At 40.1% G+C, this 119,451-nt stretch overlaps 4 protein-coding genes across 15 annotated transcripts; 2 read left to right on the top strand and 2 right to left on the bottom strand.

Moving 5' to 3' along the window:
• Positions 1 to 13,642: 13,642 nt before the first annotated feature.
• On the bottom strand, positions 13,643 to 57,373 carry wdr27 (WD repeat domain 27). 8 transcript variants are annotated; one of them, XM_084375770.1, is made up of 26 exons: positions 56,980 to 57,372; positions 56,366 to 56,507; positions 55,979 to 56,103; positions 55,707 to 55,820; positions 55,547 to 55,598; positions 55,098 to 55,168; positions 54,902 to 55,016; positions 54,660 to 54,759; positions 52,477 to 52,568; positions 51,543 to 51,607; positions 50,862 to 50,974; positions 49,814 to 49,887; positions 47,373 to 47,393; positions 44,680 to 44,749; positions 43,965 to 44,033; positions 43,776 to 43,879; positions 43,187 to 43,276; positions 42,213 to 42,334; positions 39,709 to 39,842; positions 38,154 to 38,251; positions 37,098 to 37,219; positions 34,373 to 34,470; positions 32,030 to 32,089; positions 27,972 to 28,074; positions 24,755 to 24,853; positions 13,643 to 13,888 (listed from the first exon to the last, which is right to left on the bottom strand). In XM_084375770.1, the coding sequence occupies exons 1-26, from the start codon at positions 57,112 to 57,114 to the stop codon at positions 13,775 to 13,777; spliced, it is 2,502 nt and encodes an 833-aa protein (XP_084231896.1). In that variant the 5' UTR covers positions 57,115 to 57,372; the 3' UTR covers positions 13,643 to 13,774. The 8 variants fall into 8 exon arrangements, with proteins under 8 accessions (XP_084231896.1, XP_084231899.1, XP_084231898.1 ...); XM_084375775.1 differs by lacking the exon at positions 13,643 to 13,888 and adding an exon at positions 15,048 to 15,184; XM_084375773.1 differs by lacking the exon at positions 43,965 to 44,033.
• A 1,080-nt stretch (positions 57,374 to 58,453) lies between these two features.
• On the top strand, positions 58,454 to 86,285 carry psme4a (proteasome activator subunit 4a). 2 transcript variants are annotated; one of them, XM_084375602.1, is made up of 48 exons: positions 58,454 to 59,209; positions 60,428 to 60,568; positions 60,832 to 60,948; positions 62,418 to 62,474; positions 65,156 to 65,200; positions 66,338 to 66,487; positions 67,975 to 68,038; positions 68,133 to 68,207; positions 68,585 to 68,707; positions 68,810 to 68,902; positions 70,332 to 70,597; positions 70,749 to 70,935; positions 71,024 to 71,113; positions 71,210 to 71,274; positions 71,439 to 71,589; positions 71,681 to 71,779; positions 71,869 to 71,938; positions 72,065 to 72,132; positions 72,216 to 72,431; positions 74,164 to 74,321; positions 74,442 to 74,537; positions 74,753 to 74,808; positions 74,922 to 74,978; positions 75,067 to 75,122; positions 75,544 to 75,642; positions 75,799 to 75,861; positions 75,944 to 76,039; positions 76,218 to 76,349; positions 76,456 to 76,665; positions 77,602 to 77,738; positions 77,994 to 78,047; positions 78,142 to 78,271; positions 78,370 to 78,451; positions 78,547 to 78,700; positions 78,835 to 78,904; positions 79,014 to 79,139; positions 79,223 to 79,375; positions 79,501 to 79,605; positions 79,786 to 79,877; positions 79,960 to 80,091; positions 80,196 to 80,404; positions 80,523 to 80,608; positions 80,728 to 80,856; positions 82,747 to 82,902; positions 84,433 to 84,595; positions 84,690 to 84,823; positions 84,923 to 85,063; positions 85,198 to 86,285. In XM_084375602.1, the coding sequence occupies exons 1-47, from the start codon at positions 59,013 to 59,015 to the stop codon at positions 85,055 to 85,057; spliced, it is 5,544 nt and encodes a 1,847-aa protein (XP_084231728.1). In that variant the 5' UTR covers positions 58,454 to 59,012; the 3' UTR covers positions 85,058 to 85,063; positions 85,198 to 86,285. The 2 variants fall into 2 exon arrangements, with proteins under 2 accessions (XP_084231728.1, XP_084231729.1); XM_084375603.1 differs by lacking the exon at positions 62,418 to 62,474.
• A 1,224-nt stretch (positions 86,286 to 87,509) lies between these two features.
• On the top strand, positions 87,510 to 90,633 carry gpr75 (G protein-coupled receptor 75). The gene is made up of 2 exons (XM_084375416.1): positions 87,510 to 87,935; positions 88,302 to 90,633. Exon 2 carries the CDS (start codon positions 88,413 to 88,415, stop codon positions 90,054 to 90,056), a length of 1,644 nt encoding a protein of 547 aa, XP_084231542.1. The 5' UTR covers positions 87,510 to 87,935; positions 88,302 to 88,412; the 3' UTR covers positions 90,057 to 90,633.
• Positions 90,634 to 92,396: 1,763 nt separating this feature from the next.
• On the bottom strand, positions 92,397 to 98,940 carry erlec1 (endoplasmic reticulum lectin 1). 4 transcript variants are annotated; one of them, XM_084376609.1, is made up of 14 exons: positions 98,496 to 98,940; positions 98,232 to 98,336; positions 96,553 to 96,633; positions 96,282 to 96,368; positions 96,127 to 96,190; positions 95,950 to 95,993; positions 95,627 to 95,850; positions 95,364 to 95,505; positions 94,727 to 94,888; positions 94,579 to 94,638; positions 94,210 to 94,334; positions 94,054 to 94,131; positions 93,838 to 93,913; positions 92,397 to 93,296 (listed from the first exon to the last, which is right to left on the bottom strand). In XM_084376609.1, exons 1-14 carry the CDS (start codon positions 98,634 to 98,636, stop codon positions 93,225 to 93,227), a joined length of 1,461 nt encoding a protein of 486 aa, XP_084232735.1. In that variant the 5' UTR covers positions 98,637 to 98,940; the 3' UTR covers positions 92,397 to 93,224. The 4 variants fall into 4 exon arrangements, with proteins under 4 accessions (XP_084232735.1, XP_084232736.1, XP_084232737.1 ...); XM_084376610.1 differs by having other exon boundaries at positions 96,127 to 96,187; XM_084376611.1 differs by having other exon boundaries at positions 96,291 to 96,368.
• Between the last annotated feature and the right edge of the window lie 20,511 nt (positions 98,941 to 119,451).

The following is a 119,451-nucleotide window of genomic DNA, read 5'->3' as shown; positions in this document are numbered from 1 at the left end:
TACATGTATTAAAGGTCCAGTGTGTAGGATTTGGGGGAATCTATCAGCAGAAATGGAAAATAATATTCGTAATTATGTTTTCATTAGTGTTATCACCTGAAACTAAGAATAGTTGGTTTATTCGTTACCTTAGAATGAGCCTTTTATCCATCTTATTCCTAGCCCCCATGATACCCTGCGTGAATTACAACTTTCCTGCAAGTCCTGTGACCTTCCTCTGGCTGCACCAATTGCTGTCCTGGTATAGGGGACGCTCTGGCTTTTTTGTAATTTTTTAAACCGTGCTCATCCTCATTCATAGAGCGATTGGTGTGGTATATCGTTCATTCATGAAGATCGCTAAGTAGCTAACGCTTCTAAAGCCTGGAAAGTGTTGCGTTGTATAGTTTTTTTTAATAATATTTTGTTACTTGTGCTAGTTCTGATCACCGGAAGTATCACCCATAGTCGCCTCCCCTGTAACCTCCCCAGGGAACTTGTGGATGTGTACAGAGGGAACAGGTCCTCTATGTTGCACTGCTATATTTCTACAGTAGCCCAGAGAGGACAAACCAAACACTGGCTCTAGAGGGGGCCTTTCATGTTTATAGCGATCAAAGTAGGGGAGGGTGAGGCAGCAGGGGGTATTCAGTTTGTTGCATACTAAACCTCATTAATAGTTGCCAGTAAATCCTACACACTGGACCTTAAAAGTTTAATTCATGCTATGTTTAGACACATTCACTGACGTCCTCCGTCACTCTGACACATCGTCCGATGTTTTCCTGGAAGTTACCGACAACCAAACTAAATGAAATGAACCGTTACCCTGTGTAAACTCGGGTTTGGAAATGGTTGGAAACATTTGGGAAAATGTTGAGTACATATCTCAATAAAATAAACAACAAAGGTCTGGACACGCAGAAATGTTGCATGTTGCATCTTTAATTCACAACTTTAAAAATGTCAGTAACTCAAAGTGAGAATCCCAGCTATGTCCCAAAAAAAGAACATGAAAATGACCTCTAATACAATAGATACTTTGGATGCTTCCACTTAGCTGGCAAGCCGTGTCCTGCGTCTGGAGATCGTCAGGTTTTTGCCAAGGCTTCCCTCTGCGGTGTTAGGGAAAGAAAAGCTGATACAACGTCTCATTCTTGGAGCCCTGCAGAGGGATCATAGGGCTGGATGTGGGTAGGCCTTTGTGTACCAATAGGATACGTCTCAGGGATGGCGTGCGTCAATTGGAAATGTGCATTCCATTTAGAGGAAAAAAAGGGGGTGAAGAGCAGACAGTTTCTAACCAAACGCCGATTGCCTTTCAACGACATGGATTCACTAACCTGACAGAAATAAGAAACAGTAGTGAACAGTTAGTCAGACGTACAAGAATATGACGACGCTCGCTGATGATAAAAGCATTCTGCAGTGACCAGAGAACATCAGATTAAAGCTGTCACGGCTGGAAAAGGTTGATGTGCTCCACAGACTCGCACAGACATGAAACGTCATAGTGTAACAATCGCAGCTTCTCGAATCAGTTTGTTCCTTTTAAATCATCAAAGTTGTAATAACAGTTATGGGAGAAAAAAGTCTTCTATGGCTGACTGCTCGTGGACTTTTAATCGAAGACTTTCTTTTAATACAATAACCATTATTCTAAGAATGTAATTACTGTCACCAAGTCACCTCAACCAATAACTTTCCCTTATAAACTCACTCACCTTGACCTACATGACAAACAGCAGTGGAAAAATAGTTCAGACTAAAAGTAAACTCTGACATTCTCAACATCACTTTTAAAAAGTGCAGAGCCACTTTCTGCAGAGAAAACAGGCAGTGGAGGTGGATCTGTAATGGGGTTTTATTCGTGCAAAGTCATCTAATATTTATAAATGGGAAGAGAGGGATAAAAGGTAGCAACAAATCCATGTCAGACTTGTTTACAACAAGCTGTGCCATAAAGAGAGTCAAGAACACACTGCTCTAATATCTTCCTCAAAACGCACAGTTGGCCCGCTTCAAGTTTCCATCGCTTTTAAGATATTTTTGAATACTTTCTGGGTCATTTGGATCACACCGCAATCCAGAGCCTACCTTGCGGAGATTCACACATAAACGTGGACTCCTCCATTAATGCTACAAATACCAGAGATCTGGGGGAGCCATGAAACAAAAGTGATGGATGTCGGTTAGGTTGATAAACAACTATAGTTTCCAGCTCTCTTCTCCAAGCTGTGACTTCACCATTGAGGTTTATGTGTTTTTAACAAAAAAGTGGTTCAGTGTGACTCAGGAGCACAGTCCAAAAAGGAAATCTGGCTTCTGAAATGTTTAAAATACTGAGAACTGGAGAGAGTGACACATATATAGCATGCAAATCTCACAGCATCAGTAAAATACAATAGTTCTGGGAATGATGAAAATTAAGAGGTTAGGTAGAAATGGCCTTTTTAGTTAAGATTTACTTCAAATAGCCCGTTTAAGTTAATCATGCCAGAAGTTGAGTAATGCCAATGAAAGAAATTTGGCCAGAATGGCTGGCATTGTAAAATATCGTTGCATCATCTCCCAAATGGAATGACTGCTCCCTTTGCATGACAATTGCACCATAATGTACAGTACGCATTTATATATCTGGAGAGTAGCACCATTTTCTTTGGATGCTACTATACTCACTGCTCATTTACTGAGTTCTTCGCTTACTACAGTCATTACTGGTGTTAGTTTGCTTGTGGTTATGGCAATGGGATCAAATGAAATTTTATTGCTGCAAAGCCAATGTGGCTGTTCCCCTCTCCAACCTACTCTGGAGGTGAGTTTAAACCAAAAAAATGATCCTTGGTTGCCTCCAGTTTGTTGTTTCTTTCATGATGTCACAGACTTCTCCATGCCTAATTACTGGATGTCATTTCATATCAAATCAAATAAATCAAACTTTATTCATAAAGCCACTTGTGTCCTAAATGGGAAATATCATGCTTACTTTCAGGTTCATCATTTCATTTTGGGTTACTACTAGAATAGGTAAACACGCTTTAATGCTCAAAAAACACATCAGTGTTCTCATACTGTCCAGTGCAGCAGCTCTGTTTTCGCCCTTTCTGTCTGAAACTCTCTCTATTAGCTCCTGTCTCTTTAAGCCCCCCTCCCGAATACCCAGTCTGCTCTGATTGGTCAGCTCACACACACCTGAGCCAGCACTGCTAACAACAGAGCAGCTGTGCTAATTCAATTCTTACTGCCAAACCAGCCGCTTGGCATGAATTACGCAAATGTGTGACATGGTTATGTACTGTGGCAGAACTACTGACGAGGTGTTTCAGGAGCAGTGTTTTCTGTGGGAGAGAGGAGCTTCTGTTTGACCTTTTTTAACTTTTAAGACCTGTATAAGCATAATAAGGTATATACAACCCTGAAGGAAAAGAAAAAAACGAAAAAGCTGAATATGCTTAACACACCTGCATCAGCATCTTAGCACTGTCATTGTGTGCATGTTAGCACACATGACAAAAGTTTGTAGCTAAAAGCATCAGTGTGCTATAAATGGCCAGGCAGAGCTGCTAGCATAGCTGTAGACAATTGTTCAGCCCAAAAAAGAAAGATTGAAGTTTCGGACATGTTCTTCAAGAGTTCTCACAATAGTAATTTTCACTGTCAAAATATTATAGTGTTTCCATTGCCAAACACAGGTCAGTAACATTTCACTGTCACTGACTTCATTTGTTTTAGTTTCATCCCTAAATGTAAACACTTGTGCGCTCTGGCTTATTTTCTTTCTGCAGAATTTAGACAAAAAGCATCTTCCTACCATGCATGCTCATTTGACCTGATGATGACACAGTTTATTGTTTATAACCGATGTATGGAGCCACATCAGAGCAACCACCAATCAAAGCGTCTACCATGGGCTGCAGGAAGCAATGAAAAACTGACATAGCTCTTGTGCATTTACTGGCTTATGTGATGTCATTTCAATTGAGTCTGTGCACTGAAACAAACTACATCAGTGACAGTGAAACTTGACTCACCAGCGTTTGGCGATGATAACGCCATAATATTTCGACAGTGCAAATTTTAAATCTCCTTGATTTATATTTAAAAGGCACCGTGATGATACCCCTATGCTTCCTCAAGTATCACTTGAATGTCTTGCCAAAAAATCTTGTTCTAAAAGTCCTGATGTTATTTCTAATACAGGACGTACAGAGCATTTCCTCTCATGCTGAGATGGATCGTTAGAGATAGTAATTTACAACAACATCGGAGCCACACGACAGGCCTCCCTCTTTTCACAGAACAGAGCTCCATGATTTGCTCCTATAGGTTTCGTGAGGCAATTGAGAAGTCGACAGGGGAGCAAGAAAACTGTGGAAAACATTCGAGCTGATCTGTACACACCATTAATCATTAAATCGCAACACTGCAGGACTTCTAGTTTGACTCTCTGGCTTTGACAGAGTGTCTAACTGTGTGTTGACACACTTATGCTGTTCTCTAGTCCTGCTGCACTTTCAACAAACTAGGACTGATATAACAAGAAGAGTTTACCGTCATCAGGGTTTGTCATATTTCCTGTTAATACTTGTTGTCTACAGAATCTGGTATGTGATAATTAAAAAGTTTGAGACAAGAAGTTGCAAAAAGAAAAGAACTTGTTTCCAGGATACCACCTGTTTGCTTTTAAAGCCTCCAATTCCAGTTTTCATATAAAAATGTCTCACATACCTTGGCCCGAGCAGGCATTGCATCAAAGTGAGATAACCAATGTTTGACTTGTCCTCATCTGAGAGGTTTTTGTGTGACCTATGTGGGTGGGATTTGTTGATACATGATTAGTCACTTTCAACACAACTGAATTTTTCCTGGGTGATTTTATGCTCGCCATCATAACAGCGTCAGGGGAACACCTCGATGTTATTGTCACAGAGAGTACATAATCAGACGCTGCAGACCTGCCAGACCTTTGTTTGTGTGCTTAGCCAATATCCTAAGCGGAAGGATGAACAGAGGGAATCTTGTTTACTTCCTTTGTTGCCCGAGGATGGCAGGCTGTGAGAAGCCCGTTAATTGCCTGCTGGTTGCTCATGTTTAGCGAGGGTCAAACGCTGCCAGCTTTACACAGCATTGCCTGTCATAGTGATGTAATCAGGCTTCAGTCAATCCAGTGGGCTGAAACCTTTCCCCAGATGTGTATTTGAACTGTCGGACTTGCATGCAAAACGTCTGCAAATTGCAGGTCTGACTTCCGAACTTCAAATAAATATGAGACACTGTTTAAAAAAGTAAGAAAGTACTCGTACTTTGACTCATACTTACCAACATTTAGGCTAATGGGGTGGGGATTGCGTAAGAACAATCACCACTTTGCTTCTTTTCTAACAATTTCATTTTCAATTCGGCAATCATTTGCTAATAACTTCCAGATCCCCATTTTCCTCTTTGTCCTGATGGGATGTGTGGAGTTACTGCAGATCAGTAAGATATATTGAGCTAATTTATAAGAGCTTAAGTACTCCGAGAACTCTGGGCTCATTTTAAAGAAAACGTGTACAAGTATTACCAGGAAATCATGATGGAACAACAATGTGGGACGTAGAAAAAGATTGATGAGCATGGACAGTTCAAGCGAGCACCATGAACAGTGTTGTGTGAGAGAGAGAGAACAAAGTGAGAGTGAGATCTCTTCAGTGTAGCGGAGAGGAGGAGGAGGAGGAGGAGGAGCTCTGGCCTTGGGTCCCTGGGCACAGAAGGTGCTGCAGCATAGCTGAAGCTCCGCTGCCTATACACACTGCATTGTTGTGGCTCGTGGAGGTGAACTAAACAAGTGTATGTTTGAGTTAATAATTATGTTAAACATCACATCACGTGTACAAAGAGCATTGTTGAAGCAGTTCTTCTCTCAGTTCAGGATTATGGGGGTGTCATATATCAACATGCTGCAGCTCTACTCTGAAGCCCTAGATTCTAGGCGTAATAACTACTGTTACTTATTTATCTGCAAAGCCTTGATTGGAAAATCGCCGATCTACATGTCATCTTTGCTGCTGTGGCACTACGGCCAATACTTAACACGCTGCAGTGAGTGGTGTTCAGTAACCCCATGTCAGAACTGAAATAGGAGAAAAGTTGCTCTCACTGCAGCAGTCTCATAGATAGGGGTGTCGTGATTCTGCAAATCCATGATTTGACTTGACTTTCGATTTTATGGTCATGATTTCTTTTCAGCGCTGACGTCTATGCTACTGTTAGAATATGGCATCTGGATTTGTTAAGGTCAACAAATCTTTGGTTTTATGCCCTGACAACTGTCATTATCATTTTCAAATTCTTCTTTAAAAAGGTAGGCGTATTTTAACATTTTAGTATTTTAACAGCAGCTTGACCTCCTCCTGGTAGCTTTTTTGCAGATGAGTTCAAATACTGTATACTGTCCATACCAAAAATCCAGAGTTCAACAAAGAGAATACAACATTTCATGGATTCAACGATACAAAAAATAGAAATTCAGGTATTTACAAAGCTCCGTTTCAAATCTGTCCCGACTGAACCCAAACCTTTCCCCAAACAAATCAATAAAGGATCTAATAAATGGGATAAACTTAACATCTCCAACACTGTTGGAGTCACCTGGCCGTCTTCTTTACTCTGTTTCCTTGTTTCTGTTAATGGGGAGCTGTTGTGTAAGAGTATGTATGCTCAGCCATAAATAAAAAAGGTGAGATGAAAACACATGTCGGGCCAATTCCAATACACCCCTTGGCCCTAAGACTTAATCCTACCATTCCATTTTGCGCCTTCACGCCTAGGGACAGGGAGTCCTGATTCTGGTTGAGATACAGGGGTGGGGTGAAGTGTTTGGGCTACATGGTCACACTTCAAACTGAGGGTTAAAAGAAGGTCCTTTTCTTTATAACAAGCATAACACAATCGCTACTAGTATACTGATGTTGTGATAGCTAACTAGATAGCAAGCTAAAGTGACGTTGTTGCTGATTTGTGCATGACCGTGCTGCATTTGTCATCTGTTTACATAAAGCAGGGTTGAATATGATTGTTAAAACTTGGAAATGGTTTGGGTATGTAGACAGTACTTGTTATGGGGATCATCTTTGGTCTTGGCTTTTCATTGCATTTATTGACAGTAGGAAAAATATATAATATCACCAGACTTATCCTTTTAAGGCAGAAATGAGCCATGACTCCAAGAATAATGGCATATTTATCTTGTTTTTACAGCAAATGTGATAATAGTTAACTGCTGGCACCATTATAAATTGAAGCACTTAAGCTTCCCTTATTGTCAAGTTAAGAAGAGAATGTACTGCACATTGGACTTTGAAGAGCTCACTCATTGGAAACACACTGAGGATAGGTGCAGTTAGCAGGAATGATATGTTGAAGGCTACCAAATGTTCCAGGGGAGAATTTCCTGCTCATTATTGACTCCAGGTTTCGTAGCTGGCAACCTGCTTCTGTCTGTACACCGCAAGTTTTAAGCTCTCAGGTTAAATATCTGTGATGCAGCCATGGTGAAGGAATAACATTTGTCTACATCCGTGCGTTCAGTGCTGAAGCAAACAAGATTTTGAGACATTTTTCCTCGCTGCTGAATTGGAGTTCATTCGAGGGTATGAAAACCTGGCACAGTATGAAATAGAGAAATGCCATAACCTGAAGTTATTGCTCAGATTTGAGTTAGTCAGGCAGGTGATAGTCATGGCTGGTTGGCAACCACACAACCTGAAAACTAGGTTCAAGCCTGGAAGACAGATGATATATTTGGACTTTTATATTACTCACTTTGATGCGTTTTCAAATGGTGCCGGCACACTCAACCTGAGGATTAACTCTGATCACGTCACTCTCTTCAGAGCTTTTTTGTTAGTTAACTTTATGGCAAAAGTAAAAAAAAAAGCAAACCAAGGCTAAGTTTTATGTAATATCACAAATTGATAGCAGAAAGATTAACAAGCTGTACACGCAGACACGTGTACCAATCACATCCATGCACTGAAGTGGAGCTGGACCACATGTGCTGTTAATTCTCCAGCTTGGTTAAACAAGATTAGAGAGGAAAACATAAAATTGCGTCTTTCAGGAAATAAATTCAGTCATAAAAACAAAGGAATTCGCTAATGGTGAAGGTCGATGTCGAAATGCTATCTTTGTGTCAGCCCAAGGTTGGAGTTTAGGCTGATGGGGTGAGTTAATGAACCTGAGAAATGTGCAGAGACTTGATGGTTTACACTCGGATGCCAAACTATCATCTCATCTCACCCTTGCACCTTGGCTTAATGGAGCTGACGAAGTGTCTTAACCTTATGAAAGCCATGAAGAGAGACTGTGTGAACTAGTTCTTCGGCTCAAATGAAAGCTTGGAGAAGCCTTTTCTGCTGCAAAAAAATCTCATTATGAAACATTTGTTTGGACTCAAATATGGGTTTGATGAGTACTTGCTGAAGAGGATTAAAAAAGAGAGCCAGGACTAAATGTGCAAATTCTCATCCAACTTCTTTTTTAGCCAGTTTTTAAAGATCAAGATTTTCAAGATCAAGACAGTCACTGTTAGAATTTCAGGGTTCCTGCGTGGCCCCAGTCTTATTCAGCGATCTGGCACCTCACATTACGTGCTCCTGTTTTCCCCATTTTTCCCGCTAACTCCATGAGGGTTTTGTGTTGATTTATCTGAGTGTTAAGCACTCGAATGTTTATGCCTTGTATCCTGGATGACACCATCTGCTACTAATCGGTATTTCCGTCGTCGTCTGCACACAGCAGCACAGAACAACACGGGACCAAGTCAAGTACAGAGACACTGATTTCCCTGTCTGGCTCTTCCCGCGTGGCTCCATCTGGATATTTCACCAGTATTTACTATCACTCTCTCCAGCTTACCATCCATGTTCATCCTTTACAGTTACCTATACTGTAAAGACTCACTGTGACAGTTACTGAATACTGACACGTGCTGTATCACTCAAGCCAAAAATATGACTTGGTGTAATTTGTAGACCACATAAGCAAAAAGACAGGCCGGCTAACACCTCAAGATTTTCGTTTTTTTAAAACATATATATGTATATGAATTGTTACAGGAACATGTGTATGTTAAGAGGGAAATGTTCCACATGGAGACATGTACGGAAAAAGTGTTTTCATATTCAGAGCTTCTTTTATCTCCCTGTTACTGTAAGTTGACGTAGAGTGATAAGGCTTTTAAATTTGGTGCCGCTGCTCACTGCCGTGGTGTTTTTGCACAGCTCTTTTCAAATATTTCTTTTGGGTGCTACAGTGAGTTGGACTGGGAGGGAGGGACCAGGAGGGAGTTTGACTGAATCTTGATGAAGTTTAACTCCCTGCACGTGGCATTGTTTTTTGTTAACTGCCCAAACTACTGGTTTCTAAGCAAACTGCTGGTGCTGCTGCTGTTGGAGCTATAAAGGAAACATAAATACATACAGTAATTTAACAGCAAAATGCATTTTTAGTATCAAAAGTAAAAGTACTCATCATGCTGCAATTTATTTTTACATCCCAATTACATTTCAGTGCTGCATAAGAAGTTTTCATTTTGTTTTTCAAGATGATAACTCAGATTGTTGCTGTGAGTTGGTCGAGAGACAGATATCAGACCCTGAACAATCAAAGCTTACCCTGTTTCAAGACTCGTGTAACTCGGGTGATCCGAAAGGAGGCGGCATGGACCGACTTGACTGCTCCACCTGAGAGCACCACCAACATTATACCTCTTTTGCTTCACCATGCTTACAGCTGTGGGTGCATTAGTGGTCTGTGCGTCAGCCTCATGCGCATGTCAGTTGTCAAACTTGGCGAGAGAAGGCAAAAATGCACACTTCATGGGATAAAAGGAGCTATTGTTGCAACTGTAGCTCAGTTTTGTTCCTGATGCTGTCTTTCAAGACATTATCAGGCTGATGTCATCTTGTCCTGATCCTGGCATTAGTTTACAGCTGGCGTTAAAGGCAGCTTTTGAAAGCTCTCATCAAGTAGGTCGCCTTGAAGCCAATTCACTATGATCGAACATAGCTCATGTCAGAATTATCACTTTAATGTCCACCACCCTGGAAACTTCTTTTAAATAATTCATAGAACATTATGTGATATTTAGAAAAGCTGTATGTAAGACTTGTATGAGTCACGGCTATATGACAGCAGTTTTTGACATGTGCAAATATACCCCTCCCTTGACATTGGGTTGTACTGAGTTCAGAGAGTCCATTGGGGGTTGTTAAACTGCACGTGCTCTATGATGTATATATTGTTTTTTTTTATTAATATCAAGCACTCGTGAGGGAAGGTGAAGGCCTTCGTTCAGAGTTCAGGCCAGCGAGCCAGTGAACAACCCAATGTCAGGCATGCACACACTAAATTTGAATTGTAGATGATGCTGAGATGGAAAATGGACGTCTAAATAGGGAGTTCTGCACTGTATCTCCCACAACGTGAGACTCTGCTCTGTTCAGCGCTGTCATATATCTCGTGTCCTAGTACTCTGCAAAGTTGGAAGCAGACAAAATTCTTCTCTTTGTCAAACTGAAAGACAAAGTATTTCAAGAGATCAAACTTCGGACCAGATTGCATTATGGTGTACGGGTGTGGCTACCCACAAAATCCTTTTATTTGAAAATATAAACACGTCATTCTTTAGTGGTGAGATCAATGCAGGGAGTGTACCAAATACGACCTCACACAGACAAGGAATGTGCGTGTGCACCAAAATATCACGTTGGTTTGTGAGTAACAGGTTAATTCATTCAAGAGAAGATACTGGATCATAAACACACACACAATCACACACATTCCAGCGCATTAAAATGGAGAAAGAACATGGCCACATAAATTTACCCCATAGACAATTTATTATGTTTTGTTCCAGTAGAAAGTCTTTTCTGCTAGCAGGAACACTAAAGCTCACCGTGACAGGGCAGACTCAACCTTGCCAGTACATACCTATCTCTGTGGCATAAAAACACCTACACACACACGCAATGTGGTGTATGACAAAAAGAATAGGTACCACCCCATAAATCCTATGCAGCCCCAGATCTGCTTTCTATAATGTTGAACATCAGTTTTTGTGATAGGAAACCTGGCAGCTGATATTGTGCAACTTCAAAGCTATATTTCATCTGATCTAGCTGAGGCTGTGTTGCACAAAGAACAATCTTCACATGCAAGTCTGCCTCGGTATCAATTAGAGCACACAGTCCAAAAAGACAGAGTAAATCAAATGCAGAGTGTTGGACAGGGGACAAGGCAGAGAGGAGCAGTCTTCTGAAAATTCATCTCCGTCTGAGGGAGTTGAGACAAGGCAGCCTATCAGTGAGTTTATCATTCTATCAACGGCGTCAGCGTCAGACAATGCGTCAAGTACAATATCTTTTCCTAATGGATGGGGGGGTGAGTGAGGCTTGAAGTTTCCATTCCATTTCAGATAGGTAAAGTTTTCCTTCAGCTTCTCTTAGACAGCTGTGGGTTAGAACATGTCGGCAATGATAATGGCAGGAGGAAATTAATAGTAGGAAGAGTTTTGTACTGGGCAAGAGAAGTGAACATTATGCCCTAACGCTAAACAAAGAAAATAAAGTTTCAGCCAGAGAAATGTCCTCATGTTTTACTAATTAGTTATTAACAGCTTATGAAGTATCTTAATCTTAAACCTAAACATGACATAGGAGATGTAGTCTAAAGTAATGACCTTGGTATAGCATTCGATTGTTGACGTGAGCCCAAGCAAAACAAGCAAGTGTGAATTTATTGTATTTAATTATTTGAATTTAACATATTTGGGACACCTTAATCTGTATTATACCATTTTCTAGGGGGTCCCAAAACATCCACTCATGAGAGCAAACACAACAAAACGATACAAAACAACAACACACAACAAACTATCAACTCAATAACAAAGTAAAACAGACTTGAAAATTATTAAATTATAGCTTAACTATCAGTGATAACTTACCTAACAACAAATACAAGAATTAGACATTCTCAGAAAAGCCAAAAGAAATTAGGAAATTCTTGAAGTTATTTATAGCACTTAGAATTACCATGACCTGGATGACTGAGAACCTTCATCAACTTCTTGAAGTTAATTTATTCCAATCCGAAGGAAACCTATAAAATAATTTTCTTTTTACGGACTTACTTGGAGACAATGGGGACCATAAAGAGGAAATCTGAGTGCTTTCATGAGCAATGAATATTTAAGTATAACTGAAAAACATTTTGTACTAGCATAGGCATAGTAAAAAACAGAAACTACAGAAACTATTATAGACGACATTAAGAGGAAGAAGTTTTAAAATAATTTTGGTAATTATTATAAATAAATAATTATACATTATAAATAATTTTATGCAACAGTTTCACCGTTGTCCAGTATCAGTGATGTAATCCGAGGAGCAAATCTTAGTGGAACAATACTGCACCAATATCAAAGTTAATGTTTTTATAATTAAATCAATGTGTGGTTAAAGTAAGTCCAGAGTCGATCCATAAACCCAGACATTTAATTTTATCAACTTTCTGGAGAGATGTGCCGCCATTGCAAACTAAAACCAGAGAGTTGGATTTGGAATTGAGGTTCAGCCTCATACCAAAGACCGTTATGTAAGACTTTGTTTTACTGATTTTGGGAGCTGACAACCAAGTTTATAGGACGTAAAAGTCAAATTTCAAAAAGTCTTGTTAATATGTGATGAAGATTTTGATGTATAGAATATGTCCGGGATCATTTTACTGCATAACAGTAGCAGGTATATTATATGTAGTGTATTTATTATAGTTTCAATGTTTATATCATTGTATATTAGTATATACTTTAACATAGTGACTAATAACAATTAAAAAAGAAATACCATTAGTAGATCAATAATAAAAATATAAAACAAAAGTGGTCCTAAAGTAGAACCTTGAGGTACACCTTACTGCTGCAGTCACACAGCTGCTTTCATACCCTGTAGACAACAGACAAATACTTAAAGAAATAATCTCCACAGGCATTTAACCAAGATGTAACAAATTATTCATACTTGCCGTACACAGTACCAACAATGTGGCCCTTTTTTTTTTTTAAATTTCAGAGTCCTACGTTATTATGTTTTGTTCTCTTACAGTTCAGTGTAGCTGACATTTTGTTGTGACTGAGGCAGAGAAGAGTAAATGTACAGCTCAGACAATGGGGATGGGTGTGTCGGTGTGAACAGTAGTAGCATCTGTGTGTCTGGCAGCTAAAGAGGTTGCACCCAGTTGAGATCATAGCTGTGTAGCCAGTGATATAGAAATAAATCTGTTTCACATACTGAACAAACAAAATGTGATGCTTCATCATTAGAATGTGAACAGATGGGAAAAACGGCTGGTAAAATTGTTTTTGGCAAGTTTGGCTGTTATTATCTTGAGTAAATATTGCATCAAAATAATGTGGTTAAATTAAAACATTATCAGTCAAACCACAGATATATTAAATAACAGTCAGTCGCCAGTCATCTTTGTTAAACTTTCAGTAGGTAATGATCTACATAGTGCACATTTAACAAAAACGAGTGAGTTGAAGTGGGTGACTCCTTTTTCCAATTTGAAAAGAACACAAAAGACACACAACAAGAAACACAAAACCACTTTAAACTTGTATCTATTTTTTATCTTTATTTAATCACCAAGTAAAAACAAAACCCTTACGTTCTTCTTTCCCAGTAAAATCCTGGCCAGAGGGTTGGAACTGCTTTAATGAATCCTGCATGGTCTTTGCAGCAGCCTGCTGTAATTATGCAGTCATGTTGGGGATGCTATGCACAGCAGCACTGTTGTCATGAGACAGGCAGGCCCCACTGCTGGACTGAAACAGTCTCAGCTTCCCATCCAGGGTCCCAGTCAGCAGCTAGGAGAGACAGAGAAAAAGATGATGTCACCTTCAGCTTGTGGATGATATTTCCCAGGATCTGTGTCACACATCACTGTCCTTCTCACAGCTCTATGTTAAGTGGACCGAGTTGCATAACAGCACACCTGCTTCCTCAAAGACGACTTGCATCCCCAAGGTCAAGATCCATACTGTGTTTCTTATAGAAATTCTTGATTTTCCATACCTGCCATTTATCACAAGGAACACGAAGTCACCTGGCCTGAACTTTGGTTATGTAACTTTATTTAATCAGGATCACTGAGTTTACTGCCAGCGCTAGTCATGGTGAGTCAACTCTTTATTGATTAATAAGACACCCACACATCAATAAACTAACATCAACCCACACAATGTACTCCCTTAAACATACGCATGTGCCAACACACACCCCACACTGCACTCACATGTGGATGCAGCACCACAGACAAGCACATGTACACAATCACATCTTAACGATATTTCTTAAGATGGGGAGAGGATTATCTCATCTTTTTCTATCAGCCTGTAGAGCAGATGAGGGAGAGGGAGCATTACCTCAACACTCTGACAGCCAGTCAGAAGTAAAAGCAATAGGAAAACCCTCCATAGAACGTGGCTCATGATATATATCTATACCTGCAGCTGCCCAAAGTAGAATATATGATATTATGGAACAATCATAATTCAACAAACGGCTCTATTTTAACTTTATTATCGAGCATATGTGATGTGTATGACCAAGGCGAGTAACAAATAATTTAAAACCCATTTCATACTATTTCCAGCCAGGTTATTTATATTCTCCTCGATCCCTTTTCAAATCTTGAAGGACTTTACAAATCCTACATGAGAAAAAAATAAGTGAAAACATTATTATCTTATCTTCCAGTTGCCTCTGTATAGCACTTTATTATAAAACATGACCTGGATGACTGAGGTTCACCACAAACATCACAAATGATTGCAAACTAAATTGGAATGCGTGGGTGACATTTTTAGTGATTTCATATATTTTGAGGTCGTTGTAAAGACAGAGTACCTTTGTTAAGTAACAGCTGGAATCTTGGAAAACAACAATTTGCCAGGCAGTGATAAAAACCACATTTGGTAAAACAATGGTTCAACATTTTTTCCCATAAACCAAAGCTGTTTAATTCAGGAGAAATAATCTTTTACCAGCAAGCAGATGCCCATGCTGGGAAAGGGAGTCCAAATAGCTGAGGTCTGAGGATGACTCAAGCACACAATGACTAAGCTGGGGTTCTTTTACGGGCGATTGTCGCAGCCTCTTTCCTATGGACACAAGGAGGATTTCAAGGTGTTTGTGAAGCTCAAAGGTGAGAGAATTTCTCTAAAAAATTGCAGCTGGAGAAGCATGTGTTTTACTGGTGTTTTTTAGTGTATAAACATGTTTGAGACTCTGCTGCGAAACAAACAGTTTGAGAGCTCATTTCACAAGCTCTTGAAGATTTTGAAGAGAGTCTTCTTTCACTATGACCTCCTGCTCAAATGACCTTAATCAACAATAGCCAAGCAGTCTGGGTCCCGCCCAAAGGCTGCTAAAATGGCTACTTAAAACTTAAGGAGGTCAGAGAGCAGCTCCATTAGCAACTACAGCTCTCTTCATCAACTGCAATCCGAAATCATGAGACTGTGTAATCATCCCGGCATTACACTCCTCCCTGAAAACATGCAGCATGTTGGAAACTAAATCACAGATTTACTGCAAAGATCTTCGCAACATTAATAGAGTTTCTATGTCACACGCTTGTAGCGAACATCTATAATCTGACACATTCCATCTCTGCAACCTTCAACCTCTGTCCACTGAGGCTGAAGCGAGCTAAAGCCGATGAGGACTGACGGTTTTGGACGATCTCTGGGGTCAGATGTCCAAACTTGTTGCAAGGTGATTCACTGTAGACATATAGGATGGGGTCACGCTGGGCCATCACAAGATAGGTATTTGGCTTTCTTTAACATCCCACTTCTAAGAAATTCAGGTTTTAAAGATTTGATCTCTGTTTAAAGATTTAGTTGCAATGTCAGATGTCCTTATGCAATCCTGTCACCATTGATATAGAGGTTTTGAAGGCATTCACAAGCATAGTTTTGCAGTGGTTAATGTTCTCAAAGTAATGGGTGATGCATGGGACAAAATGTTAAAAATGAGGGCTGCTTCTTTAATCATCTTTTATTTATTTGTTTTTATGTGTTGTATAATAAAGACTTATTCAAAACTTTTCAGGAACTCTGGGATCGTAAATCAGATTGAGAACTTGCATGCTGCATGCCATGCGTGTTACATAATCTAAATTATTGTCTGGCGCACTGGCTCAATACCACAGAAAAAAGGCCACAAATCAATAGTTCAAAGCAGGACTAAAAATGTTGATTAAGAATGCAATGTGGGTTGGATTTTCAGTCATGAACACTTTTCTTTTGTCAAATACCGGCATTCTGGCAACAGAACGTGTCTGCCAGCACAAACTGGTATGAACAATTGCTGAGGCTTTGAAGTTATGAGGAGCGATGTGTTTTCCTTCCCAAAGGATGCCATTTATCAGCAGTAGAACACACTTGACAAACGCCAACATACCAGGATGTTCTGTACTGAACATGCTGCGAGGGGACGAATGAGCTACATGAGAGATGGGAAAAGGAGCAGGCGGTCTCCAGGGTCACCTGTTTAATGGGCTTAGAAGCACATGAACTGTCTGCTGCTTGTAGATAATAGTATGTCTATGATGTCATAGAGATCTTTTCAATCTCTCATATCACTCCCTATTTTTTGTTGGAAATATCAATTATTTCTCAATTAACAATTAAGAAACTGGCAGTGACCAGCTATATTGGAGGCCATTGCCATATGAGCCACTGTCAAACTGTAATCTTTCCCTTAAACTTAATCAAATTAAGTTGGCATTAATCAAACCTTAGCTCATATTTATGGCAATTAAAACAAAATACTCAAACAGAAGACATATAACAAGTAACAGTCAATGTAGACTGTTAATAAATCTGCCCTCAGGCGAGTCTTTTGAAAGTTGGCGTAAGGTACATCTTATTTATAAGGCCCTTGACGAACCATCTGCGTGAATGTGAGGGAACGCAGAGAAGCACAGATAAAATCAGACTCCATGTGTTTGCTCCAGAATGTACATGTGGAATTTCTGTCTCGGAGAAAAATGCAGGGAACAACCCAAAATAAAAAGGATAGTGAGTGTTTATTAAAGCTAACACAATCACAAAACACATCATTATTTCAGCGTGACAGTGTTGGAGCACTAGCCCTGTTAATATCTCAGGGACTTTAAAAGCAAATGTGATGTCATCACCTAAATGATTGCATAATAAAAGCAAAACTGACATGGCAAATGTAAAGCAAGGCAACTTGGGGCTTATTGCTTCATTAGATTTGAGGGTAGATATTAATTTGATCCATGCATTCAAAGTGTTTCATCATGAACTCCCATGTCATGCAATTTTAATTTATTAGAAACACAATATGTGGTATTTCATATTTTGGCTATACAAAATAGAAAAGAAAGGACTAACACCATGGCAAATGCTATCTACTACAGTACATTTGAAAGATTTTGATACTTGAAAATGTCCCTCATGACTTTGTAATGGGACCTGAACTCTTTATTTTCTCACTTCCTGTTCACTCTCGTTTCCAGCTGTGCTGAACACAGGCCAGTTGATTCCAGAGAGGCTGTCTCAGCTCAGTCTGTATCTCACTCTAATGTGACATTCTGGGGCAGACGGCAGAGTTCAGCTCTGTATTTGCTGTCTGGCCACTAAGTAAGAAGAGAGCTGTATTCTCCCTGGGGTCAGGCAAAGAGGAAACGAAGAGATAAGATTGTATTTATATGTAAAAAAGGAAGTGTGAATAGCTTTTCAAATGCCATATGGCCACAAAAGAAAGATACAGTAAAAAGGTCTAGTGGGACGCCAGCTGCATTTTTTGCCTGCCTGCAAAGAGCAAAGATGATACATGCTGACATATGGAGACAAGAGTGCACTAAGCTTGAAAGCCAATGAGATGATTCACTCATTGTTCATCTTCCTAGTTGAGGAGATAGAAAATGCTAAACTTTAGAGACAGCTGCTTGTGTCAGCATGCGGTCACAGTCCTGCACTAACTCCAACACATAAAGTGCAAATGAGGTCTGAAGCACTTGATGGAAATTTCTCACTTAATCAAAAGACTGAAACCAAAAACAGTATTTCATTCTGATTCTAATCCTTAAATGAAAAGAGAATTTTGTTTTCATCTTCAAACAAACAGACACATGCATGCATTTAAAATCAACCAGATATGTGAGAGTGCAGAGGCTTCTTTGAAGCAGAGGGAGTGTTCATTGTCTTACTCATGGATACTTTCACAGAAACAAACACGCTTGTTAAACAACAGGAAACCTTTCTCACATATGATTTAAGTTTCTACGTTTTCAAGCACTTTTTAATTGGTCTTGTTTTTATATCAGATTACACAATGATGTTATGTTTTCAAGCTTATTTTGCCCTTGTCCCTCCCTCTTTTAAACTCTTCACCAATCTTTAAAATTCTTTTTGCTATCTCAGCCAGCATTCAGTCAACTGAAATTGTACTAATGTTTTGCTGCTTCCTGTTGCTCTGCACAGCTTCAGCACTTCAGAACACCATGTTCCTGGTATTATGGCTTCTTTTTGTCTGATCTGAAATCTGTAAATTTTAGCCATCTGGCTAAAAATGGCACATTTACGGAAATTTGGATTCATAAATAAAAGAAAAAGCTAATAATTAAATTAAATGATTCAGCTAACATTGAAAGTATTGTAAGCATGTTCAAAACTGCCCGAAACAGGAACACCTGCTTTCAGATTATTCAAAGAATAACTTCATTTGAAGGGTCTGGCTTGTAAATGTCTCCTACTACATATCTGTTCATATCAAGCAAGTCTCCCACAGATGAAAATTACAACTTTTACAAATGTTCCAATTCGTGTACTATGGGTCACATCTAATAATGGCCGTCACAACATATGACAGCTATTTTTTGCTTAACATTTATTACATGCGTAACCAGAAAATGATCATTAAGTTTAAAAAATGTACATAAACAAGGCTGTACATACTGAAGAACTGGACCATACAGAGAACAGTAACAGATGTGGGTCAACAGAAACAAAGTTGGTCAGAATAGTTTTTGTCAGCACTCATAGTCCACCGAAAAAAAACAATAACAAAAAACAAAGGAAAAAGAGAGGGCGCCCCACTGTCCTTTGAAAGAAATCTACTTCACTAATAAGCTGATCTTTGGCAAATGCCACAACGACGTTTCCACTGCTGATGTGGAACAAAGTAATTGGAGCTATCACCAGCTCGGGGTGAGACAGTGCAGAAATATGAGTAATCCAAATAGAGCAGAGCCACATGAAGTCTATTTCTTTAGTCTGACACAGTAACCTGTTTCTCTGAAGTCACTGTTGATTTGCCTCTGGCAACAGCAGTTGTTTGCCTTTACTTATGACCCTGAAGCTTTGAGATTCAGTCACTTCAGATACAGATTCACCACTGCCTTGTTTTCCGGCACTATTCAAATTGGACACAGCTTGCCTCCTACAAATCTGATCCAAAAAGAAATTAAAAAGAGAACATCCTCATGTGTTGAACAGGCAGAGACAGAAGTGTGAAAGTAATTCCCCAAGTTAACTTTTACTGTAGGTCCAACACAGGGGAGCTTACAAAACTTTACAGAGGTATGCCATGAGAAATCCCGCAAGATTTTACAAGACAACAAAGTGAAGTGACAGTAAAAGTTCGGATCTCTCATTACAGACTAAAGTACAGGAATAAACCTGAGGGAATAAACCCTGGAGGTAGATCTGCCTGCTTGATGGTCTTTTAAGTATTAGGGTGGAAAACATGAGTGAAAAACGAGTGGAAAATATGCATTGCTTTATCTGTTCTCACAGCAGTAACTATAGTGAACGTCTGGCCCTCAAATGTGGCTAAAAAGCAAGGTGAGCACAGGTTGGGGACAGTATTTGTCAGTACTTGCTTATGTCTTGATGAGGAGAAACACAGGCTCAGGAAATACAGCACTGGTACCATTTATGATATTAAATGGCCTTAACTGTAAGACTGAAGAGTCATTTCCCACAGTTCTTACACTTCTTATCATTTTTTATTTACTAGTCTCTATCCTGACCACAAACAAAAGATGACATTAGTTGACATTTTGGATCAAGGTGGACTCGAAGCAGCGTCACAAAGCTGAGCCAGGTCCTCAATATATTATTAGAGGATCAACTGTCTGCGGAATACAAAGCAAACACTTCTTAGTTATTGTATTGGAGAGCTTTGTGTAACTTTTGATGTATGTATCTATGAGCCATTTTACACTGTCAGTAGTATCAAGAAGACTACTCATAAAAGATGGGGACATCAACGTCAAAATCCAAGATGTGAGATTCTGGACTAGAGAACAACTCAGCATCTTGAAATGCTTATAAATGCTCCAGGATTCACAGATACTGTTCAACGATTTCCTCTGACACAGACTGAACCATTGTTTCCCACGTCTAACCATGTCATGAGGATGAAATGTTGCTTAAAGTTAGTTTAGAAGCAACATAAATCTGCAGCAATGTAGGATGCATCATTCACAACTGTATTCCCATCTAAACCCTACAGCTAATCATAAACTGTACCCTCTCATGGGCAACCATGTCAATAATATTCAGAAAGCATTAAAAACTGAAACCTACACAATCTATTCTGCCCTGGTGATCCGACGTTTTTATACATCTGTCAACTTTTCAAAACAAATTATTGTTTGTAAAATGTGAATTATTTCTCTAACAATGCATCTTGAACAATTAAATTGAGTACTTGAAGCTTCCCATTGTATTACAAATGATAAGTACATGTAAAGCGAATAATATAAATTTTATTCAGAGTGAAACAATTATGAAAATATGATGGGTCAGAAGGAGAGATTTTCATCCTAAAACAATCTACCTGCATGAAGAGTGAGCAAACTGCATCAGCTAAAGAAAAGCTAGTAAATTTTGGGAAATGCTGGTATGTGAACCCCCAGTAGGGATTGTTTTGTCAAACTACCATTTCCAAGGTAAAGAATGAGCTGGAGAATGAACCTCCATTCTTCAGCTCCGCTTATACAGATGAGAAGTAATAAAAAAGTGCTATGGCTACAATCATAACATTTACTGAGCTCAAATGTCAAAAGATCCATCTCCAGGAGAACTGAGCAAACTCCTTCCACTATTGAAGACAGTGTGATACAGCTGAAAGCTGCAGGTTGGTCTTTGTTCTGTCAAACCACCTTAAACCTAATCTGGGAAAATTGAAGTGAAATTACAAAGGACGTTAATCTTAAAGTTTGAAACCCAGACCGCAGAAGATGTGGCCCACACCAGACACGCTCATCCGGCCCTAATACCGAGTGGAATGATGGCACTTGGGCTGTCCACTCCTGTTTGTCAGATCCGAGTAACAAGCAGGCCATACCATGTACACATGTCAGCCAAGAGCTAACCGAATAAACCAGAACTGGCCCAAATCTAGGCCACAGTTCATTTATATTCTGGTGGGCTGGATCTGGTCCAGATTTGGGCCAGCTCTGGTTTATTAGGTTCACTCTTGGTTGACATCTGCTTGTGGCTCAGATCTGGCAAACAGGAGCAGATCACCCAAGTGCCATCATTCCAAGTGGTATGTGGTCCAGTGTCTGGTACAACTTAGCAAAGCAAGCTATCTGGGAAAAGCTTCATCTCAATGCGATAAGAATTTCAGAGATCGTCCTCCCTCAAAGAGGTCTTTGGAAAGATTCAAAAGGCTACAGTAAATGTTGACTTAAGTCACTGATCAAGAACAGATCTGTTTATTTCATTAGCAACTATTTATATGCTTATAATTTAATTTGAATGAGACAGACTACAGTTTCAAAGTAAACATGAAGCTAAAACATTTTTTTTTTTTGTGCAGTATATCGTAGCATGAGATCCACTAAAACCCTACTCACCCACAAGACCCAGGTGCTGTACCTACCTAAGGTTCTTTTACTCTGTCATTAATCTATTTTAGGAACTTTTAGTGTGTTTTGAATCAGGGTGTGCTCTTAGGGACATCCTGATTTTCAGGGTGGGAAGACTTGTCATTGCTCTTTATAATGTTACAGACCCTCTGGAGCCTTCCAAACGTTTCATACATCTGTGAGTTTTATGACTTTAATGTGGTCAAATCTTGGCAGGCTCTTGTAGTATGAGATGGTCAGTGACACAAATCTGAGAACAGAAACAAGTGATGGCCAATAGGAGATGAAAAAAACAGATATCATTTGATACATGACTTTAAACTGAAGAGCAAACTTGAACATTTTTAAAGAAATGTGTCCAGATTTCCATTTGGAAATAATTTGTCAAAGCATTACTGCAACTTTTATTTAAGTGTTCACATTTGTGCCCTAATTCATCATAAATTATTAAATTTCAGTTTGGTTAAAATATTGATTTAAACTTTAATAAACATCTGACCCCTGTGGTGGAAAATCAGTCAATAGTGGTAACCCTTCTTGTTTCTTTAGAGTTTATGCTTTGCCCACACATCATATCATAGAAAACAGGATGTGCAGAAATATTGATAGGGAGTGAGCATGATGTGAGTGATGAAGTGTGTCTTCAAACTCTGCAGATTACTGCAATTCAGCCAGTAAATGGCCATGGATCAAACTTTCCACTTTCAAACTTGGAAATCTGAATGTATCATTGTGCTGCAAAGTTTAACTGAATGGAGTTACACAGACGGACAAGCAGATTAAAAACATGTGCCTCAAGTCCAAAAGACAGCCAACGACGTCCAGCTGAGGATGTGATATTCTATTTTAAAAGCTTTCTTTTTCAATTCAACTTGCTTTGAACAGGTCCAAAGAAAAATCATTAACTGGACAATAAAACATTTCCAAAGGGAATTGTTGCTCTGAGAAATGCTCTGGAGATTTTGTTGGAGACATTGAGAGGATTCTGGTATGAAGCAGCACTGTAGACTTTGAGTTCCTACTTTCCTGTAATGACAATTCAAGATAGACAAAAGTCTTTGCCCATTGTTAAGCTTTACTTGTTTTCTTTGGCGAAACTCCCTCCAGTCCCTGATTTTCAATGGATATCTAACAGTGTAGATTTATTGCATGCCACGCAAAGAGAACAGCTTTAAATTCATTGTGGCAACAACCTGAAATAAAGAGATCACAGCAGCAAACTGAAGCATTGGAAGAGTTTTTTACATTTCACTCTCCCTTCACTATCCCTTTAGACAGAGAGCAACCAATTCATTGTTTAATTGTTTGGTCTATAGAATTTCAGAAAATGGTGAAAAATCAGATCAGTGTTTCCCAAAGTCAAAGATGATGCCTCCAATGTCTTGTTTAGTCCGCAACTGAAATATATTCTGTTCACCATCACAGAGCAGTATAGACAACGGAAAATATTCACATTTGAAAAAGCTGGACAAACCGATTAAACAATTATCAAAATAGCTTGCAATTAACCTAATAGCTGACAACCATTGATTGTTGCAGCTCTAAAAACTGCATAACATTAAACTACAAGGGATCTAGTAAACAATTGCTAAACAGTCAACAGGAAAGTTGTAAAGCTGCTCCTGAACTAAACAAGCACAACCCTGTGGACTGTGGAGTTGTGCAGCCAATCACAGGCTGGAACAACCCTGCAGGCAGCCTGTCATAAAAGTGCATCGGCAGTGCACAGAGCGAGTCACTAGATCCCACAGGGTTATGGCACGGAAGAGCGGTAGTCATTATCTGATTGGACTATAAACTGGCCACCACTGGTTAAACCCACAGAGCGATTTGGAGGATATTCGTTTTAAATGAAAATGGTATCGGTCCAGGAGGGTTACATAGAGAAAAAGGGTTTGCTGTTGTTGTTGTTTGTAGATAACAGCAGAATTTTTGTTTGGGTTTATACACACTGATATGCTGGTGTGTTCACATTTTCATAGCAATTTCAGTATACTAAGCCCACACACTGAAACACACTTACAGAATATTATGCAGAATACAACAGATGAAATGCCCTGCTATGAGACCTCAGCCTCATGATATCATTCCTTATTTACAAACACTTTAAGTGCAGAGCAAGTAGAAATGGTGTAGACCTGTGTAACCAACTGACCCTGTAACATATTTGTGAAAATGATGATGTTGAGTCTCCTGAAATGTTGTTATGTTAAGACCCTCAGGGCCATAGTCTGTGCTGCATCCTGCTATAACTGCTGTTGACTGTGACCTCTTAGTTTTGTATTTAAACGTTTGTTTTATATACTTGTTTGAGATGAGAACGTTTGGAATTAGAACAAAATCTACTCATCACTGTTGTAGGTTTCAGGGTGTGTTGGGAAGTGGTGTTCCTTAACTTATGAGGGTCAGTTGTTTGGGATGAAAAAATAATACCCAAATTGGAAAATGAAAATCTGGAAGATAAATGTTTAAAACTCATTTCCTTATGTTGAATTATTGATGTGTGTGTATAATCAGAAGTTGAGTGGAGGGTAAAAACATGTGTTGATGTGAGATGCCTGTATATCCCGCGGGGTGTTTATGTAGAGTTAAGGTAGGTCAACATCTGGAAAGAAAAATCAATCTCTGGTTTCACTTTAGCTGTCTGACTCCGGTAAATGGCTTACTGGCATGTATAGAAATTTGACTAATGCTTTATTTAAGATGAGGAATTATTTCACCTCTGTAAGATGGGGCATTGGATGCATGCTAGATGAGTAACAAGAGAAAGGAAACAACAGAAACACAAAGACAAAAGTTAAAGAAATGTTCTTACCTGTGGTGTGGCAGGGTTGAAAGTCACACTGAGCACCGTGTCTGCATGTTTTTGAAGTTTGTGGAGGTAGCTACTGCTACGGATGTCATACACATAGGCCTGAAATGAAACGAACGAGATGGACTATTTGAACAATAGCAGGCCTGAACTGTAACCATGAAGTAATGTACTTATGCAGAACATGAAACATGTACAATACATAAAACACACAAGTGTGTTCAGATTGAACAAGAAGCACATATCAGATGTGGTATAACTGCATACAAAGTTGACATATACAAAGACACAAGTAGAAGCAATCTTTGTGCTCATCCTGTTTAATTTTTGCAATCATACAGAGTTTGAGCTCCAGCACACACATACAAAGACACGCTTATTACACATGCAGACAGTGTGTGTGCAGCCAACGTCCATACTGTCACGTACATCGGTTGTTTGGGGTGAACAACAGACTATCCCTATTGAACCTTAATAGTCTACATAATAGTTTACTGTAAGTATTATCACACTGAAAGTTTTTTCTCAATGATCACCAGCAGTTTGTGACTATGTTCCAAGATTGGCTGGACATTGAAACTTGGCTCTTGTTGATATCAGCAATCAGTCACGTAAAAATGATCCAATACTGTGCCAGAATCAGTTATCCCAAATGACTCTAGAGATAAGATAAGTTCAACAGTGTATTTAAAGGAAATCTGTGTATACTTACTTACACTAAGTACTTTTTGAGTAATAAAAAAAACATCTGTAGCATCAGAAACTGTTGGCAAATATGGCATCGAATACGTTTTCAGGTTCAGCTTCTTTTTTTCTGTAATTTTTCAGAATTGTGTAAAATTAGCAAAGGCTTCCTGATTCCCTGATCAGCTGCTTAGGTTAAGGCAACATTAAACGTTGATACACAAAGCTGTTCTTTAACAGTAACGTCATGCCAGACTGAAAGTTAGTGTTTCACTGAACTCTGTGGTTGAAATGCTCAATTGAGTTGTATCCAGAATCACTGATGCGTGTGGTCATAAGTTTCCTCTTTTCACCTGTAGCGATGCCCAACAGTGATGCCAAAGTGAACTGCAACACCCTGGAGTACATTTCTACATGACTGCAGCAAGGCAAGAAGTTAAGCAACTGAGCTAAAACCAGATTTTCAGCTCATATTAAGTTGCTCATAAAAACGGGGGGAAAAAAAATGCTGAAAAAATTGAACAGACTGTGCAAGTGTAATGCCGTGTTCAGACCAAACGCGAATATCAAAACATACTCAAAGCACTCAAATAAAAAGCACTTCAAAATGAAGTGATCATTAAGACTGACTAAGGATCCTACTAAATCCTGGCAGATATGTTATCGTTAGTTTCAAATTTTCTTATTTCAAATTCTTCATCATCCCTTTATTTGTGGACATGGATTTTAAACTGAGTCTACTGAGGCAAAAAAAAAAAATCAAAATACCTCTAGACATCTTAAAATCAACACTTAAATTTGAAATCTTTGAAAAGATATGAAATTCCATTTTCAGCTTGCAGTTTTTCTCTTCAGTCAATCAATCAATCAATCAATCAATCAATCAATCAATCAATCAATCAATCAACCAATCAGTGATTTTTATAATCATTTGCTTCAGTGCCATTTGCACAGACAAAAACAGATGTGGGGATGTTTGTTACCAGACGACGACTCATCAGATTCCTGCAGCTGTTTTGTATTATGTATCCCTGCAAAACGCTTCAAGTGAGCTCTGACAAACGGTCCGTGGGTAGAGTGTCTCCTGTCTAAGGCACATGACGTGTGTGGTGCCTAACAGGGCATTAGATACTCGGAAGAAAGAAGTTCTTTCAGTAAAGTTTAAATATCACATGGATCTGCCGATGTATCAGTTTATATCAACGCTAACTGAAGGGTTGAAAACTGAATGACCAGGCATACGTGTTGATTAACAACTTCAAAAAGAAAACTGTTGTATTCTAAATGATGAATTTCACATCAGATGATAAAAGGGGAAGTCGGTATGGATGAAAATAATACATAATTCAAGTGAACACACAACAGGTTAATATCAACCACACTGAAATCTTATTCCACTTAGATAATTTTTGGCCTTCGGTTCTTTGGAAAATGTGTAATATGATCTAGGGAGTCTTTTTAGAATATTCAGGTTCTTTCTTTCCATGATTGCTATTTGATATATTAAGACAAGTACAAATGTGTCTGGCGTATGGAAGTCTCTGGGCAGCTACAAATAAATATGGTGCAGCTCACTACCATACACTCTCCCGATTTCCGAGAAACGTTGGAAATGTCCGATCTCAACAGAGATGCTCTCAAATGTCCGTGCTGTGCTGAGTCCCCGTAATTAATAATAACCAGCAGCATGCATATATTATTCCACCGCTTTCAACAAGCACGTACACCAGGAGAAAAGAGAGATGGATAAGGAAAAGGGAGGCAGACTTCTGAAAACGTCTTGAAAGCAAGTATAAGGCAGAGTCTGGAAAAGCAATTAAACAGTTTCTGCTTCGACATGAATGTTGAATTTGACTTCTATGGAAAAAGGAGCAAGTCCAAATAAAAACCTCTGAGTCAAGCACAACCAGTCCTCACCTTAAATAGAGTTGAAACTGAATAAGATATGCCCCTTTACAAGACCAAGAAAGATATAATATAAATAATATATAAAAATATTCAATGTAGTGAGCAGAATACTTGCTTCTTGTGCCTCTGGTGAACTGTAACTACAACTGACCACAAATGGTTGCAAAAATAAAAATAAAAATAAAAATATCCAGATAGGTATGTTGTCCCTTTTGCGTTATGGTCTTGTGTGCATGATTTAGCTGTCAAAATTTTGTAAAAATCACACAAGCTGCTATATTTTCTTATTTTCTTGACAACAGATTCACCAAAGACCCTGTAAACTGGCCAGACAGACACTGATATACAGTGACATGTAATCAGGTACATATTCAACCATGCTGAAGCTTTCGAAAGGCCTCATTTGCCATCAACTTTTTGCACCAACACTTGGTGGGGGGCAGCCTCCTTTATTGCTTTGGCACCCCTTTAATTTGACATAAATGAAAAAAACAAAAAACAAAACACTGATAATCAGTGTCAAATTAGGTGTACAGACAACCTGACTGTCTGAGAAACAGTATAACTAGAGACATGTATACAGGGGTAGAATAAAGTACACATTGTAAACCAGAGTATTACAACTTACACAGTTATCCTCAGAGCCTGAGGCAATGAACCGACCACATGGCGAGATGGCTGATGAGCACGGATGGCAGCGATTTACGTGGTTCTCATAGCGCCTCACACACCTGAAGAGAAGATGCACACAGTGGTGGGAAAATAATAAGGTTAAAGCAACTTCATGTTACTTTTTTACCTTAAAATAACAGCTCCAACATCATTTTGATGGTACAGTATCTTGTAATAGTCTTGTAATTTACCATTAATTAATGATGGTTATTAAGTGTTACCAAAGGAATATCTTATAATATAAAAAAAACAATGCTTGAGAAGTGAGGTTTCTTTGGTATTGCCATGAAAAGTGTCTCACACATAGGTGCAGCCATTTTTTTTATGTGATCTGATGCTGTAGATGAAAACTTTATAAGTGTACAAAACTCACGTTTTATAAATATCTGAACCAGCTGGGGATATTGAGTTGAGCATGACTCAAGCAAAACACAGGAAAGAGAGGGTAGGTAGTAGATGAGGAATGGCCCCCTTGTGCAACTCCTGTGTCGTTTGTTTTGGTTTCCAACAGCATGTAATGTCTTTACAATGCCACTAACAGCTAGCCGAGCTGGGGGCTCTATATGGGCTGGCATGTTGGCAGTGCGGGCTTGTAGACAGGATCTTGTGAGAGCATGCTTTTGACATTCACATGCTAATGTCATTACGCTGGACTAAAAGTAGGTCAAATTCACTGTGGTGACCATAAAGGAATTTGATATACCCAGTAAAAGTGAGCAAGTTCATACAATTGCTAAGCAATAAGTGCAAAAACTTTATGAAGCTTATAATGTTGAATTCTAGGAATTGCTGTTTAGACTATGCCAGATTTTTTTGTGACATTATATTCAATGACATTACTGTATACATATATATTTTTTAAAGTTTTCCTGCTGACAACGCTATCTGCCATTACAGCCAAAGTCAAAAAGCCTCACTGGATGCAACTGAACACCTCATTTGACTTGGTTGGTTCAGCCAAAAACCCAGATTGCCTCGACAATGATGCAAAAGGGCCACCTGACTGAGAAGAAAAAGAGAGAAAACAGGGGAGTGACAAATGGAAATTGGGCATGATTGACAGCTAATGCACCAAATGACATGGGGAAAAAATAGGGCTGACAGAGCCTTGACTACTAAAAAAAATAGGGATGCACGATACATATCAGGCTGATGATACAGACAAATTGCATCTTTGCAACTGCACCATGCATCTTTATGTTGGTTTGTGATGCATCAATAAATACAGAGAAGAAGAAGGAGAGGAACACAGTGTAGACTAAAGAGTCAAACATGTCATGGCTGGTGTGGACATTTCTAACAGTGTCATAGGAAAACTACACCATTAAAATTTGCGATACATGTTCTGCAAGAAGTCCCAGAGGAGGAAAAAAGTTTTAACACAATCCATATCACTAGAGCTATGGAATATTAAATCATCCATCTTAGCTCACAATGTCTTAGCCTTTCATAACTTGAGGTGTGATGAAACTCAAGTTATAAACTTTTTTTTAAAGATACAAAAGTGAGAAATTGGTTATTTTATTGGTATTGGCCATGAGAAGTAGGTCATTTTCAGTTATCGGTACCGACTGGAAAAAAAAACATTCCCTGCCTCCCTAAGAAACTGAAAAAGGAACATGTTTTTCAATGTCTGATAAAATCTAATCATTTAATAAATACTTCTAAATGAGTACAGGTTAGTTTGAGTTTAACAGTACACTGATACCCAATAGGGTTATATTCTGTGTGAGAGCTGCTTGTGACCTAGTATCATTTTGATGCTTAGCAAGATGGATGAGGAGTATCTGTTTTTTAATCCCCATCAGCACGTCTAGACATTCAGGTCGGCAGCTGACCTGACACAACCTGTCACCATCACACTGATAAGAAGCAGTTTAACAAGTTAGAGTAAACACTCTTCTCACTTTCTTTTCTAGGTCAGAATGCGGATCTAATGTTTTGACTGAGAGGAGAGGACATGCTGAGAAATCCCCCCCACACACACATTCTCTGTATTGTTTGAGTGATGACTATCCGGCATTTGCCTGATGACTAGCGCAGACTGCACCGGAGGGTCTGATCCTCTTGAGTTGGAGCCTATACGGTTACGGCTTCCACCTGGGTATTCAGTGTCAGTCATCAATGTAATCAGCAGGCTAATCATAGAACATTATTTGCAGTCAATGTATATTACCCAATTTAACCGTGTCAGTGCAAATCAGGTGAAAGCTTGCTTTGTTTGATATTGCTTAACATAAATACATGATGTATATAATGTACTGCTCTGCATTAATTTATCAGATGATGGAAATTCCTCCAGATTTAAGGGGAAAACATCAGTGAACTAAAGAGAAACAGATCACCATCTGCTCTCTCTATCTTTAGAATCAGTAGTGAGTGGGTCTGATTTATGCTAAATGCTGGAAATGCTAAACTGGAACATTGCACACGAAGCACATCATTTGGAAATACAAGGGGTGAGTGGAGGGTGGGAGCTTTGAAAAATTACACAGCTTATGAAACTCTTAAAAAAGGGGAAAACTTTTTTACAAAAAAACATACCGTCTGAAAGGGAAGGGACAAGAGGTGCTCTGCCGGGTGACAAAGCAAAATAAAATTAAGATTCAATTTCAGAAGTTTCTGAAATGTTTCAGAAACGTAGTGAAATGTACATTTCCTGTTGTGGTTTTTCAGGAAGCTATCCAGTTTGATTAAAGACAGAAAAAATTAGCTTAAATGCTGTCCTAACTTAGAGCCCCTGTCAATAGAGTGTGTGTCTGATGAGAACTCTATAACTATTCTGTACAATAGCCATGGGTAAAAGTGTTACCCAGACAGTCCTTCATCAGGAGTGCTTATGAACAAGCAAATTTAGTCATGAAATAACTCAGTTAATGACTCTGAACGGAAAACAATTCATTACATTTTTTTGATAACAGCACCGACCCTGATAAAATTGCGGATGTCAAACTAAACACGATTGTTTATTCAATCAGTCAGGTTTTGTGAGACATTGCCAAGTCTCACTGATTTCCTGAGTGATTTTAAGTCTCTCTCTCTGCCTGCCAGACAATTTTCTACACACTTAATGACCAACTTAGACTGATGAAAAGGCATTAAGTTCTGGTTCAATTGTGCTTTCTCCCAATTGGATTAACATCATCACAATCACTAAGATTAAGGATAAACAAGGAAGTCCATTCGATATTTTAAAGGTTCAGTTCAGAAAAATCCCCAAAAGACACATTTCACTCTTACCCTTAAGGATACTGAGCCATTCAACTTGTTTTGCTTGCTGAGATATTTTCCCCTTTCCTCTTTCTTTTCCGATACAATAAGGAAAATGGAATAGACAAATGATATTTTGAAAAATATAACAGCAAATTTGTTTCAAGGAATGCACCGTAGCGAATCCAGCCGCTGGAAATTCTGCTACTGATAGATTCATTTAGATCATTGTAATGATCAGAAATTCAACTTCAAGTAGTCTCATTAGTTTTAGTTTAGTTATTATACTGTAGCTTCTAACATTTCTATTAATTCAATCGATCAAAAGTCTTTTCACAAGTTTCTATAACCTTCTTTATGCTCTTTTTGTCAAGTCCTGAACAAACAATAGCTGAAATCATCACTCAAGAATTCAAGTATCAAGAAAGTGAAGTTTTGTTCCATTTAGAGGAAAAAGCGAATACCATAATCTGATCATGAGAGCAGTCACATAAGCACCTTATGTAAGATTTACTCATGCCACGCACCGCTCCAAGAATTTTTATAACACCTTATTATATCATGCAGAGATTCTGATGAACATAAAACCTGGAGCAGACATAACTACTTCCATTAGCCGAAAACCTCACATAAAAAGGAAAAACAAAGAAATGTTAATTCATAGGAACTGGTACTCTTTTTGTGGTTAGTGCTGGCCACAGAAACAGACACATGAAGTTTATCAAAGTGGGAAATAAAATTAACAGGGCTGAAAAAATGAAAAACTGGTTCCACATATTGTTTTCATACGTCCATATGTTTCACCTCAGAGGAACTGCATTGCTGAGGGAAGCTTGATGACAGCTCTCAGAACCAGAAGTTGACCTGGAAACCAGGCACAAATATTTATCAGATAGCAATAAGGTTTTGATAGAGTCTGGGATGAGGAGTTAAACATGGAAGCAGTCTCAGACCTGAAAGAATGAAATACTCAATAATGCCTTCTACCGGGCCAAAAAGAACATAGAGAAATCCAAGAGAGCCTATTTGAATTATCTGCCTTATATGGATATCTGCTACCCAGGGCCAAAGAAAAACATTCTCAGCTACGTCCTTTGGAAATTGAACAATTGCCGATTCACTCATCAACTGAGGAATGTTTCTGTAAGAAAAAATGTTGATGTAATTTGAATAAAAGGTATTTTTTCACTTCTAGGAACAGCAGAGGAATAAAAAACAATAATGCTTTCTTTCCTAATGTGCTAAGACATTTACTGTGTTGCCCTTAGGTAATTTTGACTGATTTGATGAAGCAACACTTCAGCCAGTCCGAGGCCTGATAGATAGTGCGACTCTGCAGCAACCACAGAACAGATGGGGTACCAAAGGGACAGTTTACCCCAAAATCAAAGGTACATATTTTTTTCCTCTTACCTGTAGTGCTGTCTTCCATCTAGATTGTTTTGGTGCGAGTTGCTGAGTTTTGGTCTAGACCTGCTCCAAGTGGAGAGTGTCATGAGATAAATTTTTGGTTGTCAATTGGTGCTATATAAATAAAATCGACTTGACTTGGAGATACCGGCTGTAGAGATGTCTGCCTTTTCTCAGTTATAATGGAACTCGATGGCACTTAAATACATCTGACAAACTCAACAGGAATGTCTCTTTCCAGAGCTCATGACCCGGTCATTCAACATGATCCACAGAACTTGTTGTGCAGAAGGAAGCGTGCATCTACTTATGGATGAGAGGCTCGTGTTCATGAAAGCGTGGGATGTGAACACTGAGGCATCCACCTTGGCTGAGTTGTAATATTAGGTAGCTCAGTGGTGATGCACACTTCCTTTTGCTACTGAATGTTTTTTTGTGCAGGCGCTTTGAGCACCACAAGCTGAGTCATCTAGTTCCATTATATTCGAGAGAGGGCAGACTCTACAGCTGATATATCCATAACTTGGCAACTCACACCAAAACAATCTAGAGGGATAAATAGTTCTATGGGTGAGAGGAAAAATATGTATTTTGGAATTTGGGGTGAAATGTCTGTTAAAAGTTACTTCTCAGAAAACGTAATAGGTTTTTCTATCAGTCAGAAACAGAAAGAAAACATTGATATTACATGGGCAAATGTTATGTTAACCTGTTGCATTTCGGTGTTACAAAGGCTTATCTGAAATCATGGCAAAACACTATTATTTCACAACAAAGAAGTAACTTCAGAATTGTTTGCTAGTCATTACGGATAGAACTGTAAGCCAAGTGTCCAAAATATCATGAAAAAAATAAATATATTAGGTATTAGGCCTTTTTGTTTTGATTAAAGCAGAAAAAGACAACTTTACAACTTCCCCCCCTTCAGCCTTACCCTATTACTGTTCTAAGTGTGGTATTGTAGGCAACTGGACTTGTGTCAGTTTCTTGAAGACGTTTCACCTCTCATCCAAGAGGCCTCTTTAGTTCTAACTCACTATCACTGTTGGTACCACTGTTGCAAACACAGCGTTAGCCACATGGCTCCGCTAGCAGCCTGGCTACTGTCCAAAGCAAAAAAACAACTGTAAGAATCATGATTTGACCTAGAAACCCAGATCTCAGTGCTATGAAAAGGCAGAGCAACACACCCGGTTGTTTCAATAAGTAGGCCGATTTTGTAACTTGCTGATCTGGTATAAAGGATGTCCGTTCTAAACCGTCTCAAGTCCCAGTGGTCAGGGGAAACATATATAATAATGGGGGGACAGACTTTGACAAAACACTGGATGCACATGCAATCTTTATTTTTGCGAGAAAAATCTAGCCTGTTGGCAGACTGGATAGCACAGTTAAACTGAGGTTTATAGGGAACCAATCTTTATACGGATGGTTTCATTTTTTTACAGCCATTACACAGTAAAAATCAGTGCATACTTCAGGAATGATAAGCAAAAAAGTTGTCTTTTGCCAGTTAAGTTGCCTTACAGTACTGTACTGTAAGGCCACCAATGTTGTGCTCAGGCATTTTAAACACCCTCTGAAAAGCCTGAAGAAACTGAAGCAGTACAGGAGTAGTTCGTAAATGTGAATATACAAACATACACTGTAGATGTTAAATCACACTTTTGTGGCCTGATTTTCACATTAAAGGTGCATCGATTACAAACCCTACAGAATGTACTACATTAATATTACCTAAGTGTGCGGAGGTCCCAAATCTTCACACCATCTGTGACTGCACTGGTGAGGAAGAGGTTGTATGAATCCGGTGCCTGCGTGCTGAACATGGAGCCCTGTGAAACATATACAAAAAACAAAAATGACTAGTCAGCACATACCTGACAGAAATACACTGTAAATCAGCTACACTTATTGTCAGGTACTGGAAAATGTTTTTGCTGTGTTTCCTGTATTGGCAGATGTTATGATTATTATTCCAGGTAGCATTGTTTCTACCTGAACGTAGGAGGTGACATTAAATAAAACCTAAGCCCATTGGGATGGGCTGGAAAAGAACTGGAATGGAAACAAAATTGATGTTAGTTTGTCTTTGTGTGTCATTTTCCATCTTTAATGTCCCACAGTGAGATAGGCTATGTAGAGTTTCCACTGTACATCTACAGATAAATTCCATACATGACTTCCACACCGAGCTAAAGAGAGAGAGAGAAAGAGAGAGAGCAGTGGTGGGGGTGTTTTTTGTTTAGATTTCCATTAAGAGTGTGAGAACGGGAGACTGAGAGGGCATTTCCAGTTCCATTTTCCGAGAAGCCCTCTCCTCTGATGAGTTCCAGGTGAGTTTTGCAGAGGAGGTGATGGAAATTTGAAGTGGGAAAAGCTGCTTCACATGCTGCAGTTCCTGCTGTTTGGTCTGCATCGGACGAGAAAGCGAGAGGGGAGGGAAGAGTGATGTTATGTGTGCAGTCTCCAGGCAGGGGCAATCCCTCTGATCCGCAGGTATTAACCCTACGGGCATCCAAAGGCCCTTGGGCGCCCAGGCGGAGGACCCCACATTGACGCAATAGCCCAGCTGAAACAACACTCTGCGGGCTTTCCACAATAGCTGACGTGACAAAGAGCAGGCACCTCTATGTTGAAGGAGTCAGCTGTGTGTAAGAGTGCATCACAGTTGAATGGGTTAATGCATTTAATCCATGCCACTAGCTGCAGTGTGTCCAGCTAATCCAGGCTGGCCTGAGTGTCAAGTATGCACAGGTCAACATGCACAACTATAGTCAATACTCCAGGGTCACTCGGACAATCCTCTTTTTTTTCACAAATACACACTTTTCTGTGTACAATAATAAGCATCTGTAGGACAGGTCAACTTTTCTGTAATTTTTATGATTCCTATTAATGGTTTTGCTGTTATTACAAAGCTTGAAAACATTCAAATAACTATATATGGAGAGAAACCAGCTCCTCCTTTCTCTGGAAAAATGTAACGTGATAGCTATACAGAAATGTAAATTATATGAAGAAACCCCAGACTCGAATGCATGAATTTATCACTGATATTTATAGTTTCATTTTGAGTGATGCAGTATTGCATTCCTCATAGCACTATAATGGATGTGGATACAGGCCTAAGCTGTCTGCTTGTTAGACACCAGCAAATTGAGCCCACATTGGTCCAAGACAGTGATGTGGGAGAAAGGCCACATAAACCCAGACTGCATCATGGAACAGCATTACTCCAAGGATATCATCCAGCATGGAATCTCCTCCAGCCATCTCCTATGGCAGTCTTAATCCTGATGCACCAGGGATTTACATTCAAAAACTCAGCAAGATGAATGATACTGACGATAGCACATCCTGTCTGTCTGTCATGGAAACCTTTGGGTAACCATGACAGTTTTTTTTTCAACCACAACCTCCTTCATTCGCACCGCAAACTAACACTTTTATTCCCTCGAAGACAATCTGCGCCTTATGTAACCGGCGCAGCACTCATAGATGTCTTATATAACTCCATAACATCTGCCAAATAGTAGACCCTTCTAGAGTAAAGTGGAAGATGGGGCTCACACCACCAACTGATGCCAAATCAAGCAAATTCTTCGCTGTGTGGGTGAGATCAAACTTCACTCAGTCTGCCTGTGGAGTGACGCGTTTGTCTCTATCCATTCATAAAGGTTAGAGGTTATCATGAGTCTCAGTCAAACTACACATGAGGAAAAGAGTTTGTGAAGCAAACAACAAAAACTCAGAAGCATAATAAACTTACACGAGTGAGGATTTAAGAGGACACTGCCAACCAAAGCAATTACTCCAATATCAACCTTTTTTAAATGTATATTACGATTTTCAAAATCACAGACTTGAATTTTGATTGTCATGATTAAATTTGATATTTGATCTAAAATCTTTTTTCAGCACTGGCAGATAGGGGCATTTTACAACAACAGTTTGACTTTGTCCGGGTAGGTTTTTGCAGGCTAGGGTAAGGCAAGCTAAATATAATATTTAAACAGAAAATACCCACTAAATAATTAAAGATAGAAATTCAGTTTGTTACACAGTTTCATTGTTTCAAACCTGTACCAAGTAAACCCTCTAACAAAAAAAATAATTTAAGGATCTCTGGCACTGTTATCTCTTCAGTTCTTACCATACAAGTAAACCCTCTTCTCAAAATAAATAAATAAAGGATCTGTGGTAGTAACAGTCAGTTGTTTGTCTAATCTTTCAAGTGTTTTTTAAGTGTTTGCTTTTCTTTCCTGTAGACAAACGCCAGATGCATGTAAGGCGATGTGCAGAGGGGGAGGGGCTGGAGGTATCGCTGATACTGCCTTTCAATTGGATTATGGAATTTGAAAGCTGATTTGGATTGATTTTGATTTAAAACAGAAATTGTGACGCCCCTAATGGATAGGGGCGAATTTGCTTTTTCAAAGGAACATTTACATGGCCTCACCTTGTTCTGTGTAACGCAGTGGATGGCTCTGCTGTGGGCATCAGGCACCTCTGAGGCAACTGTACCCTTGTTCATGTCAAATACTTGAATGGAGCGATCCGAACCACACACCAGAACGATGTCTGAGACAGCTTTTAGGAAAAACAATGAGATTTATTGTTTATAAAGTATAGGCGAAACAAGCTGCACACTAACATAGTGTTTATCATGCAATGCGTTCATAATACTCTTCTTGGTCATTTATCTGTGGGGCCGGCATTCCAAAGTTGAGAAAAAAAAACACATCATCATCATTCATTAGGTTATGTAAGGAATATCAATTTTCCCTCATTCTTCATGGCCCAGCACTAAAAACCTAAGTGCTGAGTTGAGCAGATAGCTAAATACATCAGTTTGCTTTTTACAGACAGCTTCTACTGCGCCATGCTGTGATGCAAAAGTAGAAAAGTATTTAAATGTCAGCATTTGTCTGTAATTCTGCAAATTTTGTATTTTGCCTTCTTAATAGGCTTTTAAGCTCATGACACAATATCTGACTCTATATGGAGAACACAAACACGTTAGGGACAAACTCTCTATTTACTTCTCTATAAAACTCTCCATGTGGTTTTACATTTTACACAAATTAATCCTTAACTTATATAGAAAATCGAGAAAACTCTATGTTTTTTTAAACATGCAATCCCCGAGTATATCCAAGTACATGGGTGCAAAGTAACTCGTGACAGGATCTCACTCATCACAACACAGCTACTGTAAGTTCAGTGGATTTATTGGAAAGTAAATGCACTATAAAGCCTAACAAGGAGCTGGAATGCAGACATTCCTGAAAAATTAAAGACACCTAAATGATTTACAGGTAAAGTCGGCTGTGGAAGCCCTGAGGCAACCATGTGAACCCTTTATGAAGCACAGACTGATGTGCTGTGGTTAACATGGAAGTGGTCCAACGAGATGCTCCGTGTAAAACTAGATAAGGTATTGGTTCATTCTGCCCCCCACGGCATCAATACAGAGTAGCTGCTGTAAGAACAATGACAACAAGAAAAAGGATACAAGAAAAGAAATCACTGATTGCAGACAAGGCAGTGATGTCTGTTGCTGATGCTGTCGTGAAGCGGCTTGCCAATTTGACGGCACTCCGTTGTTGATATCTAAGAAGAAAAAGAAGTATGATCAATGATAATGATTTGATAAAAATAACAACCTAAATAGAAGAAAGATGTATAAGTAAGACACAGTGCTAAAAGAGACTATGGAGGCATTTTCTTCTTTTCCCCAGAAACAGCTCACAGTGCACAGTCAAGCAGTTTGGATGGTAATGAGTGTCAGCCAGGCCCCTCATCAAATTAGTAACAAAGCTAGTTAAAGTATAAAACCGGCTGCCTACATTCTTAAAAAAGATAAATCATCTAATCTATATTCCACTTTTATCTGCATTGCAACGTTGCTGCAATAGATGTATTTGTATTGGTAGTCATTATTACAACAGCTGAGCAACTGGAGGTGAAAAGTGGCAGATGATTGGTTTAAATCTGTGAAAAATGACCTTTCTAACCTTAAACTGTTAATAATTTTCTCTTGAGAAAGGCAAGTAACCTCTGATGTGTCAGTTTTACTGTTAAGTGGGCCAACAAGACTGTGTGTGTCCAACTGTGGAGCTTTGTGGTTTGAGGTTTGTGATTGCGTAACACAGTCTGATATATTTTTTTTATTCTGCTGATTCAGCATAAATAGAGAAACTGTTGATATCTGGACACAATCACAATCCCTAAATTTCCTTCAGCTGTATTTTACCAATGACTTCCAGGGAACAGAACCTGGGGCGGCTGTGGCTCAGGATGTAGAGAGGTCGTCCATCAGTGTCGGTGGTTCGACCCTGGCCCCTTGCACTCTACATGACGAAGCGTCCTTTGGCAAGATACTGAACCCCAATTTACTCCTGGTGGGCCATCAATGGCAGCTCTTCCATCGATATGTTAGTGTGTATAAATGCCTATTGCTAAACCAGGTGATGCCTTGTATAACAGCATCTGCCACCAGTGTATGAATGTGTGTGTGAATGACTGAATGCAACTTAATGGTGGGCCATGAGGCAAAAACCTATACAAAATGGTACAAGAATCCCATGTTCGGGTAATTGACTGATTTCCTGCGCAAAGTGCCTACCAAAAATAAAACAGCATAAACAGTGATTTATATTATTATTACATATTAGTATATTAGTATATTTATTTCCTAAATACATTTTTCTTCTCCCAAATCATCTGGTGGATCAAATCAAACCTCATGGCAGGCCAACTTTGGGCAGCAGATATAGAAGAATGCTACAATTATGACGTTAACGCTATACTGTCGGTTAATGTATGGTTTGAGGCCTTACCAGAGAATGCTATTGTTGATTCCCCATTACTACAATGTCTTATACAGTCAGGAAACATTTGAATTTGAACATTTTGAAAAACTGATGATCAGCTTATCATCAAAAAGGAAAGAAATATCTTTGCCCAAACTCTTGTGGTATCGATATTTTCTTTACATTGTATGGTGTACTAAATAGCTAGTTTACAGTATGCGTCACTATTAAGTATAAATAATCACTTATAATTACCTTTTGACGTCGTCACGTGTGACGTCCACATTATACAGATACAAACAGAAAGAGGGTCCAGATCCCAGAAGCAGAAATTTGTCGAGGTAATAAAACTGAGCACTTCTAATGGGTTTAGAGAATACACTGTTGCCCTGGAGGAAGGGAAACAGACACAAGTTAAACATATCTCTTAAAAACAAAAAACACTTCTAAAATAAAAATATAACACTAATTTAATCTAATAAAATTAACTAATAAGGTTACAGTGAATGTCGATGTATTTGATGCCAACACAGAAAACTCATAAATCCTGAATAGTTTTGCTAACTATATACTCCATATTGCCTGAAGGTGATCTGAAGCAAAGTAAAGTCACGGCTGACTTCTGAAAGCAATAAAAAGTTATAATAGTAGGTCCTGAACACCTCTATTACTTTAAAATTGCTTGAAATGACACATGCAACACTCTCAAATATAGAGTGATAATCTGCACATACGATACTGTCTGTGTTATCCCACAAACATGTCAACATTAATGGTATATCATAAAATCTTGAATGTTTGCTCTCCACAACACTCGTTTTTCTTTTTCTCACTTCATGTTGAAAAAGGGACTCCAAGAAAGTCAGTTCCACAGAAGGAGGGAGTGAACTCAAGAATAGACATCCTTATCAGAAATGTTTTGGTTAAGGCATTAACATCTTTCTCCTTGACCCCAAGACTGCACAGCTGGACTTAAGAATGGTAAAAGAAGCAAACAGATGGGCTGTCCTGATTTACCAACGGACATCTAAAGACTTCCAACGATAATTGTATGAATACTAAAAGGCTGTTTGAGGTTATTTCTTTTTGGATTTTTTAAGTCTAACTGTGCAAATCTATTTGTAATTCTGGCTAACCCTGACAGACCTCCTGTCCCCGAAAAGACTTGCATTTGTTGCCAAGTTGTTTCACAAGAACACCAAGCAGTCAAAGGCTGTAGACCCAGCCAAGCTCCAAACAATCTCACTGAGTAGTGCATGCAGGGATGGTTATCATCAGCTATGGGGAGACCCCAGAGTTTTAACTTGGCATGGGGGAAGCAGACACACTTCTGACTGTCCCATTAAATGTGATACCCGATGAAGTAAGGAGGCTCTGCGCACGATCAGAGTTTTGGATGTTCTGAGTCAAGCAGATGCTTTGAATGACAAAGTCACTATCTTTGAGCCAAGAAAAACACCATTCAATCATCTCAATTAATTTGGCTCTCTCTTTTTTAATTCCATTAGGCCATTCTCATTAGAGGAGGAAAAACTGAATTAAGCAAGTTTTCTATCAATATGTCAAAGGTACACTTTGAACATTACACAGAATTTCCCTGCTGAAGTTATAAAGGTGGCCATGACGCACTTTCTAATGAGTTACAGACAAAACAAACTAGATCATCTTAATCATAGCATCTCTTACCTGCATTACCATATTTAATAATGTGGTGCACATTTTCCATTACTCTCAACACGACACATCTCTTTATACAGAACCCAAGCCTGAGACTTTACACCTGAAAGCATGTTCTAGAAAACCAATAGAGGTGTGTGCCTCATGGGACCTTATGAAAAAAAAGTGTGGTAGTCAATGAGGAGAGACAAATAAGTTTTTGATCCCATTTGAATTGTTCCATGAATTACACATATGATGTTTGTCAATTTAAAGGATCACAGAGTTGAGAAAGTCTCAGTTTGTTGTAAGAAGATAGTAAAATACCATTTAGTTTTGTATAAAACTTCTGACTAAACTACATCGTCTCGCTAAATATACATGACCAACACCGACAAGGCCATCATCTCGGCACAGATATAGTTTTAAAAATGGTGAAAATCACAACATGTCTGGCTATATTGACATCTGCAGTTATGTGAAAGGAGAGTTAGTTAGTTCGTCGAGCTAGCTAATAAACGGGACCAGCTCTACAAGGTTTTGGTTATCAGTTTCGGTGATTCGGTGTTTAAAGGAGATGACTTCATTTCTGCTGTCTCTCGCATTAACTACTGTACACATTTCTGCTGAAATAAAGTCCCATGGTGGTCCACTGACAGGGGCCTGACTTCAACTCTCTTTGAAAACATGAAGCAAAACCTTGTGGATACAGAAGCAACCACTGTTTTACTGTCATTCAAGTGTGGCATCATTTACAACAACTGCAATTAGGGACAAAATCCTTCCAGCAGTCACAGTGGTCTTACCAGACAGGGCTGAAAGTAAAACAAATGTGTCTGTAGTTATTTTGTTTTATTTCCAAACCAATTTGAGATTTTAGATCTTCAGAGTGAGGAGATTTTTGCAGTATGAGGTCACTCTGGCTGCTCCTCATTTCACTGATTTTTTATGGTGAGGACTTATGCTTAGAAAAATGAGTAAGTGAAGGTTAAGACAACGTGGTGATGGTTAAGATTAGGGCGATTGGGACTGAATGAAATCCATAAAACAGAATAAAGTACAAAAGTAAGTATGTGTGTGTTGTATATGAATGGTAAATTTACCATGAAAATGGCAGGCTCTGAGCTGCCAAGGGTCCAGATTCGGAGTGACTTGTCTTCTGACGCAGTCAGCCACCACTGTCTGTTGAGACTCCAGCTCACACTGCTCACTGGCTTGTCATGGCCTGCATATAAAGAGAGGTACGAAACGAACCTGGAAATCAGCTTGTGGCTGCAACATTTACTTTTATGGTGCTGCTCAGAGAGACAGACAGAGTGAAGAGAAGAGGCTCTCGGTGACCCACTGGTCACCTCAACTTCTGTCCTCTTAGCTCTGCTGCCCCCTTATGGAGACTGTGTTCCCGCTGCACGGAAGCCATTGAGTGTGAAACAGATGCTTGACATGCATGGAATCCTCTCTGTACCTGTCAGTGTTGAGTGGCAGTGTGATGGCAGGCAGAACTGACTGCTCTGAGTGATACATAAACTTCAATAGTGTGTCAGTAAGTTCAAACCTAGTTGCATTCAAAGGACAATTTGCCCTTTCATCTTTCTATTTCTGCCATCACCTTGGTTTTACTGTCTGACAAAAACAAAGACAGAACGTACCAATTTCTTGCTTTGGAATATAATCAAACCACCCTTTTCCGGTGAGAGAGAACTCTTAATCTACAGTTTTGACAGTGACAGCTGAGTAAGTGAATATTTGGATTTGCCTGCAGTCTTTCATCTTGAGCCATAATGGATCCATTTCCAAGTATGTTAATCAGAATAGCCCAAATAAGGCAGACCTAAATCCAAGCTGTGGCTGACCTTTTCTTAATATACTCCTTGTCTCATAAAAACATCACAAGATCTTGACCTAGAATAGCCCAAAAATGTGAGCAGAATTTGTGAGGAGTCAATTAATAATTTTAAAAAATTCATCCAAAGCACCGACATTCAACTGCACTGCCGACAAAAACACGTATTTCACAAAGGGCGAATACCAAAATAACCAGCAAGCTTTTAATGTATGCATATTCAAGGTCGTGCACCTGTGTAGACGGTTGGATTTCCAGTGAGGGAGGACTTGTACAATAACACCGAGCTGTCGCCAAGACCACACAGGATTTGTTTCCCGTCACCTGGGAGAGACAAAGAACCACAGAATCCTTTTATTAGGATTTTTCAGTCAACAGCTGATTTATTATTAAAAAGCCTTCATTTTTCCTTTGTAGTATCATGGAGGAATATGCTGAGGTCCTGACACCTGGCCATGGGATGATTTTGGGTGAACAACTGAGAGCTCAGAATAATTTTGATGTGATTACACAGACGTAACCAGGATCTACTTAGTTTTAGGGATAGGAAAGACTACTGTAGTACCTGAACTGCGCAGTTGCAATGACATTTATTGTAAATCCAGTCAAAGTGTCCATCAGGAAATCTCTATTAATGAAAAATGTACGGTCTCCATTTCTCCCTGTAAACCTTAGAAACTCCTGTCCTAATCGACAAAAATTTCTTCGTATCACTACTTTGCTTGAGTTTCTGTGCTCACTATTGATTTGTTGTCTATGAGAAGAAGGTAATACATAATGATTTCATTATGTTTTGTGTGTTGCAGCAGCAAATCAGTCTCACCTGAGTACTGAAAGCAGTAGACTGGTTTGTTGCCAGTGCTCAGATGACTGTGTGGAATAGTTGGTGCTGCACTGTCTGCTGGATAATCGCTAAGGAGAAAACCCCTAAATGACAAAAAGAGAAGAAGATTAGTATTTAAATCAACATAACTTTTGAAAACATTGTATTTAAAATTATGGAACTGCTTACGTATTTTTAGTAGCCTTTTTAGTGGAAGGATTCTTCTGAATATTTGTTTTAGGTGAAAACATAATTCTTCTGAAAAATCAAAAACAAACAAACAAAAAAATGAATGTAATATCATGAGCGAAGTCTGGAGAGTTTGCTTGACACGTCAAGGTGTCTTTCTTAAAGGGTAACTCGAGCACTTTCACACATTAAAGTGTGTTGACAAGTCTTAGGGAGTATAAGTGCATACTGTATGTGAAAAACGTAGTATAAAACCTTTTGTGGCTGCAGAGGAAGCTGCATGTAAGCTGATATTTTGCTTCCAGTGATGTCACTGATGGGAGTACACTTACCAGCTAAGTCTTGGGGTGGCAGAAAATATTCAAGTTCACTTTTCTACCCCCATTAACCTGACCTAACCTAACCTTAGTGTGAAGTGTCCTGTACAAGGCAAGTGCTATGATGATGGGAATTTAGTGGATACATTTCATCTGGAGTGTTTAAGAGTAATATGTGTAATACATTTTAATAAGAGGAGTCCTGGGAAACACTGAAATCATAACATTAGTGGAATGCATAGTGAAGAATGAAAATAAAGCAATCCAAGAAAAAAGTTCCATTTCTCCTCTCACTTGAATTTCCTTGAGAGTTTTTCTTAATCCTTATTCAATTTTGGACAATACAATTAACTGTAATTTGATTTTCTATTAGGCAAAATGTTATTCTGAGAACATACCTTGGGGCACTGGTATATCCAGACGATCTCACTTTTGAATGGAAAACCAGAGGCTGCTCCTTTATTCCCCCTAAGATTAGGTGGTCCATTAGACACAGACTGACAAACACAAGCACTTAATGACATTATGTATGTCCAAACCATACAAAGAAGATACTAAAAAGAAAGAGTTCCATTTACAAATGAGTGGTCCAAAGGAATAAAAGACTTCTGTTCATTATTTTCCATAATTGCGATGGAACTACTCATTATACTGTTGTAGGTTTCATGGGTATACTAGGAAAGGAAGATACAATACGATTAGGAGACCACTCCGTGCTGTGAGCATTAAACGCATCAGCCACAAACCATGGGATGGTTCATTCTACTCCCTGTTCACTGTCAGTGGCCTTACTATATTACAATGAGCTCACTTTTTCCACAACCATTAAAATGTGTGAGGCTCTCCAAGAACTGTTCTTCTGTCAAATAGCAGGCAAAGTAAGAAAAAGTCGCATAATATCTGGGCGGTAACTTTGGACATAAGTTGTATCAGAGAAAAATATACATAAATATTTTTTTGGTTTACAGCCTTGACTCGAATTCAACCTTAGTTTATCATCTAAGTAGAGATTAACCTATGAAAATGTTATCTTGTTACATTAATTCATCGATTAATTTAGTTGACTAGCATTACTACAAACTACAAGTCAACTGTTTCAGCTCTTAGACACAGCTCTTTAATTTCTTTCCATGCAGTAATACATGTATATATTCCACAGCTATGTTTTTCCTTGACGGTAATTCACTTTGAAAGGTACCACAGTTTATTGACGGGCTGTTGTTTAACATGGTAAATGAAAACACAGATAGATTTGTGCTGTTGTCCAGTCAAGTCACATTGGTGTGTTTACAGCAGTATCTTATTTTCTATATGACAATATGAGAGATGGCATTTGAATTATTTTTTAAACATTTTCAAAAAGGAAACCTGATAACAAAATTCCTGATGACAGTCAATAACTGCAGGCAAACCTATGGGTAATAACTTCACCAAAAAAAAACCTGTAAAAGAAATGTAGAAGAGGTATTCAAATCACACTGCAATTCAACACATGACTAATGTTAACAGTGCTAGAATGATGAGTAACTACTACTTTACTTTAGCCTTGTTTGACCCTGAGACCTTTTAGCCTTGTGTTTAGCAGATTTTCAGGACATAACCCCACAAACTCGGGCTAACCCTGCTCTGGAGACGGGCCAGTGAGCCCTAGGCTAAAGTTGGGTTTAGCCCACTTTGGAATGTGCCAAGACTGTGCCAGTGTGTCTTTCTTAGCCAGGGGCTAAATGCAGTGTGAAAAGTACTTTAGATTAAATGAATTTATCATTAAACTTGCGCAACAGCTACACAGTCTCCCCTGACTGTGATTTATGCAATATTTGCATGCTAGTTAATATCAGTTGTTCTGCTTAGGCTCTTGTATGGCTCAGGCACAGTCCCAACACAATGACAAATTGTATGCAAGTGAAACCAACCAGTCAAAGTCAAAGAGAAGCACATCTGGATCTCTTTTTGATCCTCTCTTATCGGGGAGTGCTTTTCATCTTTGATCAGCAGTGCCAATGTTCACTCCAGGTTTGGCTTGATGGATATTTTCCTGTTAAATACACAAAACCTATGAACAATTACCCCTTTCCTTGGATTTTGAATTGAAATTTGAGTTCCCTCTTGGTACATGTTGTTACTTTATCCGTTCAGCCTCAAAGAATATTGCTGCTGATATTTTTCATGCTGTCTTGCTTCTATCAAAACAATAGTCTTACTTTCTCAGTTGAGCTCTGCAACAGCTTTTTTAACCTGGCATCTAACTTAGGTCAAGTTGGTATTGTATGGTATCAATCAGCAAAGATGTTATAATAAATGTGCAATTGCATGTCTTGTGACACTGGTCGCTCACATGTAGTACCGTCCTTTATTTCTCCACTGTGTTGTGTGGGAGGTGATGTATAAGGAACTTTTGATCCAGCACAGATTATATGCAGAAACAAGGCATTTCAGGCCAGAGATCTAATTACCTGGCGACACAATCACTTGGCATTGCTCAGCAGCCCTATTGACCCCCTGCTGATATATAATAGTCATATAGTTTTATGAGGCAGTAAAAATCTCATAATTTACGCTGACTTGAGACTTAGACGCTATTTGAAGCAAAGTGAGAGTTTCAGACAAATTTCCAAGTACAGTCATATCCGCGTAAAATCACAGCGGTGCTCCATTTACGGCTCTTGCCTCATTATGTCAGACTTAGCCTAATCTCTCTTAACAATCGCAGTAATATGGCTTCATAATTCTTCAGTCTGTTGAAATGTAGGATGTTGAGCTTCAGACACTACAAAAAAAAGCAACAAATGATAACTGTACACTTTTTAGTTTCAGTGATTTAAAGAAGTGACAATGATTCTACAGTTTGGTTTGCCTGCATTGGAAGGCACAAGGCTCAGGCCAGCCCATAATACACTTATTCTTGTGCTTAGTCAGAGAACAGGAGACACACACTCAGACCTCCCTCGAGTTAGCTGTTGAAATTGATCCAAGAAAAATACAAAATAATTCAAGCTTCTAAAAGTGTACACACCGTAGCAGCTATATATGTCTCAAAGGTATTATTTTGACTGTAACCAGACTCTCTGGTATGAGTTATTGCCTTACTGACCTGTGAAAAGTGGGGCACACACTAGGTGAAAAGAGCGAAAGCAGAAGTAAAAAGGTATCAGAGGCACAGTAACCAAAGACTGACAGGAATTATGAATATGGAGCCAAACTAAGGGTCTGACAGCAATTGAAATCATGTTACATCTGAAGATTGTGTGGAACATATGTGTAGCGCACTGGAGGGAAATGTACAAAGAGGGCAAAGAATGTGATACTACATGTAGCTATGCGGATAAAACACTAACCACAATATCAAATTTTAATAGAGAGCTAGATGTGAACAGGAGGCACTCTGTACTGTAGTTGCTGTACATCAGTGACGAATGGAACAATAGTGAAAGGCACGAAACAATTTTCTCTTTCATTCAAAGTGGACCAGTCAAGGCCGCACAGTTCTCTGTTTTTCCCATCTCACTCTATCCAAAACTAGCAAAGGAGCTCCAAAGAATAAGGCTGACATTGATGCTTAATGCTCTGTGTCATGTCAAAGTAGGCAGATGTCTTGCAGTAGTCATTCAGATTATATTTTAGATGAGCACTGAGTTTTATTTACATAAATCTAAGCCTGTGTCTCCATTTGAAGTCATTTCATTTTTTTTACTCATTTGTGACATGTAAGGACAAATTAGAGAACCATTTTTCTACTGAGTTACATGTTCCTGACTAAGAAAAAAAATTAATTGTTATAGTATAAATTTCATCAGTATTTTATTTTAATGTGATAGCCAGAGGTCGGTAGAGTGGCCAAAAACTTTACCCAAGTAAAAGTATGGTTACTTTTCAAAAACAATTACTGTACTTCAGTAGAAGTAAACGTAGTCATCAAAATAACCACTTTAGTACAAAAATACTTACTGAAAAAGTTACTTGAATAGTGAATAATTAACGGAATAAAATTCTTCTTGCTTTATCTGTAAATATTAGCAGTTAGCACTATTGGAAAACCATGCTCCTGCTACAGCTTCAGCCATTGTGCTGCTTTGAACACAGTTATGTGGAGGTGTAGCTGTGGCGGGAAAACAGAGCACCAGCAGACCTGGGACCAGCTGACCAACTGCCTCTTAACTGAATGTGCCCTAATGCATAGAATAATAAGTGAAGCCAGTTAAGATAAGAATGAAATATCTTTTTATTAGAGAAAGGTCCTCAGTGTTGTGCTTTGCTCTTCTTTTAGTGAAGTCTGATATAACAGATGCTATTGCAGGATCTATGCTAACCTCCGACACTAAGCCTGGCAAGACAGATTTCCGATGTCACATTATTACGTAATCTTGTGAATCTAGCGGCTTTCCAGGTAATATTTGATCACTTTCTATATAAAATATTTCAAAAAGAGTTTTTAACATGCAATTCAACACTAAGTGCAGCATTAGTAGTCCCCTGATACCGTACCTATAAAACAACTTAATCCAGGCAGCTACACTTTAGACCGGTGACATCATGCTCAAAGTAATGGCAGCTGATTATCATCATCTCAATAAGCCAAGTCCTGTTTCACCTCATGATTATGTTACATGGCAGTTTGACACGACAGCAGATATCTAATCTGCACTCACAGTTCTTTTAAAAAGGCTCTCTCAGACTTGTGCCAGGCTGACAATTTTCCTTTCCAGCAGCAGTCTCAGAGGTTTATGGTGTAATTTGTATACAATCCTGCAGATATCCTTAAGAATACAGAGACGCATGGGGGGCAGCATGGCGGGTTTCACTAGTCTGTAAATCTTTGTGGTTTTTCGGTCTGACATTGCAGTCACGCAGCACCTCTACACTCCCCTGAAGATCTCCTACATAGTCTGGCACTGGCAGCTCCCTTCACTCGAGCTGTGGGGAGTCTGGTGAATACTGGCTTTCTCAGCGCTAACTCTCTGTAAGAGCAACATGTAAACCACAGTATACTGTAATGTAGGTCTCCTGCAGAATAGTTTCAAGCTGCCAGATCCTAATGATACACCCAAGAACCACAAATAGGCTCACTTTACCTCGGAATCCACCACTGCAAGAAGCATCCACACAACAAAATGTTAGTGTTTAAATTAGTGAGAATTTATCAGTCTAACTGTGTTTTACTTTTAATGTTGCATAATTTGAAGTACCTGCCTATGTGGCAAATGAAAACTGAAGGAAATCTTATGATGAATGCCACATCAACACCCTTTGCAAGGCAACCAATGGAATCTTTTCAATCCTCTATATTTACAGATAATAAGGAGGTTCTCAGTAGCTCTTCTAATAGCCAAACAGGCTCTCTACAAACCTACAATAAGTAAAATTTAAGAGAATCGTCTGGGTCCAAGCAAAACAGCCAACAGGCCAGACATGGAGTGAACTATAAATTGGGTCAGACTTAAAACCAAGAGTCATCAAACAGCAGTAGCTCCTTTTTTAGTGCATGAGCATAAGTGAGAGCTGAGTGAGTGTGACGACAACGACAGGCATGCTGACCTTTCTTTTTTGGAAGATCGGGCTCCTTCTTCTCGAATGCAGCATTCAGAGGAGATTCAGGCAGCAGAGGAGAACTGAAAACAAGGGAGGGTGGAAACGGGGAGAGAAGAGTTACTGGAAATGAAGGAGCACAGCATTTTCCATTAGGATTATTAGTCCTTCTAATTCTCAGTACCATAATATTGCTGACTCATGAAAATCCAGATGGCAAGAATGGTTATAATAGGCCAAGTTAATATGGAAATGTCAGAGTCAGAGGGAGTTACAGGCAGGAGGCCATCTGAATAACAGACCCCACTCATATGTCCTACTGTTAGTGAGGTCAGGTGACCAGTGTCTGAGAGAAAGCAACATGTCTACAGCTGCAGTATATTTTGCAGGTTTTAACAAGCTGACATGATTACCCGCTTTGGCTGAAAAGCTTCAAATTTTGTTAAAGTCGAAAAACACGTAACATTTGATATTATTCAATTCATCGCTGTTTATTGGTGCTGCTGGATTTTGCTAAATAATCATTTATGGAGGTACAGCTAATACCTGAATGAATTTCATTCCTTCCCCAGAGGACAATTCTCAATCTTTGGCATTATAAAAGCAAAGTTATTGTGAGAGTAATAAGTATGATTTTCTGGATTAGGAGTACATCCAGTACGGAGAGCTTTATTAAAACTCATGCGGATTTAAGAGCTTAGACATATAAAAACATTTCAGTTTAGTCATTCACTGAGCACAGCAGATCCAGACTGCAACACAATGATTGTGTAAACTACAGAAAAGCAGTTGTTTTCTCTTATTTGTGTCTCTCAGAGTTTTTCACGACATAGAAGACACAGAATAACCGAAAAGCATATTATCTATTGTACAAGCAGCTGAGATATACAGGATACTACTGCATTTAGCAGGAAGTCCTTAACTTGGCCTTCAGTCCCTGCGTATTCAAGATTATGTTTAAGATTCTATTGAAGGCAGCAAGTAAAAAGGACGGTATGTCCTCTAGGGGTCAACATACTGCAGCATCACTATGGATTTTCCTTTCACTCCAGGTTACCTCGGGTACACTGAAAAGCCTTCACCACAAGTCTGGTTCCTCCACAGCTCAGACACACGTAACTCCATCAGGACGACGCATGGAGTAAACAAAGAGCTCACTAAAAACACCATCTGTGTGACAAGGAATTCAAGAATTAGTTAATATCAAAATAATTCAATGGCCATAATTGCCTTTAAAAGGAGAAATAGATCATGTACAGCATCTTTATGGCTAATGTTCAGGAAAATACAGAATACAAGGGAGAGTGTTCGAATATCCCTTTTGTTCAGCGAGCAAACAGTCAAATCTTGTAAAAATATATATTTCACATAATCCTGGAGTGTACTATGAAAACATAGTTTGCAGTATAATAAAATGAATACAGGAACACCTTAAGATAGTCGCAACGAGTATAGGAAACACTCCACAAGATCCACTTACTTAACAGGGATTGATTTCAAGGGTTCATATTATAGAGGGATGGAAATTTTCATTAATTCAGTAGTTAAACTTTTATTATCGTATAAAGACAAGATTGACTAGTAATGACAATAGCATGCAGGAATGCACAGTCTTCAGCAAGTAGTCTGAACCAAAAGATCATTTGTAAATGAGAAAACTCTGATTGAGGATTGATTACAAGCAATGTAGTCAAAAACTACATTGTGGTTTTGTCAAGATGTTATTGGAATTACCCACAGAGTTATCCCACCCTGAAGACATTGACCACGTCCCAGCCAGTGTGATGCTCAGGCTGTGGTAATCTAGAAGAATGAACATCAGTCATGGATTTTGGATACATTCAATTTCCAGTTCGTACGTATCAGCTGCTTTACATTATGCAAAGAAATCAACATTGAAAATGTGAGCATACATGCTATTGATATACGTATCATTAGAAAATATAATATTCTAATGATACGATACGATCATTAGAATATTAATGATAATATCTTATCTTTGTAGAGTTTATAATATGAAGTTTTTGTTGACACTGTGTGCAAAGTTTTACTTCGACACAAAGGTAATTTTTAAGTTGTCCAGTTGCATACATAAAGGTGATATTGTACTGTCTGGAGTTATTATAATTTTTGACCAAAATGACCATAAGAATTAGTGCTACATGAAGGTAGCCTAATCAACTTAGAACCAAAAATGTCCCTAACAAAAATGGGAAGCAGGTTTATCCTTTCCTGTACAACTATCGGATAATGCCATTCAGGACATTCAATGTCATTTAGCCCAAGATCGCTTTTTAAAATGTAATAAGCTAACTTATGGTCCACTCAGAGAGAGCACAACGGCAGGGCTACCTATTTGGGTAACTAACTACTGTTGACACAAGCAGGATGCTGTAATGCAGTGTTGGCAGGACTGAATGATTAGGACTTATTCATCTTACTTATGATACTCTGAGAACCGGGCTCACATAAGTAACCAATAGATTTTGCTGAGATTAACAGCACTGCTTTTACTTTCAAAAAACTACAGCAAAGCAGAAAGGATATGGAAAAGAAGTAGTACCAAATTCCCTTTGGAATTTGAAAATCAATCACAGTGTTCCTTAAAAAGAAAGATAATCTTAAAATGGTAAATGCAAAAACATACGACAGTCACACCACCAGCAGCCTACCTTTGAAATATAGTACTCTTAGGAGTTCTGAGGTAGCCAGATCCACCACATACAGGCCATCAGAGCTTCCAATACATAGCCAGCTGTTGTTCCTGCAGGGGCCCACAAAGAGACATATGGAAAAACTGTGTTACAGGATTTCCCTTAAAAGCATTTTCTCAGATCATTTGAGGAAAGATGGTGTAACCTCACACTAAAGAAAAACACACTGATGTGATGAAGTGGCAAGCCATGCACACCATAGGACTATAGGTTTTTATTCAGGTTTCCTTTTGACTTCATGTAGTCTAAACTATGCACACCCAGTGAGATGGAAACTACTGCCACACAGAGTAGAGAGAAGAAGTTGAGTCTGATGGTTCCTTTTCTATCCACTTCCTGCACTGAGCTACATGCTGAGATTGTTTTTGTTAGAGAAGTTTAACATTTTAGTGCATCATTATTTTCATGCCCGGCATGTTTTTCGTTGACAATGAAAGCTTTTGTGTGCGGAAAATGTATGTGATTATTGCATCGTTCAAATTCTTCTGAAGGTTAGTATAAGAGTTTGCAGTGCTAATGTCCGTATGCCAAAGTGTCTTTTTTGATCATACCAGTGGAGGGCGCCAATGTCTAAATTTTAAATTCTACACAATACTTACTTTTTTTTTTAAAGCTCATCAGATGGAGGCCAGTAAAACAGTGGTTGCACACAGTTGATGAACTAGATTTTACACAAAAGCGTCTGTTTGGGTCAAGACTTGAATGACGTAGCACTGAGATCATGTGCTTTGCTTAGAGCAAAGAGGAATCAATGTCCATTTCATTTCAGTGGTCCACATAATACACAGAGAGTTATGTCTGTGCTCTTTAAGTGCCTGCTTCCTGTCATAACATCAAATGTTTTAACAGCCTGAAACAGTTTATGCTACGAGGTGGCAAAGTTTCCTGTGATGTGTGAAGTTTCCTGTGACTGTGTGGACACGTGCAGCAATTAGCCCGTAAAGATGTGGCGTTTTTTCCAGGCTTCTGTGACAGTCAGACATCTATATGGTGTTAATGGCAGAAATGTGTAGCTATTTGTTGTTCTTTTTCATGACAACTGTGCTTGAACCGCTTCTGTAATATTTTCCTGGATCACATGCAATTTATACCTTGTGGAAATATAAACTAAATGGAATACACAGTGTTGAAAGTATCATGTCCTGCTTCAACAGGAAGATTCCTAGTCACAAATGAAGTAAAGCAGTTCTCCATCATGGTGAAATCATAATGATAAGGTCCACCAATTCACTTTGAGCACTTGAGAGTGAGAACAGTCAAGTCGACCTTGGACTTTCTCATTTCCTGTGACTAATGAATGAAGTTAACAGTTTTAAAAACATAATTAGAACCGACCCTCTATCCATCCATCTTATAACTGCTTATCCAGGTCTGCCAATTCAGAGGACATGCTCCTGGAAGTTAGACAGCATTAAAAAGATGTGAATCACTAATGCAATACAGCTGCACAATTAACTCAAATATAATCACAAAATGGCAGAAGGTAAAACATGTGCAAAACAGGATTATAAGGAATTACTGGAGGGTTGGAGAGATGTTATGTCCTCCAAGTCTTGTTCTCCAGATGTAAAAAAACATGTTTGCTTGGTGCAGACCCTATTATTGGCCTATCACAGATATGTCGGTATCAGCATATATGTTGCCTGATATGTGCTTTCTTCTTTTCTTTTTAGAAATTATAATGTAGAAAACGATGCTTGGGATAAATTTCCAGTAAGTTAACTGTTTCAGTGAACTGGTGTAATTTAGACTATAAAGTTCATTAGTAAACTGTAAAACATCTTGCCACCATTACAAGTGTGTGATAACCACATTTGAAGGCTCTTTGCTGAAAATGTTTGTGTGTCTACAAATATATTGGTATTGGAATCTTTTACTTCCTAGCATTGGTATCGGCCCCCAAAACTCAAGCATCGGTCCGGTTTTAGTTTTTTCAGTGGAAATTAAAATTGTTATGCAAAAATGGTCAAAAAGCCTCAGTCAGGAGTCTACTGTGTTAACAAGACCCAGAAAACCTTCTTCATTAGCAATGCAAAAACTGCAACCCAACAAGTGGGTTCTTGTCTTGATCAAATGATGTCGGACATCAAATTCCTAGTATAAACATTTCACTCTGCTTATGAATGCTTTTATTCACTTACTTGTCATGCACACTTTTGGTGTCAGTGAGTGAGCTACATGAAGCCATTTTGAGGACAGGCTTTGAAGTCTCCGCTTTATCAGCTGAATGTTCTGCGCCTCCTGGAAGAAATAATAAGAAATAAATAAGAAAGGAATAATAATGAATATGAGTCAATTTTATCTTTCAGTCGGGCAGCTGAAAACAGGTATAGACTTAGTTAAATGGCATTTGATCAAAACAGATGTTTTCTGTCAACATCACCTGTTGGATGGCTAACAGTCTGTTGGTGCATTTGATGTCTTTTTTCCATCTTCTGAAGGTCCATTCTGGTCACCAGGTGACACCTGTGGTCGTCAGGGAGAGAAAAGCACCACACCTAAACCAATAGATGCAAGTGTGTTACAACTTCCAGTCTCAGTCATAACTCTGTTTAAAGCTGTGTCCCTCAGTCACTTACCTGTCCATCAGTTGAGCCGGTGATAAGGTGCCTGTTTTCCTCCAGGAAGAGCACACTGAGCAGTGGAGAGGCTAAAGAATTGAAGAATTTGTTTTAGGCAAGTTGTCAGAGAATGTGACGTTTACGATCCTGTTGCAAGGCTCTGACTCCTCTACAGCGGTCACTGTGCAAAACATGACATTTAAAATGTATTACTTATTATTTCTTACTTGTAAATTTAAAGTGCTTGAATTTAAGTCTTACCAGTGCTTAAAGATAAGTATTGACACCTATACTTGAATATGCGTGGCTAATTAATATACTAATAGATTTAGAGTTCTTATAGGTCCAGCTTGTACATATGATTTTACCACTACCGCTGTACAAATTTAACCGGAGGATTCAGGACTTTATGTTCCTGTTATTGTGGGCAGGGAAATTAATTTGATCCAACAAGATTAATATCTCACCTGAAAGCACAAAAGACTGGTAGCAAACAGTCTCCTTTTTTAAGTCCCACACCTGAAAAGAGACAAGGCAAAGATCTTCATAGTTATTATGGTGTGTCTATTTTTTTTTTTATCACTGTCCTTGAACAAAAAGTGTCATTTTTGGTTTCTCAAGCAGAACCTTAAAAGTGCGATCCTCTGATGTGGTGACAAGAATGTTTTTATTCCAGGGACAGAACTCTGCTGATGTTAAAGGCCCGAGGTGGCTTGTCAACGTAGAGATTACATCAGGTCTCTGATGTGGAAAAAAACAATGAAACTTGGATAAGATAAAGTTATGACTTTTGACGCTACTGCTAAAATAAATCATAGAGTACAACACAGTCCAGTATTTGTAATTGAAAGTAAGATTGAGCACAAAGGGAAATTGTGAAAATATGCATCATCTTGTACCTTTGAGCTCAGAACATACACGGTTGCTCCCGAGCATGCAGCCACTCGTTCATCAGATAAACAGAATGCAAGATGAACGACTTCACCCAGTGAAGTCCCGATAACTGTTCCAGCTGCAACTTTACCTGCACACAAACCAATGAGTCTGACCTGTTTGGTAACATTTCACTAGGTGGCAGGCTTGTTAAGATTTTCATTCAGGAAAATGATCATACTTACAGTCCAACATAGGATGTGCAAAGGTGCCCTCTACAGTTTAATGTGAATGAAAACAAAACACTAAACAACACTGATTTAGACTAGCTAGTGTTGGATACAACAGAAGAAAATTCAACCAAGGGATCAAGTGCACTGCTGTACACATGAGACACAGAGCTGTTTCCTTACCCTCCTGTGTCCTCCTCTGGCACAGTTCAATATCCCAGAGGATGATGTAGTCAGCAGAGGCAGAGCAGAGGAGAACAGGTCTGCTACCTTTTCCAAAAGTCATTGCAGTGATCTCACCATGATGGCCAGTGAGCAGCAGGGGCTTTGGAGAAACATTTAGACTCTAGTGAAATACATACATTATAACATTGCTCTTGTATTAGCATACAAAATTAAAAAGCTTCGCTACATACATGAGTTTGATGACAATTAAACACAAAATTGTAATTGATAGATCAAAATGTCTTTCCCCAACTTAAAATATCTAGCTATAGAAATTATATTACTACACTGCAAGATGTTGTTTTGTCTTACCATATTGTGGCCCATTTTATATGACACATAGAAAATAATGACCCCATACAAAACAAACAGGCTATGGGCAAAATGCGTTTTCAGATACTAAATACATTAATACTTACATTATAGAAATGTCAATGTGGTTTGAATATGATTCAATGTGAATTGCACTTGCACACACAGCCTAAGTAGCTAACGCTAGCTAGCTAACTGATGTCCACAAGTAGAAGGGTGTTTTCTGTACACAACTAACAGTCAACAAAACTTAAACAAACCTCCAGCTTTTTGTCGACATTGCTGTAAATCAGCATTTCCTTGCCATGCAGTGGCAGGCCACAATAAGAGTGACAACATGCGAGCTGTCGGTGTGACAGCCGTCCATCACAAGTCAGGCTGAGCTTCTCAATCATCAGCTCTGCTCCTGAAAGACCGAACCGCTTGTGTGTTGCGCTGCAGCCAGCTAATAACACGCTAATTACTTCAAGTTAAACGTGCCTGTGGAGTCTTCCTCGACCACTGACTGTACTTCAGTTACCTTTGTTTGAAAAAACAGTCGAATTAATGTAGGGTATGCTCGCTTAAAGTTAAGAGCAGAGGGACTTTCAAGGACTTTAGCGTCTTCAACGAAGCAGGTGGACAACCGTTCGCGGTTGCTAGGAGACCGACACCACTTCAGTTTCCGTTACAGCAGATTGTCTATGGAAAAACGATGCCTCACACGTAAGTAAAAACAAATAAATAATAACCTTGGTCAGGAATATATGTATCAGGCATCATCAGTGCTTCCGTTCTTTTATACACACTCTGCACCACACTTTCTTTTAAAAGGAGGCGGTATATTTATCTGTTTATGGCGGCCTTAGACTACCTGACCGCAGTGGAAATACTTTCAGAGTGGGACTTCTTCTCAAAGTTCTTGCTTCTGCTACTTCTGCATTTAGCCGCAAGATGGCGATCACGGTTCACCTGCAGCACCTGCAGTGCCATGCGCACCACTGATCATGCACATGTAACTTCTTATTCTATTACTATATACTGTACTAGTGTGCAGCAGTGATTGAATGTAACTAAGTACATTAACTCAAGAACTCTAATTAAGTACAATTTTGAAGTACTTGTACTTTACTGGTGTATTTTCACTTACTGCTACTTTATACTTTCACTCCCACTACATTTTGGAAGCTGGTATTCCCCTTTATACTCCTAATTTGTACTTTTGGGTACTTAAATAGATTTATTGGCAGTAAATTGCTTTCGATACACTTCATACCAGATAATAATAATATTTATTATTATTATTATTATAAAAAAAGAAGAAGAAGAAAAGAAGAAGAAGAAGAAGAAAAAGAAGAAGAAGAAAAAGAGGAAGAAGAAAATATGATTTATTGATTTAATATGGGAAACATATGGCTGAGACTTTGGGAGGTGTATTATTGTTGTTGTTGTTGTTGTTGTTGTTGTTGTTTATTACTAAACTCGCCATTCTAATGCGTGCATGCCTTTTAGCTTTTTTTAAATCAATATTTATTTGGCAATAAGTAATAATACAAGTTGCAGTCATAGTGGTGGTAACGTTTACTCGGTCTGAATAATAAATACTTTTAGTTTCAGTTAACGAAGAGAAAATAAACTGCAATAGAAAAGACATCCGAGGACACGAGTTGTTAAGTGGATTTCAAGTCATCCTGTTTGCCAAGTTAAAGGATAAGCGTTTATAGAAAGCATGAATGGGGAGGGGGGTGCTGGGTAGCGTAGTTCTCTCAGCAGCTAGCGGATGTGACGGCTGTGGTGTGTAGGTTGTAGCTGGGTGTCGTCTGCCGTCTGCTTTGCCGTAGTTGGATGAATCAGTCGACGTTGACAGTCCTTGGGATATGACTGTGCTTTTGTAGTAGAGAGCTAACTTTAGCTAGACGGTTAGCGGCTTGTCAGGTTTTTAGGATTACGTTAGCCGAAAGAGAGGAATTCGAGTGCCAACGCGTTCTCTGGACAAACTCGTGTTTTTCGTTAGCCTTAATATTTTTATACGATGACATTGGTGATGTTATTGTTTTCTGGTGAAGGAATCCAACTTTACTTAAGCTAAATAAATGGCTAGCTAGCGGCTCATCAACTTGTGAATCTCTTAACTTAGTCACTGTGTGGGCCATAACAACCTTGCAAGCTTACCATCAGCGAGGGTAAGCTAGCTTGGGAATAGCTAACCGTTATATTAGCCAGATAGCATAACAACGTGCACTGGTAACCCGAAGGAAGTTAAACTGAGTAAAATCTGCTAGCATATCGAGGCTAGCCGGTTGGAATTTGTAATATGAAAAAGGCACAGCCTGACACACTGGGATTTGTTCCTCAAAAAGACATCGTATACAACAAACTTCTACCGTACGCGGACAGGCTAGACGATGAATCAAATGAGATTTTGGGTAAAATCAAAGGGAACTTGGCCCGAGCTGTTCAGCTCAGAGAGATATGGCCCGGTGTGCTGTTCTGGACAAGGAAACTTTCCACGTAAGTAGCGCTAATCTTTGCTATTCTAACGGGAGGAAACAGCCGCGCACTTCATAATGTTTTAGCCTTGAGCCTTCTGAAGTAAACAAACTGTTGTATTTGTGCAACAGTACTCTGTGTATCTGCTGTATTTAGCTGTGGGGAAAACATTGAAGGTGTACTGTCGGCTTGTTTGCTAGGCTAACACTTTGTTCTTGTTATAACTGTGTACACACTCGGGTCAGGAGCTCTCCCGTTAGTTAGCCTAGCTGTTTTGGAGACCCAGTATTGCTCAACAGCCCGGGGTGTTTATTATGTGCTATTAAACGTTAGCTAACCTAGTTGTTTATGCCCAGGCACTACAAACTGCCCAGTGTATGTGATTAGGGACGGCCTGGGTTTCATAATCGGCGCAATAGAGTGTCAAATTCTCAACCTGACCCTGGCAGTGCAGCACAACAGGGGTCATTGTCATTACTGGCTCTGACATTTTATTTTGGAGGCAGAGGGTCAGGTGATAACTCAGCAGATGTGTCGAAATAGAAATGGGAAATTGAGATTTTGTGGACTTTGTGGTGTTCTGCGAAGGCGCTGCCTTCAAGGGATTGCCATGCTAGTAGAGAAGACAACATCTGCAGTGTTTAACTTGGTCTTAGTGTCTTATCTGAGACACTTTACAGCCAAACAGATAAGACAAGTCATACATGTCGTCAAAAGTTAACTAAACCCAACAGTTTTGTATTTATGTGGCAGTTATGAATCACACTGGGCCAGCAAAATATTTTCACTATGATTGTGGATTATTTAGAGGGCTGTTTAATTTTATTGTACTTGGTTGCTCGGCTGTCTTTAATCCTTTTCAGTCCCCAACGCTGGCACATTGCTCTGTCCAAGAGTGAGTCACTGCCGGCTCAGAGAGATGGAAAGTTTACTGTGGGGCTGACCCAGATTCTGCTCGCTGGTATTTTGGCATTTTTAATAGTGATACAGACACTTTGTAGTGGTCACTTTCAAAGGTCTCAAGAAAAGCTTCTTCAGCTTAACTTGTGTTATTTTGGAAAAAATGATGAACCCGTGTTTTGAAATGTGCGTGCCTGAATTTGTTGAAATATTTCTTTTTATGCAACAGTGAACATAAGCACCTTACGTTTGTGTTGTTGATGCTGCCGACACGGCTGCTCACCACTCAGGCATGATGAAACTGAAGCAATTATCCCTAAATCTGTACTTCTTATCTAGGTACATGAGGCTGTACGGGCGGAAGTTCAGCAAAGAAGACCATGTGCTGTTCATCAAGTTGCTCTATGAGCTAGTGACCATCCCCAAACTGGAGATCAGCATGATGCAGGGCCTCGCTCGCCTTCTTATCAACCTCCTCAAGTAAGAATGGGCCCCAGTTATTTCCTCAACAGCTTGTACACATGATAAACACTCAATTATGTCACACTTCCAGTTCCACAGATCATTTTGAGTGTTTTTTTTTTTTTTTTTTCTCCATTAGATAACATATACTTTAAAAAAAATGCTGCAAACTCACCACTGATGATTAACTGTGCAACCTTATGGATTATTTCCCATAGGGTAAGACTGTATGCTGAGCTAGGATCTGAGTGTTTATTCTGTATGTCTGATTCATCCAACAGGAAGCGGGAGCTACTGTCAAGGGAGGACCTTGAGTTGAGTTGGAGACCGCTGTATGAGCTGCACGACAGGATCCTTTTCTCCAAGACAGAGCATCTGGGCCTCAACTGGTTTCCCAAGTATGCCTCTGTTCTTTACTGTCGCCGTTAATATTACTGTTTTTTTAAAAGGCATGCTCAATCATCGCATTTAGGAATCGCCACGGGCATATCCAATGAGGAGGGCACATTCACTACATTTGAATTGGACACTTGTGTTGGTTGTGTGGTACATCAGAACATCTCCGACAGAACTTCTGCTGTGTTGATCTCTAATATTTTTAATATAATTTTAAAGGACTTGAATCATGTTAATGTAATTATTGAAGAGTAATTATCGAAAACAGAACAAACGTTTTAGCATGCAAGGGAAAATGTTTTCCTGTTACTAGAAAAGCTAATGAATAAGACTGAAATCAGCCTTTTCATTCAAATTATAAAGCCCTGTTCCAAGTTTCCAAAATAGTTTTAATGTCTTCACCATTGATGACTTTAAACATTTAATGGAATAGCTACTTTCATAATTTGTTAGACTAACCAATGTTAAAAAACAAGGTTGATTATTGTTTGCTTTGTTAATTTTGGGCTTTAAACAACTTTACTTTAAAGGTGCACTACATAGTTTTGGGTCAGGAAATTTGAACAGAAGAGATAGATCGACTTTGATTGATTTTCATTGCTGAATACACTGAATAAATAAACTGTCCCCAGAGGACAGTGCAATTTCATACTGTTTGACTTTGTTTATATTTGCAGGGCTCTTCGAGGTAGACGCCTTTATAGCTTCAAACAGTATTCTGGGGACGTTGATCCCCTCTGAGGATGGCTTATTATGCTTATTATTCAGTTGTGAGAATATATCAAATGAATACATTTCTGTGTTTGTATTATTGCCTTATTAATATTGTAAATACTACCTTTCTAAGATACAGTTTCTTTTCCAAACCAACATGGTGCACCTTTAATAAATAAATGGATAGATATATTTACATATCAAGGGGGAATAGTTCCACAAACCCATTTTGTTATTGTTACTCTTAGGTTAAGGGTTTCAGTAGTTTGAATACAGTCTAATTGCGTTTTATGATTGGACCAGTCGACAGAGAACAAGGGGACCATCTTTTGTTTTAAGCCACACACCCTTCATAACTGTGCTTTTCACAAGGAGAAATGTTCACTCTGACACTACAGTTTTGGAGAGAAGCTTGAATGTCGGTTCACCCTGTGCAACACCCTTAGAAAATTCCCTGTGAGGTTTCTTAGCAAGCAGTGCGAGGTGCTCTTTTATGGTGCTATGGCAACATTGTATGTTTATCACATAAATGCCTTGCTAGCACATCACTTCATGTTACGGCTGATGGAAGCAAGCTGCTTTGGCTGATTGCCAGCTCACCTCTTTCCAAACTCTACTTATGCACACAACACATGATACTCTGATGATAAAATTGTGTAAGTTGATGCATTTAGTATGTATATCATATTTTTGAGTGATTGGCACTTTGTCGTGTGCTGAATGTGTTCTTTATGCCTTTGTCTCCTCTCACATTCAGTTCTCCACGGCCTCGTTCATCCTCTAAACTCATAATGATAAAATTGGTTCAGAGGTGGTAAGGACAATACTTCTCTTTGTGTTTTACTTTGAATCATCTTTTGAGGCACTTACATGTTTTTTTTTTACATACATTGCATGTGAAAACAAAAACTGGACACCCCATTTGCAGCTTGTGACAGAAGAAATGTCAAGAATTAATCAATGTTAACATTTCACACATACTGGAGACTGTCGCACTGCAGCTAAAAAGGTTTTTTCTACCCTTCTCATATCCCCCATATCAACTGTGAGAGAGTTATAATAGACTGTAGTTTCTTTTATATATTTTCCTGGGATTTCTGTCAGGTTGGGTTTCCCAGTATTTCAGCCATAGTGGATTATATGAAAGCAACGTACTAACGAAATGATGTTGTCCATATTAGGAAGGATTATCTACATTTTGGTTCATGTTCAGGGGCGTTTTTGCTGTTGCACATCCCTCCTCTCAGCTTGCCTTTCAAGTTAGCCATACCTGCACTACTATTCAGCATTTTCAGGAGTCACTGAGGAGCCCAAGCCCTTGTCACATTTCTTCGACACGGAATGTGTCGGGCTGAATGTGAGGGTTCACTTGAACTAAAGGTCATTTTGTGTAGTTGGGGGTTCCTCCTCACCGAATGTCCGAGCACTTTGTAACAGGACACTCACTTTGCCTAGTTCTTGTTGCCGTTGGATTTGCAGTGCATGACTTTGACCCTGGTCTGTAGCCTGTGTGCTGTGGGCTTCCAGTGCTTAAGATTCAGCTAGGAATGTGCATTTAGATAGCTGCAGTTTGGCTGGCAGAGTGTCCCCCACAATTCAGCTATTGTTAGAGTATTAAATCGGGAGTATGTCAGCTAGAAAAAGACTTGATTGATGTGGAGATAATAAATAACCAGTTGCTGAGTGGGATTGGCGGGGCATTTCCAACAAGGCATGGCTTGAGCTTGCATGCGAGCAGATCGGTGGGATTGTGTGTGGGGAGCTCAAAAGCTGTGGTTATATCGGTCCCAAGCTTTCAACACTGTTATGTGACCACAGTCCTGCGTTTGCAGTCTATATGTAAAGGTAATCATGTCAGAAGTGTGACATGTAAGAGGCTATTAGATGTTATTTTTAGGCCTGTCACAATAATTAACTACTTATTGTTAGACCATATATTATCTCAGAAAGAATTTTGATAAAGGATATTATTGTCATTGTAAGACCAATTTATGCCATTGATATAATGATGATATTAAAAAACATCTGAATATGAATTTCTATTCCAAAACTACATAGTGCACCTTTAGTATTCAGACATTGGAACTGGAATGTGAAAGAAGCATTAAGGTATCCTAAAGAAGTAAAACATAAATAGTCACATTCTGATGTAAACTACGGAAGCCCTAAAGGGCCATGCATTCATACATTTTATTTCCGCCATTTTCATGTGATAACAAGTTAATTTCCTTTGTTTTCTCGAGATCTAGAGTTATTATCTCGAAATAACAACTGCCGTTTTCCCGTGATATTGGGATAATTTTCTCGAGATAATGAAACTTTGTTTTCCCGAGATAACTATATAATTAATTTGAGATCTCGAGATAATGACTGTGATATGATAGGCCTGAGATTATGGAGACGCCCGGGACCTCATAGCTGGTCAGCTATGTAGTTAATGACGACATCAGGCTCACTTAGATTGCACTGCCAAAATAGCTGAATCCTTGCTAACCGTCTTTTTGGATTATGCACACTAATGTGTATATTATCTGTTATAGCAAGGCATAATGCTATTTCAGACTGTGTCAGGCCTTGATTGAAAAAATTAACAGAATATGTGATGTGGTGATCGATATGCTCCTGCTCCTCTGACATTGCTACACTGAATGATGTTTCCTGCAATGATTTAATATATTACACTATCTTTTTGTTTTCTCAAGATCTCGAATTAATTATATCATTATCTCGGGTAAACAAAGTTTCGTTATCTCGAGATCTCGAGAAAATTATCCCGTTATCTCGGGAAAAAAGCAGTTGTTATTTCGAGATAATAACTCAAGATCTCGAGAAGACAAATGAAATTAACTCGTTATCACGGGAAAACAGAGGAAATAAAATGTGTGAATGCATGGCCCTTTAGGGCTTCCGTAGTAAACAAACGCATGTAAACACAACGGACAATATCGAGGTCGGCAAAAATTATCAATTTGTATGATAACATATGTGAAATACAATAGATTAATAACTATTGTATTTAGCATGACAGGCCTACCGTAGTAGTTTATTATAAGCTGTAAGTTGTCGCCTAGTGCTTGCTCATGATGGGAATTGTTGCGTCTCTTTAAATAATATCATAGAGAGTATGTAAAGAGCAGGATCCGGAACTACTTTATAAATTAAATTGACTTGACTTAAATCCCAAACTTCCTCTAACAAACTGTTAAAGCAATGACTGAGCTCAAAGTGATATGTTTTTGATAAACAGTATAGGAATCCATACTGTAAGTGATTACACTCTGTTAACGACGCGTTATTAGAGTTTCCTCACTTCACACCAGCCCATGAGGTTTCCTCGTTCGCTGTGCACCAGTCAGGCGTGGAAAGGCGTTTCTGTGTGCATGCAATCAAAGTCAAGTTGCATCAGTGTGAAGATTGTTTAACTCTAACAACATCAGTGTGTCAGTGGTGGTTTTCACATGTTTTGACGCTCCTCTTCCGTTTTGTTTGTTACAGCTCTGTGGAGAGTGTGCTGAAAACACTTGTGAAAAGCTGCAGACCGTAAGTATATCTTAATATCTTTTATCTGTCTTTGACTGACTCTTCTTTTCAAATATAGGCTCCTGGAGGATTTTAGTAAGATACTGGAAATGTAATTGTTTTCAAATTTATGTTTATGTTAGGACATTTAATGGATTGTATTATTGATTTTAGTGACTTCATAAGGGATCTATTAATAGGGACAGGGATATATAGAAAACTACAACTACATAAAGCTGAGCTGTTAAAAATGAACATCCCTAAAGGTTGGTCGAATGTTGCTCATTAGGTTTCCTTTAATTGCTTCATTATTCCACAGCTTTGTTGTCACCATCAGGTCCCTGACCGCGTTCACCTTAGATGTGCGCTGTGCGCATGCAGATATCTTAGGCAAGCCCTGGGACTCGTCCCTCGCTTTGCACTTAGGCAGATAATCCTATTATCTCATCTAATTCTGTCTTGTGTGAGAGTTTCCTGTTTCTGTGAGAAGGGAGAGTGATTTGTGGTCAGCTGCTGAGACGCTGTGGATCAATGATGAGGCATAGGGGAAGTGGTGTTGGTTGGAAGTGACAGTTTTCAAGCCGTCCTGTGGATTTGGAACCGCTGAGGAGGCTAGGTGACCTGAAATAACCTGCAAGGTTTACACAAGCACGTAATGAACCGTGAAAATCCCCCTGTGGGACTATGAGCCCATTGGAACCACAGGATTTGCCCCGAACAGCTAAAATGTGCCAGGTGTATGACTTGTAATCTCCCGTTTGGGGAACATTGTGCTCCAACATTAAAATTTCAGTCTCCTGTCTGTAACGCGATCAAAACTTGAGTTGATGAATAGAAGCTGAAAATGATGACCAAATGAATATTATATGCTATTGCTTTGAAGCTATCACATAGGGTCGTTTATTTAAATAAATATAATCTAGGTACTCCCTGGTTGTCATTCTCTAGCATCTCGTGAGTGTTCAGATGTGATTTGTGAGCGACCCTAAGAGGCTTGTCCATCTTTGAAACGCTCTCTAAGCTGCTCTGCTGGTTCAGATGGTGCATATGTCCATATCTACCCATTCACAAGCTGTTGAATGATATAAATAATGTTCGTAACATCTGTCACTTGCTCAATTTTACAAACAAACTGATGAATATTGTCTGTCTGTTCAGATACTTTTCAGAGTCTGCTACTCAGGAGATGCTGGATGAGTGGAGACCACTCCTCTGTCCCTTTGATGTCACCATGCAAAGAGCAATCAGCTACTTTGAGCTCTTCCTACCCACGACTCTGCCTCCAGAGCTGCACCACAAGGGGTTCAAGTAAGAAACTTCTCATCCTCTCCTACGTATATGGTCGAGATCCAAAATAATCGCTCCAGTCTGAGGGCAGTTGAGCGAGTCAGCCTTGAGATCCGGTACAGCTTGGCTGCCGAAGCGAAAAGAGATGAATGAATGAAGAGTGTGGCTGCGTCAGCCATATATACTGCATAAAGGCAGAGATACCCAAGGCAGACGTCACGACTGCCAACCACACAGTGCTGGCATAATGAAATAAGTGCCTCTGAGAATATATGAGGGGGCGTATCCCATAGTGACACATAGAAAAGTGTTCTATAAAAGAGAACCGAGATACAGCTCCAGTTGACAGTTTTTTTAACCAGTGAAATCAAAACACACATTGATTTCAGTTACTTTTTCTCTTTGTATTTTTACTGCTGGTTAAAAAATAATCGGACGCATTTTGATATTAGTTAAGTGCTTTCATTCCTCCCACATCATTACACCATAGTGCAGAGAAGTGGTGAGTGACTTCTTAGGCCCCTTAATACAGACAGTGCATCCCTTAAATGTCACCGCCTACCTAATGCCTCAACAATGTAACACAGCACTGACCAGACGCATCCTTTCATGGCCTGGGGAACAAAGCAAGTAATCACTCTAAGGTTTTTCCAGGATCATAACAGTGACTTCAGTGTACATTTTAAGATCTCCGCCCACAGTGTGAACAGCAGTCGGTTGCAGCAATGCTGGGCCAAAACTGTTTAATACTGTGGAGTTGGCATGGACATGAAGTCCTAAGAAGTGTTCACATTATCTTGCACGCCTTGTAAATGTAGTTTTTCTGGAGGTGCATAGAGCATGAACTTGAGTATCTATTTATTATACGGGTCCATAGTTTCCTAATGATTTTCTTTTGAAGTTTCCTGGAAATAACTACGTGATTTGGTACTAAGTTTAGGGGAAATAGGAATTTCTCTAGGAGAACTGCTTCATGTCAAACTTAAAGGTGCAATATGTAAGAATTGGCATCTTGTTGAATTCATATTCAAAATAAATAGGAGGCAGCATATCAACAAAATAACCGGTAACTGCTGTTAACTGTTGCTAGTGTTAGCTAGTCAGCTCAGTAAGCCGTCCAGCTAGCGGTCCAGACTGGGAGCTTGGAGCGCCAGGGGACTGTTTGTGTTTACACTGCTACATCAGGACCGAGAGCAGCTGGGGCTAGCCTGTTAGCATGCTAACGTCAGTAATTCATTCGTCATTCATTTGTTTTAGGTTACCAATTTTTCATATATTTTTAATTGTATGCCAGCCAATAGAGACGTTTCACATTTTAGCATGTTCATCTGACCTGCTGTGCACTGACAATTTACTGCCAAATTTACTATAAACTTGCAAAAAGTATTAACTAAATGTAATTAATAAATTGCAACTTTAGAAGTCTAGAAAGAGAACAAACTGCCCTCCCTGTCTATTAAATGTCATGTGTATGTCTTCTGCTTTTGTAACCGCTTGTTTATCTGCAGGCTGTGGTTCGACGAGTTGATCAGCTTATGGGTGTCCGTGCAAAATCTTCCAAGCTGGGAAGTGGTATGTAGCTTAATTTGTTTAAAGAAATGACCTGATGCGCAGTAGCCAGTGTTTCTGTCTTCCAAGTGTAACACGTTGTTGTCCATCTTTGCAGCATCTGGTCAATCTCTTTGCTCGCTTGTCAAATGACAACATCGGCTACGTTGATTGGGACCCTTACATCCCTAAGGTTTGTTTTTTTTCTCTCCATCATCTGCTACATGTTTAGTATTTGTTTATTTTGAGATTTGGAGCACATGCTGTCATGTGTGGCCTGATGACCTTTATGATATTGCCTCATGGTGTGTATTTCATGGCCACTGCTGTGTGTCAGAGAAACACACTATCACATTTCCTTGTTGATCTTGCTGTTGGTCAATGAAGGGAAGTGACTTGCATCATGACTGTTCTGATTCATGACTGTTCTGATTCATGTTTTTTTGACAGCACCAGCATGTATTACTTATAAACAGACGCACACTTGTGACCTGTTGGGTCCAATCAAATATCACGGGCCTTTAGTCACTGTTACAACAAATTAGTCTTATTTTGTTTTTCACATTTCAGATTTTCACCAGAATACTGAGGAGCTTGAATCTCCCTGTGGGGACCAGTCAGATGATGGTGCCACGTTACATCACCAATGCCTACGACATCAGTCATGTGGTGCTTTGGGTGTCGTCCCTCCTGGTTAGTTCATTCTTCATAAATTATGTGATTGGTGAATAACAGCAGCCACAGATAGTGTCAGAAATGTGTTACTCGTGATGACCCCTACTATCTCAATTTCAGGGAGGACCCAGCAAGCAAGCGCAAGCACAGCTCAGTGGCCTTTTCAACAGTATCACATCCTTCTTCCACCCATCAAACCATGGCCGCTGGTTGGTGAGTCACTTCTTACGTCTTTTGGATGATTGTGGAACTGAGGAAACCATAAAGAATGTGGAAAGCTTCATAAAACCGTCCATTAGAAACTCAGTGTTCTCAGCGACCCACTAGAGTTTATAGGTCTGACATCTACTTTTCTGTGGTCTTTAGATGGTTCAAAAATAGCTGCTAAAGAGAGGAAAGGGTCGTTTGCTTAAAGCCTCTTGAAACTTGGTTTAAATTTTCATCATTTGTCTCCAGCATTAGATATTCATAACAAAATAAGCGTCAGTCAAAGTTAAGGTTTGAAGGGTAAAAATATCTTAGCTTCACACTCCAAAACTCAGCTACTCTGCATCATCAGAACCGTGTAGGTGTGGTTGGCTCAGATTTGAGCGCCATTATAGTGGCCACCTCAACAACTGCCATCAAATTTTGATTCAAATGTAGCTCAACTCTGATTGGTGGAGGGAAATATATGACATCATGTAGTACAAAGTACAAACAAAACATTTTTTGGACCTAATGTCTATCTAGGACCCCATTGAAAACTTAGGTTTTCAAGAACTTTTAGATTACAATTAGTATTTTTACCAATATTAAAGGATAAAAATACTGATCTAGTCAACACACATAGATTTGGAATATGTTTTACCATTCAAACAAGTGTGTTTGTACAAGAGGCATGAACATCATAAAGTGAAAGTCATGAGGCTTTGCATTCTTCCATTGAGTTTAATTGCATCCCTCATCGAACTCCTTCCAACTATAATCCCAACACCATGTTAATAGAGCATACCATGGCTCACTGCAGCAGCATGTACAATGACAGAGGGCATATTCAGTCGTCATCATTTTTCTAGGAAGCTTCCGGAATCTCGACGTCCGTCAGGGTTTACGTCAGTATCGAGTTCAGAATTGACAAGAGAACATGTGAGTGAGCGGTTGCAATGCTATTAAAGGTCACCGGGCACCGGGCCACATGCCTTTCTGTTTTGAGGATCCCCTTCTACTGGATTTGAAGCACCGCAGGCAGCAACGTGTCCTCACACACAAACCTTTATTTTTGGCAGAGGGGGATGAGTTTGTGTATTCTTAGCTGTTGCTTGGATACACGTGAGATGTTGGTCCACTTCGCTGCAGTTTTTGTTACATGTAAACATTGTTTCGCAATATACTGAGAGTAGAAACTATGACTGTCACATAAGTCACTTAATAACATGGGCTTTTTAAAGCCTCCGCCGTGCCCCCCTCACTGTGGAAATAAAACATCTCACTGTGTACACATACAAGACAAGTAGCCAAAGCTGTGTTCACAGTGTATTGGTTTGTGTTTGTGTTCATTATGTCATGTTTGTTTCCAGATGTTTGTCCGGACTACATGGAGGCACACTGTCTGCCTCTTTGTCATGCATCTGTCTTTCTGTCCCTCTGTCCTCATGTCCAGATGAAGCTCATGAAGCTTCTGCAGCGTCTCCCGGCCAGCGTGGTGCGGCGGCTACACCGAGAGCGCTACAAAAAGCCCACATGGCTGACGCCGATACCAGACAGTCACAAGCTCACAGAGGAGAACATCACAGACTTCGTGGAGAGCATGATGCAGCCAGTCCTGCTGGCCATGTTCAGCAAGACGGGCAGTCTCGATGCAGCCCAGGCCCTGCAAAACCTTGCTCTAATGAGGCCTGAGTTGGTCATTCCTCCTGTGCTGGAGAAGTGAGTTTTATCTCAAGGATAAAACTTTAACCCAAGTTCTGCTTCTTCAGAAATTGTTGCACTGTTGCTAGTTTTCCGCTTTAGATAAGAGACAGGGCCACATTTTCATAAACATGAACACAAAGGACTGATTGTTCTGTCTCTGCCATAGAACATACCCCGCTCTGGAGACTCTAACAGAGCCCCACCAGCTGACCGCCACTCTGAGCTGCATGATTGGTGTGGCACGGAGCCTAGTGTCAGGTGGGCAGCGCTTTCCTGAGGGGCCCACTCACATGCTTCCCCTGCTCATGAGGGCTCTGCCAGGCGTCGACCCAAATGACTTCAGCAAGTGCATGGTGTGTTCCAGCATTGTCAACATCTACCTTCTAAAAGATTGAGTTAAAGTTCTTCAATCTGACATAAACATCATTCCCTTCCCTACAGATAACATTCCAGTTCATTGCTACGTTTGTGACTCTTGTGCCTTTGGTGGACTGTTCGTCCGCCCTACATGAAAGAACGGACCTGACAGAGGTGAATACTTACTCTTCCTCACCTTGTCATAATTAAATGCATTGTGTTAAATGATCCTTGTCAAAACCCTTTTCATATCTTTTATATGACTTTTAGGTGGAAAGAGAGATGTGCTCAGCCTCAGCTGAATTTGAGGACTTTGTGCTTCAGTTCATGGACAGGTACGTGGAGTTTTGACAAGTCATCCATCAGCAGCAGTTGCTCTCTGTAACACAGTTGTGGTAGCAGTGACATGGCAAGCTTCATAACCAACAACTTTTCTCAGTATTTGAGTGAAATAATATCTTAAAAATATGAACTTAAGGTTTTTCTTTTATCTGCCCAGATGCTTTGCCCTGATCGACAGCAGCACTCTGGAACAAACACGCGAAGAAACGGAAACAGAGAAAATGACTCATTTAGAGAGTCTGGTAGAGCTCGGCTTGTCTTCCACCTTCAGCACCATCCTCACACAGTGCTCCTTGGACATTTTCAAGGTTAACACTTCACGCATTTGTCTCATTCCACGTTAATCATTATCTCTTTCTATAAATGTATATGAACACATTTGTCAATTTGTTTTAACAGGTGGCTCTAGAAAAGGTTTTCAACTTTGCAACCACCAACATCTTTGAGACCCGGGTATCTGGAAGAATGGTGGCCGACATGTGCAGAGCTGCTTCCAAGGTGAGTCTTGGCTGCTCAGGCTCTTCCTGCATTAACGTCTCGTAGCGTATTAGCTTACTATCTTCATCCTCACTGTGCTTTGATTTCAGTGTCACCCTGCAGAGTCACTCAAGATGTTTGTGCCACACTGCTGTAATGCAATAAACCACATCGCTGTCAGTAAGTGCACACCACGGGGATATCAATATGCAGGTTTTCAAATGCATGACTCATGTTTCCTTCCGTGAGTCTTTGTCATCTGCCTGACACATATTTTTTTTTTTTTTTTTCTTTTTTTTTAAACAGACGAGGAAGTGTTGAATGAGGAGGAGCTGGACAAGGAGTTGTTGTGGAATCTCCAGCTACTGTCCGAGGTGAGGTGGCATACAAACTTAACCTCTCCGTTCCTGTATTTACTTCTATCTTTAATGCTGTTCTTCACTATATTTATCCTCAGGTCACTCGGGTGGATGGTGACAAGATCCTGCCCTACCGCTCGGATCTGGTCCAGATTTTGCAGTTGACGCTTCACCTCAAGTGTAAGCAGGGCTATATTCTGGCCTGCAACCTGCTGCACCACATCCTTCGCTCCTCAGCCCTCATCTACCCCACAGAGTACTGCAGTGTGCCAGGAGGCTTCCACCAACCAATCAGTGACTACTTACCCATCAAGGTATGTATATTGAATGGTTGTATATAGGGCTGTGTGATCAATTGATGTATGATCAAAATTTCACATCCAGATAACCATACAAATCACGATATAGGCCATTTTCTCCACTGAATACAAACAATAGGTAGTTTATGTACAATGACCAAATCTTCTTATTACATTTTGAATTATACACTTGACAAATGAAAAGTACTAACTCATATTTGATTGATCATTTAAGCATGAAGGGTGTATCTGCTGCAAAACTTGCAAAGTACAGTTTTCTGTTCCATGTCAGACTTCTCACACCCAAACCACGTTAACTCAACAGAAGTAGCCCCTCTTTAAGCTACTAAGTGCTTCTTTTGTCTTGGCTGGTCAGAGCAAAGACCTTCTCCTGTTCGGAATTACCCCATTCTGTGTCAAGTTCACAATATGTCCGTGTTTTGTGGAAGAACACAAAGCGTCGTCTTTATGACATAAAGGATTGCTCGACAGAGTGATTGGTGGAGATTGGTGACACAACAAAATACAACCCCTATTCCAAAAAAGTTAGGATGCTGTGTTAAAATGTAAATATAAATCGAAAGCAATGCCAATATGCAAACATACTGTGTTTACTGACAGGGGTTTTACGAAGTGTTCCCGTGCCCATGTAGTAATATCCTTTATACAAATTTGTGAGGACTGAGCCTTTTGGAGGATGCCCCTTTCATACCCAATCATGATACAGTTCATCACCTGTTACCGATTAACCTGTTTACCTGTAGAATGTGGAGTATTCCTGAACTTTCCCAGTTTTTTGTTGCCCCTGTCCCAACTTGTTTGAAACATATTACTGCTAGCAAATTCAGAATAAGCATATATTTTAACAAAATTCAATGAAGTTGATGAGGTAAAACTTTAAATATATTGTCTGTGTACTGTTTTCCATAGAGAAGATGAAAGTTCTTCAAATTATCACATTTTGTTCTATTTATGTTTTACACAGTATCCCAACTTTCTTAGAATCAGGTTTGTAAACAAAGAAACGTCATCGCGGAAATTCTCTTAAACCAGATAAGCCAGACAACTCCCGCTGGTGCTCACTGTGACCTTTGATTAATTAATTGTCTGCGCCTCTCTTCAGACTGTCTGTCAGTGAAGACCTCATGTCCTTTGATCCTGTTAAGTCCCTCTTTGGTAGAGGAATGGATAGTAGATCACTTGGTTGGATTACGGTGTCCTAGGGATGTGATTGTGGTGACCACAGTTGCCAGCAGTAGTGCAGAGGGGCAATACAAGTGTCTTGATCTCTTTTTAATGCAGTGATATACCTGATACTGTTTGCTCTGGCCACTAAACACTCAAATAGTGGTGTCTATTGAGATGTAGTTTGGAAAATTACGATAAGAAAAAAAAAAGACTGTGTCCCTCTCTAAGTGCTGAGAAAGCCTATGTGTTTTGTATTTGGACCAGAGAGAAAAAAGCACATTCTTCAACAAGTTTCTGTGTTGAGATAAAAGTTGCATTGGCAGGTATTTGCCTCAAGGGGCTTTACAATATGTACAACATGCAACACCCTGTATGCTCAGACCCTTTATTTAGATAAGGAAAATCTACCCAAAACAACCCCTCTAATGGGGAAAATTGCAAGTAACCTCAGGACGCGCAGCTGAGGAGGGCTCTATCTTCCAGATCAGACAGACAAGCAATAGATGCTCTAAGTAATGTATTAAAAAATAAGTTTTGCTCATTGTTTTATCCCACATAGGACTGGGGCCGGCCTGGGGACCTCTGGAATTTGGATATCCGATGGCATGTACCCAGTGTTGAGGAGACCTCCTTTGCTTTTTATCTACTGGACCTGATCCTCCAGCCTGAACTCAAGCGCCTTCAGAGATTTGCACAGGGAGAACAGGAAATGAGCAGGTGAGGAGGCACTTCCAGAGTCACTTAGATGGATGGAGTCCATTAATTGTTTATTTTTGTTTGGCTCTTTAATGCGTATATCCTGTATATGTGATAGGTGTTGGTTTTGTGTTTTTTCAGAGATGATGTCCTGCAGAGTCTGACCATTGTTCAGCACTGCCTCCTCGGAGCTGGGGGTTTGATGCCTCCACTGAAAGGAGAGCCCATCCCTGAACTGTGAGCATCTGCATTCACACTTCAACTCTGTCCTGACCAAGAAAACCAGAGAAAGAGACCATTGGTCAAAAAAGATCTCCTTTAGGGAAACAGTTAGCATATGTACTTTGTCCTTGCGAAAGATTAAAGGCTAAATGCACATTTTTATTTTTAGAAAATGTGTCTTCAGACATCATTTTAAGTAATTAACTTGGCTTTGAACCTTTACCCCCCAGGGTCCGCAGCATGGTGAATCTAGATGAGACCTTACTCTATACAGGAATGGAGTATGGTGCGTACACCGCTTTTTAAGAGCTGTTGAATGATAAATCACTCACAATAGATGTAAATTATAGTGTTTGTCGTAGCATAATCTGACACTATAATATTTCTCTCTACCTGCAGATGTGTCCAGAGAGAACTACAGAGACGCCATCTGTAATGTGATGCGACAGCTGCTGCGTAAGTGTTCACTCTCTCTTTGTTGTGCAGCTTCAACACGCTGTGGGTTTCTTTCCTGTCAACTGAGTTCCTTTACCTCTTCTTGCAGATTACATCTTGGAGCACTCTGAAGATGACACCAAGTCTCTTTTCTCCATCATCAAGGTGAGCAGGCAGGAACACAAAAGCATGGATTTTTTAAAGTCTTAATACTAATTAGTTTGTGTTGATCAATATTCCAATATTAGGGTTCAGGCTATAGAGCATAACTGCCCTGTCGGACTGACCTTTAGCCTGCATTTCCTGATATATTTGGCTCATGTATTACAAAAATGCTATATAACACTGGATTACAAATCCTTCAAACAAGCACACGTACAAACAATATCTTTTGAACAGCCGTAGTGGATTGGCATATGTAAGCTATTATGTTGTGGAAACATAGGCTATCAACCGGCTTTATTTGAGTCACGTTTTTCCTCTTCACTTGCATTCTACAAGTCTCTACATAAGCTATTTCTAATAGCGGATTAATTGATCCCATCTTCTAAGACTAATCAATATTTTTGTCTGTGATACCTTTCAGATTATCAGCGACCTGTTGCACTTCAAAGGCTCTCACAAACATGAGTTCGACTCCCGCTGGAAGAGCTTCAACCTTGTGAAGAAGTCAATGGAAAACAGGGTGAGAAATGAGATGTGGTATTGTACTTTGGTCACATTTGTACTATGACTCTCCTCCTCAAAGTGTACTGCAGGGTCATTACTTATACTGGTATTGCATCTTTTGTTTAAAACTGACCGGCAATTCAAAGTGTATAATGCCTTGTCGTATTTGCAGCTTCACGGCAGAAAGCAGCACATCAGAGCTCTTCTAATAGACAGAGTCATGCTCCAGCACGAGGTAAGTTTTCAAGAGAGAAATTATCATTTTGATAAGAATTATATTTTACAGTTTTAAACTTTAAATCTTTTTGTTTCATCAGCTGCGGAAGCTGACAGTGGAAGGATGTCAGTACAGGAGCATTCACCAGGAGCTGATGAGAGATCTGTTGAGGCTTTCCACCAGCTACTACAGTCAAGTGAGTTCCACAGGACACAATAGCTACATCTAATCACTGATTCGTTATCCTCCTGTTTTTATAATATGTAGTCACAGATTGACCATCAAGCATCTTAAATCAAAAAGACATTTGACATGTGTGCTTAATACACCTGAAGTAAATGAGACCGTAACAGAGACTTTTTATTACCTTCCAGGTTCGCAGCAGAGCTCAAAATGTGTTGTTCACTGCACTTGGAACCTACAACTTCTGCTGCAGAGATCTCATCCCCCACGTCCTTGAGTTCCTCAACCCTGACAACAGCAGTGTCACACAGCAGCAGTTCAAAGTATGTCAGATACTGAGCTCTTTTTTTTTTTTTTTTTTTTTTTTTAACACTTTCAAGAAATTCAGTTTTTTCTATTTTCTCATAAACATTCTTTGTACGTCTCCAGGGTGCCTTGTACTGTCTTCTTGGGAATCACAGCGGAGTGTGCCTGGCCAACTTGCATGACTGGGAGTGCATCGCTCTGACATGGCCTGCCGTCGTACGCTCTGGCCTCAGCTCAGCCATGTCTCTGGAGAAACCCTCCATTGTGCGGCTCTTCGACGACCTCGCAGACAAAATCCATCGCCAGTATGAGACAATCGGCATTGACTTCTCTGTAAGAGCAACACCAAAACACAATTGTGATTTCTGCCTAACTGTAATAGTGGAAGCTCATTGACTCAAAGATCATTATTGTTCAATCTTAAATGTTGATTGAAAATATGAGGTGAAATTGTATTTATTCTAAAATATTAAGTCATGAAAATGTTAAATATTATTTGGAGTTTAATTACATAGGCCAAATTAAACTGAATCAAAAAACCATTCCACAACACAAAATTCTGATATAGAACATGTAACTTAATCTCGCATAATAAGATCATTTTATTATTAGATAAGCATTACTAATGGGTCACATGGGTATTTTTCTTGAACTTTAAAATAACGCTTTATCTCCCTCGGCTTTTGTCTTTGCTTTTGAATTTGTGCAGGAGGAGAAGCTTGTACCATTTTACACCAAAATTAGCGATTGTTTTTTGTTTCTTTAAACATGGATAAATCTGCCAAAAATAGGCATTTGACTCATTTGCCATTGCCAGGAGACGAGTTGGGCTCGCTGTTTTTTGGTTTTGTTAGTTTCCCTGTCATTTGAAGTGGGACTGAATGCCGATTGTACACAGTGACATTCTAAACAAAAGCCAGATGTTAGTGGGCTTTTTGTCCAGTGTGAAAGGGGTATTATTGAAGGTACCAGAAAGACACTGACCATACAGACCCTCACAGTTGGTCTGGTACACATAAAAGCTGAGCCTTGAAAAAACTGTCAAAAAATATTTTTTTCCCTCTGACTTCCTGCTTTCGGCCGATCACGCACTCACACATGGCTACATGACAAACAATATGTTATCAGTCTCCCCCTTGTGTTTGCTTTCAGTCTTTCAAAGTTTAACAAACCACTCCCTTCGAATGGGGCTTGTTCAAGTTTCATTCCCTTCCACGTTCGGGGCAAATTATTTCTGATACTATGTTTTATCTTCTTCGTCCTTTTTAGATCCCTGCTGAGAGCTGCGCCGTGGCCAAACAACTGATGATTACATCAAATCCTATTCCTGAGGATCCTGTTCCTTCAGAGGACGAGTTAGCAGAGGGCCTGAAGAGGCAGGAGGTCAAGAATGCAGAGTCTGTTGCGTAAGTTTACACCAGCAACAAGGCAAAAGGATCATCACACTGAAGACCTTACAACTCACGTTAATACAGCATCTCTTTTAGCAACTTTTATATGAAGTGGCTTAACTTGGAGCCTCCATTTCACATGATGGTTCTTTTTTTCTTCACAGAATTAAACAGAATACTGACACATAACCTGTATGTTAATATGAAGTGCTTACTCTGTGTACAACCATAATGTGGGCAAGATGCTAATATTGCTCTATGTATTTGTAGGAACTACAAACAGCTCATTGGTGATCTGCTGGACAGCATCAACAACAGGAACATGTAAGTTATATTAATCACAATTATACGTCTACATTAAATCCTGTGTAGATGTATTAATTGCTATCGATAACACCTTCTTTGTTTAACATTCCAGGCCTTGGAAGTATGAGCACATTGCCATCGGCTTCCTTTCATTGCTGCTGAGAGACGACCACCAACTCCCACCACCTGCCGTTACGTTCTTTGTCAAAAGCCTCAACCATGACTCCCTCTATGTTCGCAAGGTCTGCCATACTCACATTATGACATGTAATATCAATATGGATGCACTCCACACTTTCCTGTGAACATTTAGTCTGAAATGCCTTATTTTCTCCATTAGGTGGCGATATCAGCTTTGGCAGGGATAATGAAACAAATAAAGAGACCACATAAGAAAGTCCCCGTCAGCCCATCAGAGCTTTGTAAGCAACAAAAGATTTTTGTGTCTGAACGTCAGTTTTTGTGTCTCATTTTCATTCTTTTCATATTTTTCTAAATCCGCTCTTATCTTTGGTAGGCGGAGGGAAGCAGCTGAGTGATATGGTGGCAGGGGACCGTACAGACAACAAGTGGCTCCAGTATAACAGCAGCAGCCTGCCGCGCACACAGCAGGACTGGGATGGCTGTGTGTTTGTGGAGAAGACTCACTGGGGATACTACTGCTGGCCGAGGTTCTCATTTAAGCATTACTCGTCTGTCTTTATTTGGTTTACTGGAATGTTGCTTGCTGTTATTTATCTGTTTCTTTGTATTTGTCCAACAACACCTTGTTTTTATTCACCATCACCTCATTATTGTTCTCTAGAAAACTGTCGATTTATGCACCGCTGGAGGACCAACCCAAACAGAACCTGACCAGAGAGGAAATGACAGAGGTATGTGCACAATCATACACAACCTCTTGAAAAAAATATTGCATATTTAATAGTGTAAAGTAATGTTGACTGTATCTATTGAAATTAATTTTCATACCCTTCCCAACAGCGGGAGCAGATCATCTTCGACCACTTCTCAGACCCAGTATTCATCAACCAGTTCATCGAGTTCCTCTCTCTCGAGGACCGTAAAGGGAAGGACAAGTTCAGCCCTCGCAGGTTCTGTTTGTTCAAGGTGAGATTCCTGGAGAGTAGACAGAAACTAACTAAAGTCAGCCAACACAGACATTAATCTGTTCCCTTCTCGTGCTCTGCCAGGGTTTGTTCCGCAATTTCAGCGATGCCTTCCTTCCTCTGTTGAAGCCGCACATGGAGCGCCTAGTGGCCGACTCCCACGAGAGCAAGCAGCGTTGTGTCGCCGAGATCATCTCTGGACTGATTAGAGGCTGCAAGCACTGGAGCTACTCGAAGGTATGGATTCAAAACTGACACCAAGATGTTCCATGTTCTTGGAACTCTTGGAGAAGTAATTTGATTTTACAAAACCATTCACAGCCTTTCAGATCTTACAACTTGCAACTTTTGTTTTTTTACAGGTCGAGAACCTTTGGGAGCTGTTGTGTCCACTGCTCCGCACTGCCCTGTCCAACATCACAATAGAAACGTATGCAGACTGGGGCACGTGCATTGCCACAGCTTGTGTAAGCTTTTGCCTATTTTTATCCACCATGTGTTTAGGCCTTCTAAAGATTGTGAAGTCATTACAACTGTGTGTTTTGTAGAATCTGTTGAGAACATAATAAGAACATAAAACATAATATCACAATGCTCACGTATCAGTGTTTTCTTTCATATGACTCTGTTGCGTCTGTCTCTAACAGGAGAGCAGGGACCCACGCAAGCTCCACTGGCTGTTTGAGATGCTAATGGAGTCTCCAGTCAATGGAGAGGGGGGCTCCTTTGTCGACGCCTGGTGAGTAGAAAGTCTTGCTGCCTGTAGCAGATGTCCATGCGACAGACAAACTGTGACAATTGTGCTTCTTTTTCCTTCGCAGTCGTCTCTATGTGCTGCAGGGAGGCCTCGCTCAGCAGGAGTGGCGTGTCCCAGAGCTCCTTCACAGGTTGCTGCAATATCTGGAGCCCAAACTCACGCAGGTCTACAAGAATGTACGGGAACGAATCGGCAGGTGAGGTCCCTTTTTACACTCCTAGTGAATGTGCTAGTTATCATTATTCACTCTATGTATTTTTTGTGACTAATTCTATCCTCTCTGATTCGGTGTCCTTGCAGTGTGCTCACGTACATCTTCATGATCGATGTCAACCTGCCCTACACCCAGCCGACCACCTCCCCGCGCATCTCGGACTTCACAGAGCGGATTCTGGTGCAGCTGAAGCCTCTAACCGAGGGTGATGAAGAGATCCAGAACCACGTGATCGAGGAGAACGAGGTGGGAGAGCAGGATGAGAGGACGCAAGCCATCAAGCTACTCAAAACAGGTAGGTCGAGGATCTGTCACCTGAACACAGCTGTGACAATGGAGTTAATTTAACACTCACAATTAAAGCCGAGGACCATTGTTTGCACATAAGAATTCCCGTCTTTATCCGTCTGCAGTGCTGAAGTGGCTGATTGCAAGTGCTGGTCGCTCCTTCTCCACTGCTGTCTCGGAGCAACTACGGTTGCTCCCCCTGCTCTTCAAGGTGAAACACTTGTTCATTCACATCCTTGATCCACTAGTTTCATCACTATTAACTTTACATTTTATATCTAAAGGGACGTAAAATCATTTCCCTTAACCTATCTTTGTCCTCTGTTCCAGATTGCTCCCGTTGAGAACGATGACAGCTACGATGAGCTGAAGAGGGATGCAAAGACCTGCCTGTCTCTGATGTCTCAGGGACTCCTCTACTCAGAGCAGATCCCCATGGTCCTCAGGGTCCTTCAGGAGGTGAGTTATTCCACACCTGCATCACACACGACTGGGCTTTTAACATTGTCACCCACTTTATAACCCATAAGATTATAAGCAGAAAGATGAATGGTTTAAAGGGAATGACAACTGAACAAGATTTTCTTGAGCCTGCCCTGCTGAACATTAATTTTTGTACTAACCTGTCACATAATTTATTGTTTCACTTCGATAGTGGACAGCTCCCTGGGGAATAAATGAGACAATCTAAAAAAGATAACTGTGACAGTATTCTGGAGGATTCTCTGGGGATTTCCTGATGCACAACGGGTTGTATTACTGTAACACATTTAATTTTACATGAAAAAACACAGAGAAATGACCAATCGTAATGAGTCAATTAAGCAATGATTAGGAACAGTTCCAAAGCTGTGGAGTGGTATGAGATCAACGACTTGGTCTTGTTTGTGCTCACACCTTTACTGATCCACCAGAGGGGATATTTGGGTGTAGTAGCAGCGCAAGGACAAAATAAGTACAGATAAAACTAAAATGGAACATATACAAGAACAGTTAGTCAGACACAAAAGACAAAATTACATGCAGTAAACAAATGTACAGGCAATAGCAGTATACTTACACCCACCAATAGTGGTGGTACTAGTATAATCAGATAAATGATTTCACTGCTTCAGATGGAGCTAATTTTGTACGTTAGTGCAACTAATGGTGATATTTTTTTGCATGGATTAATCTGCTGTTTATTTTCTCCACAAATCGATTGATTGATTGGTTTGTAATAATTCTGGAAATAGTCGATCACCCAGAGCGCAAAGTAACGCCTTTAATGTTAATATATTGTATATAGAGTTGTGTTGTTTGACTTATAACAATATACTTAAACTAGCTATAGTCCATGAGATGAAATGCATTGTAACAAGGGATGTAACACTGTATAGCTGAGGTGAGCCTATCTTTTTGGTCTTGCCAACATGAGGTTGACCTTCTTGTCTGAGCTCTGAAGTAATATTTCCCAAGCGTTTTTGTTTTTTGGCAGTATATTTCCTTGCAGGCTGCAACCTTTTCTCAAACGAAGCTCGCCTCTTTGTAAAAACAGCTACATTCTGAGAAGAAAGAACACAGAATACTGGATGTCCTCCATTGTGTTCCTTTGTTTGACACTTACTGTGTCGCATTAGATATGATGTCACACTAGTTACGTGGTTGATGTGGCCTACTTAGTAGGTGTGACTACCACACCTACTAGGTAAGCGATGGTCTGCGGTGGAAATACAAAACAGATCCAGAGTTTAATCCATTCTAATATGTAACATACTGAGCTGAAATGGACTACCTGGTGGAAAGGGGGCTTCATTTCGATTTAGCTGTTGAAACTCGTATGATATTATACACGTTTTCAAATAAAAAGAAGAGCTGCCACCTAAATACAGGGTCATGGAGGTAAGAAGATCGAGGCTCGACCGAAACTTCTATTTGTCGCTAAAAAATGTGTATTAGTTCAACAGATTCATGGTTCATGAATATTTTGAGAGTTTTTCCGATGGAGATGCTCTGACAACAGCTTTATAAATATATGGCAGCCTCTGGTAGACTACTTGCCCCGGGATTAAAGTGATGTCATCCAAGAAAGAGCACATTCAGTTAGAAGGTTGCTTGTTTTGTAGTTTTGTTTATTGCCATCTATTTCTCACTCATGTTTTTGTTTATTCTCCTTAGCTCAGGCCAGTGACCTGTACTGAAAAGATGTGTTCATTATCATGATGCAAAATGATGGAAGTAAACATCTGATTATGAAAAACAAAAATCTAAATGGTGTACTCATGCAGGGAATGGTCTGTTCCTCTTGTGGAACAAATGCTCAGAGTGTGTTATTGATGCTGGGATGGGTTTTCTTGTTGTGTGTTGCAGATTGCTGGCAGCAGCTCCTGGCACGCTCGCTACACAGTGCTCACATACCTCCAGATAATGGTCTTTTACAACCTCTTCACCTTCATGAGTGACCAGAAAGCGGTGAACGATGTGCGGGCACTGGTTATACGACTGCTGGAGGACGAGCAGCTGGAGGTAAAAGCGCTAAAATCATTCAGAATGGAAAGCTGAAACATCTAGTCAGCCTTTCATAAGTGTTACTGGAAGATGGTTGGAAGATGAACACACACATATGGCATTATGATTATATAATAATCACCAAGCTATTGGCCAATACATGCTTGTTTATGCTAGCAGGCACTCTCGCTGTCTTTCAGCTTCACTGTAGTGATTCAGCACTCTCCTCCCAGCTCTCCACTCTACCCCCCCTTCCGGTCCTCTAGCTGTTGCTATGGAAACCACAGGCTGCAGTAATCTGTTGCTATGGAGATAACGTCCAGATTGAAGGAGGATGAGAGGGATGGAGTAGAGACAAAGGAGAAGTGGGGGATGGATGGAAGTAGCCATTTTTATTTGGCCTCTTAAACTAACCTAAGTCCTCATTATAGGCCTCGACTATTTGACACTTTGATGTGACTGTCTTCGCTGCGGAATAACCTTTATTAGACAAATACATAAACCGAATTGATTGGTGCCGAGAGCCATTTTATGCATGCAGCAACCCCTTTCTTTTATAACCTATGTCACACAGGACACCAAGCTTAACACACGAGGAAGCTACCTTCTGTTTTGGAGAAAATCTTAGATTCAAACATGTAACTTTGAAATGCACCTCAGAGGAAGGCTATTGCCAGTTTGCCCTAGTTGCCTTTTCTACTCAAAGATCTGTATAATACCTGTTTTTGCTGAGAATAGAAACATAAAATGTGCAACAGACCATTAAAGCTCACATTATAGAGAAGCACCCCCCCGACACACACGCACATCCATCCACCGCCCCAATCCCCAGCTGGCTGCTATTTCCATCCAGCTGGCCAGTGTACAGACTCGTGGAAACACCCTGCCTAATGACATTGTTGCTGTGGTGTATCTTATACAGTGCAGCCAGAGGTTGTCAGTAAGGTGATGGGGTTTGTCTGTTAGTGTTGGCAGTAGGAAGACCAGACAGAGATGCTACAGTATCTAAATAATGCACAACACTTGTGTTTGGGGGGGGAAACTTTATAAAGACCAGAGTAGGCTGATACAGTCTACATGTTTGATTATGTATTTTCTCATTTAAGTAGTAAAACAATATACTGAATTAACCAAAATAAAATAAATTAAATCTATTATCAATCTTTTTAGATAAAATACATGACCCACATGTATTTTAGCACCATATTGGAAAGAAGGGCACCTCAACGCAAGACATTGCGTTGATCACTGGCAGCGAGTTCCAGAATAATCAGCTTTTTGATCCATGTACTGAAGTTAGACCATTATAACGTGTTATTCATGAAGATCTTAAGTTAGCGACTTAATCGGATGAATATTAGTAAGACTATAACTATTGCCTCACCCACTTAGCTAATGCTTCTGAAGCCTTAAAAAGTGCTGCCTGTACATTAGTTATAGTTCCACCAAGCACCGGAAGTGTCCTCCCCAGGATACTCGAAGATACTGCACCGTAGTGACTAAATACACGTTGATCTTGACATCTCTTCTTCTGCCTGTGTTTTCTAGGTAAGAGAAATGGCCGCCACAACACTCAGTGGCTTCCTTCAGTGCAATTTCCTGTCCATGGACACCCCCATGCAGGCACATTTCGAGGCTCTCTGCAAGACTTGCTTGCCTAAGAAGAGGAAGAGGGAGCTGGGCTCCACAGTGGACACTATACCCTCTGCTGGTAAGGAATTAACTACTCGAGAATATGTGATGACACACTTCGTAAGCCGTTCTTTGTCATTTAAACGGAATCCCTCCTTGTTGTGTTTTTGTAGACCTGGTGCGGCGCCATGCTGGTGTTCTGGGGCTGAGCGCTTGTATTCTCTCCAGCCCATATGATGTGCCCACCTGGATGCCCCAGCTGTTGATGGACCTGAGTGCTCACCTCAATGACACGCAACCCATTGAAGTATGTGTAATCACCTTATATTTACACTTTTTTTTAAATTGCCCAACTTCCCAACAACAAAACCTGTGCAGTGTAGTCATAATTTGTGTTTGTTTCCAGATGACTGTGAAGAAAACTCTGTCAAACTTCCGACGGACTCACCATGACAACTGGCAGCAGCACAAGCAGCAGTTCACAGACGACCAGCTGCTGGTCCTGACTGACTTACTGGTCTCCCCCTGTTACTATGCCTAGATCCCGGTAAAGCATTTTGACTTCACACATCACTGAATGTGTTCACACATTACTGAATTACTGAAGGGATGATTTTATAGTGGAAAGTGAGAGCTCATTGAGCCACCTTTTAACAGTTCTGTTTGTTTCCCTTGTTTCAGTTTGGGACGACCCCAGATTTACAGATACCAGCCCACACTGGGGAGGATGATCCAGTTCTCATTGATGAATAAAAGAAAACAGCGTCACCCTGTAAGAAGAGTGCCACACAAAGTAATGGAGCTGTGGCACACAGAAGGATTGAAAAGTTGTGTATTTATGTATTTAGCTCATTTACATTTCTACTATACTTAATATTTAAGGATCAATCATAGCAGGGATGAATGACCTGCAGTTTGTAACATTTCTGTACAGATTTTTTTTTCTCTCCCTCTTCTTTTTTGGTTTGTTTGTGTGCATGTGCACGGGTGTATGTGTGTGCGCGCGATTATGGGATGCTTGAAGACATCTGCCAGTGTCCCACACATTTCTCAGGATTTCTATCCCAAGTATCAACTCTGAGCCAACACTTTGTCCGGTGCAGGACACACTCACAGAAGACTGACTGACTGAATGGTCTCTTTAGATTTAACTGACACCTGCAACACACAATGTTTGTGTGGCTCTTTGCTCTAAATATGATTATATGCATCATGTATGTGTATGTCATGGTATAGCAAATATGCACAAACATATTTATTTATTTATTTGACTTTTTTTTTTTTTTTTTTGAAGTGCACAGTTTTTCATAGAAAGTATTTCTGATATAAAGTAGATGGCTGAGCTTTTAGCGCTGGAGCCTGTTCTCATCTACTCTTGCAGAGAAAGGGAGAGGGCAAGCTCCCCTCGCTGCTGTGCTGTGTGATGCGTTTGCTGTGAGGACATGAGCACAGTTGGATCATTGACCATTTCATGTGTATCGGTGCAAGAAAATAACCAAACCGCCTGTCAATAATAATTGTGACCTCTTCCCTCTTATCCTCAGTTACAGTTACCTTTTTTCTAAAAGCCCATTGAGCTGAAATTAAATCACTTTGGTTTGTGTATGTTTTCCCCTGATGACTTGAAATTAGTCTAAAGCATTGACGCATTTAGTACCTCACTTATGTATAGTGTAGTGCCAAAACTGCAGTGATTTTTTTTTTTTTTTTTTAGATGTACTGTTTGCTTATTGAATGAGATGACAATAAATTGTTTGTAACAAAACCTGCATTTGATTGACTTTCTTTGAATTAAGTTGTCTCACAACATTCATAATATGTATCATATTTAAAATTCATTATATTTTATATGTTATTACCTCTGCGAAGGAGGTTATGTTTTCATCTGTGTTCGTTGGTTGGTTGGTTGGTTTGTCAATAGGATTACACAAAAACTACTGAACAGATTTCCACGAAACTTGGATGGAGGGTGGCTCTCAGCCCACAATAAACCACATTACCTTTTGGGACAGATCCAGGAATTTTTTTCTCACTTTCTTTACAGCTGCTGTAAGCACTAATGTCATTTTAGCTAACTTCCTCTCCGTTTTGCAGTTAGGAATAACCTCCCTCCTCTCTATATCCCCACATGTACATGCAGCGGTAATTGTCAGGACCGCCTCTTTATAGAGACCTCTGTCCTGATTGGATAAAGTGGGCAGGGATAGATACCAGAAAAATGTCTTTTCTCTCATACTACATGAGCGGGGGAAAGAGATGGGTCACTGACCAAACACTATAATCAATTCAAATCAATTTAATTACAAACTGTACAGTGAACGACATCCTCTGCCCTTAGACCCTCGATTCCAGTACGGACAGACATGCAATAGATTTCGCATGTACAGAACAGAACAACAAAATCAGTTTACAAAGTGCATTGACAGAATATCTGATGCAATAATATATCACACACACACTTTAATAATATGTAAAGTGTGTGGATCCAGGAGGACGACTGAGCAGGCCAAGGCATCGCCAAGCAGTGCCCGGGCCACACGACCTCCTCTAGCACCACAATGACAGAAATACAATTATAACATTGATAACTTTTGGAAAATGGGGCTATTTAATGCACATTTTAATAAAAATATATCACTTACAGCAGCTTTAAAATGGCATTATGAGCAGAAGTTAGGCAGAAACCAGTTGGAAGTTTCTTGGAAAAAACATTGTATTATTTCTCAATAATATTGGGGTAGTTTTTATGTAACTATTGTGTTAATTTGGGGGGTAATTTCAAAGACATTTCAAGTTGCTTGGTAAATACCAACTATTAACATGAAGTCTAACCTGATTTATTAATTTTTTTTTTTTTTACATTTAATTAATTTCAGTAAGTCAGACTTGAATATAATGAGTATAAACGTGTTCCTGGCCCTCCACGGCACCTTTAATTGCTCCTTTAATTATTCACGTGGTGTAACGGGCTCTCTCAGATCTCGTGACAGTGTAATGTGGGAAAAACTGGACGGAACACGTCATTTCTCGCCCTGCTCACCGAGTCTGAGTGAGGAGAGGTGAGCGGAGACGGACGGAGCTCTTGGATGCAGTGGTTATGCTCATGCCCAGATACGTAGGCAGTGACTTCATACTCATTTTTCAGCGCACGTCCAGCGGCCGCCGCTCGCTGCTGTACGACAATGGATACATCTCCGACAAAAAACCCCAATGTGCCGTTAAAAGATTAACACAGACATGAGAGGGAACGTGATTTGTGTCCGTGATTGTTCTCGCTCTGCTGTGGTTCCGATGATTTGATGTTAAAATACGTTTTTTTTCCCTCCGCGGTGCGTTCACTTACCATCATTTTTGCTTTAAAAATGAAGACGGGCTGCATCAAGTGATGAAGATGATGGACGCGCGGTCGGTTACAGATGGTAGGTTACGTTTTGTCATCCGAGCCTTCAAATCTGGATACATTTGATCAACACTGATGTACATATTTCCTGTAGATATCAGCAGACTGTGTGTGTGTGTGTGTGTGTGTGTGTGTGTGTGTGTGTGTGTGTTGGGGGAGAGAGAGAGAGGGGGGGAGTAAGGTATAATTGGCCAAATGCAGTGGTGCATAGCTATAGCCTCCTGTAGATTGTGTCTAGCATGTAGTGCATCACAGCCTCTCATTAGGTATGTGCCTGTTTACACTCTCTGGTCATTTAACCATGCCTCGCTCCCTTCCATCAGCTGTGAGTGTATAATGTGCTCTGCTCAGTATAACAGCTAATATATGACTGTATCCTTTGTAGCACTCTACCAAGGTGGCAGCAATGGCGGAGGCAGCAGATACTGTGATCATCACGTACTCCTTCACAGAGGAATCGAAGACTTTGGCATCCTTATAAATTGTTAAAAATACAATGAACACCACTGTTACACCATCAGACCTGGTGGACGTGCCGAGACAGCAGAACTTCAATGGCACCCTGAGCACACCGACCCTGTCGGGCTGGGCCGTGATCCACACCGCTACCTTGACCTTTTGCTCCCTCCTCCTCATCTTCATCTTCTGCCTGGGCTCCTATGGCAACCTGGTGGTGTTCCTGTCCTTTTTCGACCCGGTGTTTCGCAAGTTCCGCACCAACTTCGACTTCATGATCCTCAACCTCTCCTTCTGCGACTTGTTCATCTGCTGCGTGACTGCTCCCATGTTCGCGCTGGTGCTCTTCCTGGACGCAGGTGGAGGGGATGGAGTGTCGAAGAGCTTCTGCTTCGCCTTCCACCTGACCAGCTCGGGCTTCATCATCATGTCCCTGGAGACGGTTGCTGTCATTGCTCTGCACAGACTGCGCATGGTTTTGGGGCAGCAGCCCAACCGCACCGCCTCCTTCCCCTGCACGCTGGCCCTCACCGCCCTGCTGTGGACATCCAGCTTCACCATGGCCGCCCTGCTCACCATGCGGGCGTACCCGCGTAGAGACGGACCCTGCTTGCCTCACTTTGGCCTCGGAAGTGGACAGGCCAGGGTCGTGTTGTACGTCTACCTGGCAGACTTCGCCTTTTGCGTTGCCGTGGTGTCCGTGTCCTATCTGATGATCGCTCAGACGCTGAGAAAGAACGCACAAGTGAGAAAATGTCCCATCATCACTGTAGATGCCACGTGCCCTCCGCCCCCACCACCTCTCATCGCAGCAGGCTTTGAGAGCATGCAGTGTGCTGTTCAAGGCCCCTCTCTGTATCGTAACCAGACATACAACAAGCTGCAGAATGTTCAGACACACTCTTACGCCAACAAGACCAGCCAGCCTCTTGTTCCCGGCGCTGCCCAAGGAGCCACCTGCTGTCAGCTGGTGTCTACAGTCAACTTGGCCACAGCCAAAGACTCCAAGGCGGTCGTCACCTGTGTAGTCATAGTGTTCTCTGTGCTGCTCTGCTGCTTGCCGATGGGAGTTTCACTGGCACAGGACGTTTTGTCACCAGAAAGCAGCTTTGCACATTACCAGTTTGAACTGTGCGGCTTTGTGCTCATTTTTCTCAAGTCGGGCATCAATCCCTTTGTGTACTCGCGCAACAGCGCAGGCCTCCGCCGCCGCGTGCTGTGCTGCGTCCAGTGGGCGGCACTGGGCTTTCTCTGCTGCAAGCAAAAGACTCGCCTGCATGCGATGGGGAAGGGTAGCCTGGAAGTCAATCGCAATAAATCCTCCCATCATGAGACCAACTCGGCCTACGTCCTGTCGCCCAAGCCGCAGAGGAGGCTGGTGGACCAGGCTTGCGGGCCCAGCCACTCCAGGGACTGCGCGGGCAGTCCAAAGGCGACAGGTGTGCGCAAGCCTCGCCCGCCGAGCACCTCTACACCTATCAACACCCGCATTGAGCCCTACTACAGCATATACAACAGCAGTCCCTCCGCGGGGCCCAGCTCCCCCACCAGCCTGCAGCCTGTCAGCTCTCAGACGTTTGCTTTTGCCAAGTCTTATGTAGCCATGCACTACCACACTCACCAGGACGCCCTGCAAGACTTTGAAAGCACCTCAGTGCACCAGATCCCCATTCCCTCGGTCTGATCAAAGAGCTGCTCCACAGTGAGGTTTGGACACTCTCGCCATGGCTTTAGATCAAATGTGAATCAAAAGAGGAAGATGAAAACAGCCCATTTTATGTATTTGGATTCTGTATTAACGTTTGTTTTCTTCTACAGTGGAAATATGTTATCTTGAGTGGATAAATTAAAGAATCTGAATTATAAGCCTTGCCATGGAAGCTCAAACCAAGCAATAGAATTGCAACGAAAGTGTCTGTTTAAAAAAAAAAAAAAAGATTTACTGTTATTGACTTATCTTTTACAGATGCTGCATTTACACATAAATCTGCCCCTGTGTTGCGCACACGCATGTGCCATTATAACCCAAGACTCTGTAGGTCTTCATCGCAGCCAAAGACTGCAGTCTCTGGTTTCACTGCTGCTCTCCTCTCTGGTGGAAGTTGCTGAGCACTGATACCAGCTGCTGTGAAACCCTGCACAGGACCACACATGGCTGCCGATGGCATGTGGTTGCACTTTGACGGACTTCTGCTTCTTGAGAAAAAATATATTTGTGAACCTCATACACTTTTCAACACAATAAATGTTTGGCAAGTGCAGCGGACGTGTGCTTTTACTTTTTTAACGACTTAAAAAATGATTAATAGATGAGTCGATAAGAGCAGAGGTTTTCAGAGTGAATGGAAGTGAAAAATATCACACTATTTGTTACATTAGTTTTCAAAAGATTGCATAGAATAGCCTACATGTGGGTGATTTGGCTGAAGATATTTCACAGATGCAGAATTTGGGGGGTATTTGACTGTTTTCTCACTCTGAGAGTCAGATATGCCCTAGGACAGACCTTTTTTAATGTATTTGATGTAGTCTGAAGGTACGTCCAACAGCTTGGCTCGGATGTTGATCATCAGTTGGACCAAATAACACAATCGTGATCCCATAAGCATCCAGAAATTAGCAAAACTAAGCAAGTGAACCAAGTGGAGGAGAAAGGGGGTGCTTTTTCCAAGTTTTGTCTGAGTGGAGGCCTGGCGTCTCAGATTTTGAAAACCCCTGGATCAGATTAAATGAATCAGTCAATTTGATGATTGATTTATCGTTTATTCTCAAAAATGTCAGGCTTTTGCTAGTTCCAGCTTTTCAAATGTGAGCATTCGACCATTTTCTTTGCCATAGATGATAGTAAAATTCACATGTTCAGGTTTTACTGTCGGATGAAACAAGACTTTTGGGCTCCCAAAACATTTAACTGAGAAAATAATGGCAGATTAATAGATAATGAAAATAATCGATAGTTTTGTTCTTGTTCAGGGCTCATTTCTCTACACTGGAGTTGGAGTTGCCGAATGTGAAAACATATTTATGTTATCTTAGACCTATAAAGGGATGATATCTCAGGCATTTTATGTCTCACAACTTACACAGCATTATTTTATTTTAATATATTTATATAAATGTGAACTGCAAATCTTTCATTAGATAGTATTTCAAAATACTTTATCCACATGTTTAGATTATAAGCATGACCTGGTTTTCATTACATTACACACTTTTGGACAATTAAGTGTGGGGGTCGTGAGGAGTACTACTGCATATGTGAAACAAGCAGTATAAAGCCTTTTGTGGCTCCAGAGGAAACTGTTATCTGATAAATTGCCTCCAGTGATGTCACTCAGTGGCTAAGTTGTATTGTGGGTAATGTAGGCACCAGGTTTTTGAAAAGCAGTCCACTTGTCTGCATCAGGCTCCCGTCACACTGTTAAGACTAATTCTGCACAAAATGATCAAAACTGTTGAGAGTACAACCAGATCTGCCTTTTCAAAATCCACACATTCTTCTTACCTCTCAAACCTTGGTGCCTACATTACCCACAATGCAAGTAGTACTCCCTAAGACCTGTAAACACACTTTAATGTGTACATTGGTGGAGTTACCCTTTAAGTTTTGCAGGCCTTCAGGTCAGAGTCCATGCTATTTTTTTTTCAACTAAAAATGTTTTTTTTATTTGGAATACAAATACAATACAATAGCAGTGGCTTCTATTTAACACCCCGGTGTAAATTTGACCTTAAATTCTGATGATTCTGTTACAGGTCCAGTTGTTTTCTTTTGGATAAAAGAAAAAAAGGTGGACAAGATTTCAAAATACGCACACCGTTGGCACCCCCTGGTGGCCTTACATTTACCATGGCAACTTGGTACAGTAGATGTCCTTCAATGGAGGATCAACATACTTTATGTTCTTTCCAGGAGGGCAATAACACTGTATATATTTAATCACAATGAATTTAAAGAAAAATGCAACCTCTAAATTGACCCATAATTTTCCTTTGTGGTAATGCAACACAAAAAATGAGGTGCTCCTGTTTTAGCTTTATTCTTTGCCGCAAATGCATTGGTTTCATCCCTGTCATACAGCAGTGAACAGGATCCCAGTGTGCATCTTCATACAACCACAGAATACCTCTTCTAGGAACCCACAGACATCCTGTACATCCTACACAAACTTAGAAAGACATTTTTGAATCAACCGCTCACTTTTGTTTCTATTCCACAGCAGCCTCTAATGCATAAGTTACACTCAGTCATCCTGTAAATTAACACCACACACATTCTCACTGCTGCAAAACATTTTCAGACTCGCTCTTCCACCGATCCACAAGTGCCGCAGTCAAGCATGTCATCATTTCATAAAGCACACACACACACACACACACACACGCACACATTCACACACGAATACACACCTTAAAGACAATAAAACTTCACTGAATATCCCCTGATAATTACAAATCCCCTGATTCTTTACTCTTTTGCTTGCAATTTATCAACACAAAGTGAAGCATAGATATGATGCACTGGAATTAAATCCACTGCCAGGTGGAGTGCGGCGTCGGCCCTGTTAAACTGTTTTCACAAAGTCTGAGCTCGCCTGCAGGCTGTGATGTAGCATCGCACGTTGCACGGATCAGAGCCGAGGCCGTGGATCCTCGGCTACATGAAGTCCAGCCTCAGGATCAAGTTTAACCTTTATTTTGGCTTTTAGCGCAGTGTCATGGGCGTCTCTCTTCCTCCACCGCACAGGCTTCTTTTTCATGATAAGTCTCCACTTTCTTTAAGTGCAGCCTCTCTCTGTCTGTTCGCTCTTTGTCCTTCATGCGCTGTTGCCGTCATGTGATCTTTGTCAGTTTAACTGGAGATTGACAGAAGTCCATGTTCATCGGCAGTGTCAAGAATCCTGCATATGACCGGAGACTCAACCTAAAAATGAAAAAAGACATGGCGCAGCCGTGTCAATACTGGATAAACAAGATTTTAAAAAAATACATTGGAGAGAAAACAAACTGTGTTCTTCTTTTTGTAGTTTTCAGTGGACCTCCCCATGGAAAACGCCTGTCGGTCTTGTATCTCACATGTCTTTTTTACTAACCTACATCTTGATAAAGATGATAGCATGAGAGTGCTCTTGTTTCTTTATCATTCCCAAATAAATGATGCACATTCAGAGACTTTTTTCCAAGACAGATGCTTTGACTCGAGTGATGCAGGAAAAGCACAGGTGGAACTAATCAACACTTACGATGGCTCAGTCACAGCAGTTATCAGCTAATTAGCCAAGCAATGCAACAATTAATTATGCTATTAGTTTCTCCATTGATAGACAAGTTAAAATGTCTGCTGTGAAAAATGTCTATTCAACTTACCAGATGTGAATAAACAATAAAGTGGTTACAGTTTGGATAAGCACTGCGCTTTTATTTTGTTCTCAAGTTAATTCAAAGTACAGGCTCGGTGAACTTACCCCAAGGACGTACTGACAAGTCTGAGGCTCCAGCATGTAGACAGTGACAGCATGGGGAGACTCAGACTCCTTACACCTGACAGAGAGAAGAGAAGTGAGAGGAGTGAATCAACTGGGAAACATCGGGGTATTGTCTTATTCGTGTGTTGGCTCAGGGCACTGACATTGAGCCGGTGCTGTGGTTCCCCTCTGCCCCCAACATGAATGTTCACTCACTTGAGCTTGACAATGACCTGTCTGGGCTTCCCTGTCAGATCACACACGTCCCCGTGGCCGTAAAAGTGGGAAACCAACCTGTCGAGAAGAAAATGAAAAATCAACTCTCGGTTTAATTTAAAGTCAGCTCGGGGTTCAAAAATATAAATGGCCTACTTGACTTTCTGCACTCCATCATCTCTGAGCTGGTAGGACCGGGCGACGTTCTTCTTTGCCCAGTCGATGTGCTCCTCTGCGTTCCAGCTCCCGACCACCACGATATTCTTCCCTTGTTCTTTTTCCTGGAACACCGAGGAACATTTTTATCACTGTAAAGGTGTTTAGTTACCCAGTCCCAGCTTGTCAATTGTGAGGATTTGCTACTTCTCTTTTTCTTATGTAATAAACTAAATACTTTGGTATTTCTGCCTGTTTCGTCAGAAAAAAACAATCATTGTTAGTTGCAGCCTTACAGCAAAGTTAAACATCTTTAGCTGATAATAAAAGTAAATTTGCACGCTTACACTAGCAAGGAGGGCCCCTTACCTCGTGGTACTGATGGACGTGCTTTCCGTAACAGAATTCATATTTCCACCACCCGACTCCCTGAAACACACATATCAAGAAGATTACATGCCACCGAATAGTTAATGAAACACTGCTCAGGAGCTATACGCAGGTGAACACGTCTCACCCCGTGCAGACAGTACGAGCCACTGAGGAACTCCTTGATGAGCTGGTCATCTGTCAGGCGAGAGATGTGAGTGGTGCCGACGGTGACCTGAGTCTGCCCTCCGACAGTTATGGGTTTGTGAGTGGAGGTGAAGGCCTCTTCTCTCACTGGTGGCGCCTCCTCCTGTGACAGTGTCACAAAGATATAATTGAGACAGCTGTTGTCGATACATGCAGTACCAAAACCCACAATTTACAATGCCTCCCTTTCATTTTATTTTTCCAGGGGTTTATTAAAATCACCTACAATTTCCAGTATTGAAAAGCACTGAAGAACACTTTAAAAGGTAGACTAAGAAACAAATAGAAATAAAAAACGATCACTTCTTTTAAGACCAGTCTACACGTTAAGTAAGTGCAGGAAAGTCATTTAAAAGTTGGATGGGACTTGAACATCTGTTATCTGCGAGCAGCCCCTGAATGCATCATGTAGAGCACAGTCAGCTAAAAAAAACAGGAAGCTGCCTGCTACAAGACATGGTCCAACAGTTCGACCAAACGTGGGACCGCAACTCGAGACTGTAGAAGTCTGTACCACAGCTTTGGTCTTGGTTTCACAATCATTACAACCTCCTCTGTCATTTCTGCGCATATCTCACCTCTCTGATCTCAGTTGTGGCACCGAAAGGTGGTTTTAGCTGCTCCTCTTGCTCCTTGTCCAGCTGAGCAAGCCGTTGAGGTCGCAAAGGGGAGCCTGCCAGAGCCTGGCAGAAGATGGTGTTCACTGGGGAGGACTTGAACCTGCAAGGGACAAGTGTCAAGTTTGGAAACAGTGAGATGAGAGCAGGAATCTCATCGGCTGAAAATGTTCCCAACTTATTTCCATTACAACATTTAAATGTAGCCAATTTGATAAATCTACCTGTATTTTGGGTGTGAACAAAGCAGCGGAGTCAACACCACCACCTCGTATTCACAGGTGGTGACCTCAGCGACGGACAGGATCTCGTGCTTGGCCTCTGGATGACAGACATACAGCACAGACGTGGAGCGGGCCTCGTTCTGTTTCAGGACACAAGGAGTCCCGTTTCCCATCTCCAATGAGAAGTAGGGAGTCAGCTGACCTTCTATGTTCTTTGTGAACACCTGGACACAAGCGGAAACAGAAAAGAGATGACAAATGTGAGAAGTGAGAGCCAACCTGGCACGTCTGGTTGGTTATTAAAGTTTTACTACAACACTCACTTCTGTTTCAGCTGCTGATTTGACGTTTTCTGCTTCCTCTTTATCTGAAAAGAAAAGAAGAAATTCCCAGGTATTCAACCTCAAGACAAGACTCATATACTCAATTAAAAAACATTAAAAAATTAAAAATAACATTAAGAAAATATACCATAGAAATACTATCACAAACAAACTCACCTGTCTCTGTCGACTGGCTCTTCTGTGCCATATTCCCCAGGAAGTACTCCTGGACATTAATCTTCTGGGGGAAAGAACATGATTAACTCTAGTACATACTTTACCAAGTGGTGGTTTCTCACTCACATCATCTGAACGTTATTTTATCCACTCACAGCACTGACCTGACCAGTCTCCTTCTCTTCATGATACTGTCTTATATGCTTTCCGTGGCACACTTCATATGTCCAGTATGACTCAATCTGCAATGTCGGCAAGACAAGAGCAAGTTAGAGCCCAATTCAGCAAACACCCTTTGGCACCGCAGCAGTAAAATTATTGTTAGATTTTAAGTCACGCTTTGTTAACGTAGCGTGAACGCAGTTTCAGTCCCTAAGCTGTGACAAAGAGGGACATTAACTGAAAATGAAACTTGACAAGTCTCACCCTGTAGGAGCAGCTGCTTCGTTTGAAGAGTGGCTCAAGCAGTTCACCCGGACTCGGCCCAGTGTACTCCTTATCATCATCCTGATAAAATAAAAGACACCAAACAAAGAGTGTGAGAGATAAGGCAGCGTAGGAGAGGTGTGTCAGTGAACAAGAGAACAATAAAAAAAAAAAAAATAGTAAAGATGCATGACATATATCGGGCTGATATTGGGAAATGTATATTATCACCATTTATCTGTATGGCTTAAATTTATATCTGATATATAGGGCAGAGAATATTTCTTTCATTCAATGAAATGGCACAGCTAATGCAGTAAGTGATAATATCTGCACCTGTGCAGCTGGTTTACGCTCTGCCAATAAACACAAGAAGAGGAAGAAGAAGAAGAAGAGGAAGAAGAAGAAGAAGAGGAAGAAGGACAACACAATTGCAATTTGCGATAAATGTTCTACAAGGGTTCAGAGAGGAAGGAGTAAGTCTGTAATGCTAACACAACAAATCTTTTTGAAGAATATGGAATATTAAATTGTCTTTGCTCACTACATCTTTTTTAAAAACTACAGATTATGAACTTCTTTTTTAAAATATCAAAATGTGAAATTAGCTGTTATCTTATAGGTGCCAGTCATAAAAAGCAGGTAATTATCAGTTACTGGTATCAGCTGAAAAGAATCCAAATCATGAATCTCTAAAAACAATAGCTGAACATAGAAAAACGGCTGAACTGAAGAGAGACAGCCATTCACAGCAACACTCTATGTTCTCCGTTGTCAAGCTATAGCTGACAGTATAATGCATGCCTTTGTATCAGCACATAAATTGCTGAGTACAACCTTACTGTAACAGATGTGATAGTTAACCAAATCTTCCAACATATGACACAGATTGGAGCTAAATCAATATAAGATATTGTTATGCGCTTCCCCCTTCTGTGTTTTCTCCTCTGCTCTCCTTCCCTTCTCTCAGGTGCTGCTCATCAGACAATTAGCCCTGCCTCATATTTAAGGGAGGGTGGAGGAGGACAGACAAAGCAGTCCTGTTCTTCATGTTTATGTAGTCTTTTCTTAGTTTAGGGAGGGAAGTTCTGGGTCCTACAGTGCCGGCCCAGTCTTCCTCCATCTTTCTGTTCATTTTGGCCTCCAGACTCCCATAGTTTTGGTATGATTTTGGTTATATTTTGTACTTAAACATTCACTTTCTTTTGCAAACTTGTTCTCAGGTATGACATCTATGCTGCTGGTCACAAGTTAGAGCCAACTGTTTGTTTTGCTGTGGCCGTAGCAGATGAGCTGCTTTAATACAACTAAGGATGGTGCACAGACCGCACATTAAGAGTATTCTTAGTAGTATAGCCCTCGGAAATATTTACAGAATGAAGGAGTATAATGTGTTATATCAGATTTTGTATTTGCATACCATTCATTATGTGCACCTGAGCAGTATGTTATGAAAACCAGGGCAGAAATGCCTTGCATCAACTCAATGGGACAAGTTGAGCTGCTTTGCCTAATATGTAAACAACTCAGGTGATTATATCTCTAATGTGTTTTTAATTAACTTACTGTGTAAAAGCTAGGATTACCTCTATGAGGGGAGAAACACCTGGTGCAGTCACACTGCCTCATGTTACTACATGGTATAGACATCAGGTAACAGTCCTGTTAATCCTGCTTACCTCGTCTCCATTTGTCAGGGAAGGCAGCAGACATTTATACTTCTCCTTCTCTACTGTGGTCATGATGACAAAGTCGTCCTCGTTGTAAAGTGCACCTGTGGCTGGCTGAAATACAGAAAAACCTTTGTTACGTTAACTACAGCGTTGTGTGTGACAGACAAGAGTAAACCGACTCACCTCACAGGTGACAGTAACATCTCCCTGACCTCTTACAGGAAATGTATCCCCCAAAATCTTGTAGTGTTAATAAAGGAGGAGGCTTACCAGCGTGAATTCAGGGCCTGGCCAGTTGATTTTAAAAGGTACTTCGTCAGTAAAGGAGGGATACCCCCCTCTGTTTGCCGAGACGCCGCTGCAGACCTCCAGCAGCCCCCCGAGGAACACCGTCAGCAGCCCAGCCACCATCTCTCCAGTCCGGCTGCGGAGCTCCTACAGCCCGCTACACATGTAAGATAACAGCCCGCTCACCTCGCACCAACACCGGCTTGAGTGGTGGATTAGAAGATACTACAGAGTCCGAGGAAGTCCGGTTTGACAGACGTAAGATGTGACAGTGGGAGACGGATGTCAACACTACAAGAAATACCGGAAGTGAGCTGTTTCCTTGCCACGTCGTGTTCCGCTCCTGAATTGAGTAGAAATAAACAGCAGCGCCCTCTGGCGGCGACGCCAGGTACTGACACAGAGTGGACACAAAAACAAATGAAACGCCTGAAACTCTGGACTTTTGAGGTTTTTAATTAAATAACAGTTGAAATACATTATTGTTTTTTGTTATACAATTTAATCATCTTTTTGCCTATATATACCACCGAGTCAAGTAAAAAAATGTGGCAACACAACCTTAAATAGCCTACATGGTCAGGTTTGATCCTAGGAATCACATATAACAGGAATTATATAGAACATTCACTTTATATAAATTATGGGAATGCTTATGGGAAGATCAGCAGGACCATTTGATGCCCTTTACTGTGCAGGTTACATTACCTGCAATATCTAAAATATTTGCAGTATCACTGATGTTTGTCACAGCTGCTGAGTTTGTTAAAAAGCAAAGTCATTCTACGTAACAAAACATTTTTCAAATCCACATAACTGTATTTTAAATTCTAATGAAGATCCCAACATACCAAATCTTTCAGGCCTGAGCTAGGGAAATATGAAACAGACGATCTTTCCATTCACAAAGCTAAAATGAAAACTGTATTGTGAAATCTATGTATAGAGGAAAATATCTGGCTTTCTATATGGAAACCATAAATATGGTAGAACATTGTACTATAAACACTTATGATAGTAGAGTTTTATTTTTTATTTACAGGAAAAACGTAGTCATCAATATGCTGAGGTCTGTATGGTTTTATTTATGTAGGCCAAACAAAGCTTAACCTTAAATTGAGAATAGCTGGACATAAAACAGCTAGAAAAAATTAAAACATGGATTAGGTTATTGCAAGGCAAAGGGAAAGAGACCACAGATCTGCTGTCCCCATTGCATTCATACGGATTAGCAACACCATAAATCAGCTACGGAAAAGAGAATCATATCGGAAATACACTCTCAATTCCAACTTGTGCTTTTAAGTCTAACCTGCATTATCTCTCTGTGCCTACAAGTGTATGAAGAAAAAAGATGAGCCACTAAAACCCCCCTGGGCACCTCTTGACTTCCCCTCCTTTATTAAGAAGGTACATTTAGTTTCTGCTCTTTAAATAGCATTTGCCTCGTCTGATCTTTGTAATGTCTAATTATTTAATATGTATTTTTAATAGTGCCCTCTTTCTTGCATTATTTATACTTTTTCCAAATAGCTATCTCCATCAAAGAGGCTATGTTTGATCTCTGTATGTTTGTTCGTTGGTTGGTTTGTTAGCAGGATCACGCAAAAACTACAAAACAGATTTCCATGAAACTTGGATGGAGGATGGGTCTCGGCCCAGAATAGACCCCATTAACTTTTGTCGCAGATCCGGGTAAAGGGACGGATCCATTCAAGTTTTCTCATTTTCTTTAACATTGAAAGATTGGACGTTTATAAACATTTTGGTATATTTCTTAAAGAATAATGGATGTATCTTGATGAAAAATCATGCATATTTAGGTGTCTGGGATCTTTGATTGAAGACAAAAGGGGACTGTTGGACCTTGGCACTGTACTGGGTGCCATTTAAGATGAACTTTTATGAGGAAATTAATGTACTTTGTACTCTATATTTATGATATTTTTTGGAACTGTGGGCATTCTGACCTTTATGATGAATCATGACAACACCCTCTTCTAATACATATATATATCAGCTGGCTCCCAGGAACCAGGAGCAAGGTACCCTCAGTTTTTTGGGAATACTGGATGACAAACATGAATACGGTAAAACCGAACTTTCATCAAGCCAGTACAAAAATATGTTTAAAGTTTGAACAGCAGGTCATTTCCACTTCAATCTCCATTTATCGCTTTTAATTTTCTGGTGGTACGATCTGGAGCGATCGTGAGCATGGACAGAGCTATTATCTCTGTTAAAATGCATATTGATATATACATCTGGATATAGATCACCTAAGCAATTTAAGGCATCCGACTGAAAAGGGCTATAAACTAAGCATCCTGTCCTTCTAGCTGAGCAAAATATGATCAATAATATTATTCAAAGATATTCTGAGGGGGTGATTTCCTTCTGTTGTTCACTGTTTTCACTGATAAAAATCAATTTCCCATATGTCCTGCTACAGCTAACCGCATCCACATATGCCGAGAACAGCGCTCATAAAGTTGTTATTGAATGCAGACCACAGTTTGCCTGAAGCGTTTGGCTCTTTTGGACTTGAAATGCATGAGAGAGGTTTTCAGTTATCATGTGGGCACAAAAAGAAAGGCAGGTCTCCTCTTCTCTGCCTCCCAGTGGACGGATTAGGAAGTTTAATTGTTCCAATGTGTGCTGAATACATAGAGCTGATATTTAGGGTGTCTCATTTATTATCTTTTTTTTTCATGCAGAACTGAAGATAAAAGACGGTACGAAGATACAGTCTTATAGATCCTTTTCAGAAGCTGCTTTACTGAACATCTCCTGGACATAACGTTCATCTGCACAGGCACTCATGATGAGAGCATCTCTGTGCCAGCGTGCAGTGTCCTTACTCCCTTATCCTGCGACTCTGTTGATTCAGCATAGCTTTGTGCTGTATGACCAATAAATAATCTGCCCCCCACCTGAGCAGTTCACATGGAAACAGCTCTCAGCGAACAGGAAATTTACCACATAGACCTTGAAAATATGTGGCGTTGCATTTCACTGCCTTGGACTGATCGAAACATGGAGTGGAAACCGGAGACGGGCACTTTCCTACCTGTTGGTGGAGCTGTTGGTATGAGAATGTGCAGCACAGGAGCCAGGAGAGAGGGTAGAGAGATAATAAGGGAGATTTTGAGACAAAGAGTGAGAGGATTGGGAGGAGAAAGGGTTATGGAGGAACAGAGAGGGATACAAGCAAAAGAACGTCCCACTAGACCATCCACCCTCTACAACCACTCCACTCTTCTTATATACATTCAGCTTCCTCTCACACCTGACTGTTAAGTACCTGAATGTTAATATTGATGCGTACACTTACATCTATGTGTGCGTAGAAGGTAGCGTATCTGAGGTAGATTAGATAAAAAAGATTAGATAAGTAAGAAGGTAGTTAAATAGATAGACTACATTTTGTTTCCATGGTAACTGATATTTTGCTGTTGAATTATGATGTCTTCTAATAGGGTCCCTTTTTTGTTTTTTAACCTCTTCTGATAAACAACATGGGTGGGAGTAGTTGTATTTAAAGCAACATTTCGCGCCAGATCGCACAAAATGCCCATTTCTACATAATGTTGAGTTAAAGGTGAACAATTCTTGACCTTGGAAAGTAGTTTAAGATGAAAAATTGCAAGGGTGCAATATTTAAGAACTTTGTTTTCTAAGATTGTCAACAGAATGTGAAAAAAAGAACAGTTTTGACATGTCAAAGACATCAATGTATTGTGTTGCTAGCTGCACCGCTAACTGAGCTAACTAGCTAACTAGCTCAGGGCAGGTACAGTTAGCAGCAGTTAGTGATTACTTTGGCTTAACTTGCTGGTGATATGCTGCCCACCTATTTGTCTGGAGTATGAATCCAACAGGACACATATTGCTCCTTTGATCAGTCTTACAGTTATTAGCCATAATAGGCTATCTAAGCAAACTGAGGACGCTGTGGAAGACCTTGAATGTTCTTGAAAGCTCTAGAAAAAGGTAGTGAGTCAACCATGAGTCAATTGATGCAATGGATTTAATAATTTTTTGCCATAACGAGACTCGCCAAGCGAAGATCGACACACTTTCTTGTTTGTATGATAAACATGAAGCATTGGCCTGCAGTGGTTAGCTTAGTACAGGCAGCTTATTCTTAGCTACTTTTGGACAGAGCCCAGCTAGCTTTTTCCTCTGTTTATGCTAAGCTAAGCTAACAGCTGACTCCAGCCTCATATTTACCGTACAAACATGGGAGTGGTATCAATCTTCATATTTTCTGCAGAGTCCTTTAAAGTGGTACTATGTAGTTTTGTCGAATATTTACAATGTTAATGAGGTATGTCACAAATATATTTTTCCATAACTGAGTAAACAAGCTGTTCTCAGAGGAAAATAAGGTCCCCAGAAGACTGTTTGAAGCTAGAAAGGTGGCAGGGTCCGCCAAATATAAGCAAAGTCAAACAGTATGAAACTGTGTCGTCCTTTAAGGTCAATTTGTTTATTCATTTTACTCAGTCATTACAACAAACAAATTTGTTGAGGCATATCTCTTCTGATTAAAATGTCTTCTCAAAAACTACATAGTGCACCTTTAAACTGATTGTATCCAAACAGACGTTGCAGTTATGCCTCATGAAAGTGAAACAACAGTAGAACTACTTATGTTGCATGTTTTCATACAAAGAAGTTGAACCGCTTATTTTTCTTTTTGCCAGTTTTTGTGCATCAGCTCAAAATGGCGATAATGAGTGTTGTGACCTAAAAATAATTGGTATTTCAGAGACTACCAGCCAAAGTGAGTCATAACTTCTTCTGAGTCTCTTCCTTGGTTTTTTGTTCAAAGACTTTCCCGGAGCCTGAATGGCGGGAACTCACCTGAACTCACCACTCTGATATGAGCATTTTCATTTATTTCGCTGCCATCATCCGTGGGGTGAACTTGATTTGCATAGATGCCTCCTGCACACTCTCACCTTATGCATAATTGATACAACTGTCATCTCCCCAACCATAATAACATCATTCCAAAGGGAGCAGAGTGAAATTAATCTTGACATTTGAAGGTCTCAAGCGAGATTAAGATATCTCCCGAGCTGTCACCCAAAAATACACATAGAATATGTCAGGCGTCAGATCAATAGTGTCACTTTAGCGAGATTTTCTTAATGGCATTCGATATTGATTTGAGTGAAGCATTTCTACCTGTTGTATTTATTCTGGAACAGAGATTTCCCTCGCTGAACGTGTTTTTTCCCCCCCAACATTTCCCTTCAGACTCGCAGTCCATTCAACACGTCTAATTAATAAATCATGGTGTTCACATTAATTCTGCACACTTGTCAAGCGTATTAACATTACATCATGCCTTTTTTCTGCTGCCTAAATCACACACACTCAATTTGTGTACTGATTCTCTGGGAGCGATGGAAGCACCAAAGGGCTCCCAGCTTGAGGACCGAAGTGTCAGAACATGTGGTACGCTTCCTGATATGCATTTTAAAGCATGCTCGAGCAAACCCTCCCAGTTCTGTCTGCTCTGCGTGTACACAGCTACCGCTCAAGCACCTGTTGTGCTCGAGTCAAACCAAAAAACTGTGTTGCGGGCTAAACGAATCTTGTGAGGGAGCTACTACTCGAATAAATGATGCAAAGAAGCAAAACAAAGTCAACAAAGTCTGTGAAACATGAAAGAAATGGATTTAACCGTGCCAGTGGATCAGAGCGCCGCTCTCCACATCCCTGCAGAGAAAGTAATGAGAGAGTGTTTTTGTTTGGATGGAGCTGGATGGGCTCCAGATATTCACAGAGCTGGTCCTCGCTGTATTTGCCTGTGGTTTTGGGCTTCGCTTTTGTATGATAACATCAGATGAGGGTCAGTGGAGAAGGAGCATCCATGGGTCCCTGAACGCATCGTGATGGCACAGAGCCCATGATTAAATATGAACCTGTAGCCAAGGCTTTGTATCGATCAAATTCTGAGGTTGCATGTACATCTAGGACGTATGTTTAGGTGTTAATCCTCACGAGTGCTGACTTCTCTCTTTTTGAGAGATATTTTATATTTACAGTCTGTCTTTTCTTTTCCTCCAGAAAGCCCGGAGAAACTTACATTTACAACTTGCTTTCCTACGCCGACCATGACCGCTCTCAAAGGTGACCATGGATGTTTACGTAAATACTGTCTGCATTGTCTGAGCTTTAAGCCGTTTCTCGAGACGCTGCGCTCCAAGACAAAAGTGAGCGAAGCCCCAGAAGTACATTTTGTCTATAAGCAAGAACGGAAAGTGGGTTAACTACTTGAAAATGCATCCTAAGCAGCGAGCGTAAGCTAGAAGAGCTTATAGGGAAGCTAGGGAGACTTTGAGACTGAAAGTCATTTAGTGTTTCTTCACAGTTGGAGAGTGATTGGCAGAAATACTGCAAGGTAAGGAGCAGAGCTCTTGTCCGACTGGATGGAGAGTGGCTGGAGATGGAGAACGGATCAATATCAGCACTTCAGAAGGTAGAAAATGCAGGGAAATCTGAGCAGGATTGGAAAGCAAGGCAGATAACTGTGAATTAGATTATGTTACTTCCTACTATTACTGGAATCTTATAAACAAAACATGAATATACGGTTAAACTACTCCTGTATAATGCATGTTATTTGCTACACCTGGGTGATGTTCGACACTGTATCTTTTACTGTTTCCTCTAAATGATCATATCTGGGAAATATTACTTTAACCATCTGCAACAACCCACACAAGCTATTTATAGATCGAACAAATACATTCTCGTCTCAACACAGTTCTTATCTTGCCAATGAGGAGTACAGTATGTACTGGATTTACTGAGTCATTTATATTCGATTGGCTGTTTTAGTGTTATTGACGCAAAGAAACACAATCCATCATCATTTCAGTGCAGTCACAGTATCTGTTTGGCACCAATTTGGACCGCAGATGGGTTTAATTGGCTGAGATATTTTAGAGATGATGGCTTCTTCCATTTAATGTACGAGCACTTGGCTGATGTGTAAAGCATTCACTGCTTTAGACTAATGGATGAAAACTGATGGAGAAATGAAGTGAAGTGAGTGTATCACTTTTAACCTTTGGCGTGTTAATTTCATAAAGATAATGAAAAACAAGCTACAACAAAATTGATTTTCATACTAAGTATACAAAGCAGGCGTAATAGAAGGGTGACGTCTCTTTCCTTCCACTGTGCCCCGCAGGACCTCATCAGATGTTCGGGAAAAAAAATGTTTTAACCTGTTTGAATTGTGCCAAAATGACACATATGATGTTTGTCAATTTAAAACATAATTTTGCAACTCAAGAAAGTCGCAGTGTGTGGTAAAAATAGTACAGTAGCATTTAGTTTTGTGCGTCTCACACAATATACTCAACACCACCAACATGGCCCTCACCTCGGCACATTTCACCTTCCATAACAGGGGAAACAGTATTGAAAGAGGCATACTTGCCAAGCTTGAGACCTCAGAAATAGGAAAGATTTCAAAACAAAAGCATTAGGCGTCCACCTCCTGAGGAATTTGAGTTTCAGAGACTTTTTTTTCATACATTGTGGTGTCTTTTAAAGAATGAAAATAACAAAATTATAAGTGCAACACAACAGATTTTTAGAATTAAAAAACTGTCCAGGACGAGAAACGACAGAACCGGCCTATCCCAGCCTAACACACAGTAAGATAACATGAAGAAGCAGCTGCAGCATCATAGTGAGAATTGTCAGGTTAAAATGGTTATGCTATGATTGAACATTAACATTGCACTTCACATACTGTAAGGTAACATTACCCAAAATACACAAACATCGAGGAGGAGGAAGCCTTGTTGTTGCATTAGAAGCCAGCCACAAATGTCTTCCAGTATATGACTAACAGTGAAATGTGTGGGTCGGGGCTCCTGGCTTAGAGCATTTGTCTCTAACACTGAGCACACGAGGCCACTGCAGGCAGTACACTGATGCTAAGTTAAAGTTAAGTCTCGATGAAGTCAAGTTGAGTTAATCCGGCGGAGATGTGATTTGCTCTTCCAGACGCTTTCACATCCATAACTCCACATGTATTTGTATGCATGTTGCAAAATAATGTGGGCAATAATGAGTGATAATTGTACTTAGTATGCAGAGCTCCCCTCTATTGCACTTTGTTCTGATGTTCTTTATATCTACTGCAAGTAACAGAGTGGCTCTAATTGACAAAAAATTTAGCTTCATGTCCCGACAAAAATACAATTTGCATAATGCACATCATTCTGTCTCTAGTCCGATACGTTCACTTGTGTTTGGCTCAGAAAAAGAAGTGACGACAGTGAAAATAATACAGTCGTGCACTCTTGAGGTTTGTATGTAAGTTATTCGATGTCTCTCCCCAGGGACCCCAAACCCCTTCAGTAAATCTGCTTTCTCTCTCACCATATGCAATGCTCACACACTTTATAACTTACTTATTTACTTGCTTTATTGTTCAACACAAAACTCATAAAACAAAATTTTCACTTAGTGCGAACTGTTGCAGCTGCATTTTCTATTCTCAGCTCATTTTCATGCCGCTCTCTCTTCGTCCGCCTCCAAAGTTCCTCCCAACTTCCTCCCTGACATCAGTTCGGGTGCAGTCGTCCAGCCGCAGTCTAACTACTCAGTAAACAATGTACGGTGTTAACACTCAGATGAAAAAGACATGCTGAAATTATATTGGCAGGTTGGTATCACACTGCCTCTTTTCCAAATGGCACAAGGAATCTGACCTTTTCATGATCTCGGCGCTGTCAAAAGATGACCTTTGTGCACAGCATCACGCAGTCAATGCGTATGAGGAGGCACAAACGTTGCCTTTTTAAAATCGCTTGTCAATAGCAACATTGTGAGCAAAATAATAATAAAAAAGCAAAACAGCAATTTTTTGTTTTTGCATTATGTTCGGGCTATTCCCACCACCAGAAGTCATTCAGATCCCACGAGTCTGGTTTGTCTCACAATAATTTGGTGTCTTTGAGAGTTTTTGGTCAGAATCACAGAAGAAGACAAATGTACTCCCTGTTTTTTGGCATTGATGAGGCAGCGACTGAATCTCTAGTGAATAAAAGAAAATTCAATTCAGACACCCACATGAAATCTGTTAATGTTTTTTTTAAATTTTTTTCAGGACATTCTCACACCTCTTTTTTCGGTGAGTTGAGAACTTAGTGAATCAATAAACTTCTGTTATTCTTCTCGGTTTGTGGGCGTAACCTGAGGGAATCGCGCGATGAGGAGGAGGAGGACGACGATGAGGTTGAGAATGGGCAGCTTTGCTTCCCCGGTAGGTCAAGGTGAGTCTGTTAGCCTGATGGCTTGTTCACTCTGCAGATGTCACCTGGTCATTATCCTGAGGCAGCCATCTGCCAGCTGGTCCTGCAGGGCCCGGCCACTCAGTCTTCTGGGCCCTGTGTGACTGGCAGGATCCATGCTGCTTTCTCTTCTATCCTGACCTGCTACTCCACCTGCCTCTGGTGTCCAAAAAGGCCAGGCTGGTCAGGGCCAGAGGGAAGACAGAGGACACACACTGAGAAACAAAAAAGCGAGCTTTGAAGTCTGCCACAATGTAAAGTGGTATAAATTAATGGTGCATCCGAAGCTTTTACCTGGGCTCCCCTCACAGCTGACTGCTTGGCTTCTCACCCTCAGCGCTGCTGGGATGCAGAGGTACGCTGCCAAAATAAACTCCATCCTCCCCGTTCTGCTCACCGGTGGTTTCACCTAGAAAGTGCTTGACATGATTATTCTATTTCTAAAAATCTTCTATTGAGAGAATCCTAACGAAGGGAGTCATTACAACACAAAGTTAATTGTCAGCCCTTAAATCTTCCAGAAAGTGTCTCACGGCGGGTAATTATCTTGGAAAATTAGAGGCTTACTTTTGGACACACTTAATCATGCCCTCCTTCAAGGTGTTGGATTTGGCTGTGACTTCTTCTTTTAAGTTGTAATTTGGACTTGATGGGGTTTTGGGTTAACCTCCTTGGCTCATTACAATGAGATTTAATTTCTGAAACGCGGAGAGGAATCTTCTCGGATATCACTGGGAAATGAATGAGGTTCTTCAACAAGTTCACATTCACTTGGCTATATATTTTTCATTTGTTGCCCACAGGCCTGTTACAAAGATGAATGTGCTCACACAAACTGTTGACCTCATAAAGTTGGTGAAATAATTTTTCCCAGAGTGAGGTGATGAGATTAATAGCGCTCTCTGTGTCCATGTGTTAAATATGAAGCTTTATTCAAGAGACGATTAGCTTAGCTAAGCATATAAACAGGAAGCAGGTGGAAAGAGGAGGACAATCTGCAAACAGAAACAGAAATGCACTAACTCTTCACAGTTGCCCAGCAAACATTGCTGTGCTGTTGGAGCTGTTGTTTGTCAAGAAATAAGAGCATGTAAGTGTGCAAGTGTCCCTGAACCAACAAATGTTCATTCTTTTTCCTTTTTTTACAGTTTGGAAATTCAGTTTTTAACAAACAAGACACAGCATATAAATGTGTGAGCTTTAGAGGTTCTGGTTTTTGTATTTTTTAACTTTGGGGAGAGCCTGCAGCTAGCTGTTTTCACCTACATTAAGTCTTTATGCTAAGCTATGCTACGCTAAACCAGTGTCCTCAAAACAAAATGCACACACGAGTGGTATCAATCTTCTCATCCAACTCTCGTAAAGAAAGTGAGTAAGCAAATTTCCCAAATTACCTATTCCGTAAATCATTTTTTATCCCTTAGTTTTGAACAAAAATGTCCTACAGTGGCCCAGAAGGGTCAAACCAAATGCAAAAGCCACAACATCACAACGGAAGTGAGCGATAATGGAAGTGAGCATTTGAATGAGATTTGGATATGGATGTATTTTGGCTGTGGAAGAGGAAAGTTTTTGCATGTTTAAGAAGTAAGTAAAACGTTGTTTGCTAGCTAACTATGATTGCTATTGCTAAGCGAATTAGCCTTATCATCGCAATGACTCACACATGGGTACACCTTAGATTACATCCACCGGATTGATGTTTGCTGCATTGCGTGATGCTAACGTTACTGCATAGCAAGCTTCATAACAGCCTAACATTAGATAGCAGCATACATAGATATGACAAAGTTTTGCTCATTTGTAACAATAATGTAGCGATAGCAATCATAGTTAGCTAGCGAACGACATTTCATTTAATTCTTAAACAGGCGAGAACGTTCCTCTTCCACAGCCAAAGTACATTCAATCATGAACCACCATGTCAACATTAGCTGTTGGTCATTTCCATCGTGTTATCACAGTTTTTTTCATTCTTGGGTTGACTTTAGCATTTGGTTGGACCCTTCTGGGCCACCGTAAATTTCACCCAAAATGGGCAAATTAAATGCAAATGAATGCCTGTGTCCTTCCACTATACTGTTTAATGATTATGTAGAGTTGGTTCATTGAGATAAGCCGTAAATTACCCCAATTCTCAAGTCAGAAACCACCTGCAGAAGACATTTCTGCTTTTTTCATGTATTAATGTGAGGGAGATTCCATCAGATCTGTGCGGAGCAATGAGGAGACTGTTTATCGGCCGTTATTTTTCATCTCTGTAGTGGAAAAGAAGCTCAATTGGACTTTGAAGTGCTTCATGCACACCATCATTATTTTACTGTTCCGCTTCTATCACACTTTTTTAGTGTTTCCACTCAGATTTTTTTTTTTTTAATGCACAACATCTGAATATAAACAGATGGATGGAAACACACACACACATATATTGAGCTTTTCAATTCAATCCCAGGAGTGTTTTAATGGATCTTGACTAAACTGGAAAATATTACACTTCTGTAGGTGATTAACTGCGTACCAAAGGAGAAGCAAAGGACTGCAAGCAGCTTGTATTTCATTAACTATTATTCTATATTTTGATTTATCACTGCGAATAAGTGAAACGATAAGTCTTCCTGAAATGAGAGCTGACACATTTTCTGCGAGTAGATTTTAGTTAGATCGCACTGGAGAGGAGAAATGCTTGGTCCACTGTTAACTCTCAGCTTGTAGTCACAGGTTACAAACACAAGGCATGTATTTTAAGAAAAAACAACTTTTCTATTTCAAGTGGCAGGGTCAGGTCAAGTACTTTCATCTTGTTAAAGTTCCTTTCCTCTTTCCACTTTCTTTTTCCAGTCCTACTGTGTCACACATGCTGATATCAGGGACTATTTGAGGACACATTCACAGGTAACCAATCAGGTAACACCCATAAACACACTTATCGTCTGCCTGCTGGTAACGTCCAGGAGGCTTTCAATTTATTATCATCCACACTTTCATCATTTTACCACAGAATACCTTTAACGGCTAACACACACACACAAATACACCCACTTGCACACCTTTGATCTTGTAGCCTCGGTGATTCTGCTATTTCATCGTCGACCCGGTTTGAACTCGGGACCTGCAGTAATGTGCTGGACATGAATGGCTGCGTGGGCAATCTGCTCCTCCTTTCCGTCTGTTGGGTTTTTTGGATCAATTATGCTGTTGTTCTGACTTAAGGCTTGGCTGTGTTTCCGGCGCCTGATATAGAAAGGAGAGCCGTGATTGCGGGAGGCCCACCCTCTAACCTGCCTGTACCCCTGGCAGCCAGAACGGGCCAGCTGGTACTGTCAGCAGCCCTGACGGATGACCTGCTGAGCGGATACTTTTAGCTCATGATTCACCATCATTATACAAATATACAGTGTAATGTACAATGTACAATGTAATGAAAGAAAGCCTGCTCTTCTTACAGTAGCTGCAAATCAAAAGATTTAGTTAAAAGCACATATGTGAAGAATCAAGGGGCCATATTGGGCTCTTATAAAATTGTATTTTATAAGATTTTGTCCATGTACAGTTTCCACCAATGCTCACAGGCATCCATAGTTAAAGAGGAAGGGATACTTAGTCCAGACTGGCCACAAACAATAAACCCCAATGTAATCGCCACAAGTCATGTTTTGTTATATTTCAGAGCACAGCCTCACTTCCTTCGCTGCAAAACACTCTCGCTCTCTTGCTCTATGTTTTTGCTATCACTGATACGATCGCCACCCACACAGATAACCTATGGCTGGATGCCATATAGTTTGTGCACGCTCTGGAGGCTGTTAAAGGGCATCGTGGGAAAAGAACACAGCACAAAGGTGCCAAAAAAACTGTGAATTAAAACACGCCATGCACTCTGCAGATCTCGGATTGATTACATACAGCAGCAGTGTATATTATGTATTTAAATGTGAACTGCGAAACGGGAAAACACCTCACCTGCTTATATTCAAGATATTTTCTCTTTTCTTGATGTGTTCTCATTTGCTTTGTAATTTTTGACATTATATCCCAGCCATGACCAGCAAATCTTCAAAATAGACTTTAGTTTATCTTAACTTCTGTTACATTCTTAAATCCTGACAGCACCCTCATTCAATAATTTATAAAATCGTAATTTATCTTTACCATTGTCTGATTATTCAGTCAAAAGTAGCATTGATGATGATTTGTATATAAAAAATGAAAGTAGACTGGAATTGATTCAAGAAGACTCTACATATGAACTCGAAATGGTGACTGATTAATCAATTAATCGACATTAAGAATTTAAAGGAGCAATATATAGTTTTGGTAAAGAAATTCAAACTCAGAAATATTTATTTTTTCCATAACTGATTAAACAAGCTGTGCTCAGAGGAAAATAAGGTCCCCAAAACACTGTGTGAAGGTGGCAGGGTCTGCCACATATAAACAAAGTAAACAAAGTAAACAGTATGAAACCGTGTTGTCCTTTAAGGTCAGTTTGTTTATTCAGTTTGTTCAGTAAATAAAGATCTTTCTCTTCTGATAAAAAAATCTTTCCCAAAACTACATAGTGCACCTTTAACTGATTAAAAATGTATTAACCTCCAATCAGAGATGCCACAAATACTTGCTCATGAAACATATAAAAATAAAATACAAAATATGGGTATTACAGAATGTATTTAATTGAAATACATGTCATACAAATGGATCTATTACATTTTAGCCATTTAGTAGCACCAATGTGTTGGATTTCGTCGGGTCTGTTGTTGAAAGGCAACAGACGGGAGATCCACAATTAAAAGGACCTCATTATATTGTGTTATTTAGTTTAACATTCAGGTTACTTGGTGTTTCCTTAACTGCTCTTTTAACTCATAATTGCCTGTGCTGATCAGGTCAGTGGTGAAAACAGTTAATAACATCCATCGCATATACTGCACTATTAATGATTTACTGATGATCGATTGTTAAGGCGGCAGACAATCAGTTGAAGAAATTGTATAAAATTTGCATCCCCAATATGAGCACATCTAGTGTGAAAACAAGTTGCCTAGAAAACTGCAATTGAATTTTATTAGATTTTACAACACAGAAGCTAATTAAGACTTAACTAATTAAAATCCTCGAGTGTATTGCTCTGAATTCATACAGCATGTATCCTGGCTGCTGCTGCGTATGAACACGAATTACTGCTCTGCAACACAGCCATAAAATCCTCTCCTGTATTAAACTGCTGTCTGTTGAAATAGTCTGCTGTCTGTTTATGTGATATGATGTGATTTGACACTTTATTCTAAACGAACAGAGACGAGTGTGAGCAAAGATTGAATTTGAACTGCATAAATATGAATTTATCGCTGAGCAGCTGAATTTGAATTTGGTGAATGCAGCAATTTGAAATTGAAAGCAAATACTCGAAATTGAATGTGACAATTATTGAAATTAACCAACTTACCAACAATTACTCTCAGATTCATATTCAAATGTCTTTTATTCAGGCTGAGCTGTGAGCGCCTGAACATCTGGAGGGAACTTTTGTTCCCTGAGTGACTGGAAGACAGCTGCCTCCTCCAAAGCTGCCGACAGTGGTCTGACACTCCTCATGTAGCCAACTGCAAGCCATGTGGCACCGTGCCTTTCTCATCCCCTCAGCCGATGAACTAGCTTTTCTTTTCAGTTGGTGAAAGGGATGCAAATTGCGTCTTATGGCTGCTAATACTGTGGTGAACAGAACACTCTTAAGGGTTTGTCACTCTGCATGTTAAACCGTATCCTGCCTTCTTGCAGGTGCACAGTTTGGGTTTTTTCTTTTTTGGCGAGTTGTGCTGCAAAATTTCTTCAGTGCACATGTAGACACCGTTACAATGTGACACAAAACTATAAGCCCACAACTTTGTACAATGAATTAATTGGTGCATTGTTCACAAAAATGTAGTAAAGTGTGGAGAACAGGGCAAGCGAGTGAGGCACATTGCCACGTAGCTTAAGGTTGTCTAAGTGATTTTTAGCTCACATTCGGCAGCTCTTGGAGGAAGAAGCTGCCTTCAAGTCGTCTTTAATAGCCGGCATCAAAGTGAAGCGGCATGCTGCGGTGACCTATCTTAGGTAATAGCCTGCTCCTACTAGAGGGATGCAAAGTAAAGTTAAAACACTTGATTAGATGAGACATAATACAAGATAAAAAACATCCACTTTTGGTCTTCTTTAGAATTTTTGCCTTGACCCTGAACTTTACTTAACGGAGACGTAACAGAGAGAGAAAACACATCCTTAATGTAACAACAACAGACAGCTGAGGACAAGGAAATGTATTAGAAGCTACCAGAGGTGACCTTGGGTTGATTGCAGGTAGTCAGAGATAAATCACCGCAGACTAAACATTGCAACGGTTCTTCACAGTACTGATAAACTGAGATAAACTTTTCTTGTCATATATTCAAAGCAGCTACAAGGGACTTTCATCTGTGTTGCTTTTGTGGCTATAGAAGATTAACAACTTTCACATGACGATTGTTAAACAAGGTAAACTTTTTTTTCGGTGCCGTACCACCAGAATGCAGAGCAGCTTCAGGCTGAGAGACACTTCAATTCATGTTCAGCACTCCGCAGTAAAATACACTTGATAGTTAATTTTATGCCTTGTCCAGCCCAGCTGAGTCAGAGTCTGACCCAGTAACAGGCATTTACAGTAGAGTAGTAACAACTCAGAAATAGCCAGTCTTCTTGCTGATGGTCTTGTTTGCTGATGTAAATCAAATGCAGTGGTGGCATCAGTATTAAATTGAGACTGTTTCATAATCAGTTAAAAACTCTCTGTGAACCCATCGTGCTTGTGTGCACTTAATTTCACAGCGATGCACACCAACTGTTTTCAACTAGAGAGTCATCATGCTGACAGTCTGGCCCATGACTTCTCAGCAGTCATTACCACATGAGTACACGAGTGCTCATACTCATGGGATGGACTACACTCATATGCGAACTCGTCCTTCAGAATATTTCATATATCTACATATAGCAATTCAACAGGTCTGACCCAGAAGCAGGGTTATTAATATATTCTGAAAAGTGTATATCCTCATTAGTATGCTGTTGAACGACCACACATCTAATAAACCTTTCATTTCAAAGCAAATGAACCTTATTGGCATTTATTTTATATGAGCGTGTCGTACTTTTATTGTTGGGGATTTATATTCTGCTTTGTGTAGCTCATTTCTAAACTGGAGTCAAAGCTCTGAAAGCAAAGGGAAAGAAAATCACACAGCACAACTACTGCTACTGAATAAAAAATAAATGACTTCATGAATAAATTGATGAATGCGAAGGGTTATACAACCTATGTATAAGATAAAATATTGGCTTCGGACAGTGTGGTAATTTGAGAAACCAAACTATGAAGATTCTGGACAGCAGTCGGATTAGTTAGCATCATGCATTACTGCGATGACTGCTTTTACTTTCAACAGAAGATGGATGAGAATCCGTGGCTGTAGCATAGCCAGAGATATTAATTTAGGTGGGCCTGTGGGATATGAGGTGTGTGAGAACCAAAGCAAAAAGTGATGTGTAGATCAACCCTAACAGTTATTGTTACTCTTTATTTTCCACATCTCATTAAAACATCATTTAGTTCATTAGCTTATAAATTTTATACATAGCAGGGTACTGGTTTTGTTTACAGTTGATTGGCAACATGTTTCAAGAAATAAGATGGTGGATGCGCACTGCAACCTTATTACTTCATTTAATGCTGTGATAAGTTCCCCAATAACATTATGACACAACTGTTGCAGCATTGTCAGACCTTGAGTTGTTGTGTCCTTTAATGGTCGACTCACTAATCATCCGCACGTCTGTCTATTGCTGACAGATCTGTCGCAGGTACAGCGGCATTGTGTCTTGGGACCCTGGCTGGAGTGAGCACTAATGTTAAGATTTTTTTGATTTGCTGCTATGTCACATTTCTTATTATTTTGTTGGGTGTGCAAGCTTCCAATATAGATTGTACAGGCACATCGGCATCAAATGGGTCCTACTACACAGCATCAGAAGGGGAGGGGAGTCGAGGGCAGCTTTCCCCAAGGCTGGTTATTGCACAGCAATGATTACGTTCCTTAGCCCGGACAGGAAAATCTGGAGATTGTCAGCAACTTTTATGTTGTTCTGTTTTCATGTTTTATATGATACCGACACTGATTCGGTATCCTCTTAGAAGCATCTGCATGTGAAATTGGTTCTCTTGACTCGCTGAAGCCTTGAATCAATAACAGAATTGTTAAATACGCCCAGGAAGGGTTTATCGAGCTTTCCGAGAGTTTCTGATGTGCTAATTTGATCACGGCTGTACCGAGCCTCGCCAAGTGACAGCAGCATGAAAGCAGCTGTCGGGAAAATCCACCACATGGAAGCTGGGGCTCGTAACTTGCTGGCAATTGGCTCATTTGTTTTTCTAAGGAGATGAGCATGTAAGTGAGGATATCCACAGCACCTGTAAGCACATAAATGTCAAATGTAGCCTAAATGCTCTGGGTATGGGAGCTAGAGGTAGTGGTTCTCTACAATAATGGAGGAAATCTGTCTTTATACTGCAAAGAGTCGCCAAAACACATGTTAGTAGTGACTTAACACTACATCTGAGCACAAAAGAAATGCAAAAACATAAGCTAAGTGCAGCTTGGTGAAATGGCATGTACAATTTATTATACTAAAGGATATTAAGTATAGACTATGTGGATTTTGCTCTCGCCTTGGTAATCCAGCGTTGTAACAAAGAGAAAACATCGATTTCATGCATTGTCATATAAAACCAGGGAGCCACTTCCTGTATGAGCACACACTGTGCAGGGCTTTTAGGGCCGTGCACGGTATAAAGAGCACACACTATAATTCCCTTAAGCACTATGCATTACAAAAGGCTTTATGAGCGCAAACCCCAAGCGATCCACTGGGAAAAACAAAGCTCATTCATTGTGGAAGAGCTGCGACCAACTAAAACAAAGCAAAACAAGAGGAACTTTAATGAATAAGATATGCCAGTACGGACACACCAGTCCACGCCCCGTCTTTATATTGATTCAGGCTCTGACATTAAAGGCACAGCAAGGTGATTTTATTTGCATTGCACCTTTCGACAACAAGGCAATTCAAAGTGTTTTACATAAGATATAAAGGGCATTAAGAGAAATACACCAGGCAGTATAAAGAGACAGAAAACAATTAAATAGAATTCAAAAGCAAAAATAAAAGAATTACAGTGCAGAGCAAGAAATGAATGAGTAGCTCCACATTTAATTTTAATGAAAGCAAGTGGCACACAAAAGAGTTTTAAGCCCCGCTTTAGAAGAAACCGAAAAATCGAAAGCTGCCTCTCCTTGTTAATTTTGTCTCTGTGGACAGTAAGCAGACCTGTCCCAGACACTCTGAGAGATCTGGACGGCTAATGATGCAGCAGCAGATCAGAAATATATTCTAGCCTTAAACCATGCAGTGCTTTATAAACCAATAGTATTATTTTAAAGTCAGTTCTTGAACACGCGCCAGTGTAAAGATCTGAGAGCTGGAGTTCTCCTAGTCTTTCAGAACCGGCTGCAGTCGTCTGATCGACCATTTGGAGACCTGAAAAGACAGTATTACTGTAGTCAAGCCTGTTGAAGATAAACACATCAACAAGGTTTACTAAATCTCTCATTATTGATACAATCTTAAGCTGATAGGAGGATGATTTTGTAATTGTCTTAATGTAGCTACTGAAATTCATGACTTTACAAAGATTTCAGGCTTGGTCCTTAGGGTTAGCGACTGAAGCTGAGCACTCACCGTTAATCGTTCTTCTTTGTGTCCAAAAACAAAAAAAAAAGTCAGTGTTTATCTTTGTTTAACTGAAGAAGGTTTTGGCGCATCCACTCACTGATTTGTTCAATGCATCTACTTATATGGGAACATAGTCACCTGCTAATATGAGAAAAATGAAACAGTCATGTAAATTCTACTGACATGACCCTGTTTGCCCCCAACGCTGCCTCTCACTGTAAAATCCCTCTCTCTGTTTGTCTCCGTTTTGAGGGACTGTCTTTCCTTTTACCTTTTTATAGTCTGATTTGAACATGATCATTAATGAGACATCAATACAATACCCCAAACACACAACCCTGTCACAAGAACAAGGGTGTATTTACTGGCCATTAGCAGCATTTTATACTGTGGCAAGTTCTCATAAATAAATGACAAAACATTTGCCAGTCCCTTCAAAAAACACCCAAAAAATTGCTTTTATGCCCCCATTATCACATGCTTTGTACCCTCTCTAAGAGGTTTTGTGGCGGTATTCATATCTGCCAACATTCAGGTTTCAAAATACAGGAGGGCAGTGGGGGGTAATTTTGATTTTTTAGGTGAAGCACTGTGCCAAAAAGTGATTATCTACAGTTTTTCAATAAAACAATATAGACACAGATACAACGGACAGAATGCAACAAACAAATAACAAAACAACAAAAGACGAGAGACAGTAAACAATCAAACAATCAGCAGTAACTGTAAATGTACTGTATATATACACATGCTAGTCCATTTGATGCAATGTCCCAGAATGTCCACACATAAATCGAGGATCAGAAATGAAGTTCAAGAGGCCAGAACACAAGAGGATCAAGGCAGACTCACTGCAAGCTCGGATAGCAAAGTCCCAGGGTGTGTATACAGAACAGAAACACTACAGTACAGAACAGACCGAGACAATCAGTTCCTGGGTTTTGGTCTCTCCCTCCTAATATGTTCAACGAAAGGGCCCCAATCTTGTTAAACTTGCTGTGGGAGTTAGACAGAGTGAACCAAATTTCCTCAAGACGTAGACAAGAAAACTCGTAATTTAACCACTTTTGAAGCAGGGAGGAGAAATTGACTTCCACTCTCTTGAAATAACCTGTTTACCAATGATCAAACCAAACATGAGGGATCTCTGTAAAGTGAAGGGAAGAACCAGTGAGTCATTGGAGCAGCCCAATATCACCAAGAGACTGTCAGGAACCAATTGTCTATCATATATGACACTGTACAAATGAAAGATGTCAGCCCGAAAGGTTGTGAGCTTAGGGCAGGTCCAGAAAAAATGCCAGAGAGTCCCGTCAGCTGAAATACATTTATCACAGGTGGCAGAGACAGAAGGGAAAATTCTATTCAGTCTAGTCTTAGAAAAGTGCAACCGGTGAATGACTTTAAACTGAATGAGCTGAAGCCTAGCATTAATAGCTGCTGATGCTTTTATCCTATTAAGCCCTTTCGCCCACAGCTCATCTGAGATCACCTCACCAGTGTACTTGATCCACGCCTCTTTAATATGGAGAGAGGGGGTAGCCAGAGAATAGCAGAGGTCAACAAATTGAGAGATCAATTGTTTAGAGGTGGGGGCTTTGGTCATAATTTCATAGAAGACATGTTGTTCTGGCATTGTATCCAAAAAGTGATTATCTGCCAAGAACTGATTGCTGTCTGCTTTCAAGCTATTACAAGGACTGGATTAGTTATAATCCAGGGCACAGATCAGGTAAAGTAATTATAAGTCTATTAGTCTAGTTGTCAAATATTAACCTAGTGATGGACGACACACAATAAGG

This window comes from Pagrus pagrus, assembly GCF_965226575.1.
Source record: "Pagrus pagrus genome assembly, chromosome: 15".
Taxonomy (NCBI): Eukaryota; Metazoa; Chordata; class Actinopteri; order Spariformes; family Sparidae; genus Pagrus; species Pagrus pagrus.
Note: the sequence above shows the minus strand (reverse complement) of the source record. Positions and strands in the feature narration are given on the sequence as shown.

Excerpts from the sequence above, each read along its gene's own strand:
- wdr27 (XM_084375770.1), bottom strand. The coding sequence starts at position 57,114 with ATGATTGAGAAGCTCAGCCTGACTTGTGATGGACGGCTGTCACACCGA. Across the intron at positions 44,034-44,679 it reads GGATATACCAGTGCCCCAAG|AAGAATTATGTTTTCACCTA; the intron begins GTATGTTCTCAG and ends TTGATTTTTCAG. Across the intron at positions 43,277-43,775 it reads CTACTGCTTTCAGTACTCAG|GTGACGGGAAACAAATCCTG; the intron begins GTGAGACTGATT and ends TGTCTCTCCCAG.
- psme4a (XM_084375602.1), top strand. The coding sequence starts at position 59,013 with ATGAAAAAGGCACAGCCTGACACACTGGGATTTGTTCCTCAAAAAGAC. Across the intron at positions 74,809-74,921 it reads CTATACAGGAATGGAGTATG|ATGTGTCCAGAGAGAACTAC; the intron begins GTGCGTACACCG and ends CTCTACCTGCAG. Across the intron at positions 78,452-78,546 it reads CGTCAGCCCATCAGAGCTTT|GCGGAGGGAAGCAGCTGAGT; the intron begins GTAAGCAACAAA and ends TATCTTTGGTAG.
- gpr75 (XM_084375416.1), top strand. The coding sequence starts at position 88,413 with ATGAACACCACTGTTACACCATCAGACCTGGTGGACGTGCCGAGACAG.
- erlec1 (XM_084376609.1), bottom strand. The coding sequence starts at position 98,636 with ATGGTGGCTGGGCTGCTGACGGTGTTCCTCGGGGGGCTGCTGGAGGTC. Across the intron at positions 98,337-98,495 it reads CAGGCCCTGAATTCACGCTG|CCAGCCACAGGTGCACTTTA; the intron begins GTAAGCCTCCTC and ends TCTGTATTTCAG. Across the intron at positions 93,297-93,837 it reads CTTGTCAGTACGTCCTTGGG|GTTGAGTCTCCGGTCATATG; the intron begins GTAAGTTCACCG and ends TTTCATTTTTAG.